General features: G+C 37.9%; 2 protein-coding genes across 8 annotated transcripts in view; one reads left to right on the top strand and one right to left on the bottom strand.

Moving 5' to 3' along the window:
* Window positions 1-3,238: 3,238 nt before the first annotated feature.
* On the bottom strand, window positions 3,239-88,816 carry HIBADH (3-hydroxyisobutyrate dehydrogenase). The gene is made up of 8 exons (XM_042043583.1): window positions 88,707-88,816; window positions 80,272-80,432; window positions 75,773-75,882; window positions 74,071-74,192; window positions 19,811-19,944; window positions 19,194-19,270; window positions 12,110-12,266; window positions 3,239-4,226 (listed from the first exon to the last, which is right to left on the bottom strand). The coding sequence occupies exons 1-8, from the start codon at window positions 88,768-88,770 to the stop codon at window positions 4,068-4,070; spliced, it is 984 nt and encodes a 327-aa protein (XP_041899517.1). The 5' UTR covers window positions 88,771-88,816; the 3' UTR covers window positions 3,239-4,067.
* Window positions 88,817-103,069: 14,253 nt separating this feature from the next.
* Window positions 103,070-123,733, top strand: part of TAX1BP1 (Tax1 binding protein 1) — a 56,022-nt gene continuing 35,358 nt past the window's right edge. Inside the window, exons 1-5 of one of the 7 annotated variants that reach the window (XM_042042830.1) lie at window positions 103,072-103,343; window positions 103,784-103,935; window positions 106,134-106,316; window positions 119,542-119,644; window positions 123,007-123,194. In XM_042042830.1, the coding sequence (XP_041898764.1) occupies window positions 106,140-106,316; window positions 119,542-119,644; window positions 123,007-123,194 (468 nt within the window). In that variant the 5' untranslated portion in view covers window positions 103,072-103,343; window positions 103,784-103,935; window positions 106,134-106,139. Of the gene's footprint in view, window positions 103,344-103,783; window positions 103,936-106,133; window positions 106,317-119,541; window positions 119,645-123,006; window positions 123,195-123,733 lie in introns of all 7 variants that reach the window. The other 6 variants (XM_042042831.1, XM_042042829.1, XM_042042835.1 and 3 more) reach the window with 6 other exon arrangements.

Below are 123,733 nucleotides of genomic sequence, written 5' to 3'. Positions count from 1 at the left end.
CTCCAGTTTTTCGAAAGCACCATTTATTCTAACTTAGATGTTGAACTAAACTTCTTCCACTCCTGAGTGTAATTTTTGAAGTGTCACTTTTGCAAGGCTTGCAGTAAGTGTTCTAAGAACTTGATACTGAAGTCAATGATGTCTGCAAGTCCCCCAAACTTTTAGAGGACCTTAGTAAACCTGAAGTCTAAAATAGCGCAGAGAATTCTAACTCCACATGTTACATCACTGCACCAATGAAACACAACAGAAGTTTCCAGACCGCTTCAAAGTTTCCACAGCCTACTAGGTGTGGAAAAAAGGAGAAGATTATGATGATGTAAAAACAAATCAAAAGCAACAGGTATATCTACTGATGAAGTTGGTACCTTCAGACTTGTGCCTGGATAGATTTGATCTTACAAAGCAAGCTGGCAGACTAAAAGTATAGAAAGACATCTACTGCACAAATACAATAATGCTTATATGATGGCAGCCCTTCTCTGCCTGCTGCAGGGGTGGCCCCAGTCCTTCAGTTCAGTAAGCCATTTGATAAAATCTCCTTGTGGTAAAGAGCTATAAGATTTAAACAACTGAAAAGACAGGCAGCTCTGTGCTCATGCAGGCAGGGACAGCAGCTATTTTATACTCCTCAGTATCTCTCTCTCTCATCCCGTGTGGGACAAGGCTGAGATGGAGACTGGCAATACAAACTTCAGCAGCTTGTGCTGGCTCCTTCCTCTCACAACCACCACCACAACTTCTCATAATCCTAATGCCAGTAATGTGGAACAGTCCCAGCCAGAGAGATGTGCTTGAGCTTCTCCACAGATGCATTACTGCAGTGTAATCACGTGGGCCTTCAACACACACTGTGAAATTTTGGCAGTATTGTATTTAATGGCCAAATTCCCATTGATTAAAGCAGAGCCAGACTATCACATATAATACTTTTACTTGGTCAGAACACCTCCTCCTCCTCCTGAGGCTTGTAAGAGCCATAAATAAGGTTAAAGCAATATAGTACTCAGTGGTTTTAACAGAAGGCCTCCTCTGTTAAACAACCACCAAAAATAGTTGCTTAAGATGGGTTATACTGAATCATAAATGAGAGAAGGCTGTTGAGGACTTTTTTAAAAAAACATCACTACTTTTATTGGTTGTCAATGTTTTTCTATTAGTCAGTAAATGCATTTGATCTAGGTGAGTTTCCAAAGTAAGCATGATGGGAGGGCTAGTTTGAGATTCAAACTAATTTAAAAAGAAGTCACCTCAAGTTTCCCTTTGGGACATTTACAAAATATGCCATTAATTTGTTGCACCCAATTTGTGTGTATGTACTGGATGGTAATTAGCGTAGAAATGAAACCAATTTTACCATCTTTCTGTTCAACTCAACAAATTACAGTTTTCAACACCTGTCTCTGGCAGTGACAATCATTTTAGTATTTGCCTAATTTCCACAGAGCAGAGGTACACCCCAAGCAAAAGATACATTATAAACATATGCACATGCAAAATAGCCATAGCATGTACTATCATCACTATATGTAAACAGTCATACAAATTCCCCTGCAGAACTAGTAAAAAAAAAGTGTGTTCTAATATAAATCATATTACTGGCTTCAGGTATTGGACATCATTGAAGTTTGCAAGGCACTTTCTATAATAATATTTATTTAAAAAGTTGTTTCTGACTTTGCCAAACTAACTGCTTGTTCTAAAACTTTACATGCTGGCTGTCTGCCCTGAAGCTGGGGTTTTGTTTATTTGTTTGGTTTTTGTTTTGTTGTTGTTTTCTTTTGTTTGTTTGTTTTTAATTTCAGCCACAGTTCTCCTCCAAGAAGGAGACCACAGAACACTTTACTGGTTTGCCAAAATGGCATTCTGGCAGCCTTTCCTCCAACTTGAGTACCCTGTGCTTTGGAGTGAGAATTAAAAATTTGATGAGAGGTTGTGAGGGAGGAGAAATGAACCCCAGGAAGCCTAAGCTACAAGCCTTTGAGAGGAACATAAAAATAACAATGAGGTTTCCACATATTTAATAGAAGCTTTATGATTTCATAGGCTGAAAACTTCAAAAACTGTGTCTCACTGAGCATACTGTTTTCCCTCATGACTTCCAACAATTACATGTGCATATAATGTCTTCAGAAAAGAAATGATCACGCTTCCTGCAAGCCAGGCCTACAGGTAAACCCAGGGTTACCAGCAACACTTTCATAGCAAATGCTGCTACAGGCTGGGGTGAAGAGCAGAAGGAAGCGTCTCTCTGCAGTCCTGCGATGCCAGACGGATCTCCAAGCCAAATACAGAGGATACAAACTTAACCAGGACACTCCTACAATTCCTTACCTCATCCATTATAAAACCTCCAAACGAAAAAGGATCCCAATGGCAAAAACAGCCTTCACTATTTGACCCCAAACTCATAACAAGACTAGATCCACCCTTTGTATTATGTGGGGCAGGAGTCCCACAGGAAACAAACGTTGTAGCATGTGATCTTGTTGCCAAAGGTCAAACCACATTTCCAACTACGGTGCCATGTTGCACCCGAGCTGCTGTTTTTGCCGCACGTAGTTTTGTGTCTAACTTCTGAATGAATGCAATCCTGTAGACACAACACTGTTACCAAAAGAGAGAAACAATTTTTCAAAAGTACAGTTGCTCTCAGTAGTCCTGTAAACATATATGACAATAATGAATCCCAAATCTCTGAATCACCTGGAATATCAAACAGTTTTCAAAGAAAGCTGAAAGGAGAAGAGATCAACTAGTATGGTTTAATAATTTTGGCATGATGTTACTCATTTGTTGGAATATAGTGTCCAAGTTCTCTGATTATTCACAGAATTGAGCTAATTCAAGCACACAATTTTGATAACCTAATGTGCATATATAAAAGGATCCATCACACAACCAAAACAGGAATGTAGATGCATAATTGATCATTAAGCCTAGAGTTTGAATGTGAGTAGTTCTAACAAAATCAGCATGAGTATTTATAAAGCCAAATATGTACCTGCACTTTGGCAAGACCAATGAGATATGAATGGTTAAAGTAATACATATGCAAATGTATTACTGTCTGCATTTCACAAGAGCTTTTGAAAGGCTTGGGTTTGCAAGATGATCTGATAATCTGTAGAAAACCCAGCAAATTAAAAAATAAGACCACTTAATACAAGTTTTGGTTAATACTGTTTTGTTAATACAAAACTGCACCAAAACAAAAAGGAAATAATCATACAGCAGGTATTTACCAGTATAGAGTTTATTTCTTTTCAAAATAATGGGGCTTGTTTAGATTTAAAATACTTTAGTAATTACCTAAAACAAATGTACACTTTGTCAGAACTTCTGGTAAGTGCTGATCGTGAGTTCCGAAAATGCGTGACAGAATACAAGAAAATATAAAATTGTAAAATACAGTAACGGAGCTTTACAAGAGGGACACACATTCTATATTATTTGAACTAAGTCTATCAGGTAAACATGCTGTAACAGCTTTCCACTTAGAATGCGTGCCTATAAACTTAAGCTGCAACCTGAATCCCAGGAAGAATTCACTTCTGATCAACTCAAGGCTAGTAGGTTCAAAAAAAAAAAAAAAAAATCCATCTCAAAATGTGTTTTGTTTCTTCATTGAACATATATTCCCTTTTTCCATAAGGTATTAATTTAAAATTTTAATAGATCACTATATATGATAAAATTGCAATAAAACATTCTCTTATTATTCATGATTCAACTATGTTTATGGCCATAACATAAGTTATTTCATATGCAGTTGTTTAATAAAAAAAAATATTTATTTATTGCATCTAGTGAAAAAAACTTTGATGGTTCTTTAAAAAAAAAAAAGGACTTGCTGTTGGCTAATTGCCAAAAAATCTCTTCCCTGTGGCTTGCTTTTTCAAGAATTATAAAGAAACTCTGGAGTTCGTTGTGATCTAGACAGCCAAAGATGATTAGTCTGTATGGGAGCAGGATGCACAGTACTTGATTAAACCCACAAACTTCTCAAATGAGCTATATGGATAAAAAAAAGTGATTTGTTATTGTGTCCATTTCCAAAGCACAGCTCACAAGCTTTCCTCCTCACGTAAAAACTGGAACACTGCTGAGAAGTCTTTCAGGGCATAGCCTTTGGCACACATCATCCTGTAGATCTGATGTGCCTGGGAGCCCAAAGGAACTGGTGTCTTCGTGTTGGTGGCAGAAATCTGGGCCAAGCCAAGATCCTGTGGGAGGCGAGAACAGAGAGTAAGAGGGCAGAGAGGAAGAATGGAAAGAAAGAGAAAGAGAAAGAGAAAAAGTCAGGGGAGAAACAACAAGGATATGTACAAGCCACATACATAGAGGCTATTTGGCTTCCACTGAAACAAGATCTCTACTGCCAACAAGGACAATACTCCAGTCTTAAAATTTCAGACCTGAAAGAAGTAGGTTTTGTGTAGTTTTTATTTTTTAAGACAGTAATTCAATGTTATTCAACAGAAAAACCTCAAACTTTGCCAGGCAGACACCACCTTAAGAACAGGAGGAATTTTAAGATTCTAGATCACTATATAACCTGGTAGCAAGACTCAGACTCTTTCTCTTTTTCCTGATTGAGTATGTCATCTCTAGTAAGAAAATCTCCCAGGCTATTTGCTGCAGCATTTCATGTAGACTCTAGGAGTATAATTTAGTTCTTTTGGCAAGAGGAATTCTTTATTACTATAAACAGGTTAAAAATCAAGCAGAAGGAATTTCGAGAACAAGAAAATGGAAGCCACTTAGCAAACATACATTTACTATAATGTAAACAGTTAATAGCAAAATGAGAGGCATAGACCACTTTGTGAAAATAACTGATTAGCTGCCTAATTGGAAGGATGCATCAGAGAATTGCTTAGGGGGCAGTCCTGGGTCTGCTACAACTCAAAATTCTTCTTCACTGACTTTTTCTTTAATGACTTTCTTTAACAGAGGCATATAGAGAATAGTTCCACTGTGTTTTTAAATACTATATTTGGGTCAACAAAAGGGAGGGAAGGTTCAAAGAGGATAAATTTGAAACATGCCCTCCAAGAGTCCTTGTTCAACTACAGTTATTATCTGAAATAAATAGGACAGAACCCAAAGGTGAGTACCAAGTACTATGACTAACCATAGTTAGCCAGACATAGTCATCTGCCAGCCAGGCTGAAGGACATCTTGAACTCTAAGCTGAACCAGACATGAAACAACCCAGAGAAGGAAGCACTAACAAGGGCCTGGACATATATAAAAAGATCTCTTGACTACAGTAGGAAAGTAATGCCTGCACTCAAGATTGCCTTTAAGATCATGTTAATGAAATCAATGTCTGGGGTCCATATTTCAAGAAAATTGCAAAAAAACCTCTCAAGTGTTACTAGGAAATGCCTAGATTTCCTGTGCATTCAGAACTATGGTGGTTTATAGAATCTGCTGCGTGATTGATTTTTTCCTGTTTTAGTGGTTTGGGTCAGAAGGGGCCTTAAACATCACCTAGTTCCAAGCCCCTGACCATGGGCAGGGACATCTTCCACTTGACCAGGTTGCTCCAAGCTCTATCCAACCTAGCCTTGAACACTTCCAGGGATGGAGCATCCACAACTTCTCTGGGCAACCTCTTCCAGTGCCTCACCACCCTCACAGTAAAGAGTTTCTTCCTAATATCTAATCTAAATCTACCCTTTTTCAGTTTGAAGCTGTTACCTCTTATCCTATCACTACATGTCCTTGTCAGAAGTCCCTCTCCAGGTCTCTTGTAGGCTTCCTATTAGTCTTGGAAGGTGCTATAAGATCTTCCCAGAGCCTTCTCTTCTCCAGGATGAACAACCCCAACTCTCTCAGCCTGTCTTCACAGGAGAGATGACCCAGCCCTCTGACAATCTTCATCACCCTCCTCTGCACTCACTCCAGCAAGTCCATGGCCTTCTTATGTGGGGGCCCCAGAGCAGGACACAGCACTCCATGTGGGGTCTCACAAAAGCAGGGCAGAGGCGGAGAATCACCTTCCTCAGCCTGATGGTCATGCTGCTTTTGATGCATCCCAGGATGTGACTGGATTTCTGGGCTACAAGCACACATTGCCAGGTGACACTGAGCTTCTGGTCTTCCCACATCCCCAAGCCTTTTTCCCCAGGGCTGCTCTCAATCCATTCTTTGCCCAGCCTGTATTTGTGCTTGGGATTGCTCCAACCCAAGAGCAGCACCTTGCACTTGGCCTTGTTGAAACTCAGGAGGTTTGCAAGGACCCACCTCTCACACCTGTCAAAGTCTTTGAGTATCTCAACCTTCTCCAAATCCTGGGCAACCAAGTCCTAACCCTATATAAGGCCCTGTACCCATAGAAGCTTTTCTTGTTACCCTTGAAGTATCTGGTCAAGTTTAATTTTATCAGGGCTTTAGCTTTCCTAACCTGATTCCTGTCTGCTTGACAATTTGTCTGTATTCCTTCCAGCCTACCTGTCCTTCCTTCCAACCTCTGTAGGCTTCCTTTTTGTGACTGAATTTGTCCAGGAACTCCTTGTTCATCAGCACTGGCCTCCTGATGGTTTTGCCTGACTTCCTCCTTGTTGGGATGCATTGCTCCTGAGCTTTGAGGAGGTGATCCTTGAATATTAACCTGCTCTCTTGTGCCCCTCTTCCCTCCAGGGCCTTACCATGGTACTGTACCAAGCAGATTCTTGAAGAGGCCAAAGTTGGCTCTCCTGAAGTCCAGGATAGTGAGCTTGCTGTGCAGCCTCCTTGCTGCCCAAAGGATCTCAAACTACATCACTTCATGGTCACTGCAGCCAAGGCTGCTCTTGAGATTCACATTCCCCACCAGCCCCTCCTTGCTGATGTGAACAAGGTCCAACATAACAACCTCTCCTTGTTGGCTCCTCTATCATTTGGAGAAGGAGGTTCTCACCAACACATTCCAAGAATTTCCTAGATTGCTTATGCCCTGCTGTGTTGCCCCTCCAGCTGATACCAGTGTGGTTGAAGTCCCCCATGAGGACCAAGGTTTGTGGATGTGACATGGATCCTGTTTGTCTGTATTTGTCTCATCTGCTCAGTCTTCAGGTCAGATGGCCTGTAGAAGGTCTCCACTATAACGTCACCTGTCCCTGCCCTCCCTTTAATCCTGACCCATAAGATCTCAGTCAGCTCCTCATCCATCCCCAGGCGAAGCTCCATGCACTCCAGCTGGTCACTGACAGAGCCTGAATCCTTCCACTCCAATACCCCAGTCAGAGGAGTCATCCCACCGTGTCTCTGTGATGTCAGTAAGATCACAGCCCTGCAGGCATGCATATGCAGCATTTGCACAGGCCACTTAAACTGGGCCCTGAGGAAGCCGACTTACTGGCTGGAATAGCTGTTACTCCTTTGTGCTGCTCTTCAGGTGCTCTCCTGCTGGACCTGCAGTCCTTCCCCAGGCTCTGGACAGTTATTGTTGTCACTAGCATCAAACTGGTAGGAGTGGGATGAATGCAGGTTCCCCCTCCCTCAGTAACTTCAGCTTAAAGCTCTCTTCACTGCAGCTCTGCAAGCCTGTAAGCGAAGAGGCTCTTCCCCTACTCTGACAGATGGTCCCCACCTTTGATACAGAAGAACTGAGAGACTGTAGTACTGCTGAGAGCACCTTTGACTTCTCAGGGATGACTTACAAGACAGGTCTTTACTTTCTGTGTGTCTGGATTTGAATTAGCACAAGGAAATTCAAGATCTTACTCTACTCTCTAAATGTCACTTCGATCTGTAAATCGGCTCTATAAAGGTCATTCTGATACAAATCAGAATTATAGTTACTTTTCCTATTACCCTCGAATGACTTCAAGCTCTAGGAAAATGGGAAAAACACACATATCAGATGTCACAGGATCCAAAATAGTTTTCATCTGCATCAGGGCAGATAATTCCTTCTTGTCTAGCAACTCTGTTGAAAGACTGATGAGCTGAAAAATCTAGGAACACTTACTTTATCCTTACATACAGTAAGACATTTCATGACATATATAAACCCTCTTTGAGAAATCTGTATCCATATTATTAATTTTATTCAAGAAAGCTTAACTCATGTAATGGAATATAAGAATGACAAAATCATCTAACTCCAAACTAGTGAAAAGTACTTGGTATTAGTAGTGGTGACTGTGATCTATTTCTCTCTGAAGGGACATTCACAGAAACAATCCCTGAAAATTCTGAATGGACTGCTAGCACAAATACAATTTTCATAGATGTCTTGGATTTTGCCAAGGACAGGGTTAATTTTTCACAGTAGCCGTGAGGGGGTGGAGCTTTGCACCATGTGGGCATGGTCAAGACCTCAAGGTTATTTGATACCATCCTATGTCATTGATGGGGTGGGGAAAGGGACTCTCTGGCTTCCTGGGAGAAAGGGGGCTCCTTTCTGGTTGTGGAAAAGTGTGGTGGGTGGGTCTGTTCACCATTGTTTTTCATTGTCCTGGGCTTGGTGAGAATTTTGCATATAAATCACCCTCTCTTCATACACTTTTGTTATTAGCATTGTCGCTGTTACTGTTTGTGTTCTTTTCTCATGGCTGCTTCCCATAAATTGTTTTTATCTCAACCCATGATCTCTGCTTCTTGTGTCTGTGACTGGAGTGGAAGCAAGCGGCTGGCAGGGGTTTTTTTGTGGGAGTACTAAATTGGGGAATAGCATTCCTAAACCAGGGCAATAAAGTAGCTCTGTTCACTTCAGTAATGAACGTCTGGCTCCAAGATGGCTGAAACATTCAATAACATTTCAATAGTTAAATGGACAAGGACTTCTGAGTGAAGTGCAGGAAGGTTGTTTCGCTTTTTAAAAACTCCATTCTATAAATTAGAGCTTTGACAGAAAAAACCCAAGAAAATGTAAGTAAAGCTTATCTTTAGCTTCAGATCGTGAAGTATTGTGCACCTTTTCACTTGAGGTTGGAGATTCCGCAAGTGAAATAGTACAAAACACCTCTGAAAGAAATTTCCCTTTGCTGACTTACTTGGAAAAGGAAAAATGAGAGCATAGTTTATGGCTTCTCTCATACTCTTTGGAACTGACAACATCTTCCAGATGTCTCAGTGCACTGAATATTCTAACACTTTTCCTCAGCTTGGAATAGGGAAACAAATTCTCTTTCACAATTTGCTTCCACTTTGGAATTACCTGGTTCCTTACATTTATTTTGCAGTTGACGTAAATGAAACTGCCATTTGGAATAAAGCTCAAAGGCTGTCTTGACATGACTCGAGAGGAGTAGGATATAAATCTAGCTCTTCTCAGGATCCAAAGTTGACATTTAATTACCAACTTTGCTGTCAATGAAAGATGAAACTTCTGGCCTGCCAATGCCTTGAACACAAACATGGTGTGGTAAACTAAACTAGATTTTTTAAAATGCAAAATCTTTAGAGTAGGTTCACATTAAGTTGACTAAATTCTATGTTTCAGTATCAAATTTCAAGACCAAAGAGCTTTTTAGAGGTGTCTGGCAAACTTTTCTGACCTAGACACTTAAAATAAGGATCCTCTGGCTTTGTTTGAGAGATCCATTGCTGACAAAATATTTTAAGAAAGCCTTTGACTTCCACCATCTCTGATATGTGAGCAAGAACTTGAAGTTCAGTAACTGTCTTTAGTGACTGTTACTGATGCGCTCCTAGATATTTTCACAGTGGAATATTTTCTCCTCAACCTCAGGATTTTACCTACCTCTTTCTCCTTTGGATACATCCTTTTTTATTTCTTAAGTGGCAAAATTGTGCTCTGCATTTCCCTTAAAAAAAGTCTCCATCTCAAACATTCACAAACTGCATAGTATGTCACACACCAGGATGAAACAGATAGTAGCAAACATCTTTCCGCAAACTAAAAAGCAGTGTCTTAGAAGGGGTCACCACTGTACCAAAGAATAGCCTGAAGATGATCAGCTGTCTTGGCTACTTATTCAAGAAATCTTCCATCTATATAGAGAAACATAGCATAGTTCAACAGGCATGGGAGAGATTTAATGTCTTTCCTTCGTACTGAAGATTCTAGCCTAAAGAAGGCAGTCTTCAGGACTGTCAGGAGAGGCAAGTCAGAAGAGGTGAACAGCAATTACAAATCTCTCTGAGGAACTCTCTCTTGGTTATCATTGATGCTTTATAACCAAAAGTTGGCAGTTTCAACAGGCACAAGGCAGGGTGCTATTCCTCCAATTAAAGGAAGATCTTCCAGGACAGTTTCCAGGGGAGATGAAGGTCCCTCTCAGAAGGAAAGACCAAAGGAAAAAACCAACCGTTTAGAAAGACACTTAAAAGTGAGGGAAGAAAATGTGTACCCCTATCACACTTATACTATGAGGTTATTCTGGACAAGATTAAGAACTATAAATCATGAGAATAGAGATTGCAGCGTGAAACATGGCCCAACAGGCAGAACAGATTCTGAAAACAGCACACAAGATGGAAACAAGCTTTGAGGCAGGGCCACGATCAGGTTGCTTATCTCTAATCAATAGCCCTGGCAAACTCTAAGCAATAACCTATCATGTTTTATAAATCTGTAATTTAAACAACAATTTATTGTCCCTGATGTTCAATGACACAAACACAATGTAAAAACTGCTACTTTTCAATATTTTAACACATCCCTCAAAGAAATTAAAGTTCCTGGTCATTGGTCCATAAACATAAAATGTAGCAGCTGTTGAGGGGTTTTGAGCCATGCGGCATTCGCAAAATATTTTGGTGCCACCACATGCAAAATACTCTGGACCCACTCTGAAGAGAATTTGGCTAATTTCATTGAGTGTGCAAATGCACCAATTGCCCTAAACCAACTGCAAAATGAAATGAACAGTATTAGTAAGCAGCTATTATATACAGGAGCTCCAGCACTGTGGAGATTTGCATGGTAACATCTGAGTTTGTTCACCAGCTTTGAGAATGCTGTTTTAGTTTTAAATGCTACATTTCCACTGTAATGGAAGAGCTGAAAGTGGACAGAATGCCTAACCAGTTGGGAGCACTCAAAAAACTGGTATGCATAACACCTATCCTGTATGAACTCAAATGCCTCCCTCAGGATAGTATCTCCATGAAATGGATATTCAGTGTGAAATTATCTCCTGCACTTAGATGAGACATCTCTCCCAGAGCTGGTTTTATAATTTGCCTTAGGCAATCATTGTGCTCAGGGCAGAAGTAGTTCAAGAGTCAGAGTTCCATATCTCCTTCCTCCAACTGTGTGTCCTATCGGTGGGATGCAGAGCCCTGACCTCCTTGCCTACTTTCCTGTGGCCTCCAAGAGCTTTGCTCTCCTGACCACAGAGTGACTCAGGCCAGTGCTTTTCCTGGAAAAGCCAAGAACATGGCAGTAAGTGCGTTCTCCTGGGACAGGATAACAGTAGGTTTTCAACTTCCTAATACTGAGAAGGACCTAAACCCCAGATCTCCCACTTTGTGGACAAGCAATTTAGATTACTACATAATTACTCATGAGAAGCCCTTATTCTATCACCAGCTAAGACAATTCAGGAGAGCTCATAGAATGGTGCAGAAACCTGCAGGAGATCAGCCTGTGGTGTGGGTTGCTTTCTGCATTCCAGATGGCCTTAGGCAGAAGGACAAGCACACAAGCAACTAGCTTAGCAAGGAGGGGGTTGCTAGAGAGCATGTCCAGTAGCACAGTTAAAGGTATCTGGAAGAGAGTGGGCCTAAAATCTGAGATGCTTATGCCACTATCAGCACCTAATTAAGGCACCTGGATTTCCCTGAATTCTCTCTTGAACTTAGGCTCCTAAATTCTAGAGCAGTCATGCAAGAGGCACCTAAATGGCTTGCTGAATGCTCACAATAGACACAAGTCCATTGGGATTCCTTTATTAAGGCAGAACTCAAAAAGACCATGCATATAATCTCATTGAGTGGCTCAGCAGTAATAGTGGCTAGAAAGAAGCTGAAGACCAAGGAAAAGCCCCCTGAACAACTCATTAATTCAGAGCTACAGGGGGAGCTCAGTTCCCCTCTATTCATGCCTATATATTATCCTGTAATCACAAATTTTCACTGAGAAGACCGTTTGCTAGAAGCCCAGAGAGAAGCAACTGCACACACTTGACATGCAAGTGTTATGTACCTTAGCCATGAGTGTTGTTCCAAAGCCACCTTGATAATTGTTAGCTGATGGTACTCCTTCCATCACTCCAGGAACGGGGTTGTATGTATCGCTTGACCAACAGCGACCTGAGCTCATATTTAGGATTTTGGCCAGCAGCTTTGGGTCAAGGCCTAATCTGTCAAAGGTCAAAGAAGAGAAGTGTTAATGTCAAAATGCACAAGACATGGGTGACTTGTTTTATATCTTAGGACCCTACCATCATTCCTCTCCCTTTATTATAAGTCATGAAAAATGACAGAGTATTGATATTGGGGGCAGGGATGCTGTATCTTAAATTAAAGAGCATCAATCCACCATTTAAGCAGTAGGTTTTCAGATCTTTTTTCCTTTTGCACTAAGCAAATCCTCTCCACCCAGCAATTTTAAAAGCACAAGCAAAATAAAGGTCCTCTGAGAACAATAGTTACCTTGTATTTCAATTACTAAGAGGCATTCTCTGTTCTGCTATCTACTAGGTCACATACTTGTTCTTCATATCAAAATCGTATTCTCTGAACAAAGCAAAAAATTCACAAGCAAGTGTGGCAATGTGAAAGTTGTTGTGTGGTGCATTTATATGGGAACATTAATGCATTTCTGAAGTAAACAAGATAACACGATTCTGCTCTAATAATGTGAAAAATGCTGCTCTTCTCAAAAAAACCCACTACTGTTGTATACATCCGTGAATTCTTGTCTTTGCTATTATTAAATCTTCATTATATGCTCCTGCTTATGAGGCAAGCCTGCATTTCACTGTGACATACGTTATCTATTTGCAAACATATATTATAGTTCTGGGTCAGCTGCTGATAAGGTTACTGATCCTGATAAAACAAAGCTTGTCCAAGTAGAAACGTCATTTGTTCTACCATGGAGATGATGGCATAAACTGCTGCTCAGTGCAGACCCTGAAAATTCTTCAATATTATAAGAAATTAACCCTCTTATGAATTCAGATTTATGCTGCTAATAAGTTGTAAGTGTAATTTTACATCAATTGCATTAATACCAAGGACAACCAGCAGCAGTTTATCTGGCACTGTACAGATATTCAGCCACACTCAGGAAAAAAGAGAAAGCAAGGGAACTACCTCCAGTAACAATTCAAGATGAGAAAAGGACATTTTAAAAGGTATATATCACAACTTTCTACAAAGTTTATTTAAATAGATTTCAATGCTCTTTATGTTAGTTCTCACATCACAGACTTTTACAGATCTTCATAGCCTAACACTGCTTTCAGGCACTATAGCACTCAAGGTTTTAATTTGTAGATGAGAAAAGCTCATTACCAATGGAACAGTTGCTAAAATGCATGTCTATCTATTCCAGTAGGCATTTTGGACTTGAAAAACTATGTTTAAGACAGTAGGCCCTACAACATGGCTCCTACTCCCACACTGTCACTGTGTCCTGCAAGTCTGCCTTCCTAATGCAAAGCAAGAACATTTCCTGTATCTCAGATAGCTTTTTAGCAGTACTGCTGTGCACTCTTATTTATGATTAGCTGCAGCAGCCCCTGGAATTCAGTAGAAAGTCTCCGCTGGCCTAAATGTGATCAAGCATTATGCTCCTCCCCATTTTTTTTCCAATCCTCTGATTCAACTGAATGCTTATAATGACCATGTATTTAAAAATATAAACTGTACTTTTCAGCACCAGTATGTTTTCACCATATTTGAATTGTATTTTTATTGTGCATAGTGCATTAAAGTCTTCACCATAAAAGTCTTCATCAAGAGCCACTCTGAATAATGGCTTTAATTGTTGTAATAAAAAAAACCCGCACTGGGAGCATTCAAAGCCTGAGCTTTCAAATACACAGAGATTTGGTTTTTTTTCCCAAACAAATCTCTTGACTTGTCTGTTTCCTTATTATTACATCCAGGTCAGTATTTTTACCAATGTAGTGCCTGCTTTTGCCATATCCAGCTGCATGTAGAGGCCTGCAATTACAGCTGTGAGTATACTGCAAGACATAGAACTTATTATTTTAAAACACATATAACCCTCCCAAAGAATGCTCTTCTTACAGTGTTCCAAACACCTCTCTGTGAAAGTCTACTTTAAAAGATATGCATGTATTATACAGATATGTAAAATACTGTCTTGCACAAGGTCTGACATATTTTTGCTCCTGGAAAAGAAAAAGGAAGATAGTGTCAGTTTGTATCCCTGCTTCTTCAAAATTCACTGCTCTTAAACACCATGCAGCTTCTCTTCAGGAGACCTGAACCTATTTTTTTTCTCCTTTGCAGCAAGTGTATCATTAATAAGAGCAAGTTAGAAGTGCTTTGCATTTCATCTTTCTGAAGATTCATCCACTGGTGCATATATAACTGACAGTTAAAATTAGACATATATTAAAATCAGTTACTGAAGAAGTCCTCTGTCTTCCACTGTGCCCAAAGCTTGTAATGGTCTGAAACCAGCCAGAATATAAAGTAATTGTCATTCAGCAAGAGTCTATCCTAGAAAGTCATGCTTCAGTGGAGAAGACTGAGTTTCCATTTGAAATCAACAAATTAATCCAAGACAGGTATCTGAAAGGGCAAGTTTAATAGGAAGCAGCTACTGGGCTCTCAACCATGATAAAATGTTATTGCTGTTTCCCTGTAAATTGGCTGGGAACATACGATACTCTCTGCATAAGAGCTCCATTGCTGTTCAGGAGATATACTGCTCAAGCTATCAAAATGATGACAGTCTGCCAGTCCCCATAACAACTTGCCATTGGACGTGGCAAGAGCTTGTGCCTGTGCGTGTGAATTTACAATTACCAAAATGTTCTTCTCCCTTATAAGCAGAAAAGAAGCCCATGTATTAACTGTACTTAGAACAAAAACAATTGCTCCCTCAAATCAATGCTTCTTCAATAACATTCCTAATGAACAGCAGAAACTAAGCAATAGATACACATACCAAAAAAAAAAAGAAGGTTAAAATAGAATCCCTTCACACCACTGCTCAAAACTCAAGTTTTGCTGAGCTCTGATAAAGCCTCAGACTGAATTTTTCACACACTCCTCCAAAAGTTCAGTGTGGAAGAGACAGAAAAATTAAAATAGTGTCTCACAAGAAAGATACATCCTGGTCTCATTTTAAGGTGTAACAGCTGAAATAGCTGAACTCTTGAGAGTTTCCCATCTCAAGGTGCTTTGGGTAAACACTATATAAAAGTACAAATATTCAAGCAGAACTTTACAGCCCTTCTACCACAGTTAAAAACGACTTTGCCATTGGTGTTTTAAACAAGGTAAGTGCTCTCCAGTGCCATTATTAACCTTCATGAGACTTAGCTATAGCCCTGTGCCAAGGACAGCAGAACTAGTTCCTTGGAGTCCATTTTCAAGGTACTCTTTCTAAACTTTGCAATGGGGATGTGTCCAAGGCTAATTCCTCATCCTATCACACATGCGCCTCTCTACACTGTCAACTCTCATTTCTGTTCCTGTCTTACATCCACAGTTCAGGGGTGCTCACAGAAAGCAGACCTAGAGACTGAAACTACGTTTAAACTCAGCATGAGAAGAAAAAGTTCTTTTACCGTCTTGTCACTTTATGTAATGTAAAAAAGCAAGCAGGCACAAATCCATACAGTAAAATTACTTAGGAAGGAGCTGTATTTGGAGCTTTTAGCATAAATTTGGGTGCAGTCCCTCCTCATAGAAATGATTTTCTCTGCTACTGGAACTAGAAAAGTGATTTTGCAGCAAGGTTATTGCCACAGAGCCCATACTGCTCTCCTGGTCCCTTATATCCCAACCACATTAAGCAACCTTGTCCTGTCTTGTGTCACCACATAAGCCCTTCCCTGAGTTTTTGCAGGCAGTTTCTGACTGGACTGCAAACTGTCTGTCAAGCAACAACTTCCATCTGACCTAAACACAAACCAGGTATCAGCAATATTTCATTTCTGAGCTTTATTTTGCTAGAAATTGTTTCACTGGAACTCAGGGCTCAGTAGAACAAAGTTACTGGCACTGAGATGATCAGCAAAATGAAAAAGAAAAATATCTTCTGTGGACAGTATCACTTAATGTTTCTGTTTCTTATTTGTGCAGTTTACGTGTACTCTGTGTGTTGGTTTGACACAGTAACTCAGTATTTTGCAATATGCACGCTACAGAACTGTACAGCAAAATGTGCTCAATTCTTTTACTGACAAGTTGCACTAACATGCTAGAAAGAAAAGAAAATATAAATGACAATGTGAATTAATTTCCGCAGTGTCTGCTGCACCTTTTAACTTTTACTAGTAACATTCATAAATAATCAGGAAAGTTATGGAAAAACTGAACAGAACAAGCATTTCATTGGTCAGAACTAAGGATGGGAATTATTAAAAAATTATTTATGCATTTTAATCCAAATAACTTCCAGTGAAAATGGGCATCTTCATCAGTAAATAAAGATGATAGAGTAAAGCAAGTGAAATATAAATGCACAAACTACATGGCAATATAGCCTATTTTTCTGGGAGCTTATTGTGGAATTTTTGTTAACTAATGTTAGTTTTCTTTCCTCCTCACCACATGCTATTTGCTACTTATGTTGAAGTTTGGAAAACTATAATTTCAAATATAAAATAAATAAAACAATAGCAGATGTAATTTAAAAATCTGAAATTAGTAAAACAGTCACTCTAACTGCTTCAGAAAATGAAAATTTAGACTGCATGGTTTATGAAAACATTAGAGAAGAAGTTGGCTTATTAATAGAATTAGTATCACACTGTTTTGAAGACTTAAGTTCAGAGTCATACCAAACCATATTGGTTTATGGAAGGTGTTGTAATATGATTTTGTAGCTACATCTACTTCAGACAGGAGTATTTTGAATAATTAATTATTCAAAGTCCCTAGAACTCAATTTAAATGATGTAGCATATATACACAATGCATGACATAAAGACATTTTATATTCTTTCTAAAAGTTAAGAACACATCTAAGTTTCACAATTCCTATTCTGAATTTTTAGACTTTCAGTATCCTTTACTATTATTAAGTCGAAGTCAGACTTTCTTCACCAAATAAGCATCAATCTAATAAATCAAGTTCAGTTTCCTACTCTCTTCAGAGTAGGCAGCCACACTATCCTTTGAGCTTTAGACTTGAAAAAAAAATCCTAAATTTATTAATATAGCAAAACTTCTAGTATTTAGAATGACAACTGTAAACTTCTACATTAGAGATTTTTACACACTCCAAGTGGAAAGCTCTTACTCCAGTTATAAGCAGAAGTCATCTTCTTAAGATTTAAATCACATCAAATGAAAATCAATGCAAGGGTTCGAAATTACTTCATAAGGCTTTAAATAACCACCTCTGCCTTAAACTTTATGCAGTTTTTGACTAAATGAGATTCTGCTTTTTCTATAATAAAAATCAGCAGCTTTCTTCTACAATAAATACAGTTCCTTCTTGATAACCTTAGGAAGTTTATATATTGTCACCTTCTCATAGGATTTTTGCTCACAAATGCTGAATATAGAGTCAGCCAAAATTTAAACTGGAAAAAGAAAAAATTCTAAACACCTTCAAGCGACAGTGACCACAGACATCAACTTGCTCTTCACAGGGCTTACATGCCCAGAATATCCCTCTTCTAAACCTCTTGATTTTTTTTAAATCATTCCTACAAATGTAGATAAAACTCTAACAAAAAATCAGTTGCATATGCTTTATTAAGTGAATCATGACTTAAAGCAGAACCCAGTGCAAGCTTTCTGGATTACACTGGATTACAAAAGTTGTAAACAATGCTACTGGTTTTATTATGGCTTGATGCAGACATGCTTCAGTATATTACAGACTCTCAATTTTAAAATGTAAATGGTACAGGATATTGATAAACCAATTAGCACTGATGCAAAGCAAATTCCTCTTTTATCTCAATTACAACATGACAACTTAATAGGTCAAGATAGTCTAACATCTGAGACAAGGGCAATTCAATAAAACAACTGCATCTTGATATGGTAATTAAGAGGAAATGTGAATCCATTACGTTGTCTTGTGTATGTGTGCGTATGTAGGTGTTCTTTTTTATTTATTTAAGCATTTGATGCCCTCTTGCTGTTTTTATAGTGTATCAAATCCACATGAACACGGTTGAACCCAGTTGATACTCACCTACAATATCTGTAGTTTTAGCAGGCAAATTTTAAGGATGCAACTGTGCAGATAAATAATTCATGAAAAGCCCCTAAAAGATACACAATTGCAAGATAATCTCTTCAAACATGGGACTTCTCTGTCTATAAATTTGCAAATGATTTTGATCTGGCTAAAACAATTTATTAGAAGTTCAAATACCTTGATACTGAACTGGTACTTGCATGCACTCTATTGGAAAATAAAACAAAATGACAAAGACCACAGCAAAATAAATACATTACAATTGGAAAGTAAAAACAATTTTGCTCTAATATGATGTCACTTAAAAGTTAGATGTACCACGTGCTAGAAAAGGAATGGTAGTCTCAGCATTGGCAAGAGTGTAGTGGAGCATACTGCAGCTTTTTGACGAACTAGGAGTTTTGGCAATTAGGACAAAGTGCTCTCATAAAGTCAAAGAAAGGTAGATGTTCTGTTTTATGCTTTGATCTTAATTTGATATACATACTGTAGTAGAAGTTTCACTTTACAAAATATCTTGGAACAATTTAAGCAAGTAAACAAAGCCAATCAAAGCCATATGGGAATATAATACATCAGTTTAGGATACAAACAAAAACTTACCTCTGTATTAGCTCTGGATGTTTATAATGAAAGACAAACATTATTGTACGCTGCACGACAGCAGAACAAATAAACTCTTAACTGCAGATGCAGAATGTAACAACCTATGCAGCCAATACAAGAGAATATTCCCATGCTGAAAACACCTCCTTTAGTTAAATAATCCCTTTAACCTGTTAATGGCTTTATAAGACAACTCCTAGCAAAAAGTTTACCTATGTATTTTAATCATCATCTCAGCAAAAGTCAACCATAATACATAAAAACTGTAAACACGGAAAAAAATGCTTCAATCCACCACAAAAATCAAACAAACCTGATTCCAAGATTCATAGCCTCAGCAGTTCCAATCATACTGATGGCCAAGAGCATGTTGTTGCAGATCTTTGCAGCCTGGAAACACATGAAACCATCAATTAGTTTATGCATTTCATAGAACGAACATGTAAAAATCAACTAGGCCCAGGCCAATATGATCAAGTATGTTCTGGCAGCTCTCTTCTACAGTTAACAGAGATCTGTGATAGTACAAAGTTCATCAAAGCCGCTCTATGGCTCCTTCAGAGATTAAGAAGTACTTCTTAGTACAGTAGCACAGTTAGTACACATGGCATGCAGGGGTTCTTTGTCCTTCAGAACATACAGTAAATCTAAATTCAGATGAAACAAAATTAAAATGTCTGTGTCCTAAAAAGTATAATCTCAACAAGCCAATGTGGAGAAACACCAGTCAGATTCTGGTGCTCAGTGACACAACATACTGGAAAAAAGTGCCATGAAGTTACTTTATAAACACAAGGTTAGAAACAAGCAAACAAGTATGAAGATATAAAATCATGCATTTAGTTCTGGAGTAAAAGAGTAGGCATCAATAAATAAAAAGCCAGAAAAAGGAAAGACTGAGATAACTATTAGCCCTTCAGAAAGCATTACCTGTCCGGTTCCAACCTCTCCACAGTAAACCACATTAGAACCCATGCATGTCAGCAACTCTTTGGCAGCATTAAATTCTTGTTCCACTCCACCAACCATGAAAGTAAGGTTCCCAGCTCGAGCAGCTCCAACACCTGAATCAAGATAACACTGGATTTAATAACACTATTAAAAAACCTCAAAACTTAGGCAGTTTCTCTTACCAGTAAGGGTCTGATGATGCAAAATTAGTATTTCACTTACAATGAAGCTCTCAAATTCTGTGTAAAAGTAAGCCTATACTCCCAGTACTCCCAGAATCAGTAATCTAAATTCTCAAACATCTGATGGAGATAAAACCACCTTATCTTCCAGGCACACTAGCAGATAAGTCATAAGACTTGCATAAAACTGGCAACGTAGCTTTTTGTAGTTTATACAAAGAAACAATCAACTTTTCCTGCAACTCTGCACTCAAAAAAAATTCACTGTATCTGAATTACTAAATAAAATTTCTCTTTTGTCAAACTACTCCTCACATATAACCATTAACAAACCACTGCTCAAAGTTAACTCTCTTTTATCAGGCTTTCCAAATCTAGGCTAATTTTTATCAATGCTTCCTGATTTTCACATGATTGAACAGCTAAAAGACACAGGCATATAAAATCAAGTCTTCTGAATTTCTGCAGTTTATTATGTTTCTAATCTGAAGCAAAATTCTCCTTAATCTGAGAAGCTTTAAGTTAGTTTCCCATACATAAACTTAATGCATATACAATGATGCAATTCCTATGTAAAGACAGTGTAAAAATTATTCATACACATACACACACATAAATACACAAGTCCTGGTTTTATTCCTGTAGTCTGTCCTGTCTTTACCACAGTTCAGCAAGCACACACCATTGTTCTTTGATTATACAGTTCCTAACCACAACATCGGCAAATTTTTCATGTGATATTTATTACCTCCACTCCATGAAATATTCTGTTCCTTAAAAGAAGCCTAATTCTACTACGAATTACTCTTATGTCCCTAACCTCAGTATCCCCAGCATTTAATGGGTATAACTGCTAGGAAAATTTGGCCTAAACTGATGAACAAATCAACTTCCTCACTAATTTTCACTCTGGCAAGAAGCACAGCCACTATAAATTTTCTGTGCTATGCATCAAACACTGGCTGGTTAGGGTGTACAGCTGCAGATAACAACTGACTTTCGAATTAAACATGCTCAATTAGGTGCAGTGCTCTGAAGTGCTTTACCACAGCTAATGGTCAGTTTTGGACTTTGTTTACAACATCAAGGACAGTTACACTGAAGCTTCTCACACAGAAGATTTTGATGAATATTTTTTTGCTTTTCAATAAAAATTTCAATTGATGCTCTCTCTGTGTGCAACTGCTCTGTGTGGCTATGTCTACAAATGCCCCTTTCTGTATCTCCCAAGTGTTTTTCCCATCCTGTCTTTCAACATACGCCATCTTTTGAAGTCACTGAAGAATTTCAGACAAATTTGACAGATCAGTCTCAAAAAGAGTAAATACCTACCAGTTATGCAAAACCAGGCAACAGTAAAAATGCTCCCAATGATATTAGCCCAGCCTATATCAGAACTTAGAATTACAGGATTTCTGGGGTTAGAAGTGACCTCTCAAGATCATTCAACACCCATGCTCAAGGAGGGCCAGCTGAGACGTGTTGCCCAGGACCATGTCCAGTCAGCTTTCAAGTATCTCCAAGGATGGAGACTGCACAGCCTCTCTAGGCAACTTCTTCCACTGCCTACCCTCACAGTAAAAGTGTTTTCTTATGCTTCATATGGAATTTCATGGGTTTTGATTTGTGCCTCCTGTTCTGTCACTGGGCACTACTGAGAAGAGTGTAGCTCCCTCTTCTCCATTCTCTTCCATCAGGTTTTTATACACATTGATAAGATCCGCCCTGAGCCTTCCCTTCACGCTAAACAGTCTCAGTCTCTCCTCAATATGAAAGATGCTCCAGACTGTTTGTTATTTTCATGGCCCTTAGCTGGACTCACTCCAGTAAATCTGTGTCTTTCTTGTGCTGTTAAGCCCAGAACTGGAGCATCCGGAAGAACTCAGACCCATAGCTTTAACAAAACCATCGGTCTATATACACACCACTTTTAAGGTACTGAAATACATACAGTGGTGAAGATCTTCCTGCCCAGGTTGAGAGATACCCAATTTGCAGCCAATCCTTGATCTCACTTGAACAACTCCTCTCCAGGCACCTCACAGGAACTGGGCTAAGAGCAAAGCCCAAACTAGCTAGCACAAACAGATCATTGTTGTCTTTTTGGCTACCAGTTCACTATGTACATGACCACAAAGATTGCTACATTAATAAACACAATGGTTTTCATTCCATTCCTCTAGCTATTTTTATTCAAACCACATAATGGCCTTTACCACTAATCCTGTGATCTGACCTGCAGCAAATTAAGTAGACAATTTAAGTCAAAGCTTACAAACAAAATCCAGTACTATCCATCACAGGTCAATAGCCTTATATCTAGATTACAGACTGCTAAATAGCTTCAGAGATTCATTTATTAGAGCAAAATTAATGCTGACAATAGTTTTCAGCTGGTTAATCTTCTGACAGCTGCACTCTCTCACTTGTTCAAACATTTCAAGAAGCAAAAATAAATTAGTTAAATAGAAAAAAAGAGCAATTTGTTGTATAATGCAGAAGGCTTGGAAAATTCTTGTTTTAAAAACAAAAACCTATTACTTCATGGTAGATTTTATCATCTAGGGTCCTTGCCAACTATCTGCTATTTTATCAGAATCAAATGAGCAATGCAGCAAATTTATAAGACTGGAAATTTAAAAAAAATTGGCATGGAGTCTAGGAGTACAAGAACTGTAACTTCAGCTAAAATTAGAAATTAAAAAAAAAATAATTATACAAGAATGCACAGCATTATTTCACAATCACAGATTTCATACGAATCACACAAGCCAGTAAAGTATTATCAGCTTCTAACGCTAAAGAGAGCAGTGGAGATGCAGAGCAACTAATGCCATTTAAATAAGCTAACTATTATTTTTCATATTTTGATTTTTTTAAAGAAATCTTACCACCTAAGATAATGCTTTATGTACCGCTGCTGTGAGGGTCAAAGTCGTTTAGAATCTATCTGTTCTTTCTAAAATACAAAAAGTCTCTTCATGTCCTCGGGGAATGGTTTTCAGAGAAACTGCATCTATGATTAGAGTGTGTTAAGATTTCCTCCTCTGCTGCAAAGCAGGACTGCTGGAGTTTATGGCTGCGGTCTTATACTTGGCTTTTCTAGGATGATAACCCACACCTATGTGCAGAATCCCACAGAGCAGATCCCACAGAGCAGATCAGCTCCAAGTCTGTTGGTCACAACAGCACCAGAGTTTGTCCCAGCGATATAAACTGATAGGAATAGGATTGCAGAAAAATATAAGAGATCTAGCTAGTTGAGGGGACATGCAAGAAAATGACTGGGAAAAATATGGAGAGCAGTTACAGAGTAGCACTGCAGTATGGCATATCCACTTGGAGATGGGTTTCCCACTTGCCTACTAGCAGGTTTTGGATGAAGATCTGCAAAACTAAGTTTTTTTTATCAAAAGAGGTATATAAAGAACTGCACTTCAAAGCATCCTGTCACATCTGGCTGTGTTACTGGTGGGGCAAGTTCAACCCAGGTGCTTCTCATTCAATTGCCAATGGATTGCTCAGTGAACCTGATGCAGAGCAGTTCTTAAGTTCAACATTTTAGACAAAAATAGGAATGGAGACTTAGAAGCTCTCACATGACAACAGCAACTGGTTGCAGGTACCCTGGAACAGTCTGAAGGTGACTTCCAAGTTTTAGCATCCAGGCCAAGCAGCCTCATTTGATAGACACGCTGCCCTTCCATATTCACTTTCCCGTGCTTATTTAAACAGTATTTATCGTTGCTGCAAAAAGTCTTGAAATTTGCCACTGATGTTTCCAGTTCCAAAAAAAGCTCAGAAAGGTTCTGTAGCTACATCATTAAAACTGCTTCGTTTCTATCAGTTTCTATCAGTTTCGTTATTATTAAGAACACAATTGGCTAGAAAAGAAATGTTAACGTAAAGGTGTTATATGAAAGTATCTGCTTTTGGTTTCAGCTTTATTATGCTTCTCTAAAAACAGAGGGCAGATGAGTTTAAAAGAAGTGATATTGTAAGGCTATGCATTACAGCACCATCACAGTGGCAATGCTGAAAACAGTAACACTGATGGAAACACAATGCACCCAAGCATATCCCTGTGCCAACATATTTAAACCACTGTTGCACTGCACCGGCAGATAAAAAAATTTATTGCTGACAAAGTTGAGACTCAAACAACACGAACTGAGCTGTTTCAGAGTCTCTAAAGGACAAGTAGGAGATGAAGGCTGTAATATCAAGAAGCTCCAGCAAAAAATAATCTATTTTGTTATTTTTCAACTCAACATTTAGTTGCAATTTTAACAACTAATTTTGTGATCTAAACTAGATTAAAAAAACCCAACCAAACAACAAAAATATTGCTAGAGTTTTAATCCTCCATCCTGTTTTACAATATTGCACCCTCAAGCACAAGAGTTGAGGCTTTGCCTGTTACACTTTAGGAAGTGCAAGGGAACACTGGTCTTTTATTCTGATTTTTTTTTGAAAAAATGCAGTTTAAGCAACTGTAGCTGCCTCAAACAAGCAGCTTCTTGTCATGTTTGCTCTCTTTCAGATAGGCTGAGCTTGAGAGGCTGCATCTGTGTACCTTGTGTGAGTGTGTATTTTTAAGGACTAAGCATATTTTTTTAAGTACCTGCCAGCTCACACCAAATACTTTGTCTTTGCAACTCATGAAAAGTTAAAGCAAGATACACAAGGAAAGATTAACTGAAAAGGTTACTATTGTTTTGCTACACATATAAATCTAAAACCAATTAAAAGGCATGTATAGGCAAAATCAGCTATAAATCCCTACTGGAAATAAAAGGATATTTAAAACCATACTATAAATTTAAAATAACCATGAAGAGACTAGTTATTTTATAAAATATAAATAGGGTATCAGTTTTTTCTACTTGCTTCTTAGACAATGTCTGCCATCATCAATCTATTTCCAGGAAACATGTAAATGGAACAGACTCAAAAAAAACCCCACAGCACACCACCACTCCAAGAGCTTGTGTTTCTCTCTATTATAAAAATCAGCATCAAAGCTAGTGCTATGAAGCTATTCTACTGTCGTATAACTAAAACACAGTAAATCACTTAATTTGCTCAAAAGAACTTAAATGTTTTAACCAGTCTGCCATCAGCAGAGATAAAGAAGAGGGCCGATGGGACCGGGCTGCAATGTGAGCCGTCTTTAAAATGCAATTGTTCTAATCATTTTCTACAGATGCAGCCTCACAAGGGGCTGCTGTCACAGGGACCATTTACGACTTGTTATGGTGTCTCTATTGTTTACCAGCGACATTCGCTAAAAAGGCGACAGCTGGGACAGAAAGCTGCTCCTCAACGAACAATATAATCCCGTGAAAGTAATCAACAAATTTAAGGGTGTTAATTAACTTTACACTTTATCATGTTCAATTAGTTGTCCTTTCTCGAAAAGATTGCCGTGCACAATCGGTTTAGAGCGTGCCATGTTTGATTTGTAAGTGATCACTGTTTCTGTTTCAAAGTCCATGTCAGATGTTCTCTTGGGTTTTGGTGACACAGATGAATGGCTCTGCACATGTTAGGGGGTGATCTGGTTTAACATAAACCAGCATAACATAACCCCTTGTTAATGTATCGCTGGCCTTTCCAAGCAGGCACAGAAACGCCCGTGCCCGCGGACGCATACATACGTGCACAAAACCCCTGCGGCAGCATGACAGTCAACGAGTCCAAGTTTCGTTTTTGCTGAAACGCAAAGACACAAATAAATGGGCAATTTTTCATCATTATATCTCAAAGCAAGACTTGTCTTTTAGGGGCACGCTTGGGATCATTTCTTCCCAGCAAGATCCCTAGTTCTGCCGCATTATGCACTAATGCACAAGTGCCTCCGTACATTTTACATAATGCACACTGCCTTTTCTAATGGCAGCTGAGCAAACGCTGGGTAGATGCACTAAGTTCTTCCGTATATCAAATTCTGAGTTTGTACTGCATTTATAATGCCAAGGATTCTAGAAGAAAGTTGAATTAATCTATTATTAAAATTTGCCATTTTCCCTTTAAGGTACCATTCCTACTTGCTAATGGGACAAGGCAAAGCTCATGATGAAGCGAGAACGTACTTGGAAGTGCCCCTTAATGAAAGTCATTGCTGTTTCTCTCTTCTGACAAATAGAGCTTTGCATCACCGTACCTCATAAACTAGTGATTTTTGAGCAAAAATGGAAATGGAGGTTCAGGTCAGTGATTTCAAGATTTATACAACAAGCACTCAAATATTAATCCAGACAAAAGCACGCTTAAGGAAGTAGAAACATCTCCTTTACGGCATAATCGAATTGTACAATTTGTGAGATTATGGCTGTACACAGAAAAAAACCGAGTGGATTTTTATTCTGCAGCAACAGGCAAATTAAACACACATGATCATCATTATATAAGCAGTTACACTGTACATAAAAACAAACTGCAAAAAACCCACCCACAAAACAAAACAAAATAAAAATGCAAAGAAAGCCCAATGGAAAAGTTGTTAACTCTGAAAGCTAATAATGGACTAGGTTAAATATTTAAGAGGAAATTATAGACTATATCAGAAATAGCTGAAACCACAAAACAAAGCAGTATAAAACATTAGTTTTCTGCTAGGAAGAAGATCTGCAGGGAAAAGGGAAGCGGTCGATAGATCCTTAAATTGGACGCAATAGCTGTTCTTCTATCCCAAGTTGGCAGCTGCTACATTTGCAGACCTAGTTCATTATTTACCCATAATGACCATCAAGCTCCAGTCAAAGTCAGATCACAACAACTGTCAGCAGCTCTTTTAATTAGCCTTGTTTGAATTCAGATAAATATCACAATGGCCCAGCTTCTGCTGAAAAAGCAACAAGAAGATTGCAAAGAATAAACTGCTCTGACTTCCTCACAAACAGTATTGTGAAAAAGTCCAGAGAACCGAAGTTTTTTGTTTGCTTGTTTGTTTTTTAATTAAGGAAGGGATGGTGATGTGCACATTATTATTTTTCCCTCACGTGATATTCATATTACTATCTGCAAGTCCTGTTTATAAGCAAATTCGTGCATCTCAAATGCCAACTCAAAACACTACTTCACAATCTGAAAGGTAAACTTGAAGAGATGGTTTACAGGTATTAATTAAATTTCTAACCTCTGTGAAATTATACAGTTTGAAAAACTGGATCAGAATTAAGGAATGCACATATTAACAGGATTATCCTCTCTCCTAATTTATCTCCTTCTGTTTGTTTATCCTCAGGGAACATAATCTTCTGTTGCATCAAGCCACTCTCATTCTCCCTGTGTCAGCAGCAGAATAATAATTCCCTCCTCCTCCTCCTCCTCCTCCACCCCCTCTCCCACAAGCACTGGCAAGAATGAAGACGAGTGGATCAGACTGTGTGCATCAGCATTAATGCTCCATGCAGCTATTTTCCTAGCAGTAGTAGACACTGAAAGAAAGATGCAAGAGAGGTGAGCAATATGCTACCTGTTCTGGGCAGCCCAGCATGAGAGGGCATAATTAAACAGATTTTGCCTCCTAGGATAATATGAAGGTAGAAGATGCAGGCAGAGACTGCTCCAAGAGCCTTTCTTCAGCACTTCACTTGCTGTCACAGTTGGGTCCCAATTTTGCTAGGTGCTGTCCAAAGACAAAGCCAGTACCAAACTCTCCAGTCCCACATGCCAGTCTGACAAGTGCTGCTGGACATGCAAGGATCCTTGGGAGCCTCAAGGAAAACGTATTTGGGGATTTACATGAATCATAAGGATACATGCATATAAACAATAGGTACATACATGTGTTATATTAGAAGAGGATATCCCTTTTGGGAACAGAAAAAATTATGTAAACATAGTCAGAAATGGAAGGTAGAAAGTAGTGGAGGAGGAAGGATAAACAACCAATTAAACAAAATAGGCAAAATGGTCATGAGAAGCTTTATGTTTTCAAAAGAAGGCTTGAGTAGAATTGTATAGGGATTCGTACTTGAACTTGGCCATGGATGGTGAACAAAAATCTTCAGTTTGATTTAGATGTATTATAGAACGATGCCAAAACACAGAAAAGAATATGCCCTCTCAATAAATAATGCAAAAACTGACTAGAAGCTGTTGTTGAGGCAGTTTAATATGAGGGGGATGAACGAGGAAAATTTTACGAGATGGTATTAAGTAGCAACTGATGCCTCCCAAGGATCAGCCAAAGAAAATAGTTGCAAAAGGCAAATGCACACATAAGATACTTCAACTTCTTCAACAGAAATACAAGCTGAAAGGCCTGATGAAATTGTTCTGTCTGCAGCCTTTTTTTAAAAGCACTACATTTAGTTCAAGTCATTGTAATGTCAAAGAGAAATATCAAAGCACTTGAAAAGTTAGCAAGTAAAAAGGTTAACAGCACTGCAATAAGAAAGGAAATACAGTATGCTTGATTAACTTGTTTGCTTATTTTTAATACCCAAAATACTGCATTAAAAACATTTAAAAACAGTAGTTCATGACAGTTATCTTTCCCATTCTCTACCTTTAATCCATACTCCACCATAAAATCCCATACAACAGAAACACTCTTTTAGGTGTTGCTGGAGTACCAGATTTAGCTACTCCTTTACACATCCCTAACATATAGATATATGGTCCAAATCTCATCTGCAGACCTATACAGAAATATTAAAACTTAAAACCAACAGTTGCATGTATCTACAGTTGTGGACAGCGAAACTACCTGCACAGAGCTTAGCACAGCTCAAAACAAGTATTTAATTTTTTATCTGAACGTTAGCAAGAAGGCTGGATGACCAGTGACAAACAGAAGCAATACATTCCACATATACAAGATCCCAAAGTTTCAAAGCAGATTTCAGACAGTCCAAATGTAAATAAAGCACATGACACCGAGCTGTCTGATTAACTGCTGCTGGGTTCTGAGCAAGCAAGCACAGCATCAAATACATGTGAAACATCAAATAGAAAAGAAACAAAGAAAATAGTCCTTCAAAGAAAATAAATCTTGTCCTGCACTACTGCTTGAAATTCTGGTCTTTTAGGAGAAGTCCAAAAATTAAACATGAACATGCGTGCAGCTCCTCCACTATGTGGGCCGCTGTTAACCCTCCACACGACTGAAATTCAGTAGGCATAATTCTTGTCTTCACCGATGAGGTTTCAAGTCCTAGAAATAAAACTTTATCCCAATCACATAGTGCAAAATCAAGAATTAGTTTTGTCTGGTGTTAGAAAGAGGGAAGAGCTGCATTTCTAATATTATCACAACCTCGCTTTCTTGAAAAGCTTCTACTCTATGCAGAAGATCAGCAACCAGAAAATAGACTCTTGTGTGACTATGGAAGAAAAAAGTCAAAGGGATAGACATTTATAATGTTCCCTTTGAAAAAGAGACAGCAAAATTCCAGAAAAGCTATTCTTATATTCATATAGTTAGTTGCTCTAACTCAAGTTCACAGACAATACCAAAGTGAACATCAAGCCTGCAGAAGCTTAATGTTTGCATGGAATATCCAAAAGCCACAAATAGACCCAACAATCCACCTTGTCATCACAGCTTTTCATCTCATCCATTCTGACTGAACAACATACATGTAAATGTATGGCCAACAAAACCAGATGCACAGCCAGTCTTGTTGATTTCTTTAAATCACAAGAAGCAGTCAGCTATAAGCCACCACGTTTGCAGATTTTGCTACTTGGACTTGAATGTCTCTGTCCGGAAAGTATAAAATACTTGCACGTTCTACCTTAACTCCACAGCAAAATGCAACTGTGCTTACATAGTGCTGTGGAATAGATATGTAAAAGATGGAAACTCTTTTATTGTAACAGCAAAACAAAAACCTTCAAGAAAAAATAAACCAGGGATATTTAATATTATTGTTTAGCTGTTTCTCCAGTATTAGTACAACTGTAACAAGATATCAATCCCCTTTTACAAAAACAAATTACTTGAAACACTTTAGTACTTCATGATTTTATCATATTATTTTTCTATAGATCCTGAAAACCAACAAAACATGGCATGGTTTTTTTTCTGAATAATGAAAGCATTAAGCACACTGCTAAAAAAGAAAAACACAGTCACACTGAGATGTACATTGAAACTGCATTACTCAACAGGTATGGGTTCATGTGCTCCTCTTGATAAAAGGTCTGCTTCTTAAAAAGCCAGCTGCAGAAGCACGTAAATTTCTATCGATGCATTCATTAGTGTTTTCAATGTCATATAAGAAAATAAAGACAATAAACACAGAAAAATAAAACAAAAAGCATTTGAATGGGGTGGATAACATAGCATATATGTTCCTAAGCATTTCTGGTTTATCTTAAGTAGCATGTAGCAATGCCACAAGCCAATCCAAATCAGTGGGGGCATATTTACATTCACAACATTTAAAAAATATCTAGTATTTAATAGCAGGAATCTAACAAAATTTTAAAATAAAATAGAAATGTATAGCCAGAGAGAAGTGTCAGACAGGTGGTTTTAAAATAAATCAGTCTCCAGTATTTTCTCCTGGGGAGCTTCTCAGCTGAAAGTTTTAATTTTACCTGTTTTGGGTACAGTCTATGAGAGGACAACTGACAGAGGTTTACCAAATGAAATTGGAAAGAAATGCATAAATAATAGGAGTGAAGACTGCACTGAACATTTTTGAATGAACTTTTGAACTCTGTCCCTTCAAGTGTCATTGAATTTTTTTTACAATCTGAACCATCACCTGTGCATTATTTCAGATATGTCTGCTCTTTTTTTCAAGCACTTTGGCATTGAATCTTGCCTCTGGATACAGTCAAGAGCCCACACAGTCTTATCTTTCAGCTGCTCCTTTAAAATATATGCTTATTTTAAAGCATGCCTAACTCTGTACCTACAAAGTAACAAATCACTTTCTGCTGCCTAATTTCAGCATAGTCAAAGTTAATTCTCAAAGCTTTAAGGCACTGAAAGGCAAAGCAATACAATAATGCAAGATTATGACAACTGCTAGAAAAACAGCCTAAATTGGAAAGATTCCATTTAAAGAATCCCTTTGTTTCAAGGCCTTTCCTAGTTCTATTTCCTGTTCAGGGATCCTCTACACATAATTCCATTATTACCTCTCTGCAAAACAGATAGTACATCTCTTTCAAAGAACTAGACTTAGCATTGCCCTTCAGCCTAAAATGCAATGTACTTTTCAGTGTTCTCAAATGTACTTGATGCCACTTATACAATGAGTTCAAACCTTGTAATTTAATAAGAAGTCATATCTCTTTATATATGAACTAATTCTGAGTTTAATATGGAAATATTTTTAAGAAGAAATACTATTTTTATTATTACATTTATTGTTTCAGGATGAGCCAATATGCAATCATATGGTTTAAATTTACAAATGTTGACATGCTCCAAATGCTGTACTTTCACAAAACAAAACACATTTTCATATTTAACTGTGCTGAATGACAACTTAAGGAGACCCACTGTAATATTTGTGAACCCCTTTTTTCTGTACTGCCTGGAAGTATTCCAACACTGCAACTTAGGCAATTTTACACAAAACCAATTTAACCTTTTTTCTGTAACGTAAAGGAATTGAAAGTCAGTACTTGGCCTGGCCTTCCATTTAAAAAACAAGAAAAGAGAAAGACTGCATTTTGCCAACGAACAGAATCAAGAGGGTAACAAAGTTAATTATTTCTCATAATCAGTAATTATGATTAGATAAGAGACTCTTTGGTAATGAACTGCTCTAATGATGGAGGACCTCCATCCTAAGAAATATAATAGTACATTAACATAACTGTGTATGCAAAGTACATAGAACCGCTGCCACAGTTAACTTGTCATTGAATGATTAAATAGGAATTCATAATTAGAAAAATCCACAGTGTAATTTATTGGCCTTCTCGACAGTTCTGGTTCATTAGAAGTTGATTACCAAATAGTGACCTCTAGCGGCCTACAGCTTTTTCATGTTACTCCGGTTCTCTTGGCAGTCTTAGAAGCTATTTAACCTTAAAAAAAAAAAAAAAAAAAAAAAAAAAGGGCAGTTTGATGAATGTAAAATGCTTCCCTTCAAGATACCTTTTTTAAAACTTCTCTTAAAGTATAAAGTGTGCTAATTTCTTCACAAAATGGTTTCCTGTTCTGTAACCATTTATATAAATGTAAAAAAACATGCATCTATATGAAAACCCCACAACTTCTCAGTTTTAAAGTTAATACTGAGGTTAACACGGTTCTCATGGTAATTAATATTTATATACTAATTAAACATAATGTCTTCTAGGAAAAATATATAATATATTAAAACAAAATACTTTTTAGTGTCAATTATGAAGACCTTGAGAAGCTTATACTTCAAGCCAGCCTGCATGCACCTTAAGGTGAAGTCCTCCTAAGCGTTGCCTTTGAACAACGGTCAGTTTTGCACGAAAATGAATTACACTGGCTCAGCTGGGGGAGGCAGAGGACAGGGAGGGAGAAAACTCCGCAGTTCTCTGCTCCAGGTAGGAGAAAAAAATCCCAACATTTCTTATTATTTGCTGGACACATACCTTGCAACACTCTTTACTCAAATGTAATTTAAGAAAAATGCAACTTAAAAGTAAGTAAGATTTGCATTTATCTGCAAAATCTTTTAAGCATTAGGGTGGAATTTTCCCTCATTCAACTTAGTTAATCCACTGTTAGGCTATTTAGACAGTGTTCTATTTTAAAATTTTCCATTATGATAGATACACTTTTTCTTGAACTAGGACAGTATCTAATTTGGTTTTTTTTAAGTATGAATGTTTCTAACAGGAAGTAGCACATCTGAAACTAATATAGAAGCCCCTGAAACACAGCATTAAATAAAAATTCATACCCAATGAACACAAGCAATTTGAATTTCCATTGTTTTCATTTTCCATCTTGCTCTTTTCCCAACACTAACACTGTAGAAATGATGCGCATGTATTTTTCTTTGTGTTTGTCTAACATGGAACTGGCTAAAAAAATTATCCCCCATTTTTGGACAGAAGCTAGGAAATAAACCGCATCGTCCTGTTTCATACATAAACAGATTTTTCAGAGAAAAGTATTCCAGTCTCCCAAATGGGGAGATGTCCATCATCCTTGCATGCTGGAAACAGCTTTAACAATTGCTATAAACAGAGAAATGGATAGCTACATGACAGAGATCTCCACCCGGATTTCCGTGTGTGTATGTGTGTGTGTACAGATGCATGCATGCACACACACAGGATTCTAGCTGTTTGTGGCGATGATTTAATATAGTGACTGGATAATGAGCTGTGCTCCCTGCAGCAAGTGAATCACCATTTAATGCTATTATCAACAGTTCATGACCCACCGGCATGAAATGTCAACCTGATTAATCTGAACACTACTGACCTCAGAGAGGAAAAGCTACCTTACTGTCAGAATTTAATATATAATAAAACCATACCCAGAATATAAATACCTGATCAAGCAAGGCTATTAACAGCAAATCTACTTTATTTTGCTCTACTGTTCTTTTTAAACTTGCTTGGGCATACATTAAAAAAAAACAAAAAAACCAAAAACTTTTGTCTAGTCAAGCAGGAAGCAATCCATTAGGACTTATTATTTTGATATACAGTGAAACATTTCAAAATGGCTGTCCAAATACAAACCCCATGTTGATACAAATAAGAAAAAAAATTAGCATATGCTATTATAGGACTTGCTACTGTCAATTCGTATCAGGAAATGATCAGAAATTGTTCTTGCTTTTCTAAGGTCACTGAGGCAATAAAAATACTGATTTGTAAACAGGAAACAGCTTGTATGAGTGGTGCTGCATAGGTCACAGAAGAAAGCTACCTTAGCTTTGTAAAATGAATACACTTCAAGAAGATTAGAAATTTGTGCCAGTTACATTCATGAACATAAGGCAACATCCCCCTCCCCCCACCCCCATTTTTTTACAGTTATAGCAAAGATTTTTCTTTTGTAATTCAGTTCCATGATAGGGCCCTACTCAGTAAAATTTTTATAATTTTTTTCAATTCTCATTGCAGAATAAACCAGAAAAACAAGAAAAATGGACACGTTTTACCAGTCACAATGAGGTTAGTACAATCCTGCTATACACTCTCCATATCTTTTAAATTTAACTTAGCTAGGAGCCTTATTAAAAGATGTAAAACTTTTCAGCCAGCTTTTCAGGATTCTCTACATAACAGTATGTAAGTAATCCAGACTGAAGCTGGTAGGACTACATGGCATTTATCTGTCAAGTTATATTAACTGATGCGTAGTAACTAGTATGGTTTATCGTTAAAACATAGTACAGTTACTTTTAAAATGAAACCCACAATGGTTTCACCCCTCACTTTTTATTGTTGTCACCTGGTACTGAAAGGGCTTAGGGATTTTCAGGACAAGGGGCTGGAAGAAAACTGAGTGAAATCCCCAAAACTGCCCACATATGAATGGAAAGACCGTGGGTGGGACGAGAATGAACACTCCAAGTATCGACTTATAAACACTAGCAGCCAAGGAAAGAGGAACATGTCAAACTGACTTGACTAAAACTTGGACAAAACCCTGATGTCTGAATTCCCAGTTGCAAGCTCTGCTGGAAATGTAAAGAAGGAATAAAGAAATTCTGGACACTTAGGCAGGAAAGTAATTCATGCTGCCAACACAGACACATGTTTAAGCTTTGCTTTTCCATTCAGAAATCAAACTGCTCTTGTATGCCAGTAGACTAGTAAGTGTTGGCCTGTTTTGCAAAGGCTGTCCTGTGTAGCTGCAAATACTGCTGGCTGCAGTGTGCCTGAAGGGGTAACATCTGACAGCCATTAAACCTCTTCTGCACCCCTCCTCTGAATTTCAAGGGAAAGAGGGGTTTGCCATACAGTAGCACAGCCATAGTGCTCTCACTCTTAGGAACTCCAGATATTACAGTAATAAGAAGAGTTAACACAGAGAGGCTGTATTTAGATCTCCATCAAGCACAAACTGTAAATCTGTCTGCTGGGATGTCAAAAGTATTTTCTGTTACCTGGAACTAATGACCACCTTCAAAATCTTGGCGCTCTCTTCGTCCATTGCAGATTAGCTCACTTCTGAGTCTTGCAGCTAGATTGCATCTTCTGCTCTCACGAAGCTATGCAGCCCTCTCCTGCTACAAAAAGCTGCTTTGCCTCCATGATTCCTCACTGTACACTTGTTCTATGAGCCCTTTTAGAGGCTCTGTTTGCCATACACATTTTTGTTCTGTTTGAGTAAACCCCATTTCATCCCTTTTGCCTTCTGGAGAAGAATAGGAACAAAGGCATGGGAACTTGTTCTTCTCCTTTCTAAACAGCTCCTTGATACAACCAAAGCCCAGCAACTGTGCAGTCCCTTCAGACTAAGGTAACAAGCCTCCACAGTCCTGACTGTGCTGAGTAGCTGCTCCAAGTCTCATCTTGAATCACATCGATTTCAATTTTTAAAATTTTTGATTTAGAAAAATCAGATTGCATTAGAAATGCAGTGAGTCATATGCACTGAGGAAATGCAATTAATACTGAAGAAAGAAGACAAAGAACAGTCCAAACCCTCCCATTTTCAAGTATTCTCTAGAATATTTTGGCATGCATATAATTGGTTCAATAGATTCAGACTGGTTTTTCTTCCTCACTCACAAAAAAATAATGAGGAAGCAAGGACATAGAATAAAAAATGCAATTTTCTTGCTTTCTACTGTGTTTATAGCGATCTATAAAATGCCCAAGATCATTCTGAAATGTTAGCAAAAGATAAAACAGTGGCTAGAATAATTTTTTCAAGTATGCTTTTAAAAGCTCTTAAATGAAAAGAAAAAAATAAATGTGCCTTCATAGGGAGATAACATTACAGTTTCAAATTAGCTTTTTAAGTACACAGGAATGTAGATGAAGAAAGAAGAGCACTTCCTTGACATAAAAACAGAAAATAAGGTTTTTAAGAGGTTATTCTGCAATCTTTCTGTGCTAACTCTGGTATTAAAAATAGGTAATTAGGAAGCATTCTTTTTTTTGTCCCCAAATGTAACTCAGTCAGAGATTTGGGCTTTTATTCATAAAGAATGATAGGAAAACTGGGAAGGATAAGTGAACTGCAGCAGTTTATTTCAGAATACAGACTTGATTCTAATTAATTCTAATGAATTCTCCAACACCAAAGTTCTCCTAATTTTTGTATTGTGCCTATTCTCTGAGATTAATGGGGGGATCATGTACCCAAAGTCTATCTCTGGCTCCTTCTGTGTCCATTATTCATCAACAAACTAAAGTTCCATGGGGACTTTAGTAAGGAAAAGAGAGAAAAATGATCAGGTCAGTACTTGGTATAAACTTTTTTGGCTACATATTCAGAGTATCAGCAGGAAGTCAATCTGTGCTTTCTGTACTGAGAAAGCACAAAGAAGTGGCTTTAATGACACCGCATCTCCCTTTTCCTGGAGAGCAGGGAAAGAAGGAAGAGAGAAGATAGTTGTTTATTTAATTCTATGTAATTTCAGATAAATAACTGCTCCAAATTAGAATTTAATATTCAAAATCACGTAAGAAATTAAACTTCTGAACCAGCTACTGAGCAACTGGCATAAAAGTAAAGGCTCCACACCAGAAATTACTAAAATTGGCACAAACTACACACCAACAGTAATCAGATCTGCAAAACACAGCCTAACATTACACTCTTATCAGGGAAGGTAATTATACCTGCTACAACATCTGAAATACCAGCTCCTTAATCACTTTTGGCAAAACATATAAGGTGCACTTTGGCATTACAACAATTCATTTTGCTGTGTGCAGACTACAGTTTTTCAGACTATATTCCTTGTCTCTGTGTAGTCCCTATGAATGCGTATCTAGTACAACTCCTTGCTTTCTTTGTGTAAAATACACACACACAAAAAAAAAAAAAAAAGGAAAGGAAGGGGTTCACAATCATCTACAGAAAACAAAGATACATCATTTACTTTTAAAAAGGCTGTTTTCCATCTTGTGTCATGGGTTAGCTAGAACTCAACATAAGAAACAGTAAAATGATCATGCAAGCACCTCCAAAGGTTGCTAAATCTGTCTTCTTGAGGTAGCTGTTCAGTGTTTTGATTAAAGATTTGCCCTATTGTGTCAGGAGTGAACGGTCTATCAATGGTATTTCTCAGTAATATTATACTTAAATTAATGAAAAAAGTTGAATGACAAGTTGATGTCCTAAAAAGGACGTTTCTAGAATGAGATAGAAGTGCACTCAAAAGATTCCTGCTCATTTAGCTTATGGACTTACAGGGACTATATACACATCAGAATTCAAGTACAATACCCCAAAACCATACATGTAACAAAAACTCAGGGTGGCAAGGGAAGACATTTTTGTTGCGTATGTTCTCTACGTGCCTTTTTTTTTTTTTTTAATCTGATGGACACAAACCAATGACTTTCTCATTCATCACTGCTGTTAGAACAGAAATGCTTCGAGGTTCCCATTCTACAAGCCAAATCTTGTGAGGTTTATGTTGCAGCATCACAGGACTCAACAAAATTTATAACCTGTTATTTCAGCCTTCTTTGATGAACAGATATAAAAATTAATTAAAAGGTTTAATGGCATTTATTCCACTTCTTTCAAAGTAGAACCTTCTGTAAAATACTTATTGCATGCTCAGCATTTATTACAGTCAACAAGAAAAAATACAAGTAAAAATGTCTAAAGCCTATAAAACAGTCAAAGTGGTCTTTATTTTGACAATTTCTCTTATTCGTTTTCCATTCATGCAGAGCTCTTTTCAAAAAACAACCCTTTCTGGACAGTGCCTGAGGTGGTATCAAAATGCTCTTGATTAAAAAAACTAAACATACCTGTCCCTCCAACCTATGAAGCTTTTTTCTTATTTTAACAGTCTAATCTACCTCTCCTTGAGACAAAAGGGAACTTACGCATCTTGTAGCATAACAAGATGGATGAAACAGATGTATTACAAGAGGACATTATACAGTTGATTCCAAACAGTGCCATAGGGGCACCAGCCTGTTAAAATCAGGGTGCAGTAGTCCAGGTGGGAATATGAGTCTGTTTACAGAGAAATGGATCCAGCATTAAAACACTGCACTAGAGTAAACTCACAGACTGGATGAATGGGATGCCTCGTGAGGCTGTTTAACACTGCACTCACCAATAGAGTCCTCTGTGCACAAGAACATCCCTTCTGCTACCAAGTAATCTGAACTGAGCTGGGTACAACATCCCCCTTCATCAAAAGAAGACTTCAGCCTGACTAAAGCCAGTTTGCAGAAGTCCAGGCAGAAAATCCCAGCCCCCCCTGTGGTGATCTTTAAGGTCCCTTCTAGCCCGAACCATTCCATAATTCTGTAATTATTCCGTAATTGACTGGTTGGGTTTACAAATGCCGAATGCTACTTCCTAGAAAGACAGTTAGAAGGATGAGTCTAATGTTCAGCTTTGACATAGAATTTTTCAGAAAAAATGTAGAAATTAGGGCCACTGACTTGGAACTGGACTAGTTGGATCTAGATGATCTTTAAGGTTTCTCCAGTCTAAACCATTCCATGATTCTATGATTCCGTGACTGGACAGAAGCGTATGGATGACTAACCATACAAACAACCCAGAAACTGACACTTGAAGAATAGTATTAAACATGTCTCTCCTCCAGCCTTCCCCAAATTAATAGACTTGGTGAAACAATAAGATCCTTTAGAAATTAGGATGGCTAGGGGTACTATACCCAGTAAAAAACCCTACTTTTAGTTCCTTCAGTTTGGAGGGGGTCTGCATACTTTAAAAAAATTGAATGCCCACATCAGTAGCCTGTATTTTAGACAGCAGGCACCTACCTGTTTAGTCACCTTGTAAACAGGGCAAAGTAACATCACTGAGGACAGAAATAGTAAGTGGATGAGAATATGTAACTCCCGTTAGTGGGTTTTTTTTTACCGTTTTGAGAGTGGAACAACCTGGATTTTAAACTCCTGGTGAACAGGAACTTCCCCAAGTTTGCAAGGGCATACAGAGTTTAAATACAGCAGCTTAATGCTTAGTGGCTGGGGCTCAGGGATGTTAGGACTAAGCAATAGATCTAATTTTTCACATCACTTCTGGCAGGCTGACAAAGGATGAGTTTTCTAGTATTGTGGATATTCTTTTCCTACCCACACAGAGTATTTATGCACACTAATCAATTAAAACAGTTGTTGCCTCCATTGTTTCTAATGCCTTCCTTTACACTATTTCCATAAACTGCTCTGTTTAAATGAACTGCTAAATCTAGAATACGCTAATATCAGTATCCTTGGAAGGGGCACAGGAACAAAAGCTCTATTATTTTCTCTTGTGAAAGTAGTAAGCACATAAAATGTATTTCTGTTACTGACTGGGCATGCTTGGTTAGATGCAGAAATATTGGTATTGAAACTAAACATGTAGGAACTAACACCAAGTAATAGATTTCCAAACAAAATGCTGGAGAACAGGTTAGTCCCGTCCTTGTTAAAGGATGGAAAAAGCTTTCAGAAGGTTCACTCTCAGTGGTAAAGCAGCAGCTATTTAACAGAAGCAGGTTTCTGAAGCATCTTAACAACTCTCACTGGTGACTTGTTACATCTTACCACGGGTCCCTGCAGGTCCTGTACCCTGACAGGCAGAATGAAAAGATTCTCTAACGGGGCCACTGGCTGTCAGAAGCCACCAGCTGGCCTGCCAGGGCTTTGCAATTGCAGAGGCCAGCTGACAGTCTGGGTGTTGCTGACCATGCTGAGAAACGTGCCACCCAGCTGCTGTGTGGTCACGTCCATCTGGAGATCTCCAGCCAGACAAATCTCTGGGCCTGTCAGATCTCTTCAGCAAGCCTTGTTATGCAAATTCAATTACTCAAGTGTGCCCTATTACTGCTGGCTAACTGCTCCTAGAACCAATCTCACACTGACAGTCAGCTCACATTTTTACCCACCAAAAGTACCTCATTTATTCTTGCTCAACTATTCCCTTGTATCATTAAGGCAGAACAGACAGAGTCCATAGTACTGTAACCTCTCTGCAGTGGGTTACTATTCCTTGCAAAGAGCTTAGAGAGAAATTAATTTAAAAACATACAGCATCTAATCAAACATGAGTCAAAGCCACACTATCTACATAATTTACCACTAGAAATGGGAATTATAAAACTTTGATATAATGCTAGATCATCTGACTAGTACTTTAAAAGGCAAACAAATAAACATGACCCAGAATATTCAAGAAAGCAGTGAATTGCCTTTGAGGCATTTGCTTTAACACAGGGGTACAGGTAACGAAAAGCAAGATTTCTCATTTTAACTAGCATGCTGGTGTTTAGATTTGTTCAACTAGCAGGCCTGCTGTAGCAATAACCACCTGCTTCTTTCACATATTTATTTACTGAATTTAATTTAGATGTAATTCTGAGCTATTCATAGTTTCCCTTGATGCAGAGATATGAAAGATTTTATTAGAGAAGTCATTGTGTAAGCACAAGAATGTAAACTAGGAAAGTCTGGTGAAGATTTAGAAACTAAAAGTTAAGCATCAGGTTGTTGATTTGTTCAGCATATAAATCAAACTTTCTACTCAAAATATCATTGTGAAATTGCATGCCTTCATTCTGAAAAGTTATTCAAAAGCTGACATAAACATTAGCAGATAAAACACTGTTAGCTAGAACAAACTGGCGTTAAGTATCTAGCATTTAAGACAATATATTTTTATTTCTCAAACTGAAATATTTTTGGTGAAGAAGAATACTGGACAGGTTTTCTAAACTCTAAAGAATGCAACTATAGTGAGTACAAAGCTACAGCACAGTTCCCCAGCTAGATCAATATTCAGTGTGTTTTATAACCAATTCAGGTCTCAGGCCAGATGAAAACAAATCAAGCCACATCTCACTAACCTATTTCTCTTTCCCCTCATAGGAATGAAGTTGCCTTTCTAAGTGGTAATTCATCTTTTCAACCTCTTTCAACAGTGAGTTTCAGTAACGAGAGCAGGAGTGGGGGGAGATTTACTTCAAAAACTTATCATTTAAAGGTTTATGAAAGGTTCAATATCATAAAAGGTTTTCTCTTCCAAAATGACTGTTAAACAAATTTATAAAACATCAGTGTTGGAAGGCTGTGGGGAAAAATACTAAGATACAGTCATAAGACAATGGCTTGATTAATACCCAGGAATCCAAGCTTTTGTGAAGGAAGGTGTGAGTCAAACTTTGGGACAAACTGGAAAAATGGCACAGCACACCGTGCTGGCAGAACACTTGGCATGAGTGAGGCAGATGGGAAGAGATATATTCGAGAGAGAGGTATTGTTGTGTTAAATTCTGGAAGAGGACGAGAGGTGATGCAGACTGAGATCAGAAACCAGGAAAAGGATTCCAGGAACACATTTACAGAAGACTGCAAGAAATAAAGACTTAGGTGAAAGACAATAGCAGGGAGATAAAGGATCATGAGATGCCAAGGAGAAATTAAATATGCAATTTGCCGAAGCCTGAGATAACTGAGTCATGGACCATGATCATGCCAATACTATGGGAAGATTCTCAAACAAAGCTAAGTGAAACATCTGCAGTATTTAGAACAGACCTAATTTCTTGGAAAAGAGGAAGAAAAGTCAAATATGATAGTAGGACTGGAGTGTGAAAGAAAAAAGTACTAGTGATGGGGAAGGACACGGCTGACTAAACTGTACAACAGCAAAACTATTGTAAGATTGTAAATTTGTGGGAGGGAGATGGAAAGATGTTATGTAAAACAGAGCACATGATAAAGAAAATAAGCTACATGCAAGCACATTAGAAAATGGATATTGAAATTCATAACAAAAATGTTACAAACAGAAAAAGTAATTTTGAAATAGCCTCATGTTTATTTTTCAATTTTTATAAAGGTACACAAATCCAATTAAGCAAGGTAACTTAAGCAAAAACCTAACAGCCTTACTGAAGGATCATAACAAATGATGTAAATAACCTCGAAAAGGTCAGAAAGATAATAATTCCAAAAGATTTTTTTTTTTTGTTGAATTGGGCAGGGGTAGAGCAAAAAAAACCTACACTGAAAATGCACACTATCGGCACATCTGGTTTTGATTTAAAAGCATGGCTTTTGAAGGAGCTTTAAGTCTCACTCCTAATGAAGCCAGAGATATTCTTGTGAAAATCAACTGAGGGATGTGCACGGAACTCACATTCCTCTCCCCAATTCTTCCTTCTTAAGAAGGTGGCATAAAAAAGTATTTTCTAAAAAATGGAAAGCTTAGGGAAGCCTGAGAGAATACCAAATCTCAAATGAGTTTTATTCTACTTTCTATCTACGAAAAACACAGCATCCCTATTCAAGGCTAAATTAGCACTTTTGGAAAGTTCTTTTTCCTTGAAGCAACCGTGAGCTACACTTTCCAAACAAAATATTATTGACAGTTCTGATGACACCACCCTCAAGCTATTGGTATCTGACACAAGTTTGCTACAAACTGTCTCTAACAATAATGCAATTGTTGTCAGACTCAACAACAACGGACGCAGGCTATTCTTCTCTATTTATGTGACATTAACATTTATTTCTTCATTACAAATCAAGATACAACTATATAAATGGAAGTTAAAGAAGCAATACTATCCCATGTTCCATTGGCAAAAAAGACATGAACAGCTAATCTAAAGACAGGTATTTCAATAAAATGGACACAATCTGATGTCAGCTAACTCGGTCACTTGAGATATAACTTTCAAGATGATAGGATTTCACCACTTGGTATTATCCAGTACTGATCCACCCTAATCACATCAACAAGTAATTTCACTTTCTGTATTGCTTAGCTGTGGAATTGCCAGCCAAGCTCCTAATAGTTCTGTTTCTTGATAAGAAAAAGAATATAGTTACTTCCCACCAAGAAAATTAATACAAGGAGACATTGGAGAAGTAGTTCTTTTTGTTGATTCTCTTATCCATATATCTTGATCCCCTCCAGAAGTAAGAAGAGGTGCACTGCACAAGTATTTCTACACCAAGCTATAAAAGCATGGTGATTTTCCTTCAAAAACGCCAAAGAGATGGGAAACTCTGTTCATGCAATTCGCACAGAAAGTTTTATTCCTATGTTATTCAGGATTCTGCACTGATGTTTTGTATCACCTTTAAAGCTGACATGGTTCTCATTAAAACTGATTGACCAACTTAGTCTCACCTACACATATGCTCAAAAGTTCCAGTTAAGAAGAGTCAAGCAGTTCTTTTTTTCAACCCAAAATGCTGAAATACATGACAATAACATGAAAATTATTTATTTTTAACCTCTGTCATTTCGTAGGTGCCTGATGCAGTGAGGTATGAAAATGCACATGCCTCCTAAATGTTTGTTTTAAATCGTGTCTAATGAAGCTGTGGGTGTTCTTGGTATACGTATATACCGACTTAGTTCTTTAATTTAATCCTAACAAGTTTGAGTTCAATGACAAATCAGTGCATTCATTTAACAGAATAACACTGCACTACAGGAGAAGAAATCTGGGTGTTAGTTTTTAGCTTGTTGCCTTAGAATTTGGCTGAATGTCCCTTTACCATCATACCTTGAGAAAAGACAAACATGATGCCAGCGTATTTTCCACTACTACCTACTTTCAGAGATTCATTTAAAAAATGAAACTCTTACTATTTTCATCCTTTTACTATTTTTCAAATTCCACTTCAACAGTCTGAAAGTCTCCCCATTTTAGCTGCATCCTTGTGAAAGCATTAAAACCAGAATACGTTAACCATAAAGCTGTGTGCCAAATCATTTATTTCTATACCGGATTTACATTTTAGTATTATTTTTTCAAACCTGCTTCTCATAAACTTTAACATTTATTTGTTTTGTAAGCTGATCCATATTGAATAGAGGCTCTCACTAATTAGCATACAAGGATATACCGTGAGTGGCTGGAAAAGAAAGGAAATAGTCTTAAGTGCATTCAGCTAATTCAAAATCAGGCAGCAATGAGGAATTAAACAAGTGTTTTTTCCTTAGTGAGTACTACTTTATATTTATCAACACTGAACTGTATTTGACTCCATGTTGTTTAATCACGCATCTTGATTTGTTGCCTTACAATTAAATTGAATGTACTTTTGCCATCATATCCCAAAAAAAGCCAATGTATTATAATATTTTCTACTCTTGAGTGACCAAAATAATTATTAAGAACCAGTAAAAGACATAACTGGCTCTTTTTTTTTTTTTTTTTTTTTTGTCCCAGATAATGAGTTCCCAATGTAGAGATGAAATTGTCAAGGTGGGAAGGAGCTCTTACCACCCATAATATTTCTAGATTCATACAGTGGCAGGAGGTAGTAAAAGGTGCAGAACAGAAAGGAAGAACAAGATAGCTGTAGTTTTCCTGTTCTGAAAGCAGAAGCAGGTCTCAGAGAGATTAAGAGAAGTAAATCACTCATTAGATCAGAATTGGTTCACTTAGGGCCATGGCCACTGCCACTGATTAAAGAGCATTTTAAAGGGTTAAAAAAAACAACCTTTATGTCTAGTAAAGTTGCCAGAAAACATTTGGTCCTCTCCTTTTTGTAATAATTCACTTTGGCTACCCAGCCTGGGTCATCAGGTTGCTTACTGATGCAAGCCAGGGTTTTTCTGGGCTCACTGGAATATTATTGAGAGAGAAGAGATCCTTTGCACTAAAGTTGGCTTCTGCAATGCTGTGATGCTTTTAAACATCAGCAGTTTGGTATCTGCTGTATCCCTCCCACATTCCCAGCAACCACCATAATTCTTCTCAGAGACTGTTCTTATAAAGGAATGAAGAGTAGACCAAATGTATACACAAACAGAAAGAGCAGACAACAAGTGGGCCCAGAAGAAGAGCATGTATGTGTAGACCTGAAAGCAATTCATTATTTAATTTGGTGCAAAAACCTAGCTTATCTGCTTTTATAAAATTGTATCCTTTTCTATCAAAACATGGCCAAAGGAAGAAGATAAGAGAGAAGGAATGTGCACTCTCCTTGCCTCAGCTCATTATAAGCAGAGTGCTGAATGTTTTCTGTGAAAACCATTTATTTATGTACGTGAGATTAATAATGGAGACTGTAAGGTCATTCTTCAGCAACTTTCAGTTCTGAAAACTGAAGTGGTCAAGTCAGAAATATAATCAAGGCAGAAACAGAAGGATGTCTGTGACAAGTGTTCACCTTGTAAAGACACTATGACAAGCAATTTATTCCCAAACAGATGGGAGCCGTTATTTCCATATAGGAAGCTTCCATCCAAGTCACACTAAAACCCACAAATATAGTTAATCTACAAGACTTTATCAGATGTGATCCAAGCAAAAGAATAAATAATAAACACTTCCCAACGTTTCACAGAATTTGCCAAAAGATTCACTGTAGGCTTGAGACTTTGGAAAGAAAAAGAAAAAAAAATTGCAGACATAGGCAATGATATGGCCTAACAGAGGTACCTGTAAAATGGTGGCAATGGACAATAATTACTTGGACAGTGCAATTAGGAAAACAAAACCAAATTTTACAATTCCTCCCTCCAAAAGACAGACAAAACTCTAACACGCAAAAGAATCAAAAGTTGCTCCATCCTTTATCATTAGGTGAACGTCCACAGAACAATTTTTTCCCCACATTTTTCTCCACAAAATTTGATATTCACATTTATTGTCATTCCACCAACATAAAAAGAGCACTTAAAAAGACTAAAACGTACAAGAACATTTACCACAGGTGTGTTTCCGCAGATTTTCTGTGAATACAGACTGTACTACGATGATGGATATTTAATGCATTCTCTACTGATGTAGATCTGCCTGGTAAAACTCTGAACTTGACTTACTTCTGTGCCAAACTTTGATTTGTATAAATTTGACACAGCAATAGTGCACTATTACCACTGCTTTAATACTTTGTAAAAGGATGTCTCGGCAAGAAACATAAAAGTACACATATTTTTCATTGCTTTGGGCTCTGCTCTTTGATTTTACACTTATATATTATCAAGACTGGGTAATAGAAACTTCATAATCATACTGAATTATTTTCCAGTTTTTAACCTCATGCCAGTGTCACTAGATTTCTGCTGTGAGCATGTCTATAACACAATCTGCACTTTGTGTCAGACAAACGAGCCAACTACAAAAGAAATTAACTCACAAACTCTAATTGTACAACCAGAGTAACATAAAGTTCCTGCTCCTTTTTACAGCTAGCTCACTTGTTTATGTAGCACAACATACTCTGACATGCAAGTGCAACTTCAGACACAACCAAAAATACAATTAACTAAAAATGCATTTAGTTTTCTTATGATAATTATCTTGAGAAAATTGTAATTCTGATCAAGATAGAAACCATGGAAGCACAGACATATGCACACACGGAAGCATTATTGTGAGCCACAAGTATGATTATTCCCTTCATGAAAAATTACAAATGGTAAGTCGCCCAGTTGTGAGGCTGATGCCAATTATAAACACACCTTTTCAATTTCAGTCATATTCTCTGGAACAAAAAATCCTGCAAACATAGTCTCTGAGGTTTCATATAAAAAAAAGTTTATGCTAACTAAACCTAAAAAATTTGGATTTAGTATTTATTTTTGTTGTTTGAACAAAACCTACAAGTCACACTTTGCTCTTCAAGGTTGCTTTGGCCAAACAAGCTGTTATCTGAGACCTATATTTCAACCATTTAAATAGGAAGATATAAGTGAAGTCACTACCAGTACACTCTAACTTCTCAGTCCTAACAAGTGGTATCTTCTTTATGGCAAAAGAAACTTGGTTTCTTCATTGAACCCAGCATCTGCTTTTGATGACCTGTAGAAAAGGGATTAGACTTTTGATGAACTGTAGAAAAGGGATTATGAGCCACAAAACTGAGGAGTTAGGAGACAAATACGGGGGAAAAAAATCTCCAATCTGAGGAATAAAAGATGATTGTAGTCTAGAGAGATGGCTGGAAGCAGACTTGCAAATAGGAGACTGAGAGGAGGAAAATGCAGTTACAATGAGACCCAGGAGACCCATGTCACAAATAGGAGACCCAAGGAGACCAAGGAGAGAGATTTATACAATAGGAAATATTTCTTGCATGAGAGAACCGTTTCCCTTGAAACACTTCACTTGAAGAAGGTAAGAGGATGCCATTTGGCCACCTGGTCAAGGCAAAGAAGAGTGGCCCAACAGAAGGCTATCATTAAAGAGGTCAAGAGACATGTACAATTAAACCATCAAAGTGACAGCAATACCACAGATAAGATAACACAGAAGGGAAAAAAAATAAAAAAGATGGGGGAATGGTGCATCAGAGAATTCAATTTTATGGAATGAGAGACAGGAACATTTTAATCATAATTTTCAGTCATTCTAGATAAAGAATGCTTCCTTCTGGCCCCTTGAATGCCTTCTTCTCAATTTGCTTTGCCACAGGTTACAAGCAGTTTTTCCTTCCTTGCTGCTTCCACTCTGCTAGTGCGGTACAGCCTGCTGCATCAGCTTCCAAGCAAAAGGAAATCCTACAGCAGGCTTCAAAGCAGGAATTACTGTATTGAATTTCTTGCTGCCTAATGCACTCCCTTAAAACATTCTGCTGAACACACAGTGGGTCATAGGTTTGGGACAGAACCACACAATGAACGATGTGCCATGCTCCTGCAATTCTCCCCAGGCCCCTACTGCAACAGGCCCCCATAATGCTGGTCTGATATGGCCCCTTTCACTAGAGCAGCCCTTTTGTCCTATCACTCTGTCATCTTGTTTATCTTGATCAAACCTCTGCTCCTAGCTGTATTAGCTGAGGGATCTATTCAGAGTAACAGCTGCTCTGGCCAGCCCCCCAAAGCTGCACTGGCTATCTAGCAATTGCAGCAAGTACAAGAGGACAATAATAGAACAAACACACTCCAGCACTCCAACCAAGGACAGAGATGGAATTGGAAATGAACGTTTTATTAATTACATATTTCCCTTCATTCTTTAGAACAACATTCTGAATCTCCTTCATACGGAACCTATTTCTCTCATGTTTAAAGACTGAAAGCTGATAGTGCTGCTCTTGGTGATAACGTAGAGTCAATGCCAAAAAACGGAACCCTCGGGAGTGTTTCCATAAAAATCCCCCCAGCCACCAGAGAAGGGAGTAGATGAACTTTGGTAAAGTCACCTTAGCTCTTACAATAAAACTATGAATTATGTAAAGAAGGGTGCTTGAGCTCTTGGTATTCTGGAAATACTGCTAAACTCAGGTACCAGAACTGGAGGCTATGTCAGATGGAATGAAGTGAAATATCCCTTAAGATTCATCACCCCAGTGAGTAACAACATTTACCCAAGCAGTACTTCTCCAGAAACATTTTCAAACCCTTAAAGTAAAGTTTTCTTTACTGGCAACTCCAAGAGTAATCTCCATATCTATGCATAGCACTTTTATTAACCTGAAGAGGCATACAGGTTCCTTCCTACAGATTTGCTGGGGAGATTATTTCCCATGACAACAAACTGTACTGATGTCATCAAACCAGATGGACATCAACTCTTTTCATCACAAGGTATGAAAAACCATCTCTATGATCTGTACTTTAGCTCTGGAGTTGGAGAAGACCCATGAATTCAATCCTTACCTCCTGACACTCTTAGGCCTTTTAGTGAATAATGAAGCACTAATCATTTAAATAAGATGTTAAATATCATTCTTTAAAACTCTCACTTAAACAGTATTTATGATCTGTAGGAAAGCCAAAGGAATAGCACAGGCTGAAGCATCAGAAATATGCAAAGGGAAGCTCAGAACCACATTTTCTTTTTATTTATTCTTGACAATCACTCACCTTTCTCAAAAGGAGGTAAACTAAAACCAGTGCTCAAATCAAATACACCTGACAGAAAATGAATGCCACTAGCAACAAGTAGTTATCTGGAGAACTTGCAATCCATGGCATGAGTGCCAAGGAGGAGACAAGTGAAGGACACGGTCAGAGCTACCATATCCTTCCAAATCTCTGCAAGTAGAACATATACACCCATTGTGTGGCTAGCCAGAAACTAGAAACTAGTGCCTGTTTGCTGGGTTTCGGATGCACTGTAATAACACACTGCAGACACAAATCAGGCCAGAACTCCCATGTCACAGAGGACAGATGATGACAAAGAAAGAGCAAGGTCCATCAGAGCCACAGACAAAAAATCCCCACCACACAGCACCATGCAGAAACTCCAAACAACACCCAGACACACCTCAAAATTATGTAGTAGTGTAACACACTGTCAGCAGACAAGGCCATTCCTCTCCCAATATTACCCCACTGCATTAGTCCCTCTTGACCTAAGGTGATTTCACCATCTATACAATTTTTTTCTGGAAATATTCCTACTTGAGGATCTAGCTATCCAAGAGACATTCCCTTCCATTGATAAATACAGCCTCCAACAAGTATCATCTACCACTGACCAAAAGTAGATATATGTATGCAAATTATGGAAACTGTATGGCAGTTACTGGATTTCAATCTGGTGAAAAGAAAATTAAAGAAAGTAACAGGAAGTCACTCACTAACTACAATGCATTCCAAGCTACAATAGATTGTGTGGTTTTCCTCACATACAAATAAAAATAATCCCTTATAAACTAAGTAAGGTTCAAATAAAGACATTTCTTGTACCTGCTGTTTGCTTTAAAAGCAAAGCAGAAACAGCTCAGTTACATATAGAGGAGTTTTATACATGAAATTTACAATTTAGGCCTAAGGATTTATAGCTCTTATGCTTCATGTATTGCTCATAGTCAGAAAACGGCTTGACTATCTGACCTGTAGCAAAATACATTGGTACTGGCTGGAATGATAACACATCCATGTGTGCTGCAGTGTTTCTGCTATGCACTTTTCAAAATAGGTTCTTAAAATCATTTCACTCTAGTTCAGTCAGAAATTACCAGAAACTAATTTCTGAGACCCTATTACAAGTGCTTACAGATACCTCTGAAATAGTATTTGTATCCAACTTTCATTGATTAATCAGTTCATGAAAAAAGTTGTTTCTTTGTTCATTCATTCCTAGGATACCTTAAGGTCAAATGCTTAATATCAATAATGTACTTGCATTCCAGCAGACCTCCAGGCCAATGATTTCATTTTATCTGCCCACTTCATATCTTGTAAAACTGAAAAACATCTTCAACAGAAGTTATTTTGCATTTCCACATGATATTGGCAGGATGTCAAGGACACTTCTTTTAAAAATCACTTACAATGAAAAGCACTGCAGAATAACACAATTTGATCTAATTACACTTGCTGCCAGAGAGCAAAAAACAAAAATGCAGCAAACTAAATTTCTAGGGACAGAAAACAGAGCATATTTCTTAATATCTTCATGTTAAGAGGGTTACTGAAGTATCCCTCAACATATGTAAAAATGTGGTCACAGTGCCATAAATTCAGAATGTGGGAAGTGTTGGTACTAATTACTGGTATAGAACCTTGACACTAGACATCGCAAAAACCGAGCATCAACTAGACTAGCCCTTTGACAGCAAAGAGATAATTATTAGGCTTCCACTACTAAGGAATTCCCAGGACTTATTAATGCTAGCACACACACAAAAAAAAAAAAAAAAAAACAATCCAAGAAGAATAGAAGCTTTTTTCCTTGTGATAAAATGACCCATCTCTAAGAAATCATTACAGATAGCCAAGCAATAAAAGATCCACTTAACAAATGCTTTGTCATGGGTTTGCTATAGATGTTCTGATTATATCATCCCTTTTCATTTTCAGAGATGCATCTGAGGAGGTGACTGACTAAATATGTCAACAGTTCACTGTCGACTGCAGAGTTAGAAAAAGAATTATACTGCCTAGTCACTTTTCTCTGGCTTTGGCACTATCTATCCAAATAGACAAGCCACCATACTTGTGACTGAATCCATGCAGTGAAAAGCACATGATCAAAGAAATTACAGGATCAAGTATCCATTTGTCCAAATTCTAGATCCCAAACACAACTTGACATGGAAAGCCTATTTTCAAAACTATTTAGAAAATGAGAATCTTAGGTTCAGCTACATATATCTTTGGATCACTGGCACTGTTTCATATTTTAAGACCAATTCTGAGACTCTCAGAACTGTTATGTTTAAAAGTCCAACAATACATCTAGAGTATAGTGTTTATGAAACAAGACACAGAATTTTCGTACCTGTCACACCTCAAAAATATCAGGACTGATTAAAAAAGTATATCTACAGAATTTTCATTCTTCTTTTCCCTAGAATTCTGAGATATAACTCTGGCATCTGTATCTGACCTCTGCATGCTGGCTACAAAACCTCTTTGCTGGGAACAGAGTTTGTCACTGAAGCTGGTTAACCAGACAAGGGTGGTGGAATCTCCATCCCTGAAGATTTTCAAGACTTGGCGTAAGAAAATGACAGCCTACATCATCCAATCTTGGCAACAGTCTTTCTTCAAGGGGGAGGCTGGACTAGAGGACCTCCAGACATCCCTATAAACCAGGAATTCTCAGAAAATGAGACACCAGGACAGTATGCTCTATTTCCTTCCCAATGAGTGACAGAAACATCCCCCTTAAATAGACCAGATTTCAGAACAGCCTTGGCATGCAAGAAGCAGTCTGGAATGTGCTAATGAATCGTGCTTTCTAGATTTTCTGGTTTTGTGCAATGTTTTCTCAGGTTGTTTCTGCCCATGGCTAAGCGCCGAGGAGATCATACTCTTATCCAATAGGTCTGTAGTTTTTCTATTAGCCAAAGCAAGTTTAGCATTAATGAAGCTATTCCTTTATGGCATAATATACTCATTCAGACAAACTCCTTCCAGAAAAACAAGATGCAAAAACGTCCCATTCTTCATTTGGTGAGAGACATAAACCCTTGGGCACTTGGAGTTAATCTGTAGAGAGCTGTCCAAGCCAGCACCCATATGCATACAGACCCCTCTCTCCCGTGACTGCTTTCCTGGTTCCATTTAGTAACCCTGGATCCATCTTACCGGCATGGAAGACACTTCAGGATTCGGGGTTTTTTTGGCAGTCCACAGTCCAGCAGTGTCACACTCTTCCCCCAATACTCATTACAGCATTTTCTACTTAAATATTCTTCTTCAGAGCATACCTCTCTAGAAGAACTGCATGCTTCAGAGACTACATGAAGAAAACCATAGGAAGCAAAGCAGCATCTTCAGCCCACTGCTCTCACTTCTAGAAAAAATTTCCCCCATAAAAGTTGAGTACTCCTTGCTCCTCAAGAAATTTGATGAGAAAGTTTTAGGCTAAGCTAAGCTTTCTAGGACACTCCTATTTCTCCCTGCTTTTTGACTTCCTGCCTTCAGAGAATGTTCTTCCTCCGGAACAATCGCCAACACCTTACTTGCCTGTTCAGTTTTATTGGGAAGCATACACCTTTCTATCCTCACTTTTTTCAGCATACACATCCATGGCCCCAGACATTCAAACTGGGCTGTCAGAATAAAACCACACTGTTCAGTATCTCAGTGCCATTTGGTATCTACAGCTCTATCCAAAGTATGGATGGGAAGGAACTAGAAGACAGCAACTGAGAGAAAGTACTTGTTACTCCTACTCTTTGGTACTCCTCCTGTAGATTACTCTTACTCTATTGGTCTTCAAAGGATACAGGTTATTTTCATAATACAGGATACGTGTGTGTCACTCAAAAGAAACATAAGGTTAACAGACAAACATAGACGCATTCTACAGTGAGGTGAGACAGCCTAGAAAAACATAAGGAAGATTGTTAAGAAATAATAAAATCTAATTCTGTGGCATAGCATGATGATTTCATGTGATTTCATCTAATGTGTAAGATGCAAATGCTGGCTAATTTTTCTTTAAAACCATCAAAATAACAAGCTTCCTACAGTCTAGCAATACAGATAAAAATTTTTTTTAAGCTAAAAAGAAATGATTTTTTATCTAAAAATGTACCTGGCACTACTAAAAAACATGGAAGTGTTTATACTATATTTAAAACATGATCACCCTCATTCAACACACTTTGAGGAACTGACAAAGAATGTCATTTTTGCAAAAGAATGGTGACAAGTATTTTTTCCACTGTCCTATCATATTAATCTGAGTTTCCTATAATACTATACATTATAAATATAACAGAAGCATTATTAATATATAAATAATTTCAAAGCTGTCTCATTCTTTTGAGACCTTGTAGCGCTTCAACTTTTAACCATTAAATGATTTTACACAAACACAAAATTTGAGATCGCAAAGTTACTGACAAACTGAAAATCTATTAATTCTCCTTTCTATAAAGTTTTACAGTAGCAACAAAAATTATTTCCCTACATAATCATTAATGCAATTGAAATAATTCAGCAAGAAGGTAAGGCGTATGCTACTACAATTATTCTCATTTTATGGCTTCAATACATATTTGTGTTGAAGGCTGAATGCAGTAAACACATTTGAGAATATCTTATTACCCAATAACACACAGAGTCAGCGATCTCATTGGCATTATAAAATGGTTATTTTCAGTTCTTGTTGTTGTAAGGAAATTTTGTTGTTCATTTTATTGGGCGATTTCTGATATGTAAAGTAGGGCATAAGATAAGAGAAAAGAACACAGATATAAATGTGCACACACATGCTATTTAGCATGTCCTATCTACTAGCACCTGAAAAGTATATAGTCCACAGGTGAGAACTTTAAACAACTCATGTACACTATTACTTGCTTTGAACATGATTTCTGAAGTCATTAAAAAAGTCAAAGTAGGAACAAGCAAAGATGCATTTAAAATTTCAAGACTGAGTGTTTTCAGCTTGCTGGTTGTCACCTTATTTAATAGGTGTTTTATTTTTAAGAACGCAAAAAAAAAATAGCCAAAGCATTTGTATCAGCCACATTGTTCACAAACCAGCAGAGAAATGCATGCTCTTCCAGGACGTGTATTATTCCTCCATTAGAGGAAATCCCTCACCTGTTGCTCTAACAAGTTGGTTGGTTATTTTTCAGTTTTATTAATAGAGTAATAATCTGAAACAGACAACAAAGCACACACATAAAAGATCTTGTCTGACACCTTCTCTTTTTTCCTTCTTGTCCAATGAGGTGGGCCACAAGAAGACCATGAAAGAATTAGGATTTTATTTTCCTATTGCTCTTGAATGCTCCAATAGCCATGTTTCCCTCACTGTTCAGCATTGCAACCACATGTTTCACAAACACTTCAGCCTACACCCCACTTTCCCACAAAAGAGCTTTTCTTATTAGTTACTCAGTGTCCTGGCAGGGAGAAGTTCTGCAATCTTGTCACACTTCATCCGGACAGGCACAGCCCTGAGCAAAGGTACAGGTATAACAACAGGACAAAGACTTTTGAAATGAGTAACAGGACTGACCTTTGAGAAGTTCTTACACTTCTTGAAGATACTGCTCTTACCTGTTTTCAGTCCTGATTCATTATACCTTGCAATCTCCTTATTTATCTATTTTACACCCAATTTATGAAATGATAATTCTCTAGTCCCAGAAAATGCTAAAAATAATGGTCCAAGGCATCTACTTTAAAGCTTGAGGATGCTTTTCTGAAGAAGCAGTTTAAATTTCTTCCTCTATATTTACTTCCAACCAGGTATGAGCTGGAGTATAAACCAGAGGTTAGAAGTCTCATGTGTTATCATTAGTGTGGTACCTTTACTTTGCCACTAACTAGTGTTTGTTTTTAAAAATGAAATAAAATAAAAAATCGGATTTTGTCTTTATTTTAGTAGTACATCCAGTACATCTGCTACTAATCTGAGACTTTTTTGGAATACAAAGACATTTTTCCTCCTTAAGAAAACGTCTTTCTGTATCTTTTGAAACGTCATGTAGAGTAAAACCAAAATATTACTAGGAACATATGCACATGCTTTCTACACATGTAGATGTATCTTAAAAAAACCCAATTTTTGACAAGAAAGCAGCCAAAAATTTTTCAAATTTTCTTAAGACCATGTGCTACATATTTAAGCATTTGTATTTTTACTGACTGAAGCTAAAGCTGTTCACAAACAGAAGGATGAAAAAAATTGAAGCATCTATGTAGGAAATAACTCTTATAAAGTTTAAAGCAGTAAGAACACAAATACTATAAAATCTAGCCACTCTAAAATGACTGTAGCTGTAAGTGATTACAGTAATTGAACATTATATACTCCCATTATATGCTTGTATTGAATTTGCTATTGAGTAAGTTTCTCGAACTGTTTTAAAAACAGGTAAAGCAATACACAACGTTCCCATGGTTTTGACACACTAGGTATACACACACACACACACACACACACACACTCAGGTCAAATGAAAAGTCTAAGAGAATTTTAGTTTTCTGAAGTCATTAAAAGACATTTTATTGTTTTGTTCTTATCCTTTCTTTCCCCATTCCCCAATTTTTATCTAGCTACCTCAAGCAATGCATAGAATCTTAAATGGATACTAATTATTCTATCTGTTTTTTTCCTTTGTCCAGACATTCTTGTTTTTCATTTCTGTGCTGTGAATCCCATAGCGGCTCTCAGCAGAAGTGGTGTCACACTGAACTGAACTATAGACAGGGAATTAAAGCTCTGTTATGGTGAAACAGGTCTAAAAGCAAACTGCTTCAACTTACAGAGATTCCTTCCTCAGCAACCATTATTTTTAATGAGGCCAGTTTACTTTAGGAATCTTGGCAAAAACCAGTCATTTACTCTAGTCCTAGAGCAATGACTGTGAACTGGGCAGACACAAAGATTACATGCGATGTAAAATCTGCATGTGCATATCATTACACAAAAAACCCATGATGTGCTGGGAAAGAGGCCTGTCAAGCTATCGTGTTTGTTAATGAAAATAACAGTTTTATTCCAAACCAGTCTACTGTATCAGATTTGATAGAACAAGTGTTAACTAAACATCATGCTTAAAAGCTTTGATGAGAAAATCTAACACGTTAAACTAAGAAACAGTTCAAGGACAGCAGGAGGCAATTCCAGAACACAGGCGCAATCTATAAAGGCAAACTACCACAGCTTTTTGATGTTAAGTAAGTAGCAATATCAGTATACAACAAAGCTTAGAGGGAGACTGTTGTATCAAGTTTAAAAGTTTAATATCCAGGGTCAAAAGCCTCAATTACCTATTCTACTACTTTTCTTAGTGAAGAAATCCGTGTTGAAGTATGATTTACTGAAAGCATTACCTAAATTACCACATGGGGTTTTGCTTATTCGCTTAGTATCTGAATTTTTAGTATCACAGTTATGCTGCATCTCAGATACTCAGACTATAGCAAAACATGTACGTTCAGATTTCGACAAGGTGGGAGGTCAGAGACACTTACTTTGAAAACATACACATTCCTAAAAATGGGTGATGCCCATTTAATGGGCGAAGTGAAAGGGCACCAGCTCAAGAGGAGTGACACTTAGTAAAACTCTGGATAAATTACTTCATTAGCACTTTACATTCATACCTTTAAGGAGAAAGCATATTCAAAAAATAGAAAATTGAGGGGAAAAATCCCCCTTAATCAAATTAGAGATTTATTATGGTTTTGTTGACAATGTTGTTACATTAAATTTGTCAAACGGGCTACATGATACACGTTAATAGCTATTTAATAAGTTCTTTAATTGGTAAAATATGACTTTCATGGGTACATGTTTTCTTTTGTCCATTTATAAGAGTATGGAGGGCATGATTAAACGGGTAATTCAAAATTGGTAATGGGAAATGGAGAAAGGATATCTCTATAATGCAAAAGATGAAAAAAACCCCAACTTTATAATTGTACTTTTTCATCTCTATCTAGAATACAGAAAGATATCTTTGCCTTCGATACAGAAAACCACACGGATTCTGTGTTCTTCTATGCCTGTCCACTCCACAGCTTTTCAGAAATTATTGTGACCTTCACTGTGGATGAATTTAAGATAATTCATGAAATAGGAACATAATTCTATTGCTATCATGTTACCAAAGCAAAAAATGTTCTGTTGATACCCTAACGTGACATCTTTAACGCTTTTACCACTGGAAAAAAAAAATCTAGAATTAAATCAGTCTGGGTTTTAGGAATATTAGACATCAAGATAAGATATTCTAAATTAAGCCCTAATATTTAGGGCATATTAATGGGGTGAAGGGAGGAAATGCCTTTCATACAAATCTTTATAAATTGCCAATTTTGAGCAGACTGGGCTGCAACGCCACCTGGTGGCTTAGAAAAAATAACAGGATGCAGTTTGAACAGTGCTTAATGGCTTGGAAAATATGCAATATTCTATAAAAATGCCAACCATGGCAACAAGTTTAAGTTAATCATTTGCATTTCTTAGCTAACAAGTCTTTTTTTTATTCTGTTGCTCCCAGTGCACAGTATTTCAATTTTTAAAGTTCACATGTTGAGATCCAACTTCAACTGGAATTTTACAATTGATTTCAGTTGTGAGTTGAACTTGCTGATGAGTATATTACACTGTAAAGGGTTGCACACATACACACAGGGTCTAATTCACACTATGCCTAACATTGAATTTTTCCCTGCTTGGGGAAAAATCAAATACAGCAGAAGTCTAAAAGAAGGGTTACTGAAATGCTTTGTAAAATTACACTGTATAATTAATTCCATAGTAAGAACGTTTTTATGGTGTGTGTTGGTGACCTTTTATTACCATCAAGTTCACAATGCTGGTGGGCTGCCTTTTAATCCCTCCGCAGACAAAGGCCCTAAATAAACACAGATCCCTTCCTGGGAAAAAGTCCTCTCTGGTTAAATGGTAAGGAAATGAGTAAATCATTAGTAATCTTTAAAGCCAAAGCTATAAACTCAAGTTACCTTAAGTTAAAATGAAAGTGTCCTGCAAGATTTTCAAAGTTCTGTCACAGATAGAAATCTCCAGCTCTTGACTCCAGACTAGGCGCCAGCTGATAAACAAACAATTTAAGTCAAGAGCTGGAGAATTCCCAGCTTTTTCATTTAATGGCTTTGGCCAAGAGTATTTATTGCCTCCAGTTTTATTCTCACTTAGCTCTAAGAGGAAATTTAAACTCATCATTATCTTAAAGCCCCATATGGGCCACAGTCAGCTCACCTGATAGAGCTCCTTTTACTCTGCCTAAGTTCTACTCCCCACTAGAAGTGATGTAATAGTGTAAACTAATTAAATGTAGTTTTAGGCTGACTTTTTAATAGGCTAAATAAATTTTGTTCAATATGGTTTATATTCCCACTTGGGGCAGTAACAATTCCAAAAAGTTTAACTTTACAGTTTCCAGTCTAAACTACTAGTAGTTTACTCCATAAAGGACAACTGAAACAAACAAACAAACAGTCTTCAGAACAAGGGCAGCCAACTGTTAAAAGCAACTGCATTGAAAATTCTTTGCTATAAATTGATCCACTGGCACCAAAATGTACACAGAATTGTGAAAAAGCAGACTGCGTGACAGTTCCAATATTTCAAACAAAACATTTCAGGAATGCAAGGGCACACATATAATTAAAATCTGATGTTTAGTACTTGTTCTGTTTTTGGAATGAAAATAAACAAAGCTATGGAGCTAGAAATTAAATATTAACCAAGCATCCATGGGTAAGTCAAGATGTTGAATGTGGTGAGCAAGTCCAGCATGGAAATATTTCACTCTAACTCAACAGGAAGGTATCATCATCCTGTGCCTCAGACGCCACCTTTCTCATTCTTTTCTAAACATATATACTAGAGGAGGTTAGACTTCTTTAATACATATTCGAAGGTTTATTTCACCTCAGAGATTTTTAAATCAGTCATGATTTAAATTTAGCACTTTCCACTTCATGCCAGGCAACTCCGTCTAATAAAGCGTATTTGTCATGTGTATTAGAAACTTTTCACTTAAATACATTCCACAGAAGTCAGAGATGGCGAAAACTGTGCTTAGCAAGAAGTCTGACTACCATTCCTAAAGAGTTAATAGAACTCAGACTTGAAACCAGGACGTCGTATTCCCCTCCCACCCAACCCCCTCCCCACAAAATACTTTCCTAACCTGACTTGGCTGAAAAAGCCAATTAATTGTTCCAGTGTCTGCCAAGACTTCTTATTCCTTTAAAAATGCGGATAGTGCTTGAGACAGCTGGCTATTCCAAACCCAGGTAATACCCCCAAATGTGGAAAGAATGAGGGAACGTGAATTATGATTAGTATTTTAAAGGGATTTCTAATCAAACAGACAGAGATATGTTAAACCTACTGTATTTCCAGTGTATATAATTTAGAAAGAAGAACACCATGTCTTAGATGTCTCTGCTACTCCACTGAGTACATGGAAGCATGTAAGTGCAAAGTGCATTAAAACACATGGAACTAGTTCTTCTGTCTTTGTTAGGAACTGGTAGCACAGACACTGTGATGTCATGCAAAACACATACACGTCAAGCAGCCACCAAGTGACAGACAAGGACCCTTCTGAGCCTGAGATACTGCAATCCCTACAAAAATTAGTCATTTTAGGTCAAGTTAAGGTCATGGCAAAGCAGAGAAAAGAAAACTTTATGACAAACCTTATGCCAAGTATTGGGCTTAATATTAAGCGAAGAACTGTAATTAGATCCTTATTTACATTTCTATGTGAATAAGAGATCTCAAATGTAACACAGTACTAGGGAAAGCAACAAAAAAGTCCACAAAACTAATTTTGAAACATTTCTGCTCATTAAGAAGCTCAGAGTAAGAAGTTGCTGCTGACTGAGCTGTACGTGGAGTCAATTTAAGGAGGAAGGAGCAGCAGTTCTTTAAATTTTTTGACAGCATTTTAATTATCATCAATTAAATACATCAGAGTTATTGTATGTCTTTCTTGTAACTTCAAATTTAAGCCACAGCTTTATTTTTTGCAATAATCTCCCACTGAAGTTAACAGGAACACTTTTGAAAGTGGAACACTTGTACACTTTCGCAAATCCTTGTATAGTGTCCATGTACAGCAAAACACAGGTTAAGTTGTGAGCCAATATCGACAATTTCTAAATACTGGGGAAAATTTCAGAGGTTTTCACAAATATATGAAAATTAAAACACAAAAAAGAAAACCAGAAGCTGTTTTTTTTTGGGAGCATGTTTACAACTTTCTGGCCATTTTTTAGTTTGTTTGCTTTTGGTTGTTTTTAAGGAAAAGAAAAATGTTGACCCATGTGCAACACTAGTGTTCATGGCTGAACTGTGACTTTTACAGCTTCTTTTTTCCCTCCCAAAGCTTAATTTCCATGTTTAGTTAAATACATAAAACCTATGGAGCTCTATCATCACAGTAAGTACATATTCATCGTGACAATTAAACTTCTTGGCTTCCCTAAGAAGTATCTGATTGGAGAGGCAAAGTAATGATGGTCTGCACAAATTAGCTCCAGAGTTCTAAGGTATCCAAGCGGTATTGCCCTCCATAAACACATCAGCTTCGGGAAGCAACACACAGAGGTGACCAAGCACAGGTAGTTAGTTACCTTCTTAGTAAGAGCTGCCAGTACAGGGGCATACTCCAGTAACTCTTGACAAAGTTGCAAAGTTTCAGTGTTTCAATAACCCACACCAGCATTAGGAACAGTTAAAACTCTGTGTTAAAGCCATGCATCCATAAAAGAAACACTCCTTTCCAACTGCAATCCATGCAAGGTACTTAGAGAAAAGTACCTTTCAGCTAATAAACCTCCTCAATTCTCCTTTCCCACCAAAATACTGTATATTTTGTCATTGGAAATCCAGAGCAACACCTTGAATTTAGAAAATGTGTCTTATTTCATCACTAGTGTGGAAGCTGATTGAGAATAAAGTGATAGAGATTCAAGAATGCTCACTCCCAGCTGTGGCCCCGTGAGAAACAGCAATATATCTCCTAGAGCGATGAAGGGAGAACAAAAATGGACGTTATTTCTGCTTCAACTAGAAGGTTAGGAAGTGAGGGATACAATTTAAAGTGAGTCAACCATTGCTGTGCTGAAGATACAGAAATAGAGCAGTAATGAAACATAACTTGCAAAGCCTAAATACTTAGTTCTGTTTCAAGGTCATGTTTGCAGATGTGCTTTGAAAATAACCATAAAATAATTTAATTCAATACGATCTCATTTCCAAGAAAGGCAGAAAGTCATTCTACTAAGTTATATTTCAACAGGGTTTAAATAATATATCAACAAGGTTAGCTGCTGGAAATAGCAAACAATAAAACCTTGAGCTTAGGTGACACCAAATAAAAAAATCCTGTATGTTTAGTTGGGGATGAAGGATATTGCCAAATAAATAAAAGAATTAGCTTATAGTTGCATGAAAAGTCCAGTCAAATCACGCCCGGGATGTCAGCTCTACACAGCGCTTTGCAACCTTGGAGTTTGAAAGACAACAGCTCAGTAGTGTAAGACAGAGATTACCCCACAGACACTCAGCAGACACCAAGGACACAGCTCTTCAACTTGCACTAAATTCCCATTCAACTGGATAGACTTAAGCAGATGTCTAAGCATTATGTGCTCAATTGGAGCTTTATAGATATGTTCTATTAAGGTATTTCTAATTATTTTGTTTGCCCTGACTGCATATAGCTTATAGTTCTTGATCCTTAGCAATAAAGGGATACCAGGGAAAACGTTATTAAAATATATTTTGATAGCGATCAACTAATCATGTCTTGTGACATTTGCTGTTTTTGTAGGCTTCTGTTTCCAGGGTCCAAAGCTGAAAATAGCAGGTTTTAAGTGATACCAAACTTTTAGTCTTCAGTGCTTTTAAATGTTAATACCAACAAACTAAAAATAGACTCATAAAATTTAAAATGAGTTGTCCTTAAAACATTCAAGATTTGGAATGTTTGACCTATGAATTCGTTAACCTCTGGAATTAGACAGAAGAAAGCAAGATGGAGAAGACCTTCAAATACTTCAATGGGATCTAATGTTTTATGGTGTAACAAGCTGTTTGTGTCTGCTGCCATAATTAATTACACTCATGCTTCCCTTTTATCTTTTGTTAATAAAACAGATGACAAAATATAACAAAGCATTTTCATTACTTGTCTGTCCAGTCAGTAATCTGCATGAATTACCTGAAATAAAAGATCTCAAAAGAAAGAGTACACAAGAAGCTGCCAAACCACATATTCTCTTCCTACTTTGTTTTCCATTGACTAGCTTTTTCTTGTAATTCAATAGCAAAGGAAAAAACCAACAAACACTATTGTACTTTACTGCTTCTTGTGTAATGTGGTGAAAGAACTGACTCAGAAACTTGTTTTCTATTTTCAGCTGTATTATTTGGTCTAATAAAAGCTTCTACCTCTCCATACACCATTTCCCTTCTTTTTACTCTTAAGTCACTGTGCAAAAGAACACTGGTACTTCGTTACTATGATTAGTACTGAAACATTATAGATACCTATTATTTGTGTGGCAAGAATTTAATTAGCATAATAATAGAGTACTATGGCAAGAATTTCTGACTAAAAAAAGTGTTGAAATCCTCTGTGGTTCAGCATTCAGGAGCAAGGGAAAACGGAAACTCACACCACTTTTAGAGTCTGAGAATTACTGCACCCAAGTAGTAATTTACACAGATCCCACAAGAAATGGCAGAGCCATAGGAAATGCCACTCTTAACCACATAGGGTTACATTTGACTGACAACTGCACTCAGCCCATCTTTTTCCAATTAAGCTCCATCTGCTTCCTCGGTTGGACTGGCTGGCCTAAGGCCTCTCAACAGGACACCCATTGTATGTTACTTCATCCACTTCCCCAAAAACCTTTCTCTGCCAGAAGCCTGGGGATGCTTCCTCAAAGCATGTCATTGGGCAGGGGCAGGCAAGATGGGTGGGTGGATGAGTGGGAGTGGATGCATTGCATGTGAGCATTGGCAGAAACCTGAAAAAGCATGGGCTTAGTAACATCCAAGGAAGGTTTAAGTCTCTACAAAATAAAATAAAAAGCACCATTTTTCTTTCATTATATAGTCTGACCAAAAAGCTTCTGAAACCAAAATTAAATAGTGTGTTCCCTTCCACTCCCCAACATACACACTCTAAAATAAATAATGGCCAAACTGATTTAAATGAAATTCTGTAGAAGAATTTGTGCTTGGATGAAAATGGCACATTTGAGCCTGAAGCAAAAGTAAAACCGCCAAGTTATAAACCTCTCAGAGGGAGGTTTATAATGGAAATGCCAACAGACCCTTAACTACAGTGGAGCTGTTAGGTGCCAACATATAAATAATTCTAGTTTTTGCGGTCACTTACATTAAATTAGATACAGTGCAAGTAGAAACAGTAGGGTTCTGATTCAGTAAACAGTAACAGCCAAGAGTGCATGTTTGGATTTTTAGACAAGTATAGCATAGATTTGATGCTGGCTCTGAAATGGGGTCTATAAGGACATTTGGACTTTTTAAAGTAGTAAGCAAGCCATATTCTGAATTCTTGAGGGCTTGTAAAATAAAAACCTCCTTAACAAGCTTTGCTGCCTACTGTTTCAATCTTCTAAGATTCCTTTACTCCAGTAACCAAAAAAATGCTCCATTCAAGATTGGTGTAATTGTCTACTAAAGAAAACAACATACTAAGTAAATGTACATAGTCACATTTAGTGTTAAGAATTGCCAAGCATATTAACACAGTGGGAAAAAAAGTGTCAGTGACCAAACAGTAACAGATTAACCACCTTCTTCTTTAATAGGTGTGCCAGTTGTTGTAATGTTACTAATAGAAATGCTTTTCTATAGTTCAGCTTGTTCTGGAACTGGAATGATGCATTTAGGTGATCAAGTATGTTCATTTTGGTCCTGAGAGGAATTTATTGCATCGTTTCACAGCAGTTAAGTCCCATGCCTTAACACGAGTTGTTGAGGCAGTGAGGGATGCTATTAGGGCTCTCTGCAGGAACTTCTATCTTGGACAGGGTGGGAACCCTCTGAGGCAGCCAAGATTCAGGCTGAGGCTGCTAAGAGGATGCTGTATCTCAGGAAACTCTCCTGCTTGCCAAATTCACATCAGTTTCTCATTTCGTGCTTCCGCTACAAAACTCTACCACTGCCCCAGCATCACCCCTAACTCCCCGCTAATATAAATCCTAAGATGAGTATCTGCAGAAAGAGGAAAGTTAGACACACTCCTGGTTTACTCTAACTATATAGGGCTTGACTATGACAACGTTTCACATGCTGATAACCTACTGAAAATTCCTTTCTCCAGCTGTCCTTCAGCTTTTAAAAGAGGAAGGAAATTGCTGTTCTTCTTGCACATGCAACATAAAATGCCTTACTCAAGACAAAAAGCATCTAGCTCCTACCAAATACTGCTTTCAGACTACTAGCAATTGTAGCAATTCTGGGAAGTAGTTTAATCAGAAAAATGTTGGACCTCAGAAATCAACCAAGTTGAACAGCTAACTATGTATAGTCATGTGTCTCTACAGATTACCTCCATGTTAGTTTCATAATGAAATCCACAATTTTAAGCAAACCCAAGAAATCTAACACAAATGAAACACAAGTAGTATGCTCCTCAGCCACAGCTAAAAGTCAGTGTTACTTTCTTTGTACTCCCTGTGGCAAATACACTAAGAGCCACAAACCACACATTCCCACCATACATTCTCAGAAAGCAATGGAAACACGAATCGAAAACAAAATGACAGCCAAAATGCACATTTCTGACTGTGTATGGTTAAACTATACAATCACTGCGTCACTAGAATCTTACACAGTTTGCAGCAACTCGTTAAATAAAGCAAATGGATAATAATTACATGTCAGATTAGTATTCCTGTCAATTTGCTAAGCTTCACATTAAAAAGAAACCCTAACCCCATTAGTTTACCAGCAGTCAAACAACATACCGGGATATTATCAAATCATTATGCGGATTTACTTAAAATACATAAAGAGTTTAATAAAGTGTGACAGTGTTTCACACTGCTTCCCCCATTTTGCCACAAATAATTTAACATTCTTCCACAACACAGAATAATTAAAACACAGCTGCTTACAGAACCAGGAAGAGAAACTGAAGGTATGGCATTGGGATAAAATTTCCATGCATTAGTCTGTTCCCATCAAGCCATCTCTTAATTTTTCTTACGAACAGATATGGTTAAAGCTGTATAAGGTTTAGGAAATTCCACACAATGTGTCCCAGCAAAACTACAGGAATTAAAATAAGAACCAAATTTTAAGGGTTAAAATTATAGGTCAAATACAGTGCAGTAAATAAATTTTTTTCCCACTTCAAGTCCTATGTTGTACTTGGCATGAAGAGAACTGTAGTTAAAAACTGTTTCTTCAGCTCTGGAACTGCAAGACCCTCCTCTGTCTTCCGCTTTTCAGTAGACTGAAGTGGTGAGTCAACAGGACTAAATACTGTTGGACAAACTGAAAGGTGAACATTTACATAGCTTGTATGCTGACAGTTGGATCCTAAATGCTTATTAATGGTAAAAGGCAATACTCTTTCCCTTACTGTTTTATTTCATGACACAAATCATGGTTTTTTTAAATGCGGTTGAAGGAAGAAAAATTAGGAAATCTTGGTATTTCTATGTGCTCCCTGTGGATTAATCAGGAGCTGTTCTGCTAAGGACAAAAGCTCAAGCTACTGAATTGTTTCACAATGGGCAGCACTACACTAAACACTGCAAATACAGAATAATTTTTAGGTATTTGTTTCAAGTGCATAGGGACTACTTCTGCTAGAACATTCTCCCCCTGTTTAGTCACACAAGACACTTTTCAAAATATAAAAATGTTCTGAATGACAAGACAACATTCTGCAATGATCCAGTGACTTAGAATGGCTCCGGATCATAAGATAATATTGTCACAAATAAATCCAATACTTGGCCTGCTCATCACTATGACTTTAAAAATGAAACACAAGGAACCCAGAATACTAGCATCATCCAGATGGGGGTCAATAGAAGATCAGCTTTCATTCCTACTCATCCTGGATTCAGCTATTTAGGGGATCAACAAGTGATTTACTTTCAAAGGCCTGCACCATAAGACAAGGTTAGCTCTCCCTGCCTGCAAAATTTACCCCATGTGTGTTTGTTTCTTTTCTTTTTTGCTTCTTTAGTTTAAGTGTTTAAAGGGCCTTCAAAGGAGCATTCTTCAACACAGAGCCGTTTGCACAAATGTGTCCTAAGGCTTAAGATGTGTCCTAAGGTTCAGACACTTAGGATGTTAATGTTTCTTTCCACATGTCTAGTGTAAGATCTGCAGATCTCTCTTGATGAATAACAGACAAAATAAAACATGTAATTCTATGTTGGGCCACATCTTCAGTAGCCCAGTCCATTTAAATAAGTGGTGTGATTTAACCCCAGCTGGCAAAGAAGTAGTACCATGCAGCCACTCTGTCACTCACCGCTCACTCTCTCCCAGTGGGATGGAGAGGAGAAACATAAAAAAAGGTAAAATCCATGCGTTGACATAAGAACAGTTTAATAACTGAAATAAAATAGAATAATTATAACAATAATATCAATAGTAGTAATAATAATAATAATAAATGGTGATGAAAAGGGAGGCAACAAAAAGAGAGAGTGAAATAAAACCCAACAAAGACAAGTAATGCACAATACAGTTGCTCCACTGACTAATGTCCAGCCCATTCTCAAGCAGCAACGAGCCCCTCCCAGGCAATTCCCCCAGTTTATATACTGAGCATGACGTTCTATGCAATGGAATATAACCCTTTGGCCAGTTCAGGTCAGCTGTCCTGGCAATGCTCCTTCCTGGCTTATTGTGCACCTCGTTATTGACAGAGCATGGGAAACTGAAAGTCCTTGACTGGAAGTAAGCACTACTTAGCAAGAACTAAACATCAGTGTGTTATCAACACAATTCTCATTCTGAAGAAAACAGCGCTGTACCAGCTACTAGGAGCAAAATTAACTCTATCCCAGCTGAAGCCAGTTAGTAAGGTTTCTCTAGATTTTTTTTTCCCCCCCAAAAATCAAGAACTCCACACACAGACTGAAAAAAATCTGTTTAAGGCAACACTGAATTACAAGTACAACTGCTTTGCATTAAGATTCAGAGAAAACTGCATCTTCTCCAGTGGCACCTCCAGCGCTTGTGGCTGGCAGGACTGTTCCCACACTGATGGCCGCTGCACAGGCACAGGGCATTCCCAGCCTACTCTGCACGGTGCCTTCCCGTTCAGACTTCCCGCTCTGTGTGCCTGGTGCTAGGCTCAGTACTGACATGTGCACCATCCACATTTAGCACAGTATGGAATTAGGACTCATATGGAGTCAGGGGATTATTAAGGTCTGGTGCTCATCATCCCCACTGTCCCAAGAGCACAGGAGTCACGCTAGGTTTTTTTGACTACATGAAAAATACACACTTTGAACAAGGCACTCCATGGAAAGAACAAAAAGAGAGAAAAAGATGTCCATGAATATTTAAAACCAAAACAAACTTTGTAGAAAGCTTCAAAGCCATCACTTCATTCCAGAAACATTCCCAAACACCACCTGCAACCCCTTAACTTTAAACATTCTCTAGGAGAAGCAATCAAAAATTAAAAAATGAAATAAAATTTACTTTTATTCCCTAGGACTTATGACAGGCTGACATTTGTAGATCTTCCCTACTCTCGGTATCTCAGAACATTTGACAGGAAGACCCTGATACTAGCATTAAAGTAACCACAAGCAAACAGAGAAGTTATTAGGAATGTGGTAACAGCTCACATGCAGCCGTGAATATTAGAACCATTTTTACTGAGAGAAGGAATGTTGGCTCTAACTCTGCACTTATTCCTTACTCTTTTTCAAAGAGTGCCACAGGGATTTCTAACTTCCATCTGGACAGTTTTCCTTTAAGTGTTTTTGAACACCATGTGTGAGAACACAACAGGATTGTAGACATTAGAGATGGAAAAGACCGATTAGATCATGTAGCCATCCTCCTGCCTGCTGTAGATTTTTCCCTACAGAACAGTTCCTAGCACTTTGCCCAGTACAGTTTAAAGCGTGTTGAGATACTTGGCTTCAACTGTCTCCTTTGGAAATTATTCCACAGTGTATGAAGAATGTCGTTAGGACATTTTTCCTGGTAGACACGGCACGCATTTTTCTTTCCTTAATGATTTCCAGCCTATTATTCCTGGTTATATCCCATTGAGCCAGCCTGAATAACTCATCTTTACACCTTCGAATAAATGGAGACAGATACGTTTCTCTGCACATTGGTCACTATTTGGCCAGACTACACACAATTTTATTGCCAAAATATACAATATGCTTTAATAAAATCATTTATTCCACCCTTTTAGTCATTGTAGGATAATTGTCTCCACCCCAGTGAACATTTTTAGATGATACTCTCAACAATCTGTTCATTCTTCCTTACCTTCTGCTACCTTTTATTTTATTTTATAGAGAATGCAAAAGGCATAATAGACTTATAGAAGAAAAGAGCCTTGCAAAGTCAGCACGTAAGTAAATATACTACCTAACTCTTCTGAAACAGCAGCTGCTACCAACAAAGTGATATTTGCACAGGGTTTATATTTCCTCCCCTCTGTGTCAAAATATGCATTTTACCAATGTGTAAGATTCTCAAGATCTTCAGTCCTTTCCATCTTCTCTCCAACAAAAGAGCTATATTAAACTAGCTTTATTTTGACAAAAAAGTATTGTTATATAATCTAAAACATAAGTTATTAGAAATCAGAAGCTTTTTAAGCATCTCAGATTTCAAAATATTTTTTCATCCTCATTTCAGCTTCCTTAAATCAGTTCACCCGATTCTTCCCTTTTTTGTCATCAGTTACTTCCTGCATTATTTTCCCTCATCTAAATTTCAGAATAACTCAGTGATATTTTTCACACTACCTTTAGTATTAAGGCTGTACATTGTAATTTCTACTACCATCCCTAGAACACAGACTTTGCAAAAAATTAGTATGATTAAATGCCTTCAGCAAAAAATGTAAACAGAGAAATTAAGAAACATGTCAGGAAAGAAAAAATTACACGAAACATGTAGTGACTGAGGAAGAGCAATGGAAGTGAGATAAAAGTGTTATACTCAGTACCAGGAACACAGAGAACATTGTGGCCATTCTGAGCACACACATTTAGGCTTTAAAAATACAGCATAAGAACATAAATCCAGAAACAATAATGGAGCAAATACTGCTATGCCTTTAGATGTTTTTCCTCACCAACAAGAACACCTGCCATTGAGGGGGATAGGTCAGAATTATTAGTTCTAAATTCATGAACCGATGTTGGAACCCTGGGTTCAGAGAATTTCAGTCTTTCAGTGCTGACAGGCAATGATCCTCAAAAGCACACTGCATTTGACCTGAGGCCTAGGGAAAGGCTTCCCTTTTTATGTGATAGCACTGAGATTGTTGCTGTGTAATTAAAAAGAAATTTGTTATGTCACTGGGTGGAATATGTAGAGATGTAGAAAAATTAGGTTTATGGGATTTAGTACCAAGATGGAGGATTTTGGGTGTGGGTTTGTTCTTCTTTCCTCCTCCTTCACAAATTTGGGTGTTCAGATATTGTTCTGGTAGTGGTTCAAAAAACCCGCAATGCGGATCATAAATGAATAGTTACTGGGTTATAAGTAAAAATAAATTAGTTGGCATTCCATAATTGGATAGTCTGGACTTTAAATGGCCTTGGAAGTTAGAACTCAGGGACATTTTCCACCTTGTTAACTTAGAAGGCACACTCCGTGCAGCTGTGCCACAGATAAGAATTAATAAACATCAAATTAGAAGAACAACTCAGCGTCTTCAGCCTTTTAATGCAACCTCTGAGTAAAAGAACTCGTGAATCAGAGGCAAAATCAAAATACAGAAATCAACAAACCTGCTTCATCTTGATAGTGTTTCAAAGATCCTAACAGATCCAATCACTGCCTTACCAGACCAGAAAACCAAAACTATACCAAACCTCTACGCCACTGAATTCAGGAGATTCCTTATTTTATTCTTTGTGTTTATTAAAAACCACATAGATGTCTCAAATTAGAAACATTGAATTAACCCACCAACTCTTCCACTCCCATAAAGTCATAAGACTGCAGTTCTCTAAAGGCGCACAAAGCTAAAGAAACAAAGCAGACACAACTTAATGAAACCAGTTCAAGTAGCTCTACAAAGGCTCCCCAGCAAAGACAGGTCTATTAAATCAGTTTAATTCTGGCAAAGATATTGATTATGCATCTTTATTACAACAGAACTTACAAGCTAAGAGATGCAATGTTTGAACTACTTGTTCCTAATTCCTATTATTTAGTCTAGTCTGAAAGTGCCTTTCAAATCATCTTTGCAAACATTAGTGTGCATAAAGTCTTAACTCTTCTGCTTCCCTTGGAAAAGACACAGCACAATGTGCCTTCAACGTTCAAATAAGAGAAACATAATTTGCTTCTCCTGTTTCAGGAAGGTGCCCCTTTTAAAAAAGAAAAACAAACCAGCTGGAATAATGAAATATATTGCTAAATAAAATAAAATAAAATAAAACATCTCCAGAGTGTTTCTAATCATTTTTTTTCCTTTGCTCCATATTAAGTAGAGATCTGGCCATGAAGGGAATAAGTCTGCAACGCAGCCCTCAAGGACTCACATTATACTTTACATTAACAGTGACCTGAAGTCTTAACTTGTCAGTGTTACTATTAATACTGTTTCCATCACTTAATGATTAGCTGAAGTTTATGGAAGCAGTACTGTAAGATGAAACAGTTTGAAATGACAGCTGGAATAGAAACTACAACCTCTTCTAGCCACCTCCAACGCAGTTTCTAAAAACAAAATCTTTTATTCTACTCTTTATTACCATTTTAGCATGACTACAGTTCTCTATATGACAGCTCTTACTAACAATTAGCAGTCTGACTTTTTAACTGACTACTCTCTTGTCTAAAGGACACAGTGAAGGGGAAGATCTTCTAAAGTTTCATTATCGGACCTTAAAGAACCAGATTTACAAAAGAGTTGAAAACATTTTTTTCATACCTCCAAAACCAGAAAAACAAATCAAGCTGTCACATCATTTTGTGAAGTCCCAGTAGAATGCTGTACAATGTATTTTGAGCAGATATGAAGCTGATACAATTTCAATAGTCAGTAGAAGGGGAAAAAAGTTGAAAAGGTTGTATCTGAACACTAACAATGCTTACAACAAAGAAAGAATCACATCAGAAATAAAAAAAAAACATCAGTCAATGCTCTTTAGGAAATTATTATTTTGTATACTGAGTTAAAGAGACAGAACTATTACAGCAGTGTCAGTGAAGCCACTAGTGAAGTTTACTCTGGATTACAAGGTGAGAATCTGTATCATACTTCTACTGAAATCAGTGGGAGGACAAATTTGACACAATTCTTGAAGGCTAAATTTAGATTCTGTACTTAGCCAGTAGTATCTTGTGCCAACAGAAGTCAGTTTTAAATATACTTCTGTGATAATGTGTGCTTTAAAATACTTTTATACATACAAAGATGAAGAATCCAATCTTCACAGAGATAAATTTCCTGTCTAGATTAAAAAAAAAAACAAACCAAAAAACATGGATTTTGAAGATGTTTCCTCATTTGTCTCATGCTCACAAAGAGGTCACAAACCAGGGCAGCACTGGGAACCATGACACAACTTTCTCATGTGGACCTGCAAGAGATCCTAATCCCAGGCTAAAGCGATTGCTATCTCTAGACAGCATTAGCAGCATAATCTGCATGCAACTACTGGGATAAGAAGTATTTTCTGAAGTCACTGACTGCAAAATAATACTACAGTGACTTGGTTCATCAACTTCTACTTAATGGGTCCTGACTGTAAGCTGCAAGTAAATGCTGTAGGCCAATCATATGAAGAAGACAGCACTACTAAATTGGCATGCAGGCCCATCTGAAAAAGATCAAGAGAATTCATCTTTTGGGGGCAAGGCTGCAAACAAGCCACTAAAATCTGGGCCTAATGCTATGCCCAAAGATTCTTCATTTGCAATGTCAGGACAGGATTAAAATCACTACTATCTCTCCCCGGGGTTTACAGACCAAGCAATTTCCAAAATATTATTCAGTTTGTGAACTTGTTCACTGTGCAAATGAATGCTAACATCAGGCAACACCCAAATACCTAAAAACACAAGTGGAGTTGTCTGCCAATAACAGCTAGTAAACAGACAGCTCTAAAGAGGACAGTTCAGGCATGCTGCTTTCTCTTCCTCCTCCCTATGTCCCACAAACACTCTCCTTGAAACGCCTGCCAACTCTATTGCATTGCACAGCAACAGCATAGTGCCTGCCAATTTCTAGAGAGCCAAGCATACTTCTCCATTTAGTGTTTTGTAAGAAGGCCAACAATGCAGTCAGGACATACAAAAATACCCCAAAGACTTGATGTGCTAGGTGTTGAAAGATGGAAATAACAAAGCATAACATTAAAGGTTTTTTTCCAACAGACTTAACTTCTCCACATTTCTAGCAAGTGCCCACTTCAAACATGATTTGCACAGAGCACTCCTTGGTCTTCACAAACATATTAAGGACTAGAAAAGTTAAGTCTCAATTCTTTCCCCCTTATTCAGGATATCCCTAAATCTGTAACTGGCACTAACCACCAAGTTATTTGTATTCAGATAAACCACTAACATGAAAAAAGCCATCTGTATTCATACTAGTCAACTATATGTTATCATATTAACTGTCTTGCCCTTACCATTTTCTCAAGGAACAAAACCCCCTAAACGGCTAAAGTTCTTTCAGACTCTATCTTTTCGTTTTTTTCTTTGTAGTTATAGTCAGCCTTACAGCAAAAACTTACAGGTAAAAATAGATTACAGACATTTCTAAAAGGTAAATAATTCCCTCAGGAAAACAGCATATTTGGCAGAAAGGGATTGAAGAAAACAACATGGAAGTACATCAGAATTGCCCAACTGATAAGCAGAAAGCCATGCTGTGTTTAAAAAAAGAATCAGATAAATACATCATCTGCCCACAATACATTTTTTCTGTGTTTTTTCTTCCCAGGCTGATTAGCTCCCTGGCTAATATTTTGGCTGAGAAGTAAGAATCTTGTCTTCTCCATTATATCCTTCAGTATCACCTACCTAGATCTTCCTATTTTCTGTTCACAATAGAATTTGGATGAAAATTTTGGCTTTTAGTGTGTAGTCAAATCCTGCCTTAGTTCACAGTTGAAAACTAAAAAGATTGTTAGTTTTTACTCATCAGGAAAATAAAGAATTCTCAAAATTCCCCTTACATTAATTTTTAGAGTGGATTGTAAAAACCTCATGATTTTCCCACATAAAATGAGGTTTCCTCACCTTCTAATTCTAGGTGTTTTGGAGAAGAATTCAACAATAGAAACTATCAGTTATTTTTTTGTTTTCAAAACATTAATTTTGTTTCTGCTCTCCTTTGTCCACAAAATGAAAATACTTTCCTGCTCTATATTATTTCTTACAAGAGACTAAATACTCAGAGATCAGTAGTTAGCAACTTTTAAGAATAGACAATTATCACCCACATTCTTCAACTGTTATAAAACCGGACAAATCTGTTTTCTTTTGATAAAGAAATCCTATATTCCTCACTTCATTCTCTCCTTTTTAATTAATGAAAACCCAACAGAACTGCTTAATGACAACCAGTTTTTCCCTAACAGAAAGAAACAGATGGAGGCTGAAGGAATGTGAATAACTGCATAAAAATGCAACTTTATGAAAGAAGTTAAATTAAAAGGACCACAGTACCATATCCCAAGAAAGCTGTTTCTCCAAGTCTAACACAAAAGCATACTCCTAAGTCCTAAGAATACTCCTGTAATAACATACTTATCTGTAATGCAATTAAACAACAACAACAAAACAGAATACTGTACACATAGCAAAGAAAAGCAACTTATAGCAGTAAGGGTACAAATTGGTGACTGAAATTGCAAACAAAGAGACAACTTGTCCAATATGAGGTAAACTGCTAATGAAGACTTACCTCCAGAAACTGGGGCATCCATGAAAACTGCTCCCATTTTTTCAACAGCTTTGGCTAATTCTTTTGAAACTGCTGGATCTATAGTGCTGGAATCTATTAGCAATGAGCCTTTCTTCACTTTCCTAAAATAAAGATTTATTATTATTATTTTTATAATTACTATTATTATGAGAAGATATTTGCAACTATTACCATGGCACTGGCTTCCCTCAGCATGGTAAATGTGCAGACATTTTGTGATACTCTAGTAAATGTGAAGTTTTAAACCCTTTTGAGCAAGATCTGCTCAGTATTTATACTGCTGAGTACGTATACCACAGTTTTGAATCATTCAAAGCCCAATAAAAGCTGAACACAAAAAATGATGTTCTTCTTAAACACAATTACAAAAGAATTACACAAAAAGGATGCACTAGGAAAACCTTTCAGTATACAAGTTGAGTAGTATATAATACAAAGATCACCTAAGATGCATTCTAAGCAACTGCTGATACAGCCTAAAATTTAATATATAACAATAAAATGTTCTTTTAATATATACAGTATCTTCAGTTCTTATCAGAATGGTCTGATTGCATTCTTTTAGTCATTCTACAATTTATTCTACATAAAGACCATAACCAAAACCACAGAAGCCAACTGAAGATTTTAAGTGAAGCATAGAGAAAAATGTTCTCCCACCGATAGCCAGTACATTTAGGTAGATCTGTATTCCAAACTGTAGATCACAGAAAGTTGTATATCTGATTAAAAAATTCAATAAAATTTTTGAAATTTACAAAATTTGAACTTTTTTATTGCCCTCCACAACAAAAAAGTTTATTTTTATCCCTCTTTCTATTGAACTGTATCATGATTTCTAGTCCACCTGACCAGCAATCTTAATATTGGACAATCAAAACCTAAAAAGGCATCATCATTTTTGGATAATCTACTGTACTTTTGTCTTCTATGTGTTTCTTCCTTTACCCTACCAACCTGGATAGCTGTAAGAGCCTACATGATCCTCAGAGGTATCCAGTAGCCTTAGTCACCCTGCCAGGAGCAGTGTACATGTAGCCAGAACAGACTTTTAAATTATATTTAGATTTGACTTGGCAAGTTCAAAAACTCTGAGCATTAGAATTCTGCAGACTGTGGATTTAAGGCTCAGTGGAAATCCCTCCACAAAAGTTAGAAACCACTGTTTCACATTAAACAAACTCTTCAGGTGTTTTTTTGTGTAATGAACAGATAGTAAGAATAGAAACCAAGGAAGTCTTGTCAGCCATTCTATGGTAATACACTTCAATACCATAAGACACAATGGCGTCTCTTCAGAACATTTAATTTATAGGATTTCAAGTTAAAGAAAAAAGTATTTGAGCAAATAATTGTTGCCAGCAAATATTATAGTTGTACTTGAGTGTAGTACATTACATTATGGTAAAAGAACCATGCAACTGAAAAGACAGATAATAGTTAAGTTGCCTGATATGCACAAAAATCATTATTCTGCTGAAAATAAAATTAAGACTTTAGCCAAAAGCCATTCAAAAGCAAGCACTGTATAAGAGAACTCATATAATTAAAAATATCAATAGTGACAGGACAGAGAATATTGAATTCAGTGCCCTGAAGGCAGCAAGAGTTAGAACAACAGCGATCATCAGACAAACCTTGAGTATGAGTGGAAATTCTCCAAACTACAAAAAAATCTTACTTTAGAATTCCATTTGCTCCTGTGTAAACTTCTTTTGCATTGGGACTAGAAGGCAGCATGGTAATAATTCTGTCTGCTCTTTCTGCTACGTCTGCTGGGGATTCTGTTACCTTTTAAAGAAAAAAACCCAAACAATATAAGCTTACACAACTCCTGAAAAAGAAATGTCAGACATGTTTGATGAGTTCAGTTTTAGTATTCACGGGTCACAACTACACTAGGTAAAAAATTAAAACACAAGAAAAACTCCTCTCCTAATGAAAATATTGGTTATTTGGATCCAGTAACAGAAAAAAAAAAAACGAAAACGTTCTCCTATCATGGAAGTTCCTCCACAATATCTGCCAAGGGGGATGCTTTCATCCCATCAACCCATTCATGAATCTTCAATTCACTACAAACCCTGCATCTAAACAAAATATTTCTCTACAATGTTTCTAAGGAGGGACAACATGAAAGGATCACAAGAATCTCACTGTTTTCCTTGTCTTCTATATGGCATTGAAAGAGAGGAAGACTGAGGAAAAAAGGAAGAAATTACTTAATGCACCTCTGAGCCTCACCTTAAAAGAAATCAGATAAACTAACTGATGTTTCTCACAATATTACAATTGGCATTTTTAAAATGGGAAATTATCAGCTCAAGCCTCCTTCACAAAAAAAATCTGAAAAATTTTCAAAATATATTATTAGGTATTAGTTGTTAAATAACCATACCTAAATTGAAAGGTATATTACTTTTCCCAAGTAACTTTCAGAGGCAGGCAGTATAGTATTTAAGATATATACACAACAAATGAAATATTGACAGCTAAGTAGTGAGTTTCACTTGGAAGGCATTTACCACTAAGACTCCTGTCCAGTACTGGTCTGAAATAATTAATTTCTTCAAAATTGCATTGTTAACACATTCATAGCCCAGGGGAAACCAACAAAAATACAGCTTATTCTTTTATCATTAGCCCACAAGGATCAAATCTAATTTCAGTCATTTGTAATAAATGCTAGATTTTGTCTTGAAGAACTTCTGGGATACAGCATGAGAAACTTCTTGATTTTTATTTGACTTGTGGACAAAAGAAAGGAAGACTGTATATAGTCACTGAACAAGGCTTTTGGGGAAAAAAAGTAAAGAAACTGGCATAGATGGGACTGAGAAACATGGCAGATTTTGTTTTGAAAGAGTAAGTTAACACTGCACAAAACATCTGGCATACCACACAATTACAAAAGGAAACATGCTCTAGTCTAAAAAACAAAGGTTAGCAGGAATAAATGAGGCAATTATAAGCAGCAAACCTTCTATATCTGATTAGTTAATTTTATGACTTGCCTCCCTGGAGACCAGAGAGCCTATCTCTTTAAAAAGAAGTATGACACCTTTGGTTTAGTTCAGAGTATCTCCGGTTTGGTTCAGTCCCAATGTGTATTATTAGAGGAAGCATGAAATTGGAACCTGAATTTATATATGTCCTCTTATTTGAAACTATGATCTCCATTATTCTTAGAGGTTTGCAGGGTATCAGCTGAAGACTCAGTGGCCCATTTGCATCTTTCAACCAGAAGCTGAAAAACATACTGTACTGGACACACAACAGAAATAGCACATCAGCCTCAAATTTCTACTTGGCTACATGGACAGAAGACAGCTGGGTTTTGGTTACAGTGTTAAACAATTCTTAAGCAACACAGGTGCAAAGAAGACACAGTACCATAGTCATCTACACGGAAATTCATTTATTCTATCCATGTCTTTCAAAATACTAACATGCCTTTTACATGAAGAAAATGAGATTTAAAATGTACACAGACTGGGACAGTACTTTTACAACCATACAAAGGAAAATCTTTCTGCTACCTTGAAGTAAGTAGCAAAACAAAGTGGGAATTAAAAGTAGGAATAGTCACTCTTGGCCTTTTGGTGCTGTTAACAAATATGAATGATATTGCCTGAAATAATCTACCTACCTGGTTCAATAAGCAGCATATAAAACTTTTTTATTTGGGACTTTGTGTCTCAGAAACAAATCTGAATGATTTGAAATCTATTATAAAACATTAAGCATTTGAAATCATTAAGAATATGTGCATAACTTTAAAAAACAGACCAAATACTAATTGTTGATTACCAACATAGACCATACTAGCTCAGAGTAGCAGCCCACCAAGATCTGTACATGTTCTGATACTTTTTTAGTTCAAGCAAACTTTTGCAGCATGCAACTGGATAGGAGAGACTTTTCCTCATACTGCTGGTAGTTGGTTCTGCCCTTCAATATGTGCATCTGCTTGTATTTGCTCCAAACAGCTTCCCTATTTTTTTACTTATATTTACAGTAAGTAAATTAATTATTGTTTGCCTGAAATGCCATTCTTACTGTACACTATTTTTATGATGCTTTATGCACCATATGACTCCAATAACACTCTCAATCTTCTAAATCTGAGATAGGATTTAGATACAAAGACCTGTAAACAGAAGCATATATGTATGACACTCCACTGTGTGAAGCAAAAAGTGATAATTAATGACAAAAGGTAAAGACAGTAAGTAAAGTGTAGAGGCAGCCTATTCACTCACAGCACTGCTCAATAGTCTCCCTTGTTTGTAGCCTTCCAACTTTCTCCAAGCTTCACCCCAAGTGGTTCCATACGCTCATGCTCAGCCAGTTTTCCTCTTACTGTTCACCATTAGCAGGCGGGTGGCCGCTTTCTGACATGTACCACCTCCCAGTTGTTTGCTTCAGTGGCTGAAGAAAGTGGAATCACAGATTGTGCAGATTTATGGCCAAACATCCCACATCTGCCATATACCTTGGTAGTAGCGCTGGCCTTAAACAACGGACATTTGACTAGGTTTACTGTCTCTTGGGGTCATTTCACCCCTGTAACACTCCTGATGGTTTTACCCTTACAGCCAGACCAAAGAGAAAGCAGCCCTTAGAGCCCAATGTTCCTTCTACAGCAGTTTCTACAAGGCCCCATGGACCCACAAGTTTTCAACTCCTGAAGAAAGTGTTGGAGTAGGATTTACACCTATAGATCAAGAAGAGGAAGTTATGTTCACATATTTTCTTTAAGTGCGTTTTATTTGTATCTAAGCCTACCCATGTATTCTCTTAGTGATTTATGATCTTAAAACATACTTTTGACTTTATTTTTAAAGGCATTACAGTTCACTTTTATTATCACATGTTAAGTCTTGCAGTGAATGCCAAGGATTCTATTACAAAGACAAAAAGCTATCAACGTGGGCAGCCACAGCAAAGAGATCCCACTGCAGAACACAAATTAAAAATACAACCAACAGTCTCTCCCATTTGCTGAGTCTTACTTAAGACAGGTCCAGTTCATGCCTGAGGGTCTTGGCTGCTTTAACAAAACAAGAACAGTAGCTAGGAGAAGCAGCTGAAAAGCCTACTTTCCCACTTAAGGCCAAGATTCTGTAATTATTCAAGGGGAGCTGCAATTAATTACTAACAGGTGTGTGGAATCATTTTATCTTCTAGGAATCTTGATGTTACCTCATTATTTAAAACAGCTGCAATTAGCTCTAACAGTTTAGACTTTCAAGGCACACAGTTCCTCTGTCTAGATCTACCTATAATTCCCTTGCCACTGCTGGAAGAGTCCCTTCTATCCCCTACCTTGTTACATGAGAGGATTATTTTTGCACTGCACTCATTTTTTCTGTGTTTTAAGCACATATCCATTGCTTACAACTGTCTAAATTGTGACAGCTTTGAAGTATGTCAAAACCATTCAAATGTGTTACAGACATGTAGAAATGACACAACCACCTGAGAGCCTGAATGGGATTCTGGGGGTATTAACAGATTAAGAAAAGCAGTGGGACTGGCTGGAACAGGGCCAAGATTTTGCAGGGTATATTGCAGGAAGGTAAAGCTCCTTAATGTAATCAATTTCCTTCCCTCCTTTTTCCTTTTCATTCCTTCCTCTTCTCTCACCATATCCTTCCTCACCTCCAAGAGAATAAGGACTTAAATAATTAGATTTTTCCCCTGCCCCTGAGGACTGCACGTTGAAGCAGCAGGAAAGCATTCATATGTCCCTATAACCCTTACAGCTATGCCAGCAGGAACTTTTAGCTAGGGTCATTTAACCTGAAAAGGTCAAAGTAGGAACCAGGTGAAAAGCAGCCCATTGGCCATCTAGACCTGGGGGAGAAGGAAGCAGGAGAAAGGAGGAGGTGAAAGAACAGGCCATCAACCTACTCTCATAAAAAGTGGGGGGGAAAAGACAGCTAGAGAAGTTTGACAAGGTAGCAGTTCTGGCAAACAGCAGGAAAATTACCTGGGACAGAAGCATACCTTTGCTCTAACTGAAACCTCACAGATTCAGATTGTATTCATTGTGCTGTTTCAGTTCTGACTGCGATCTTAACCAAGAAAAAAACCCAGATGATTTAGTTGCATTGCATGCAGGAACCATTCAACACACAGAGTAATTTTTGGAATAAAGAAAGTTTATTACTATACCTGAGCACCCAAGTCCTGAAATTCTTTGCAAGCTTCTGGGAAGACATCATACGCAATAACTGGATATCCATGTTTTACCAGGTTTTTTGCCATTGGATTTCCCATGTTACCCAGCCCAATGAATCCAACTGGGGTTTTGGAAGCCATAGTCCTAGAACACACTAATTTCAAAAAGTAAAGATCAATATATTTGCATTTTAGACTAACGTACAACAATGATGTAATAAAAGCTACCATCTAATCTGTTGTCAATTATTTAAACAGCTTTATGCTTAAAAACAGTGGAAATGTGAATCCTATTTTACATAATGTAAACCATAAATTATAGCTCACATTGGGCCACAAATACAATCCCACAATGATTTTTCTAAATGTCAAAGAAAATTATTGTAATTAGGAAAATGTGGGTGTTTCAAAAAATACAGTACTAAAACTAAGATCTGAGAAGAGCTCAAATGCACATTTAAAATATGCAGGATTGTCTATGTTTTATTACGTGTCTAAATTCTAAACCAGATATGCAAAGTCCAATTTTATATATATTTTAGACTCTTTACTGGCAACTTTGCTTGCAGGCATGGGATATAGCATGTGTTCTCTAGAAATGGACTGAGGCTGCCACTTTAATTCATGCAGCCCCTCACAGATTCTTCTGATCCTGCAATCAGATACAAGTCACTAACCTAAAGATGAAAAGTCTTCATACTAAATCATGGCAAATCCTTTGAGCCATGCAATCATAGTTCAAATACTGAAAACCAGAACAAAATATAGTATTAAAAAAAAAAAATTACGACGTCTTTGCATGAATAACCTCTGTATTCAATTTACCATACTACCAAGACAGAACTATAAAGCCTAACCTACAACCTGTGGAAAACACTAGTTTCAGTCAGTTACCTCCTCCCAGTAGTTAGTGAGCATCAAATTCTGGACAGGAGCAGCATTGCAGGCATTCATCTACTGCAATCACTATCTCATCACTCTGAACACTCCTAATCCAAAGGCAGCACAATTTGACAGTGACTAGATTTCTTTGCCAATTACATTAAATACTTTCTCCTTTACGACAAAGGAAAAAGTCATGCAGAATAAACACTAAAGTATATGTCAACTAAGCGGACAGAAACAAGGCTAACTAACTACAGAAATACTGTGGCTCTGAAGTACACATACAGAAAATGTGCCTGAGCTGCATCAAGACTCTAAGAGGTCTCAATGCTTAGCAAAGAATCCTCTCTAGGCCAATAACACTTGATTAATCATTTTAAAGTCTTTATAACTTTAAGCTCCTTCTTAGCCAGCAATGGTCATGCTCTTTCATCTGCAACACTGTTTTGGATGTGCCACATTTAATAAATCAGGTTTGTTGAGAGAACTTTGGTCTGAGACAGTTTCCACAGATGCCTACAGCAATTACATAGCTAGAGAAGTAGCACAATTTAAAATAAATCTGCACTGGGAAAATGCTTAGTGAAAACTGAGATAAGTCAGGAAAAGAGCCCATTGCTTTTTTAAGAAGTGCTACATGTCAAAACTAGGGAACAAATGAACAAAGAGCCTAAACCAGCATCATCAGCCATAACAATCATCTTGGAGTCTTCTTCTCATTGTTTCTATGAGTCAGTCTTCCCCAGTCCCTCACTTGCACTTATCTAAAATCGCTCCTTTAGTTAGTCCAAAGCTTCCCACTTCCTGAGGAGCTTCAGGCCCTGGTTTTAAGCATCTTTTCTTTCTCTAGCCCTTAATACCAGTAGATCTTATTTACTTTGACTTCAGTAAAGCTTTCAGAACAGCCTCCTCTCGTATCCCAGTAGCCAAATGAAGAAAGTATGGACTGGACTGGACTGCAAAACTGCCTGAAGGAAGAAATACTGTCTGGAGCATTGAGCTTAAAAAACAGTGATAAGTAGTTCAAAGACTTGCAACAGTCTAGTTACACATGATGTTCCTCATGGGTCAGTACTAGAGCTGTTTAAAAGGTTCATCAGTGACTGATGATTGAACATAAGCACCCTCAGCAACACCACGTGTGACACCAAACTGGGGGGAATGGCTGAAAAAGGGCTGGGCAAGGCTACCATTCAGAAAGACTAGAGAAATGGAAATGGGCCTCAAGCAGTTCAACAAAGACAAATACCATGTCCTGTACTTGGGGCAGAGGATGTCATTGCAGGCTGCTGACTGGCTAGACAGGTGGCAGCTCTGCAGAACCTGTGGATTCCCATTGACTGGAAGTTGAGCGTGAGTCAGTAGTGCATTCTTGCAGTAAGAGGTTAATGACATTCTGAACTACATTAGCAAGAGTAGACCCAAGAAGTCAAAGAAACCAGTCATTCTCTACAGAGCAAATACACAAGAGATCAAACTGCAGACAGCCCAGCAAACATCAAGTAATATGACCACAGAGCAGGAGAATATGGTCTATGTCAGAGGCTAAGAGAACTGTCTTTGCTGAGCTTGGAGAAGCAAAGGCTGCAGTCTTCTACCACCTATGGATTGGGAGGGAAGAAGAGTTACAGAGCAAATGAAGCTGAACTCTTCACAGATGTGCACAACAATAGGACATGGGGCAATGGCCAAAAGCGGCAGGAAAGGAAATTCTGGTTGGAAATAAGAAAAGCATCCCTGATGTGGAAAAAAGGTTCTGCAAGCTAACAGGCAATGTAGAGAAGTTGTGGAACCTCCATCTTTGTAGCAACCTTAGAACACTATGAGCAACCTAATCTTCCTTTAAAGATTTAAGTCTTTTGGAAGCCTTGCTTCCAAACCTCGGTTTTCTTTGTTTCTGTGAATTCCAAGTAACCGTACCAGAAGAATAATTCTGACTACCATATCTAGGCTCATTTTTGTAGACTCCTCACCTTTATCCTGATTTCTTCTTTTCTCACACCATCTCACAGACATCTAACCATCACCTCAAACTGAACACCTTCAGAAAACTTTCTTGATACCTTTTTCTGCTATCAGTTCTGTCACCAGCAGTGATGCCTGTCACTCACAACAGCCTCAAAGACCCATCCATGATCTGCTTAAATCTCACTGATTCATCCATCACATCTGAGATCTCAGCTGCTTCAGAACCTTGTCACCTGTCTCAACAGACATAATCTTGCCTTGATCTTCATGCTGGGAATTGAAAAGGACATTTTGCCCATGCCACTTTCCATCACTCCTTCTCTGCAGTCTGCCTGCTTTTCCTCTACAATGTCACATAAGACTGCTTTGCTTTGATGCCTTTTCATGACTGTCTTGACAGTCTTCATGACATCTTAAGACTTCAGCTGGTAATTAGATTGCAGTGACGTGCCTATTGCCAACATGCACTCCTGTTGTGCCTCTAAGGCAAGCTTTTCACAAGGTAAATATCCATGAAATGAACATTCTTCTACTATAAGGTTTCCCTTAAAAACTGTCACTTTGCAATACCCCCAGAAAGGCATGGCAACAGTTAGGCTGTAATACAAGACAACTTGCTGACCAGTACTATTAAGTTTTGTGTGTTGTATTCTATTATTTCTCCTCTGTTGATTTTTTTGTCTCAGTTCATGAATCAGAGACCACTTTCTGTTATGTGCTATCTACAACATATTCAAATCCATGGGAATTGGGACCTGTTAGAGAAGTAGTCCAATTCCTGAGTCAGTTTCTGGCTTTACTTGGGTTTAACTTTTCACAGCTCAGTGCCATACAAGCCACTTCAAAATTAAATAATTCAACCAACAGCTTTGAAAAATCTTCACATCTCCAGCTACTCAAACACAGGAAAACTGGTTTAGAGGACTGATTAAATTAGCTCACAGATCTAATAGAGATGATTTCAATTAAATTTGAACCAACTATGTTTAGATGTATCGCATAATTTAATGACTACTTAAGACAGTGGGGATTTGCCAAAAAGAGGATGTTTTAAAAGACAAGAACTTTCATGTTCTCCCATTAGATGAACCTCCAGAGGTTCTTTCACAGAATGTGATGTCCACCCTGCATATCTTGGCACTTTTTAGAATCTGATATGTAGCACAAACTCAGATTTGAAATAATTGTATAACTCAAACATCTAAGGATGGATATTCTGCAAACCCACATCACATATGCTAACTAATCCCATCAATTGTATAAGCATTTGCTGAAACTGTCCCTATGGTATTGAGCCCATTTCACTTCAACCATAAAATCCACAGTAACCTGCTGCAATCACATGGCTGGAAAAATGCCCAGTCCACACTCAACTTCTAAGAGAGGGCAGAACAACCAAAATAGGAGCAACAGAATCTACTTTTAAAATAATCACTGATACCATGCACAACTAATTCTCCTTCACTGGGAACAGAACCAGCAATACAGGTTAATCAGTAAATCAAGCTAACTGTGAGCACAATAAGCTACAGCTACACTGACTCCAAAGAAATGGGCCTTTTCCCAGAAGATTCTTCATTATTCTCCTGAGGGAATGTGTGTTTACAGATCCTCATGCCTATGAAAACTCAATTGATGAGGACAACCAATTACAACACTCTCACCAAATTTGGGGCTCAAGGACAATATAGATAAAACACAGATTTTCTGCTTTGAAAAGTCAGCCTATAACAGAAAAAAATTGACCTAATCTGCAATTTCACAAGAATTTTACCTTAGAAACAATTTAATTAAAAAAATCAGCAAGAGTTTATGAATATCTGAATGCCTTTTCTTGAACAAAATGCAACTGTTAGAAGAGTAACTTCAGAAATGCACAGACTGCGATCCTGTCCTTAGAATACCTGAACTGTCAATGACCCAAAACTTGTCTCTTCAAGCTTTATATAAAGACACAAAAAGCAGTTTTCTTTTTAACCTGAACGATGAAAAATTTAGATAATTTCAGATGTTTACATTTCATTTGATACTATCTCCCAAAGTAACAAGTCTTACAGTTTCAAGAACTAATTCCAGCTCCAGTGCTGCCCTGATTTCACTGCAAACACTCGAGTGCACAAGCACTACAATATGCAGAACTGAGGACATGTCTTTGTATTCAAACAAAAAGGAACTAATAGCTGGGTAGAACCACAGACTGCAGAGCTGGAAAAAGTCCAATATTCTTGTACTCTAACTGTCTAAGAACAGGAATGAGAAACAAGTAACTCTCAAAATATAATTTCAGCTATATTACTTAATTCTTGGCTTTATAAAATGTATTTTGAACCATATTCACCAAATGGCACAAGGGGTAAGAGTCCACGCAGTCCTGTCCCAGAAGAATTTCCTAATCAGAGCGGTTGCAGATCATATTAATATTCTTGATCTCTCTAGATCAGTGAAACTTCACCTCTTTTCCAAGAGGTGAGATTTAACAGGATCATTGGAAGATGCCCAGAGTAAGCTCAACTACTGAAGTTGCTGGTTTTGCTTGGGGCTTTATGAGAAAATACATATGAAGTCACTCGACAAGGAGAAAGAAACAATGATGACAATTCAATATGAGCCACTAAATGAAAGATTTTCCCACTGGTTTAGCATCTGAAGTTCTGGTACAACAACAACAGAAGACATCACCCTTTTTCTCCTTCCTGCTTTGAAAGAAAGGATCAGAGAGAACGTCTGTGTTTTGTGCAGACTTCTCTATGGAACTCATAAAACCTCTACTGAGACTAGATCCTGGGAGGGAACTAGATGAAGAAATAGAGAAGTTAGAGAGGCCAGCTGTACATGGGTAGACTCCTTCTGCTCCTAGAAGTTTTGCCAATGGAATTTAAATTGCCCCAGGGTCACTGACTTTTAAAGGTTACGCAATGATTTTGAGAACTGCACTCTACCAAAATAATAATTTAAGAAGATTACAATACTCTAAATTTGGCCAGCTTTACATTGAAACTTACACTTGCTTTTTCTTGCCTCCGTAAAGGTCTGCCGATCAAAACCAGACGTGCTATCTTGTAACAGAGTATTCTTATATAAAATTTTTCTTATCTGTACCTATACCTCATTGAATGTTTGCTAATACATTACAGACAAAACCATATAGTAAGCACTTTTCATCTAAAAAGAATATCAAGTGTACACTTGATCCCTTAATTGAGTAATGTGCTGGACTTCTGAGCAGCAGGTCTTCTGTCATAATCCTTGCTTAGTAATTAATGCTTCTCTGCACCAGAGCATAGAGTCATGCAACAGTTCAAACAAAGCTCCTGCATCAGCAAAAGTACTATTTAACCACCAAAAGTACTATTTAACTATTAACTCAATGGCTCCCTACCACTCAAACAAAACTACTTGGAAGGACATTTTTGCTCTCTAGCATGGTACTGTCTTCTTTGATGAACAGCTCCCTCAGTTGATGAATTTTCACTCACCAGAAAATCTTCTTTTCTCAGCCACCATAACTCATTAAACCCCTCTTCATTCCCCCTAGCAATCCCTAGGAGGGATTTCTCCATGTCCATCAAAAATATATTTTTAAATAAGGTGATATAAACCCTCTCCATCAAGCACCTTTGTCAGTGCCTGCCAGCTGCAGAACACAAGACTACGTAGCCCCTGTCCAACTGGCTAAAACACAAACATACATATCCAAGATGCTCCTCCAAAATCTGCCCTCAGCTCTTTATTTTCCTCCTAGACAATTTAACAATCTCTGGTATAAACATACAGAAAAAGCAAACCATCATGGTCTGCACCAGCTGCAAAGAGCAACTGGCCAAGTAACCAAGGAGCATTCACTAAGAGAAGGAAGACAGCCTGCTTGCTAACCAAACTGTGGTGTTGGACAGCTCTGAGAGCTGGCAGAATTCCTTCACTAGGATGGCATTTCACTCAGAAGGACAGATGATGAAATCACTACTCAAAACCCAACTGTCAGACTAATCAAAACTAAAAAAAAGAATGGCAAACTTAGTAAACTCATTAGAGATGGGGAAAGCTCAACATATAACTAAGCAATAGAGCTTAGCAGTTAAGAAGGCTTAATGCTTAGAATTTCATCCCATAAACATTTCTCAGAGTCAAGAGTACTTTCAGCACAGTCACTATTGACTAAGAGCTTAAATGCTGTGGGTGAAATCCTGTTCTGTGGACATTTCTTGGGAGAGTCACAATTTCTCCTTAGACTTAGTTACAGTTTCTTGCTCAAGTCTTCAGGCAAAGACAAACTGTATTTTTCAACTTTAAGGGCCAGTGTTGGGTTGCTTTTCATGCCTATGCTCACCACCAAGAAAAAGATCCCCACCATCTGCCCTACATTAAACATATCATTTGGATATTGACCAAGACAGTGGATTTCAAAGCTCTCACAGAAATGCCTGACAGCTACTACGCACAGAAAGTTCAAAAATCATTGAAAGCTACTGCTTTCAATTGTGGTATCACAAAAGGCACTAAACACACAAATAGGTCCCCCATATATACCTTTACTAGCATGAGACCAATATGCCTGCTGCACCTGAGCTATTAATTATCACAACATCAGAGCTGCAAGTACAGAAAAATAATGCATTAGTGAAAGGAGACAGTGGAGCAAAAAGAGCACTTAAAGATAATGTCAAAATTGTCAATTTCATTCATCTAAGTGAGGTTTAAAGGGGAATTACAAAGTTTTTAAAGTTACCTACCTAAAAGTAATTTAGTAATTCCTGAAACACATTGTTAAGTGTCAAGATTTTAGAACCATATACCATTTAAAAGAATCTATTTCTTCCACTTTGCCAGTTAAAAACCTCCACCTATGTGTTGAGAGCCTAACCACAGAGTGACATACACGACCAACAGACCGCAATCAAAATGACACTAAAAAGACTACTAAAGGTTTATTTTTAATCATTTACTTCAGCAATTATATTACTTTGAAACAGCTGTGTGATTTTTCAGGACTCTGGAAAGGGAAAATGTCTAGGTCCAGTTCTACAAATACATTCCTCCTTCACTTGCACCAACAGGACATCTGCAGTGTCTACTCCTTCCACTGCCCATGAACCAAACACAGGTGAGCACCAGTGCCCGCAGAGCCGAAACAGGAGGAAGCGCCGCTGGATCTACCTTCAGTTTAAGGAAAATAATCGGACTCAATGACGGAGAGGGCTGAACAGCCCAAAACTAGGTAACAGGTACCGCAGACATGTCACTGCTGCCACAGGAAGCATTTGTGGGCTCTGATGATTTTCAGGCACGCTATTTTAAGCAAATGAGTGAAAACATTTATTAAGCCAAGCCGCTCCGAAGCTCCAGTGGAGCCCCGAATAAGGCGGCAGAGGCAGCGTGCCGTGCCAGCCGTGACGGCCCGGGGGGTCCGTCACCGGGGATGCCTCACGGGGAGATGGCTACGGAGCTGCACCGGGCTCGGAGGGCCCGCGGCCGCCAAGGGCAGCGCGGCAGCTGCGCGCCCCGGGAGAGGCCGGGCCTTTCCCCGCCCGGCCGGCAGAGTGGGGCCACTGCAGCCGAGGGAAGGGGCAGGTCCTTACCCATCACCCGCCGGTGCCAGCGCCACCAGCCTGCAGGTCCCCTGCGCACCACCGCCGCGGCCATGCTGCGCCCCCGTGCCGAGTGACCTCCGGCCCGCCGCCGCCCACCGCCACCGCCCGCGCGCCGCGACCGGCAGCCGCTGCAGCCAACCACGGGCGGCCCTCGGCGGGGCACAACCAATGGAAGCGCGCAGCGTCCTCCCTGCGGGCGGCCGGCCCCGCCCACCGCCCCGTGACGGACAGGGCAGGGGCGAGGGGCGGGGCGGGGGCCGGGCCGGCGCTGGAGCACCTCATTGGGGCGGTCGGACATTGTATCCCGCTGCCCGCGGCTCCCCCCGGGAAGGCGTTTTTTTCCAGCCCTCCTTGCCTGTGCCTGCCCGCTGCCGCTTCGGCTTCCTGCTTCGCTGCTGGGGGAGGAGGCTTGGCTGAAGCGGGAGAGGAACGGAGCGCCGGCGTTTTGGCGAAGACAGCTTGTGGTACGAGACGGCGCCCTCGGGGCGAGGGAAAAAGCCGCCTTGCACTGTTTTGTCGAGTCAGGTGGCAAATAAGAATTGGCGCTTATTGAGGGTTGGAATTAGACGATATTCAAGGTTCCCTTCCAACCCAAATAATTCTGTGATGGGCTTCGTCGTTGTGGGGGCTTTACCCCGGCTGGGCGCCAGGCGCCCCCCAAAGTCACTCCGTCACTGCTCCTCCTCACCTGGACAGTGGGGAGAAAATACAACGAGACGCTCGTGGGTTGAGATAAGGACAGGGAGAGAGCACTCACCAGTTATCGTCTTAGGCAAAGCAGGCTCAGCTTGGGGAAATTAATTTCATTTAATGTCACTTACCAATGACATTAAAGTAGGATAATGAGAAATAAAAAGTAAGTCTTAAAACACTTCCTCCCCACCTCTCCCTTCTCCCCGGGATCAGCTTCACTCCTGATCTTTCTACTTCCTCCTCCCTCAGCGGCACAGTGGTTTGGGGAACGGGGTCTGCAATCAGTTCATCTCACGTTGTCTCTGCCGCTTTTTCCTCCAGGGGAGAGCTCCTCACACTCTTCCCCTGCTCCAGCGTGGGGTTCCTCCCACGGGAGATATTCCTCCCTGGTCTTCTCCTGTATGAGTCCTTCCCACGGGCTGTAGGTCTTCACAAACTGCTCCAGTGTAGGATCCCATCCGTAGGGTGCAGTCCTTCAGGAACAGACTGTTCCAGCGTGGGTCCCCTGTGGGGTCACAGATCCTGCCAGCAAACGTGTTCCAGCACAGGCTTCCCACGGGGTCACAGACTCCTTTGGGCACATCCCCCTTCTCTCTGCTCCACTGTGGACGTCCATGGGCTGCAGGGGGACAGCTTGTCCCACCAGACTCACCACGGGCTGCAGGGGAATCTATTTACAGAAGCCAGCCCTGTAGCCCATCCACTGGCAAAACTTTGCCGTGCAAACCCAATGCAATCATGCCCAGAGAGCACTTCCCAAAGGCCTGACACAGGGTTTATCAACGTCAATAAAATTTGTATTTGAACAAGGTGGCAAGAGCTGGGGTGCTCATCCTGAGCCCAGCATCTGGAGACCTCACTGGTGGCTCTGGGAGAGCTTCAGGTGGGTGTGTGAGGAAGCACACCAGGCTCTGAGGCGGGGCAGGCTGGAGGCAGGCAAGTGCTGCCTTCTCAGAGCAAAGCTTCAGCTCCAGTCCTGCAACTGCCATGTTCATCACTTTGGAACAAAATAGTTAATTTACTTTGATGTCAGAAGAACTTGCCTTACTTTGTTGTGCCAGGATGCTGGGTACTCCCTCAGTCATTAGGTTACTCTTGTTAGGTCAGAGTTTTTTTTGTAGCTGTTACGTAGTATCATTTACAGACTTCTGGGAGAGTGCAGTCGTGAGGCACAGATCTTGGGTCTCACCATGTCATGTATTCACTCAGTTATATGTTAGCACAGAAAGAATAGGCTCAATATATGAGCTTGGCTCTCCTATCAGTACCATAATGTGTATTTTTATATTTACCCCTATAAAGCAATACAGTTATATACAGTTAAATCAACCCAAGCTCAACATAAAGGAATTTTGTTGGCAGTGAAAGCGGCTGTGGTCATGTAGTAGCTTTACTGTGACATGTGAGAATGCTACCACCCAGTAGGCTGATCTCATACCTTCACCCAGTTGCTTCTTTCTCTCATTGCCTCTCAGCTGAGCACTGAGACAGAATACAACTTAAGAAGAATAATCTCTGTAATTAAAGCAACGGAAAGAGACACAAACCCAGAAACTCTTTCATTTGCTAGCACTTTGATAAATATTGGAAGCTCTGTAGACTCAAATATACCAATATTTTTGTAAGCTCACTCATCTCTTTCACTGTGCCATTTGAGTGCCAAATGAATAAAGCTACTGAGCTATGTTTACCTTTCTCCTCAGTGGTGAAGAGGTTGACTACCATTTTGTTCTTGAATTTTTTTTGTGAAGAGAAGAGGTGTGACTCCTCATTGAGCAGCTATGCTGGCAGAAATTTGTACTGAGGTATGGTCCAAATAAGGTCTTTGGAAGTCTTTGAAACCTGATTTTTCAGTTCACACAGAACTTTGAAAACATGGGGGGTTTTGCATTCTAGACTGCTACTTCACCACCTTACATTTTCAGTCATTGGCCCTTTACCAGACCTAGACTCCTATCAAGTCTGAACTGAGTTAGAAAAGTGATTTTCTTTTTTCTTTTCTTTTCTTTTCTTTTCTTTTCTTTTCTTTTCTTTTCTTTTCGGGGGGGGGGAGGGGAGTTAAGCGTAGAGGAATGTGTGAAGAGTCTAATGCTGTACTCAGTGTGGTCCTTTAATTCCAATATTTAACTCTGATTACAAGATGCAGCTTTACATCTATAGTTTCATCTTTCTCTACACCTTTCTCATGTCTAAGGTGGTTTTGTTTGTGTAGGTATAAATAATGCATTCTTTGTTTAGAAGGTATATGAGGAGAATAAACTGTGTACCAATATAATAAAAATACACTATAATCACTTCCAGAAAAAGTATGAGAAAGTGGAAAAAGGATAATCCTATTCATTAAAATGTAGTAGACTTAGCCTTATATTACTTTGCCAACACACTTGTGTATAAAGTCTTGTTACAGACATGACCACTGTTACCTTACTATAGCTTTTACATTGCTTTTGTACAGAATGTGCAATGAGGTTCCCAGTTTTAGACCATCAAGAAATAGCGTATATTTACTTATATTGTACCCAAATAATGCTTAGTGACATAGTAAGCCTAGATCTTTGGGTTTACGTGACTTAAGTGACTTCTTGCCCTGTAACAAGTATGTGTAGACCTTAGGTGTACATCATTTGTGATATTGTAACATGGATGTTAAAACATGGATGAGAACTTGTCAGAGCATTCTTAATACAGAAAGCAGCTGCTATTCCACATAAATAGGTAGGTAGTTTTCTAAGTGTTGGTACAGGGTGCCCACTAAATTACAGGACATGTAAAGAAATGTAACGAAACATGTAAATAAACAGGGAAAAAATGTAAAGAAGGCTACTCCTTTCATTCTTAGTGTTGAAAATATGGCCATCTTATTTTTCTTTAAAGGTCTCAATATAAAAGGACAAAACAAAGAATTTAATAAAACCCACAACCCTAAGAACACAGAAAATTTATAGTATTTTTTGTCAATTTTCTTTTTGTTAAATATAAGATTTTTTTCCCTTAATATACACTGCGCCAAAATATGCTAAGGGTATCTAGATTCACTTCAGAGCCTGCCCCTGACTTTAACTCCATTGACATGAAATACTTACATTTGGTCAGAGGTCTTTGTGTTTGTTTGCTTGTTTTGTTTTGGTTTTGTTTTGGGGTGGGGTTTTTTTGGGTTTGGTTTGATTTGGTTGGGTTTTTTTTGTTTTCCATTACTTTTGGTAGTTTTCCTTCTCAGGACATGAAGTTTTATAGTCTGGGCTGATAACTAAACAATGAATCTAGCAAGAATTACAAGCATAGGATGCCTGTAAAATGGGACCCTCATTGCAGAGTGATATTTAAATTCAGCATTAACACTGCTTAATGTAGCCAAAAGAAACTGCAGTGGATGCAACAGTACATTTGAGACTTGAATCAAAATGAATTGGTAGCCAAACTTACCGTGTTCCATTCCTCCTTCTAACCTTTCATCTTGTATTTGTTGCATTTATTTCTCTGTATCAGAGCGCTGTCATAATATTTGAAAATGCAATAAAAGCACAGTGTAGCTGCTCAGGAAGGCCTGAGCTGAAAAAAGTTGGAGCTGGGAAAGCATGCCAGAGAAATATTCTGAAGTATTTCCTCTCTGACTGGTCATTTCTGGAGACAGACTACTAGGCTAGAGGGACCTGGGGTCCAACATAAGATAACATTCTTCACGTTTGTAAATATTTGATTTGGGATTCTTGGGGCAGCATTCATTTCTTAGCTGGGCACATTTCACTAGATAATGAGCTGGAATGTGTAAGCAGCAATGCAAGTGGTTATTTTTGCCTACAGAAAAAAAGCCCTTGTGTAACTGGACCTGCTTTATTTCTTGCTGAATCATATGATATATCTTGCAGTAGTGTGCATTGAGTAATCAACCTTGAGCTAAACATGTGCAATGTTTGGAATATTGCACATACCTAAGGGGACACAAATTCCAGGCTTCTGTAGGAATGCAGTGCCTTGGGGGAACACAGAAACTTTGTTTTGGTATGAAGATGTAGTGTCTGTTTTGTCAGAAGCACTTGTACTGTAGTTTGGAAAGCAGTTGCATCTCACTGGGACATCATGTGAATGTTAGAATGGGCAGGTTGCCACAGGGTACCAGTGCATACTTATTTGTACTAATTGATACCAAGGTCACTTAAACACTAGAGTTTTTGCCCTCTTTTTAACTCTGATAAATTCCATTAGGATGTTTAGGCTAGACTGTGCTGGCTGGGTTTCCTGGAGAGCTGAAAAGATTCAAGTACCTATTTCCTAGAAGAATTCAATTGTCCCTTTCAAATTCCCACACATGGAGAATGTAATAGAGATACTTTATCTAGCTGAATTTCATGGAACATAGTGTGGATTTTCCAAAGTTCCTGAGAAGATTTCATTCAAAGAACTAGTCTTTTTAAAAATTGCTAAATGGAATGTGTTGCAGTTCTGGTTATGAGCAACTTCAACCACTACTGTCTTTTACAAATAAATGGGATGTTTTATGTGTGTGACTGCATATATGTCATACCATGAATAGACACAAAAAACTGATAGAACAAATGGAGAACTGACATAAAAAATTTAAAGCGTACGTTACCAGTAGAGCATCCCAGAGTAATTTTGAGTTGATTTCATTTTTGCATTTTAGCTGAAAGATATGTTTAGCATTTTTAATGGATTTAGAATCTAGCCGTGTTTATTAAATAGCTTCTTTTACAAGCTTCTTTCACATGACATAGAAATGCAAAGAGGATGATGACTTCAGTTCAGATTTAGATGAGCAGCTTCTGTAAAATCAGCTGAAGAATGAAACAAATTCCAAAAGAAGGATTGCTACGTATGATAAATAGTTGGTATCGATTGTGGTGATTTTATTTTTACTTCTACCTGCAATGCACTACATATAAAACATACTGATTTATGTGGGAATTGCACAAAACAGTCACTCAACACCCTTCTGCCAGTTATTGGGTACTGATGTAGCAAAAGAAAGCGAACATAGTAGGGCAACTGGGAAAAGCAGTGTGGAAAAGCTACATAGTATGTTGATCTCAAACCTAAGGAGTCTGAGTAAGGATTAGGTAATTGTTTCCCAGGAGAAGATGCATGCATATAAAACAGAAAAAATAGGGGTTTTCCAACCATCATATGTGTATCAGGCTAAAAGCATTAACCTCACATTAGTCTGATAAAATCCTGAACTAACCGCCCTATGATATAGAAAGAGGAAACCTGGCACTAACTCAGTCCTTGGGTTTTCCTACACCAAAGTGTAAACCCCGTTGGTTCAGAAACATTTTCTTTATATGGCATGCTCCTGAGCAAAGTTTTGACTTCACCCAATGGGAGGTAATCCTGCTCCTATCAACATTCTTAAGAATTTGTTCCTGATTTTAGAGGAAGCAATATAAGGTCCCTGAAGGAGCAAGGTGCATTCCTCACCACTGGCTTGCTAGAAGAAATAGTACCCAGGAGCATAACCCACTGCAGATCAAGACAGCAATTAATTAACTTTTGATAAAGTGACACTGTTACTAAAGTAATATAAATCAACATAAAAGAAGGAACTTATTTTCTACACTTCAGCCCTACTGAAAATTTAAAATTAATACACTCCATGTAACATTTAGGAGTTCTAAATACATATCGCACCTTTGGTTTAAGTCTAGCAGTATAATTTCATCATAGACAATGCATATGTATGGAACAGCTTGTTTATTATTAATTTTGGTTTAAATCTCTGTTATATATTAATGCATTTCCCTATTGAAGTTAAAAAAAAATGTGATTTTTGTTGTCTTAACAGCTACCAGCACTAATAAGAAATGAATTTACTCCGGACACCTTGATTATAACTAAGCATAATTGAAATGCAAATTTGGCCTGTTGTGTCTGCCTTTTGATAACTGATAAATTCTAGGAAAAGACACACAAGAAAAAACATAATGACAAGCTTCCAAAATCCAGAGTTGCTGATTTAGGAAACCCAGTTTTCTGAGTCAGATTTTCTCATATTATAATTTCTGTAAAATTGACAGCATGCCTATTCATGTACACAAACCGATGCTTTGATTTACAAATAAGTGGGAATAAAAATATTTTCCATTACTGATTTGTTTGAAAGAAAAGTACTTTTTGAATGTTCTTTTTCCCTAGTAACACATTACCTTCACGAAACATAAAATCAAACTTTGGTTTGTTACTACTAAAAATGAAAATAAATGTATCATAATCACTAGACGAATATAATCCTGTTATCATCTTATTAGATAAACAGTGACAATGTTGTGTTTCTAATAGCCTCTAGAGATAGCATAAATCTAGTAGGGGAATGTCAGCCTGGTCCAAGACAGATTAAATGTAGAGAACTGGAGTATAGTTCCCAGTAAACAAACACTTTGAGGTCAGGAGGTCGTACTTGCTCAGCTGTTCTTCATAAGCCCTATTGGAAATAACTTTCATACCATCACTGAATATATTCCATGCTACCTAATAATACCAAAGGCTGAGTACAGTTGTAATATAAATGATTTCTAAGTGAAATATTGGGTGTAAAATGATCAAAAAGCAATATGTAAATGGAAAATCAGGGTGATGTTAGACATGCAGTGGGTGCAATTCATAAGATTTTTTGCTCTTTTGTGGGGGAAAATTCATCTCACTTGAAGGTTTGTGCAAATTCCCACTGACAAATGAGCTGATTTGGCCCCAGCAGCCCTGTGATTAATGCAACAAAAACTAAGACTAACTATATTTTAATTTAGAAAACAACTAGGAAGAATATTCAATTAACTCTCCCTTGGCAGTTGACTAATTGCAGCAGAATGGGGACCACAAGTCAACAAAGGTCTGGGAAGGAGAGAGAGAACTACAGAATAAATTTGCTTTTGGCATCTCTTCTATCAGGCAGAAAAACGCCTGGATTCTGGGAATGCTAAAATGAAGATATCAATGTGTGGATTATGATGGGTGAAGGTCTCAAATCTGGGAAGATAACTTAGTGTTTTTCAGACTCATACATCTGTCACCCAATTTTATGGAAAAGCTGCACTATTTACAGGCCATATAAGTAACAGATCCTTGTGACAAATTCAGTCAGGCCTCAGTGGAAGCATCTAAGGAGGCAGTTTCACAAAGCCTTAAAAAGTCTCCTTCAGCACAGACACAGTATATTCAAAATATGCAGATATGCAGACCAAATGCTGCCCACTGACATATCCTAGCAAAGATAATGGAAATAAACACTGTAAAAACAGATTTTTACCATGGTGTTTGTGTACAAAACACTTATTACAGGCCCAACAGATCCTTTGCCATGTAGTGAACTAAAGCCATATGTCATGGCTGTAACCTTACTGTGGTTTCAAAAGAGTGAGGATTGTTACCCAAATTAATAATGTAAATTTTATTTTGATTGAAAGTTTCCAGTTCCAAAACACAACCATATGCGACCACACTTTGCACAACAAAGTATACAAACTTGGCTACAATATAGTGTAAAATATTTATTAGCAAAAGGGAGAGCCATTTATTAAATGTTTCTTTCTGTAGAAAGTTCTAGAAATGTAAGCTCTACAGTATTTTGCCTTTTAAAAATATTTCTTATACAAGGAAATTAATTTGTGAAATAAGAAAAGGTATGAAAGTTGTGTGATTAGAATAAATTTGCATTTCTAAATGGTGATGATCAAATAACACCAGAAAGATGACATTACTTTCTGTATGTGAATTTGCACAGCAAATCCAACATAGTCTTCTCTGTAAAATGTTAATAGACACAACAGAATAATAACTCATCAGGGGGTGAATTAAAGACAAATTTTCATTTTAGCAATGTGTTTCCTAGTAATTGATTTGTATGTAGCAATTGATATGTATGTAGCAATATAATCATTATTTTTTTCATAGAATTTAAGATCTCATAATGTAAGAGTTTCAGAACTCAAGCAGTAGGAGAAGGTGAGACTCAAGATCTGTTGACTGAGAAGTGTTCTGTACAAACAGCAACACAAGAGCTTTAGATGCGTCTCCAAGCTGAATGCGGGGCTATGGGGAAAGCAGCACAAGTCGATCTCTGCATCGAGACCCAGGCCAGGCACGGCCTCTTGCAAGTGCACTGCATGACCTGACAGTCTTTTTCCTTAGTGCCAGGTCAAGGCTGACAAAGAACTCCTGCATCACTCAGGTGGTACTGGTCTCAGTAGGGAATTGTGAAGCTGCACCAAGTGCACCTGGTTTGAGCACACCTGCTCAGCGAGCCAAGGAGCAAGAAAAACCAGTGTAATGGTGGAGACACAACAACTGCCTGAGCCAGGCTAGAGGAGCCAGAGACAGCATTAGTATGAGGACTCAGACATCTTTAGATCCTTTCAGAAAAACATATACCATTATGAAAAAATAGGAAAGCTGCCAAGCTTCATGCAGATACAGTATACAGACACTTCGTGCTCTGTCAGTGGTGGCAGCCAGTGCTGGAGGGGGACCCAGAAGGGGATACAAGAAGCATGCTGTAGGCTGCTGTGGAAAGTGCCTTCCTACTTTCAGTCCCTCAAGGTTAAATGCTGTGCCCCAAGGTACAAGAACTTTTAAATCTCATTGCTTGTTTGTTTCCTGCCACATGCAGTTTTCCTGCCTCTGAAAACAAAATGTTGGTCATTTGGGAGCTTCCTATTACTTTCAGATAGCAAAGATAAAAGGCCGAGAGAAACAGTAAATCTATTAAAGCATACCAAACAAAGGTATTTACCTGTTCTATATCTGCTAAGATTTCAGTGACACCTACTCAGTGGTCATTTACATGCCGTTCTGTGTATGCCAGTAAGAGGTATGCTGGAGGGAAAAAAACCCCATTGCAAACATCATAAATAAGAAATGAAACACTCCCCCAGACCTGGGTCTCCAGTGCACATATATTAATTACACACCAGAGGGTAAAGCCTCAGTATGTGCAAGCATTTAATTCATTATTTGCATTTATTAAAAACATTCCTTTTCACTTTAACAATACAGTAACCCAACAGTGAAATAACAGCAATTCAAATGTAGTCATTTACAGACGTGTGGTTTCTTGTGCCCATTGTGCAGTGCAGTGCTGCCAAGTCTCACACCTTAGGAGTAAGCTCCTGCTCTCTCCTCTGTCACACACATACATGCACACACATACAAAATTTACATGTCTGCTCTCACCTATACTCTTCTGGGAAAACCCACAAATTTCATCAATCTCACTCTACAGATTTAAAAATCCTGGCAGCTTTTGAATAGCTTTTCTTCATCAGCTGCAATTAAGTGTTGGAAAAGAAATCCAAAATACACAGAGAGAAACTTTCTCCTTAATAGGAAATGTTAGCAATAGTATGGGATTTCTAATATGTTCCAAAGTTTTGCCACACCATCTTACTGGAAGGCCGAGACTGCATGCCCTGTGATTAGATTCCCTTAAATGCTGGGCAATTCAGTGTTGTCAGCCATAACATGAAACATTATTTATAACTGTTTAACTGTTTTAAGAGTATAGTTAATAGCTTTCTGTAACATGATCTTAAAGAAGTTGATTAAGTGTGCTTTACAACATGACCAGAAAGAGCTTCCGATTAGTGACATCAATATATATATTTTACATCTCACATGGCCCATACTTTTAAAACTTGGAAGTGTTGAAATAGGAGTCAAACCAAAATGAAATCAAATCATTAGAACTGAAGCGTTTCCTTACCACACTTCATCAATATCATCATGTCATGCCAATAGACTGAATATCCACAATATCAAGTACTTTCTCTGGTAATAAAACCTAGAAATACATAATTCTTCTATCACTCACGCAAAGCAAAGATGGGCCTCAGAGGGGAGGAATTCAGGGATGGTTCAAAAACTCATCATGGGTTTGGTTCAGACTGTAATACAAAAAGTAAACAAATGAAAGAAAAAAATGTTAGGCTTTGGATCTGAATAAAAGTTCACATATATCCAAGGTTAAAGAGATGACAGGGATCCAATTTTAATTTAAAGGCTCTAAATTACTGAAGGAGCTCACAGGTTTGAAAATACAGTGTAGTTTTGAAAATAATGTTTTGCAAACATCCAAGATTCTGTTCCCTGGGAGTCTGTAATTGCTCCCTGCTTCCTTTGGCAGTTCCGGTTAACTGCATGTTTTTATTCGTCATTATTACAGTTTTTATTCCTCATTCATCTCATGCCTGAGGAAGGACTAATCTCATCCTGGCAAAGTCTCAGTATAACTACAAAGCCGGGAAATTTTTGCATCCCAAACCAAATTTCAAACTTCTTTGGAATCTAGTAATGTTCAAATCCAGTTACTGCATTCACACACACTTTTTACTTTATTCACTATTTCTATCATAACTACAATTGTAATTTGCCATTGTATATTTGTCCTCATATTTATGCACTTCAGAAATAAAGACCCTTAAAAAAGGGTTCTGCCAGCTTTTAATTTCAAAGTCAATACCCTGGTGAAATGTATTTGACATATATTCCTTGGGGATTATGCATATAGACACAAAAAGAGAGAGAACAGGGATTTTTTCAGCCTGTAGAAGAGAAGGCCTCAGGGCCTATTGCTATCTACAAACAGCTAAGCAGAGGATGTAGAAAAGATGGAACAGATGTCTTTCAGAGGTGCACAGTGAAAAAACAAGAGGCAAGAGACAAAACTGGAACATGGGAAATTCTAATTTGATATAAAGAAACGTTTTTACAATGAGTGTTTTCAATCACTGAAAGAGGTTCTTTAGGTGACAGTGGAATATCTCCATCTGTGGAGACATTAGAAATGTGGCTGGGCAAGGCCCTGAGCAACATGCTCCTTTGAGCTGCTCTGGACATCCCTTTCAACAAACATGGTTTTGATTATATATATATGTACAGTATCATTTAAAAGATACTTGACATTCATAATTTCTTTTTCTTTCAAATATGCACAAATACTGGCTAAACACTGATACTACATGTTTAAAGTACATTCTGGTACACATGAAAACTGTACCGTTTTTGTGGTAAAATACTGGCTTGAACAAAACCAGTTTCCTGTTAATGAAATCAGTGGAGTTGGAAAGCTGAAAATCAAGCCAGAAGGAGATGGGATTACTGTCACCATACCTGTAATCAGCTTTTCTAATTGAATTAGTGTGTTAGTGTTAAGAGAATCTCACATCTCACAAGAGTAAGGTTTTGTTAGAAATGCTGATATCAAACATTCTTTTTGTTTTAAATATTTTGGAGAGAATGAAGGAAAGATAGAAAAATAGTGCCGGTGAGTTTTTTTGGTTTTGTTTGGGTTTTTTTGTTTGGTGGGGTTTTGTGGGTGGTTTTTTTTGTTGTTGTTTGTTTGTTTTTGTTGTTTTTTTTTTTTTCCTGCTCAAGAGCAAGTTTCCTAAAAGATTTATATATATATCACATGGATGAATTTCAGGAAATAGTATCTGTCTAGCAAATTCAGACTTATTAAGGCACTCAACCATTAATTCTCAGAGCCAAGTGCAAGTTTCACCAGTTCCAGTCACATTTTTCTTCATTCAGATCTTTGTACAAGGATATTGATTGTTGATTCTGGATCACTGTGCACCACTTGTGCATTTTGGTCAAGTATTTCATATCTTGACAGGGAAATAACAAAATCAGAAAAGACTCTGCACCATCTTTCTGTAAAATATCTATAAATTCTAGAGGGATAAGATTGGCATCTAAACCTAGCATGCAAAAGCATATATGAGAACACATTAAACCATATGTTTATTTTAGTCAGAAATAGTTTTATATTATGTATATATTATAGCTGTTATAGATATGTGGTTAAGATAGCGAGTTTAAAAGTTTAAAAATACATTTTCCTGAAAATTGTGGATATAAGTACAAGAAAATACAAGATTACTCTTGATTTATTTGTCCTAATATTTACACTGCACATGGGAAAGCCAACATATGTAGATTGTTTTAACTCTTCCATATGCATTAAGCAATAGAAATAGTAATTAAATACTGAATTATGAGTAAACCATAACTACCTTTATTGACTGAATGAACATTTATTAAGTGAACATGGAAATACCTCCAGTTTCTTAAAAAACTCAGAACTGGGGATAAGTACTTCTAAAAATTAGAAAACAGAAGTGGGTTGGTTGGTTGTCTGTTTTTCCAGGCATTCACTTGTAAAAACTTTGTTATCTGCAAAAGAAAACCTTTATTTCAAATTTCCCGTCATATTCCCATAAACCTACATTATAATACCTTTAAATGAAAGCAAAACTACTTAGTCTCACCAATGCTGATACTCCCCAGCTGGTGACTGTAAACCCCGAGTTCTTTCTAAATTCCAGCCCACATGAGAACAGTGTCTCGTGACTCTTAAACAGCCCTTTATCACGTCATACAGAGCAGAGAGCAGCAAGGAGAAGAAATGGAGGGCTGAGATAAGAAGAAATAGCTCTTCCTGCTTCCTTACAAATATTTATTGCTGAACAAGATATTGGTTTCATTTTCCACTACAAAAGTTTGTCTGGTCTTACAGGAGAGATTCCTCTACATACACTTCTTGTGTCTTCTAAAATAATCAGTTAGTACTATGCAGGGAATTTACTGGTTTCCAGGGAGATATGGAATATACGGATGATATAAGAGATTATTCATTGTGGCTACAAATCAAAGGATAACTTAGTAACCTGTGATACACCTGAAGACATTAGATTGTTTTCAGAAACAAGAAGCGCAAGTACAATGAATAACCATAATTACTTAAAGACAGTTTCTGTGCTCCAACTTAGTTTCATTTCTGTTAAGATTGACCATGAAAAAACAGGTGAACTTGTCAGAAACCTAACTCAATGATTCTAATGCCATAAATATAATATTATTTCTAATAACACTGTGTCTCTCCACATAACCTGTTTGTTTCAAATACACATGAAAACACATACGAAATGGTAGCAGCAAAGAGTTTAAGATGATTTTGAAGACTGTAATGGCCACCACCACTGGGTGCGCTGGGACAAATCCTGCCTGCCAGTGATGGGTACTCATCACCGCTTGCTTTTACTCAGCACTGTGACTCTGCTAAGTGCTCTATGAGCTGTTTTTGGATGAAAATTGAGTGGAGTCTGTGAAGTAGTTGCGAGCATAGTCGGAAAAGCCTTAATGCCCAAACCATTTAAATCTAGATTGTTTTAAAACTATCAGATGTGATAAAAGCTATTAATCCTGTATAAACTTGTGGCAACTAAAGTGATTAAGGTGGTGGAATCACCATCCCTTGCAAGAAACGACTCGACGTGGCATTTAGTGCCACGAGCTAGTTGACAAGGTGGTTATTGGTCACAGGCTGGACGCAATGAGCTCAAAGGTCTTTTCCAGTCTAAATGATTCTTTGCTTCCGCGGTTCTCCGAGTCGGTGTTGTGTGTGATGTAACGTCCTTTCATGGAGATCCGCCAAGGTACCCAGGCAGAACCCTGTGTAAGCGTGTACAGTCGCTCTTATCTCACCGCTCCCTTGCCCTGGGGAGACCTGCAAAGGCTGGCAGATTAACGGTGGCGACCTACAGGGTGACGGCACGCCTGTGTCTTGACGTCGGACACGGAAGAGGGGATGATTAATTCGGGTAACTGAGTGCGACAGAGGTGATGTTGTAATCACGGACAAGACGGGAGGGCACCGTGGCAGCGCCGTACAGAGGTAACAGCAGCCCGGTCGGGCACACGCCGGGCACACCGCTGTACCCCATCCCCCGAGCCCCACCGAGGGCGTGTCCCGGTGGCAGGCGGAGACCGCCACGCGCCTCTCCGCTCTCCAACCGGATCGCTGCCGGGGACCGCCCCGCGCCGGCAGGGCCGGGCTGGAAGTGACGCGGGCGGACGGGCGGAGCTGCGCGGCGCTGGTGGCGGAGGCCCGTGTTGATGTCCTCGGCGCCCTCCGCGTCTGCCTAGGTAAGAGCTGTCCGGGGCCGGGCTGGGGGGCCGGGCAGGGCTGACACGCTCTCTCCCGCCGGCTTCTGGCGGCTTCTGAGGCGGGCCGGGGCGGCCGGGTCGTGAGGCCGCGGTTCTGCGCCACCTGCCCCCGCCAGCTGTTCGGGCCGGCCGTGGTCGGCAGGGGAGCGGCGGGGCCGGGCTGCGGGAGCCGGCGGGGCTCCCCTGCCCGGGGAGGAAGGCGAAGGCCCGGAGCCAAGGTGACCGCGTCGGGCAGGTGGCGGAGCAGCGGCGGGGAAGGGGCGGGAGGCGGCGCAGTTGGGGGCCGGGGGTGTCGGGGGCTCGGGACCGCAGCTGGGACTCCAGGAGGAGCTGACTGCGGAGGTGCGGCTCGTCCTGCTTTTGTTTTTCCTGGCTGACGAGCTTTTCCTCCTTTTCGCCGTCCTTTCCGCTGCGCAAAGCCAAAGGCGTCGTTCAGCCTTCCCGTGGGAAGCGCTTGTCATGTCAGTAATGAAGCCTATGCGTAGTTCTTCCTCCTCCTCTCCCGTTTCCTAGCCGGTAGCTGTGAGTTAAGCAAGCAAGCACCCAGCATCCCCATAACTATCCTTGAACTGTAAGTAGATCTGAGCATCATCTAAGCTCCGGGGATTTTCCTGCTAGGCAGCAGTAATCCCAGATGATTGTGCTGGTCTGCACAAGTTAGATTTGTGAACAGTTCTGCTTTGGGCTTGGAAACCAGCCTGCCTTTACTGATTCCACTAGGGCTAGTATTCAGCTGTGGCAGCTGACGACGAGTGTGCAGAAATGGGTATTTAATTAATTTTTTTTTTTTTTTTTTTTTTTGGTAATATGTGCTTAGGCTGAACTATACAATTTAAAAAATAGAGCTATTGAAAAAAATTCAGTTGATTTTGTTATTAATGCTGTGTTTACTCTTTTTTGTATTTATTCTGTCTAATGAAAATTAAACCCACTATTTCATGTAAATGTTATTTGGTTAAGTTACTGATTTACTAAAAATGAATTTATTTGTTGCACTTGAAAATAACTAAGGTTATTGTTTGTTTTTCTTTTAGAACTATAGAAATTGCTGATGCATACCATTTATAGTTCAGAGTGAAGTGAGAGATGCCTTGAATGTAATCCTCTGTTTTGAGATGTGTGGGGGTTGTCAGGATTTTACTGTGCTGTAGCATTTACTCTTCTGGACTCTGAAGCTGCATAACTGATACGATTTGTTGTCTCTAGAAAACTGTGTTTTGATCTTTACTCAGTTTCTTGCTTGTGGAAGTTCTTGTTTTTCTTTATTAATCTTCACAAGCTTGGTGTTTTATCTTGTAACCTATGTTGGTCAGTGTACAAGACTGTTTTTTATTTAACATCTGATACACTGAAATATTGTCGTGGCTGCCTGTATGTACTTCCTGTGTTAGCCTAAATCGAGCTGTAGTAAGCTTAAAATATTGAGGGATTAAAACTAAAAAAAAATCCCTGTATTTACCTTTTCCTTGTTTTGCATTATGGATACCTGTTTACTTCAGAGTGCTTTTTGTTTCAGAAAGCACAAGGTTATCGCTACTTGTTTTTTAACTGGTGAAATTTTAAAAGGCTATGGGAGATATACAAACAGCTTTTAATCCTTGAACTGCTTGAGGCTTGCTGTGCCTGTCTCTTTTTGGTTTTGGTTTCCACATATATCTTCAATGAAAGTAATATATTATGTCACACACTTGGCAGTTAACCTCTTTCAAGGTGTGAATGTGCTTGGTCAGTATGAAATTACTTTCAACAGCAATTGCAAGCACAGGATAGCTCATCTTTCTAGAAATGTTAGATACATAAGGCCCTAATCCTCCTAATGTCAGATGTTTTGAACAAAATTGTGCTTGTACACTGGAATCACACACTTGAAACTTCTCAGTTGCATATATTATATTTTTGGCAGATATTGCCGACTCTGAGGAAGGGATGTTCTTGTTGGCTTGTGAAGCATCTTGTGCTACTGTGGTTTGTAGCACTATGTATCCTGAATGAGGTGGTGACTGGAAAGCACGATTAAAAGCTTTTGCAGTCGAACTGATTAGTGTTAATCCCTCCAACTGCATGCATACCTCAATGTTCCTGCTATCAATGCAGGCCATTGTTTATGGTAATGAAGCTAAACATGCAGTGTGTGTTACAGTGAGAATAGTAAAAGATGCCCACAGACTGCTGAACGGGCAGGAAAACTCTTTCGAAGAAGTATGGAAAAAAGCCAAACCAAACTAAATCGTCCTGTTCATATAAACATTCTTATTTTTAAAAAAAGGTCTTAAAATGGAACTTTGATACTTCTACTGAGGGGGGACAAAAAACTTCATGTGTAAAAATGCTGTGAAAAGCGCTCAGCACTAGAGATTTGTGAAAAGTCTAAAGCAGGGAAACTATGGAACTTTTGTTTCTCCTTCTCTACCCTGTCTAGAACCATTAAGAATCTTTCATTAAGTTAGAACCCTGCTTTGTTTTCACACCACTGCTTTTATTTTCCATATTCTGACACTGAGATATAATACTGGGGGCATTCAGCTAAGCAATGCTTTCTCTCCATCTTGATGTCATTGGTGGAATGACTGCTCTTTTATTCTGAGAGGTGGTTGTTTTGGAGTGATGCTGAGGCAGTGTGCTTTCGTGAATTTAGTCTATGGCTCTCTGTTTTCGGAAGAGGGGAGCTAATAGATTTTTCTGTCATGTGTATTTCAACTAGATTAATTTTTGTAACTTAACTAGTTTTTCCACTATGTTCAAATAACAACTTTTACAATTTTGTTACAGATAATCATGTCATCCTTTCAAGAAGTTCCGTCTTCAGCTAGCACTTTGCAGACCTCCAATTTTGCACATGTGATTTTTCAAAATGTTGCAAAAAGTTATCTTCCAAACACACATCTTGAGTGTCACTACACTCTGACCCAGTTTATCCATCCTCATCAGAAAGACTGGGTTGGTATTTTCAAGGTAAGTTATGCTTGATCTATTGTTATTTTTCAAATGTTTGCTTGCTCTCTTGCAAGTTTAAAAAGATAAATCTCAGCAACAGTAAAAGCTCTCTCATAAACTTTAAGTTGACCATCATTTAAGTGATGTATTGGTTCCTGCTGTTAAGTGTCAGTTTTGTAACAAAGACCAAACTGGAGATCAAAACTAGAGGAATGAGTCCAGCTGGAAGTCTTCTGGAGTAAAGGGGAAGGTTTAATGTGTACAGAATTAAATGGAGATGATTTGAGAAGAGATGTGTGGTTACAGAGTGACATTGTGAGCAGGACTGTGTGAAAAATGTGAGACAGTGCATGTGAAATGTGTGTGCAAAGAATGAAAACTAAGCTGGAGATAACCTGACCCACATCACTGACTAATTTTTGTTGCTAGAACAGGCTGAACAATATAGATCACTAAAATTATTCAAAACAGATCCTTGAAAAAAAGATATTTGGAGATATTTTTAAAGGTTAGTAAAGTTTCATTTATGGGATTAGAAATTAATTTTTTTATCTGCTTCTGTTTAAGACCTTGATTTGTGTATCTTTGTCAGTATGGCTCCTAATAGATGATGCTTGAATTCCTTATTTGAATTTTATTTAATAGAAGTTTTGATTCAGGCTTTAACGAAGTGATGCTTTGGCAGTGGGGAGGGGAGAAGGGTGACAGACTAATTTGTTACTGTAGGGCTTTTCACGTAGAACTGAGTCCAGTGTTTAAGAATAAATGCTCTACTTCGTTGTAATCTGCAGATTGTGAGTCTTCAAGCTAAATTACTCCTCTGCAATGTAGAAATACTGTGCTCTGTAACAAAGCAGAAGCATTTTTAATGCTATGTGCAGTGACTGTATAGTCACTAAACTGTGCCCAGGGAGGCATTAGCTTACAAACAGGCACATTTCCCTAATAAGTTGTTTTTAAAAATAAGTGTATAAATGTCTTATTTGCAAAGTTTTGACAAATGATGTAACTGAGCACACTTGAACGTTTAGTTAATGGTATTCGTGAAATGTAAAAAAACCCTCTTTATCAAAACTTTATAGAAGGTTCTGTTTATATTGCACATAAGCATCTTGAAATTACTGAAATGTGGATGTAATGGCTTTGTCTGTTGGCCTAAGTGAGGTAGGCAATCAGGGCTCTAGAATTACTAAGTAGGTAAAAGAAAAAAAAGGTTGGAAAACAGTTTTTCAGTGACTACACGAAATGCTGTGTACACTGTACAGGTATCTGATTTCATCCTGACTGTGATGATAGATTTTGTAAACTATTGAAGTTACTCTACTTTATTCCACTTCAACTAATACTTTGGCAGTCATTTGAGGAACACATTGAACTGGCATAAGGTAGTGCTTCTGCTCAAAGAAACGTCTTTCATGCAGGGTGGCTTGTTGCTTGTGCTTCCTCTTTATGTGAAACAAGTTCTTGTGTGGTGAATCAAATCAGGGAATTGATTGAGGTTAAGACCGGTGTTTTTGTGACTAGATTTTTTAAATGGTATTCCCCAACTGAATTTCCAGTTTGCCTAATTCTCATCAGCACAAGGGAAGGAAGCATTGAAAGATGAGAAAAGAATAAAAATGGTTTTCTTTCAGTGGTTATATCAGCTTATACTAAGTGTTATGAATATACTTAGTATAGTTACAGTACACTGAGTTAAATGGAGCCAGCTGTCTAATTGTATCTGTGTCTACAAATATGTATGTGTAATGTTTGCAGTAAAATAAACTGTGAAAATGTAGTCATCTTGGGATAGATAATAGAAGTGGTACTGCACTGTGATCTGAGTGTAAAAATGAGTGACTTCTAGAGAATTAATTGTTCATGAACAAACAAGAAAGCACCTGGAAGTGGCTTGAAACCTGATGAAAGCAGGCAGGGGTTTTTTCATTTACCTCTCTTAAACACCTATGGAGGATGCAATGCAATTTTAGTAAAGTGAGTCTGTGATTGAAAAAAAAAAGGCAAAAGCAAATCTTGATTATTTATGAGAACAATAATTAATGACCTTCAGTATTGGCCTAGTATGCAATGAAAGTGGGGTTTTTGTGATAGAACTCGAAGTGTCGATTCACAGACTGTTCATGTAAAGGGAATAAAGTTCACCTTGTCTTTTTGAAGTGCCTAAGTTGCTTAGAAAACAAATCTGTTCAAGCTGGTGTCATTTAACCTTTGTCTGAAATTGCACAGAAGGTAACTAGTGTTGTAATACTGAATAGTGCACAGATGAAAAAGGCACCTAGTTTAAAAAAAAAAAAGTAAAAACCTCAGCAAAAGCCCCAGCAAACAGTGGTAACTTCAGAGTGGTATAGGAAATAAGTATGAAGTAAGATTGTTCCTGCACTCCGTGAACATTATGTTGGTTTTTTTTCTAATGTTGATTTTTGTTGAATTTTAGGGGTCAATGGCTTCAGCTGTATTCTGTCTTGTTTGCTCTACTGGCTAGATAAGAATTTTTTTATTGAACTGAAAAAATACCTTAGGTAAAAAATTAGGTACCTTTTTAAGTGAATAGTTTTTATTTAGGATGCAAGTGCATTTCTTCAGCAACAATGATGTCTTGAGTAAATATTGGTTATCTGTATCCTTATATTATTGCCTTTGTTTTGCTGGTCCAGCTGTTAGTGCAGCTGCACAGTGAAATGGATCAGTGGGGTGATCTGCCAGGAAAATACAGCCTCTCCTCCCCCAGCTTTTACCATCTTATTTCACAATTGGTTTGGTTCTTCAGTTTGATCATGGTGTGGTGCAATGGCCAGCTGTGCTGGCATCACTGTGATGGAAACAAGGGGAGTGGGAAGCTGTATGTGGGAAGGGCTGTGCCTGCTTTATTGGCATGGCTGCTTCATGTGGAATGACAATTGAAACTTCTTTCAAACATTTTTAGAGTTCTCTTCTTAAGAGCACCTTACTTGAAGTTGTAAAACTTAAGACACTACCAATTTCTCTGCATATGCTGTAGGTGAAATGGGATTCTTTTTCGTTTGTTCCCAGCATAAATTGCTAAATGTTGAACTTCAGTAATAATGAGCGAAGGCTCTTCGTGGTGGCAGTAACAGCTTTAAAACTGTTCCCAGGAAAGTAATTTTGTGTTGTTCAGAAAAATGGAGACCCAGCATTCATAAACTGAAAGAGTCATGTTGCATATAGGAGAATTATTTCAGATATACCAGTTTTTTTACAAGCTAGATGTATCTAAATGCATACACTAATTCTGGTATTGGACATCTGGCAAAAACTGGGAGATGTGGGAAGTACAATAATGAAGATACTATGCTTTAGAGCAGAAGTTTTGCATATGCATCTTTTATTAGTTTTGTGTTTTTTTTCTTACTTGTCCCCTACAGGAGAGGACTCAAACACAGGTTTTGACTCAGTCTTCAAATCTGTTGTCTGTCATTGCTGCTATGTGTTTTTTTGCTTTTATGATATTCTGGAGAGTCATCTGTAATCAAGTACTAAAAGATCTTGATCTGTTATATCCTTGTGTGTTACCAAGAAAAAAAAAGGCATTTTTTCAGATAAGTACTGGTCTAGTATTTGGCATGGACATCCTGAGCCTGAGTTCCTGTTCATGCAGTTTTACGAGAACTAGAATTTGAGATCAGCTTTCCCTCTTCTGAGGGTTTCTGTGCAGCGTAACCTGATGGTTCCTAGTGTGGAGTCAAAGGTGAGAAGACTTACCAGCCTTGATTACCAGCCTTGATTTCACAGGAGAGCTGTATTCCTAGAGTGATCCAAGACCTCTTTATTTGTTTCTGCTCATCTCTGGTTAATCAGAATCTGCAGAGGCCTTTAGTGTAACCCAAACCTAAACCTTTGAAATGAGGAAAAGTAACTAATGTGTGCACTGCATCTGGTTGCAAAACTGGCCTGTCTGTAGGTAGTCCTAATTTCCGGTAGGGAACTCTACATCTCATGACTGTAAAATAAAGTAATCATATGGCCGAGTGATATTTTTTGCATTATTAATACGAAAAGGCCAGATTTGCAGAAGTGTTTGGAAAACTTGCTTGGTTTCTAGGAGGCAGCGCCTGCCTCTCTGGAGCATATGTCTGCAAACAGGGCTGTCAGATGTTCAGTATACAAGAGAGGCAGATTCTCTACATCTCAAAGGCACGAGGAAGGGCTTTTATGGGCATTATAAAGATACATTGCATCAAGAGAGTAGTGTTAAAGGTGTAGGTGTTTGTGGGGTATACCATAATACGTTGTGCATTTCTGAAGATGTAATTTAGCTGAGACAGGCATGCTGGAATGACCTGCAATATCAGCAGGTAATCAGTCTTACATATGTTACACTAATGACTTCAGTCTTGCTGTGTCATTAATTAACTATTCCATCAAAACTTTTCTGTTCCTCAGTTCTAGTTGATAATAATTTTCTAAGTAATCTTCTTTACCCTTCTTCTAGGATATTGACAAGTTGTAGACATGCTTTGATATTAGCTGTCTCAGGGTATCCCTAGAGAAGAAAAGGAAATACTTTCTTAATTTCAACATTTTTAATATCCACACCTTAAAAAGGGTGAGCTGACATTCTGGTAACCTTACATATGGAAAAACTGAATAACCAGAATTGGGAAGATCTTAGTAACTTATTTGAACACAAAAAGTACCTCTTGCTCAGAGGGACTACTCAGTATTTACAAGGCCAAGCCTGAGCTACTTTTTGTGCATCAGTGCAGTACCTGTATTTACATGCAACTTAATTTCTGTCTTTTCAATGTCCTTATTTATAACAGATCTCAGAATTAAGTTTGATGTGTGGTCAAAAACTTTTGTAACACAGTTTAATATTGTATTTAAGAAACGACTTGGCGTTTGTGTTTAAGGCAGTTTAGATATATCTTTGTATAGTACTCTGGGTTATTTAGTCTCCTTTGGACTGTAAATAACAGTACATCTTGTGTGAGTCATTTCAATATCCTGATTTTGTTGTAGATTGATAACTTAAGCAACAATTACTTGCATATATACAGATTACATTCTCAAGTACAACACAACATCTGGATGTATTTGCCACATGCATATAGAAATACCATTCTTCTGGCATGATATCATCACTGCATGGCTGGCCATGATAGATACAGGAATGTTCAGTGGGCAGTATGTCCTGTTGTTAAAATAGTTGGGAAAAGAATTACTGGAATTCAGAATGTTTTTGAGAATTGCTATATCTGTGAATTAGAGTGATTCTGTTGGTTTCTGGTTTACTTTCTTTGGAAAGTAAATAAGACTTGGCTTAAAAAAGAAAGTCCCTGGAAGCATTATTTTCTTTATGAGATGAAGAGAAGGATAATCTGGGTTTATGTGATGTTACCTTTGACAAGAAATCTTACCATTTTATTCCAAGTATCATTAATTTTCGAAAACTTCTCGGTGCGGTAGGTTGTAGAATTGGCACAACGAAGTAGTCAGTAGCTGGTAATAATTTTGAAATAAAAGATTTTGCTAATTGATAGTTCTCATGAGATGTGGTAGCGAGGAAATAGTTCACTTAAACCCCACTTGCTCTTTTTTAATACATTTTCATGCTTATCTCCTAAAGTAAACAGGAGCTTTGTTCATCTTTGATCTGTCATATGTTTCTTTGGACAGTAATTTACATAGGTAACAGGTTTACTTTTAGGGAATTCACATTGTTTCTATATTTATTTTGACATATACCTAATAGAGGAAGTTGATCCTATGGTCTAGGCACTCTGTCAACATCATTTTGACACATTGCTCTGAACTATGAGGTAGAAATACAACCAATAAGAGACGATCATAACTTAGGATCCTCATAGTACCTTGATACTGCAACAAATACCATAAGTTTGCAATAGTCCAAGTTAATGTACGTGTTTTGCAACATTCAGCAGAGATGGACTTCTTCAGGTCTGGGACTGGGAGAACATTTTGAGATTACAGCTTTTCATAAAGAATCTAGAGTACTTTGCAACCATCTTCTACCCAAGAATGTCTCAACCTTAGGGCTCCTGTTGTATAACTGATTTTAATCCCAGCATGAGTAGCAAGGTAATGTCTGAGGTTAAGGCTTAAGCATCTTGGCTTGAGGTAAGTCAAAGTTGCATGTGGTATGAGGTGATCACAGACATACTAAAACCCCCAAGGTTTGACTTTGTTTACTTGTTTTGAAGTGTCTATGCCTGAATGTTACTACCATATACTTGAATAAGTACTTTTCCTTATGTCCATGTTCTGAAATTTTTTGTACAGTTTATTCTTTCAGAACTGCTATCTAGATACCATTATTTGCTGTGTTCAAAAGTACATTGCATCAATGGTGTGTCAGTGTTAACTCTCAGTAATTTTGGCTGGTATGAGCTTCACTGCACCCAGATGTTTTCATTTTCCTGTTAGTTGTTTTAGAAGAACTTAGTGTTTGTAGCTGCCTGTTGTAGATGATGTGCTAAGTAGCACAGGCATTGCTGTGACTTTCAAGTAACCTTACTTTAACTCAGGGTTATGGCCCAAACCAAACCTGCTTAGAGAAATCACTTCCTATGATACTGGTTTCAGTGGTGTTTTGCTTAGACACCTGTGCTGTCTGTGGTTTGGGGCAAAGTAAATGTCTCTTACCATGGGGAACATGGAAAGGCTACTGACTTACTGTTGTCAGTAGTAATTAAACTGTATAACATACATCCAGAACCTTATCTACCATCTGTAATTTTGCTTCTTTCAGAGGTAGCATGTTGTCTTCTTGCAGTACTTAGGGTGCTTTGCCAGATTTCTTTCTCAGCTATGTAATTTACCTTTTAAATTAGAAAAGGGCATAATTTTTACTGTGATAAATTTTGTGGTTGGTTTTTTGTGGTTTTTTTTTTTTAAATTGGGTTGTAATTCAGTATCTACAGCAAAGGCCCACTGATTATGCCCAAGTTGGTTCAGCTAAACGAGTGTTCTCCTGGGTTTGCTTCTTTGGCTTGCTGATGTTGCAGATGGGTCAGGCACTGTTAATGCAGCAGAATGAACACTGCTATTCTTTCAGCTGTGTAACAACTTTCTGATGCCAGGGAACAAAATGCCAAGTGAGCTTCCCATGCTGGTGGTCTTTCTTTAAGGCACTTTGTCTCGAGATTGAATTGACTGACTTTACTGAGGGATTGTAAAAGGAAAGAAATTTAACAAAATGGAAAATCAGAAAAATCTTATATTCTGAAACTCAAGAAATGAAAACAAATTTGGAAATAATTTTTACACTGACAGCACTGTGCAGTTGTAAGGTAGAGCTTTTGCCTTAGAAAAGCTTACATTCTGTGTAAGATGAATGAGATGAGAATTGGAGGAGATACAGTGAAATAAAATGGTTATTATTTTCCCTCAGGTTGGATAACTCATTATTGCTATACAGACAGGCACTCCCTGTTCAGGCTCCCTCCCTCATCCCCCCACTTATTTTTCTATTTGGCAAATTTTCTTCAAGGTATTTTGCTGAAACATACTGTGGGTGAAATGTAAATATGGGAAAGCTAATCTCACTGTATGACACTGCAGTAAGAAATGGGCTTACATCTGTGGGGCAGCATAGAAGAAAAAAACTTCTGTGATAATTACATGTCTATTTATTAGTAGACGGAAAACCTGTCTAGGGTGAGTATTATGGGACAGCTGAGTTGTCCCTGCTTACGCAGCCAAATTGCAAAGTACTTGGTGCTGGACTCTTAGCCTTTACCAGGCTTCAGCATTTCCACTGTGGCTACTGAGTTGGTTTATATGGCTGAAAAGTGTTTATGATGTCCTAAACTGAAATAAGCCTTTTTGCTCCAAAGTAGGAAATAGGCATATCATGAGTGGATTACTCTGTAATGACCTATTAAAGCTTTCCATTTTATAGAGGAAAAATTAAATAAAATGAGATTTTGGTTATACATTGTTTGTACATAATAATCTAATCTGGATATGACATTTTTTGTGGGATAAATGATATGTAGTCATATTTTGGTATAAAAACATGAGTTGAGAAGGTGAAAATACAATTTGATTTCTGGATTGTTAATCTCTTGGTTAACTTCGGGAAGGAAAGCAAGAATGTTTGCATTTATGCACAGCTATCTAACTTAAAAATGTATTTCAGAGTGGAGTTTGAGAGAATTAAATGCAGAGAATATAGAAGAATGTGTTGAATAGCAGGTTAGCAGATACTTTATGTCTAATGCAGTTATAAAATGGATTTTTTTCTTTCTGTTGGGTTCAGAAAGTTGCATCATCAAAGTCTTACGTGCACTTTGGACTGAGAAATAAGAATGCTTCAATTTTTTTGAGTTTTGAACTCCGAGCAAAATGTTTTCAGAGGTTTCAATTAATTCCTTAAAAAGTAATGGTGTCAGCACAGATGGCTACTGTGCTGGTCAGAAGATGAACCTGAGTTCAGGCTTCACAAGTGTAGTTTGACAGGTCATTCTTCATTTTCCTCCTCTGACCTTCAGAAGGTTTTGTGTTGGAGTTCTGTAATTTGCAATGTTGGTGTGCTTGAATGTGGGTTGGGGTGCTGTAATGTTTGCCATGGCCCATGCCAGGTTTTTAAGTTGAACTAATAAACTGTGGCTACTGTGCTCTTCCTGGCTCAGAGAAAGTTTCCCAGTATGTCCTATGGAAATTTCTCATTTATTTTAGATTTCTGATAGTAAGAAAGTACTATTGTGCATCAGCTTTAGCACTTTGACTGGAACTTGGTTTCATGGTTGTAGTTGACTTTTTTTGGTTGTGTTGGGGGGTTTTTTGGTTTTGTTCCAGCTGATGTGAAGTTAAGTTTAACTTTGCTTTCACATTTTGATACATAAGAATGTATTCTTCATACCAAAATAGAACTGTTAACTTCACATGAGTCTTCAACAGAAATTAAGTGTAGGTTTCCACACTTTCTCCTTGTTAGCATCTTTTAACAGCTATTAAGTTCTAATTATGAATGTAAATAAATATGCTTGCAGCTTCGTAAATTTTCATAATTTTCATAAATTTTTAGAGCCTGCTTGGTAAATGAAGGAAATAAAAAATGATACAGTATAATTGAAGACTTGATTTTAAATATATTTTTATAATGGACATATTTTCTCTCAATGGCTTTTTTTCATAGTTTTGAATTTCAAATGAAGAAATGAAAGTTTCAAATCTTTCTTACAAGCATTTGTTTGTTTTCTATAATGTTTTCATGAAAAGAGATGGTCAGTGTTAGTCATATCAGCTGCTTTGGCAGTTGAAATGGTCAGACTCTTGTTCTTAGAGGCCTGACGATTTAAATAGCCATTTTCCTCCTTTCAGTGTAGTACAGGTAAGGTGTTCACATAGAATGGGTTCTTGTGGGGAATCTGGACTCCCCTTTCAGAGACGAACTGGAAGAGAGTCCATATTATTTGTAGCAGGTTTTGTTGGTATGATCAGCAGTAAGACAAATAGTCTAGCTTTTCTGGTTCCTGTAATTAAAAATGAAACTGTTTTTCCAAACTAATACGCCTGATGTTGCTGAGGATGCTGTTTGTTTTGCTTCCGAAACTACAGGGTTTTACTTACCACGTAAACTCACTGTGGGGCTGCTGGTGACTATTCCCATCTTCTCTTCATATTTTTCATATTTTGTTGATTTCCTTTGTAGCTTTTGCCACTGGTTTTAGTTTATCTCAATTTTTATTTACTTTCCTTTAAGTGCTGTTAAATTTTATCCATACAGTTTTAGCCCTGTCTTTAGACAACTATTGGTTTTCTTTCTGAGCTGAAAGAAATATCTATGTCAAAGATCACATTGAAATCGTTGCTGAGCCATCCACTGTGTGCTATAGTCTTATATCTGTGATCGTATAATCGTTGCTGTAGAGAAGCTTATCACTATGTATATGTGCATAGTATATATATAGTACAGTATTTTGTAGTTTGGAACCACTGTGTATTCCATACTAGGCTTACTAAAGAGAATGTTGACAAAAGACATAAAGTACTAAAGTAAAAGTTTATTAAAACCTGTTGATAAAAAAACAGATTTTTTTTTTTTTTTTAATGATCTGCATCCTACGCCTAAACCACGGATTACTTAAATTTGGCTTTATTTTATTCTCAAGTTATCATTATGTGGCTTTGCTCCTTGTTTCTGCCATCTAAGAAATAACACAGTGGAATTTAATGATATTTAGTGTTATGTAGGAAGGATGATGAAAAATGTTAATGAGCTAACTTGCTTTGCTGCAGAATACTCACCTTCTCCTTTTAAAGTGTATTCAGGAAGATGAGATTTGTTCATACTTCCTTCTGCGCATTGTCACATTTTGACATGTGGAACCTGTAGCAGGGAAAACCCTCATTTTCTGAAATTCTGTGCTGTGACGAGCTGTTGGGCAATCCACACCTGCTGATAACTTGCATGTGCCCATTAAGAAAGAACGGAATTGTCATGATCATAAGAGTGTAAGACAGGGAGTCTCGCCAGGGGAAACAGATGATGGATGACCAGAAATGTGGGGAATTGTTACAGAAAATACTTGTGGGGTAAACTTCCCAGGGTGTTTCCTGCTAGCTGCTGACGTGTCACAGTTCTCTCCTTACCAGCAGTCCATAGATTAGAGTTATAGTTAAAATACAGTGCCTGCTGAGAAACAGACCAGGAGAGGTATTTGTTTTCTACATAATTACTCTTTTTGTTTGTATCAGCATGGCTAAAGTTTTAAATGACCTCAAAAAATCCTTTTGTCGATTACTGCTACAGGTAGGTTATTGATAAAAATAACTTTTGGTTTCAGGATAAATCACTAAATTTACAAATGAACATGTGATATCTAAGAAAAAAAGAATTCCTGGAATAAACTGCATCAGAAATGGATTTGATCTCCTACAGGGACCATTTTCGTGTTTATGTTCACTGGAGTTTGTTTTTTCTCTACAGTTTCCAGTGTTAATTATCAGAAGGAACAATATTATCTTAGTCAGGAAAACAGCATCAGAAGCATTGTGTGCATATTTTGGTTTTTAACAGAAATGAAAACTGGAGTAAGATGAAAAGATTATTTCAGTTCTATACAGTATTTGTTCTGGACATGATAATTTAGTTTCTTTTCTGAAACGAAAAAGATGCTGACTTTTCACTCACTAAGAACTACGTTTAGAAAGCCGTGTGCTTCAGTTTAGGGCACCACGTAATGGTATATGCTTCTCTTTTCTGAAGTAAAAGCAAGTTCAGAAAAAAAAGGGGAAGTAACATCTGAGTTGGATTTGAAGACATGACTAATGTGAAAATTTGCAAAATGTTTTTCCTGTGAACTTTTATCGAGAAAAAATTCCTTTTACCACGTCCAAGTTACTGGAAGAGTTTTCCTTGTTATTTCTGAGATATTTAAGTGTGGGAATAACAACTCCAGGAAATCTCATTTCATTGACATCTTTAAAAGCTGCTTGATAGGAAATACCCTAGAAATCTTTTTTGCTAAGAATAGGTCTAAGATGCAGTAGGTGATTCCATTCTAGTGGATGTGTTGAACACCTGCACTGCTTGTCTTTAATGCTGGTTGCCTTACAGAAGCAACTGAAAATGAGAATTTCATCTGGTTTCAAGTTTATTAATCTGCGTTTTTTAAGAATATAAAAAAGGCTTTATTATCTTTGACATTAGTTTTTCCATACTTCTTAATATATAAGTGAAGAAGTGAATGGACATCTATGGAATAATCTATTCAGAATTTTTTTAATTAATGCTATGTATTAATTTACATACGTGAAATGTATGCCTCTATACATACATAATTGTTGTTTTGCTATTGAATTACTTTCACCTCTGATGTTCTCTTTGCCTTTGCCTATCTAAACATATTTTCCTTTTTTTAAATTCCTTTCAAAAACCCAGCGATTAATGCCTTTAAAATACACTACTGCAATGTATTCTTTATAAAGGAGAACTTTGAGACTTGGAGTTTGGAAGTGCTGTCTATTGAAACAATGAAAATCATGATTACTAACTTAATCTTTTCTTGGTTGTTGTGTGGTTTTTGTGTGTGGGTATTTGTTTTTTCTTTTTCCTCTTGAAATATTGTCTTACCTGATAAAAATTGGGAAACAATTTATTCCCTTTCTATTTCTTAATTCTTCCCTGTCAGTATACCCAGTCACTGATAAACTGTATGACACCTGGCTTTTGGTATTTTTTTTTTCATCAGTGGCATAAATCAAATGTATTTCTTCTTTTCCTCCACCATTATGCTATTAATATCCACTGCTTTGACGTAGTTGCTTTGGCTTTCTGGTTTAGTTGCATGTATTTTAAGCCTATTGGAATATACATCTTCAGAGGGTAGAATCATAGGCTCATGGAATGGTCTGGGTTGGAAGTGATGTTAAAGAACAACGTGTAGTTTCAACCCTCTTGCCAAGGGCAGGGACCCCTCTCACTAGACTTGGTTGCTCAGAGCTCCATCCAGCCTGATCTTGAACACTCCCAGAGATGGGGCCTCCACAGCTTCTCTGAGCAACCTGTGCCAGTGGCTCACTACTGTACAGAGCTGCACTCTTTGGAAAACTCTGAAAGCAGATGTTTATTGAAGGTAGCAGGAAGACTGTGCTGACTTAGCTGAGTTAGGTTTTCATGCAGATCTGTTTTTTTTCTTTGCAGACATAGTGTGTATGTATGAGAGAATTAGCATTCCAGTGAAATGCTGGTCTTCGGCATTGCAGAAGTTGTCAAAAAAATCCTAATGTCAATTGTGATGTTTACAGTAGCATAGAAAGCTTCCCCCCCTCCTCCCCCCCCCCCTTTTGTTTTCTGATGAACCAGCTGGACTGTGGACACAAAAGAGTCAACAATGGCAGAACCTACACTAAGAAAATCCCACTATAAAATCAAGAATTAATCCTTTTGTATTTTTAATATAGAAATGTGTATCTTTATAGAAAAAAAATTAATGTACCAAATAGTAGTTTAACATGCAGTGAAAACTGTCTGGTGTTTTACTTTATATAGACCCTTTTATTGCCTTAGACCCATTTATTGCCTTAGGTAACAAGCTTAATAAAATTAATGCTAAATCTTTGACATGCTTGTTAAAATATTCCTGATTTGTAAACATTGTTAAGTATCTTTTTATTGCATATTGAAGCAGATATATGCATGTTATAGTATGTTGTAAAGGCCAGACCATGATATCTTAACTGTGTATATCATATTCTTCTGTTTAATGTTTTCTCTTTCATTCTTTTTTTCTTGTGGTTTATTTAATTTTAGGTTGGTTGGAGTACTGCAAGAGATTATTACACGTTTCTTTGGTCACCTATGCCAGAAAATTATGTGGAAGGATCAACTGTTAACTGTGTGCTGACTTTTCAAGGTGAGTATAAGGCAGGAGTATCTATCTGTATTTTCCAGCCTACACAGCTTTTAAAATACTTAAAGTGCCAAGCATTGTATGACAGTACTAGAGTTTTAAAAAGATAAATTGGAGGAGAATTTTCAACATTTCACCGTGGGAAGTTTAGTCTTATTTTAGATATCAAGGAAATTGTAAAGGAAAGTATGTAACTTAGTATGTTTTTTACATAGTAATGGCAAATATTCATGACTGATAGAGAAGCTCTGCTGGAAACAATTAAAATACTGAAAATGACTTTGTTTAATCATCAGTAGGCTTTTTGGCATCTCTTACTGCATTGTGTCTTTACATAGTCTTTAGTCTCTGGACTTCAGACATTATTAATGTGAAGAGATTCTTGTCAAAGAATAAATAGTGTACATAATAGTTTTGTGAGGGTTCAGAATAGTCATAGAGTTGCGTGGGACCTTTTGCTGCAAGGAATTGATGGAAATGTCTGAAGCTTTTAAGGAAAGAATAAAGAACAAACCAGAAAATGTTACACCACTGTACAAGTCTATAGTATAATTGCATTTTCAACACTGTGTGCGGGTCATATCCTCTCCCTCCCCTTTGCAATCTCAAAACCGGTCTAGTAAAGTGCAACAAAGAAGATCAAAATTAAGAAATAGCTTCTCTTTAGGGGTGTGGAATTATAAAGATGAGAGCCACACTCATTAAATAGAAAAAGGGACCATGGCTGTGGGTTGTGACCTGGCAGGTTTATGTCTGACATTAGGAAGAACATTTTTACTGAGAGGGAGTAGTGCAGCTCTTGAACAGGTATCCTTGGTTTGGAAGAATGAGAATTCCATACAGTTGTTTAGACACAGCCACAGTAGTCTCAGGCAGGTGTTGACAACAGTCTCTTGTGTGGGAAACTGGACTAAATGACCTTCCAAACTTCCTTCTGCCAGGTTTTTCAGGCTGGGAAAGGGAAATAATGTGAAGTGACTGATGCCTCTAAAAACAGCTACCCATGGCATGAGTGGATTAATATCCATTCTATATATAGAAGTAAATAGGAGCCATTGATGTAAGCTACCAAGTGACAAGTTCAAAATGGAGGTAGAGATGGTACTTTTATGACACAGTCAACATGCAGAAGTTGTTGCCACAGGACATAACACACATTTAAAATTTCACTTGAAAAGAGCACCTCCACTAAATGAATGCTTTTCTGCTTACAAACAGAATTTTATGTACCATCTTATCTTCTTTTTTACTTCCCGTACTTGGCCTTAGTCTTAAAGCATATTAAAAAAAATGAAGTCCTGAAATGATGACTGTATTAGCTTGTTGTCTTATTAAAGCTGCAAATAGTGATAGCTTTGATGAGTTCAGTTCTTTCTCTTTTGCCAGGTCTCTTTTTATTCTGCTGCTTTCGATGGTGACCATGTCCACATGGTCTGATAACCTGATAACCATTTTATAACCTTGAAGTTGATTGAAAAGTGTGTGTGCTCCGTAGAAACTGGAAGGAAATCATTAGTTTCTTTTACAGTTACCAAAGTTCACTGAATGAATGCAGTCGGGTTGGACTGAAATGAAAAGTGATCTAGAAAAGTAGGACTCTTTATGCCATTATCAGTGCTTTGTATGTAGAAATTTTACTGCACACGAAGAGACCGAGTAACTCTGCCCATCTGTTACATTCCATCCTGACAGATCTCCACTTTTATAGAGCTGCCAGATTGAATCTCCATTCAAACAGTCTCCCAGTTGTGTTTGGCAAGATATTTTAATGCTGCTGAGATCAGTAGAGCTTACAGGAGCTTAATTATCTGAGCTAAATAGTAAATGTTGTGCAGCACATTAAATGTGTTGTTTTTGTTTTTTTTTTTTTTTTTAAGGATCAGGTAGGTGTGCTGGAAGAAAATAATCAGAAATCTGTTTCTCCAGTTCATGTTAGATACAAGAAAAAAGACTTTCTGTAGTTTTAAAATCAGGTTGTCTGAACCAATATGAAAACACACTGAAGCAGCAATGTAGATTGTTCTGCATTTATTTCTGCATAGTTTCATCTTACTTAAGCACTGAATCAGGTAAACTGAACTACAGTGCTATATAGGGAAGTGTAGCCAGGCCCAAAAGCATGAATCCTGATGTTTTGAGGTTCAGATACTATTCCCTGAGTGACTGTTAATAAAGTATAAGACTAATGGAAACATGAAGTTCTTGATACAAGTGCTGTCTATACAGCAAATGTAATGTTTTACAATTTCTAGGAAAAGTAGCTAGGAGTACTGGGAAAGGACTTCCAGGAATATGGAATAAAAGTTGGTGAAAAGTTAATGATAAAGTTAGAAAGGGAGGAGATTGAATTGTGGTGAAAAAAGAACTGAAATGGGTGACATCACCTGTTGGACTGAACACTGGGTGAGGATTTATTATATTAGTATCATCCTCAGGCTGGCTACAGTATCTGAAAATAAGTATTCAGAATAAAACTGGCTGGTTTTCTTATCATTCAACTGGGTAAGGCATGGATCTTGAATTTACTAATAAAGGTAAAAATCTCTGTAGTTCTGGAAATGATTGTTTAACATTCATAAATCTTACTGTGTAATTCTGGGTCATGCAAGAGGCTTGAAGCTGTAGTGGGCAACAGTTCAATTGGATAGTCACACAGAAGTTCTTCTCAAATAATTTGCTTGCACAATGCACTGTTACATATCTTCAAGGAAGAGGATTTATTCTTACTTGTAAAGTCTAGAAGAATTTTTTTCAATTTTAAAAAATAAACTCTTTATTAAACTCCATGCTCTTCCCTTTCAGCTGGTGTCATCCATTCAGAGCATTTCTGTGCTTCGGCATTTGAAAATAGCAAAAATAAATTGTGTTTGTCCCACAAACCCCTGCCCCCAAAACAACAAGAACAACAGCAAAACCTATGTGCAAATGGTACCTGGTAAAGTTGCAGGTGTCTTGTCATTGCATATTATTCTGTCTTTGTCTGTTGTAATTGGTTGTGTAGGTATTTCAAGGCCAAAAGATCACTTACTTTCTGTTCTGTGACTGTACAGCAGTCACACGATAATGTGGTCATGATGAACTTCATGGCATGTGATTGCTAATGATCCTGTTTCATAAGTGTATGAACAGCAGCTATTGCCCAACACTGTTTAGTCTTTGTCTTAAATACTAGTAGAAATTGCTGGGGGATGAAGATTACTAAATAGGGTGACTTTTTCTTTTTGCTGTTTTGATGATACATCTATGCCTTACTGAGGCAATGAGCCTGAAATCTGTGAGTCAAACATGGTGTGGTAATCTGTCTACAAATGGAGACTTGTAAGCTTGTGTAGAATGTTTCTTCAAATATGAATTTATTTTGACAGGATATTATCTACCAAATGATGACGGAGAATTTTATCAGTTCTGTTACGTGACTTACAAAGGAGAAATCCGTGGAGCAAGCACACCTTTCCAGTTTCGTACCTCTTCTCCTGTTGAAGAATTGCTCACTATGGAGGATGAAGGAAACTCTGATATGTTAGTGGTGACCACAAAAGCCGGACTTCTTGAGGTTTGATACAAAAATTCTTAAAATGCTATTTTCTTTATACTATATACATACGATCACAGATAACTGAAGAAAAAACTAGGAGGAAAAGCCTACATGTGTCTGTGTAATGTATGTATTTCTGGCTTGTTCTGTAGTATTTGGTTGAAGTTCAGAAAATTTGCAGGTTAAATCAATATTTAAAAATGTATAGCAATAAGCATGGACTGGGAAATGTAAGACGTAGATATTGCCCATCTCTCACATCTGTAGTCCCCAACTAACTGGAGGGGGGGAAGATACCCTTTGTGTGAAATGGTGGTTCCTGTAAGGAAAAAGAGTTATGGAACCAGTATACTTTTATTTGTGCCCAAGTTAAGAGCCCTGGAGACTGAGCTGAATAACTGCAGATGCCTAAGTATATTAGAGTCGGTCTTGTTTTATTTAAAGCAGTTTTCTATGTGTTGTGCTCTTTGCTAGAGAGATGTGGTTAGACTTCTGTGCTTATGTCCAGAGTCAAGGTGTTTTACATTTGCTTGTTGCTGTTTGTAGGCTGAACACTA

This window comes from Corvus kubaryi, unplaced genomic scaffold (genome assembly GCF_017639235.1).
Source record: "Corvus kubaryi isolate FWS band 111438036 unplaced genomic scaffold, C.kubaryi_AGA036_p1.0 37398, whole genome shotgun sequence".
Classification (NCBI taxonomy): domain Eukaryota; kingdom Metazoa; phylum Chordata; class Aves; order Passeriformes; family Corvidae; genus Corvus; species Corvus kubaryi.
The sequence above is the reverse complement of the archived record's forward strand: the minus strand, read 5'-3'. Positions and strand labels throughout refer to the sequence as shown.

What these genes read in the sequence shown, in the direction of transcription:
- HIBADH (XM_042043583.1), bottom strand. Translation starts at nt 88,770, where the DNA reads ATGGCCGCGGCGGTGGTGCGCAGGGGACCTGCAGGCTGGTGGCGCTGG. An exon ending in GGAGCAAATGGAATTCTAAA is followed by an intron (nt 74,193 to 75,772) that starts GTAAGATTTTTT and finishes TCTTTATTTTAG; the next exon opens with GAAAGTGAAGAAAGGCTCAT. An exon ending in GAGAGGTTGGAACCGGACAG is followed by an intron (nt 19,271 to 19,810) that starts GTAATGCTTTCT and finishes ATGTGTTTCCAG; the next exon opens with GCTGCAAAGATCTGCAACAA.